At 47.9% G+C, this 144,179-nt stretch overlaps 1 protein-coding gene across 1 annotated transcript; it reads right to left on the reverse strand.

Annotated features, from left to right (window-relative positions):
- Positions 1-849: 849 nt before the first annotated feature.
- LOC144268694 (antigen WC1.1-like) lies at positions 850-63,578 on the reverse strand. Its single transcript, XM_077823873.1, has 18 exons — positions 63,504-63,578; positions 62,192-62,327; positions 58,666-58,980; positions 46,252-46,566; positions 29,663-29,977; positions 28,948-29,259; positions 23,022-23,339; positions 17,463-17,777; positions 16,283-16,597; positions 14,085-14,147; positions 13,684-13,998; positions 13,255-13,290; positions 11,499-11,636; positions 5,994-6,089; positions 4,913-4,984; positions 3,755-3,844; positions 1,555-1,707; positions 850-974 (listed from the first exon to the last, which is right to left on the reverse strand). Exons 1-18 carry the CDS (start codon positions 63,576-63,578, stop codon positions 850-852), a joined length of 3,504 nt encoding a protein of 1,167 aa, XP_077679999.1.
- Positions 63,579-144,179: the final 80,601 nt, after the last annotated feature.

A 144,179-nucleotide genomic window follows, 5' to 3' on the forward strand; every position in this document is an offset into this window, starting at 1 on the left:
CTTACTTTGTTCTGTCTGTCATTACTTGAAACCACTGAAATCCTACTTTTTGTTCTTAATAAAATCACTTTTCTTTATTATTGAACTCAGAGTAAGTGATTAAGACCTGGAGGAACAAACGACTGTGCATATCTCTCTATCAATAATATAGAGGGTGAACAATTTATGAGTTTACCCTGTATAAGCTTTATACAGAGTAACATGGATTTATTTGGGGTTTGGATCCCGTTGGAAGCTGGGTGTCTGGGTGCTGGAGATAGGAGACCTGCTGAGCAGTTTTTGGTCAAAGTCTACAGCTTTGGGGGCGTGGACCAGACCTGAGTCTGTATTGTAGCAGGCTAGCATGTCTGGCTCAACTAGGCAGGGTTCTGGAGTCCCAAACTGGCAGGGAAAACGGGCTCAGAGGTAGTCTCAGCACATCAGGTGACAGTCCCGAGGGGGTCTCTGGGACTGAACCCGTCACATCAATCTCCATCTCTCTCCCTGCTGGTCCACATGGAGCTACCCAACACACCTCATGAGAGAAACATCAGCCCAGGGACAGATCTTCAAAAAGGGTTTAATAAGAAAAAGCAAAAATTCACAATGAAGAAGTGTTAGGGACAAAAAAGCAGGGAAGTTCCAGACTGTCTGATCAATGGGAAATTAGAGGGGAAATCACAGCCCCTGTCTCAGTCAGACTTATTTCTTGCATTTAAACAAAACTGAAATCAAAAAGCTAATTGAAGCAGTTCCCAGGTAGGGATTGTCTCCAATACCCCGATGGGTCAATGAGCATTTGGGACAGGAAGAGTCTAACCATACAGCATTTACATCTTCACAGGATATTTGATCTCAACCCAGCCATTCTTATATTAATGTCCCAGAGATGCCATAATCAATGTCATCATAACCCGGGTCATGAGGAGGTGGGGACAGGGCTTCCCTCTCAGCCCCAGAGGCCCCTTCACTTCTTAGCGAGTGCAGACTCCAGCCTGAAAATAGCAAGCAAGTCACATTACAGTCAATGTATTCATTCTCCACCCATGTGCACTCACGTAATGGATGGGCAAAATACAGCATGGGCTGTGAATCAGCCCCCACCCACAGTTCCTCTTAGTGGGCCTCTGACATGTTTAAACCATGATTTCTCTCTCTGTTCTTCCAAGAAAACATGTGGGAGCGGATTCTCTCTCTTCTGAGACCTCCCTGGTGCAGGAGAAGTGTGGGGATGGCAGTGAGCTGGTGACAACTCCCTGATAGGCCACTGGGAGCTGCTGTAACTCCTGACATCTGATATAGTCCCTAAGGGACCACACGCCAGCAGTCCCACTGAAGTCAGAGAGAGTATTCATGTGAGTAGACTGACAGATGGGATCTAGTATTTGTAGGAGCAGGGACCTTATCTAGGAAATCTTCTCTCTGTCTTGATTTCAATCCATTTAACTCTGTTTAGCAGAAGTCAAGGAGGGGACACAGATGAGAGGTCACCAATAACTGTATTTCAGTGCAGTGACAGTGACTTCTAGTAGCCAGTAAAGGCTCTTCCCGGTGAGTTCTCCACACTCCACTCACCTGTCCGTGAATCCCTGTTCCTGACACTTTCCCCATGGGCCCCCGTGACTTCCTGGGCACTCGGTCCAGAACCAGGGTCGTCTTCAGGGTCAGAAATTTCTCTGGCATCATCATAACCGTCCCCTGGGTCATCTCCAGGCAGGGCAGGGACCTCTGAAATAATGATGGGAATTAATGGTAATGAGAAGAGGCTTTCCACTGAATAGAGAAAAAAGCTACATGCCAGGTGTGGCAAAGGAGGAACTTGTGTGTATTATTTCTTATGAATGCCACATACACCTCAGTTTAGCTGTTTGATATTATCCTGCCAGACTGCACAGGGAAAAACAAAGGAGGCCATTGGAGGGGAAGCAAACAGGAAACATGAAAATAACAAAGATGTGGCTTCTTAAGGCAACAATGAGGGAAGCTGTTAATTGTGGAATGCCCTTGTCAAGGTTCCTTCCCCACTCTGAACTCTAGGCTACAGATGTGGGGACCTGCATGAAAACCTCCTAAGCTTACTTTTACCAGCTTAGGTTAAAACTTCCCCAAGGTACAAATTAATTTTACCCTTTGCCCTTGGAATTTCCACTGCCACCACCAAACTTTAACTGGGTTTACTGGGAAACGTAGTTTGGACATGTCTTTCCCCCAAAAAATCCTCCCAACACTTGCACCCCACTTCCCGGGGAAGGTTTGGTAAGAATCCTCACCAATTTGCATAGGTGACCACAGACCCAAACCCTTTTATCTTAGAACAATGAAAAAGCAGTCAGTTTTCTTACAAGAAGACTTTTCATAGAAGTAAAGGAATCACCTCTGTAAAATCAGGATGGTAGATACCTTACAGGGTAATTAGATTCAAAACATAGAGAATCCCTCTAGGCAAAACCTTAAGTTACAAAAAAGACACACAGACAGGAATAGTCATTCTATTCAGCACAACTCTTTTCTCAGCCATTTAAAGAAATCATAATCTAACACATACCTGGCTAGATTACTTACTAAAAGTTCTAAGACTCCATTCCTGTTCTATCCCCGACAAAAGCATCACCCAGACAGACACAGACCCTTTGTTTTTTCTCCCTCCTCCCAGCTTTTGAAAGTATCTTGTCTCCTCATTGGTCATTTTGGTCAGGTGCCAGCGAGGTTACCTTTAGCTTCTTAACCCTTTACAGATGAGAGGATTTTTCCTCTGGCCAGGAGGGATTTTAAAGGGGTTTACCCTTCCCTTTATATTTATGACAGCCCTTGTCATAAATTTAAAGGGAAGAGTAATCACCTTTCCGTATTCAGTGCTATAAAATCCCTCCTGGACAGAGACAAAGTCCTTTTACCTGTAAAGGGTTAAGAAGCTCAGGTAACCTGGCTGGCACCTGACCCAAAATGACCAATGAGGGGACAAGATACTTTCAAATCTGGACTGGGGGGCGGGGGAAGGAAGGCTTTTGTCTGTCTGTGTGATACCTTTGCCGGGAACAGATCAAGGATGCAAGCTCTCTAACTCCTGTAAAGTTAGTTACTAATCTAGCTAGAAAATGTGTTGGGTTTTCTTTGGTTTGGCTTGTGAAATTCGCTGTGCTGGAGGAAATGTTTATTCTTGTTTTTGTGTCTTTTTGTAACTTAAGGTTTTGCCAAAAGGGATTCTCTATGTTTTGAATCTGACTGTCTGTAAGATTATCTTCCACTCTGATCTTACAGAGTTGTTCTCTTATCTTTTTTTGTTCTTCTAATAAAGTTCTGGGTTTCTTTTAAGAATCTGATTGGGGTTTTGGGGTCTTAAAAATCCAAGGCTGGTTTGTGCTCATCTTGTTTATTCTCAAGCCTCCCCGGGAAAGGGGGTGTAAGTGCTTGGAGGGATATTTTAGGAAATAGGAACTCCAAGTGGTCCTTTCCCTGGTCTTTGTCTAAATCACTTGGTGGTGGCAGCATACTGTTCAAGGACAAGATGAAATTGGTGCCTTGGGAAAGCTTTTAACCTAAGCTGGTAAAAATAAGCTTAGGGGGTCTTTCATGTGGGTCCCCACATCTGTACCCTAGAGTTCAGAGTGGGGAGGGAACCCTGACAGCCGTTCGCTGGCTCCAGCCAGGCTACTTTGGGTTAATTCTTCCCAGCCCTGAGCTCAGGATCAAAGGGCAGACTAGGGAATGAAGGGGGTGGAGCAGCAGTAGCCAAGGGGTAATGTGGCTTCCAGGAGGCAGATTCATCATTGCTTACCTCGGCTGTCTGGAGTCTGGAGGACGTTCCTCAAGGCAGGCTCCTCCACATTATCGTAATCCAACTGAGACCCCCCTGGGGAAGCTCCCTCTGGAACAGCAAACATTACGGTCAGCTTCCCCTGAACACACCCATTTCCCCAGCAGGTTTTAGTTCCCCATTAAAGGCCTGTTGTTTTCGAGTTTGGGCTTTTCATCATAGAGTCTGCAGGGGAAATCACAGGGTAATCCAGGGGAAAAGGGAGAGTCATGGACATTCTCTCAAACAATAATTGTGCCACCTTTATTTCCTCAAAAATAACTAAGGCCCAACCCTGCCCCACAGCATCCAATACCAACTTTGTCATGCCCTTCAATGAGATCAGGATCTATGCTGGTATTGAGCTAACCCTGGACCTATTTCATAGATTCATAGATATTAAGGTCAGAAGGGACCATTATGATCATCTAGTCTGACCACCTGCACAATGCAGGCCACAGAATCTCACCCACCCACTCCTGCAATAAACCTCTCACCTATGTCTGAGCTATTGAAGTCCTCAAATCGTGGTTTAAAGACTTCAAGGAGCACAGAATCCTCCAGCAAGTGACCAGTGCCCCATGCTGCAGAGGAAGGCGAAAAAACCTCCAGGGCCTCTTCCAATCTGACCTGAAGGAAAATTCCTTCCCGACCCCAAATATGGTGATCAGCTGAACCCTGAGCATATGGGCAAGATTCACCAGTCAGATATCCAGGAAAGAATTCTCTGTAGTAACTCAGATCCCACCTCATCTAACATCCCATCACAGGCTGTTGGGCGATAGTAGCTGCCACACCAGAGCTGACCATTGTGAATTCAACTGAACTCTATAAAGACATGGTTTAAAGTCCTTACATTATATGGGCTGGATCGTGAATTCGGCTATATGCTCCTGTCGAGGAGGCAGGGGGCTAAGGTCATGGGGCATAGATCAGGGTTGTGCAGTGACACGTGTAAGCTGTGGAAGTCAGATTCTTTCATATAGTGTGAATATTTCTCTGCCCGGTTCCCTGCAGCTCCTCCCCTGGGAGAGGGCACAGTCAACCACACACAGAAAGGGTCAGGATTTGTTCACATTTCCATCAAGAGCTGGACAGAAATCTTTTGTGTGTCTCTGTGTCCACCCCCATCCTTGTTACCTTGCTCTGATCCAGGATCATTTTTCCCCTCGCTGTCCCCGGTGTAATACTGCAGCTTTGTCACTGAGTCATCTGAATAGGAAACTGGAGAAAGGGTAAATGGGATGTTATCACAGTGAGAGCAGCGAAACTGGCTGATGGGCAATGCAACCGGGTCCTGGAGCAAGATTTATGGTCTCACTATATTGCTTCTTCAAGAGAAGATGCTGAATTCACAGCAACTGAGTGGTGAGAGGCTGACACAGACTTTCTAAGCTAAATATCAGTTTTTTTGTAGTAAATGAGGCTTTGGGGTGGATAATTCAGACTGGGAAGATGCTGGGAACAGCCATATTGACCTCATGAGGTGAGGCAGGAACTGAATGAGCCTTTTACCATGGGACCCCCTCCTGTGGGTTTCTTTCAAATCCTTCTCATGAACTGGGGAGCCTGTTTTGAGTCACACTCAGGGTGTAAGAATCTCTTTAGAGAGGAATGTTTATCTTCTCCTCCTGAATGTTGCTGCTTCATGGCCGGATCCAGCAGAAAATTATGGCTGAGGCTGCTGGTCCAGATCTCCTCAGCAACAGACATGACTTCCATTTTGTTCTGGAAGATACTCCCCCTCCCCCGCCTTTTTGACAGATAAGGCCACACCCCTCCCATGTTCAGAGTCTGTGACCAACCCCCACCATTAGCAGAGAGGAGAATGTGGATCTCAGAAGTAGCCTCAGGGAGAAGCACTGACCATGCTCAGAGTGCCCCACAATGTGCTAAACTGAGAGCAGCATCTTCCCCCCTGATTGACATTCAGTCAAAATGAGGAGAACAGTCACTTTCCTGACCGAAAACTAATTACCCCCTACGGCTGCAGGATGTACAGATGGGCCTGACTGTCCTCAGAATGGGGCTAGCAGAGTCTGCTAGGGAGGAAACTCATTCATCTCAGTCCAGTAACTGGCTGGTCTCTTCACAGACCCAGCATCTGCAGCCATCCAGGACTCACAGGCTTGAAGGCTGCAGAGATTTAGCTCTAAGTCAGAGCTTTAGAAGGCAGAGTGCATTAGAGACTTTCTCCCTGTTAGGAATGACACACACAGACCTGAGCGATCAAACATTTCCTGCTTCTTTCTCATCAGGTTATAATCGATCTCCTCATACACGGCCTCAGAGAAAGGGTCCAAGGATCTTCTGGAGCCTGAAAACAAAGGGCAGGGTTTGCACAGGCTCAGAGAAGCTAGGGATGGGAAACCCTATGAGATCATCCAGCCCCTGCCCCCCAACTACAGTGCAGGACTGGTTCCTACAGCACATTGCCACTGCTCTGTCCAGTTTAGATTTCAGCATCCCAGGTGATGGGGACCATGTCCCTGTCATGTTTGTTCTATTGACTATTTCACGGTTATTAAGTTTATCTTGATATTCAACTTTAATGGTCCCTTCATAAATGTATCCTATTACTCCTACTACCACCCAAAATCGTTCCTCTCCTATCCTGGTGCTCACACCTATGGGCAAAATAGTACTTGTATATGTACTGCCTAGAGACTGTGGGGGGAATAATTAGTTAATATTTGTGCAGTGCTTTAAAAATGGAAAGTACTATCTACGTATTTTTTAGGTGACAAATTTGAGGAACGGTCCCAGATTGAGGTGTCATGAGAAGAAGTTTTGGAACAAATTGATGAACTAAACAGTTATAGGTCACCAGGACCAGATGGTATTCACCCAAGAGCTCTGAAGGAACTCAAATGTGAAATTGCAGAACTACTAACTGTAGTCTGTGACCTATCATTTAAATCAGTTTCTGTACCAGAAGACTTGAGAATAGCTAATGTGATGCAATTTTTTTTAAAAAGGCTCAAGAAGTGATCCCAGTAATTACAGGCCAGTAACCCAAACTACAGAACCAAGCAAATTCGTTTAAACTACCGTAAAAAATAGAATGATCAAACACATAGATGAACATGATTTGTTGGGGAAGAGTCAACATGGTTGTTGTCAAGGGAAATCCTGCCTCACCAATCCTCTAGGATTTTCTGAGGGGGTCAACAAGCATGTGGACGAGGGGGATCCAGTGGATATAGTGTACTTATATTTTCAGAAAGCCTTTGACAAGGTCCCTCACCAAAGGCTCTTAAGAGAAGTAATCTGTCATGGGATAAGGGGGAAGGTCCTCTCATGGATCAGTGACTGAGTAAAAGATAGGGAAAAAAGGAGAAGAAATAAAGGGTCAGTTTTCAGAACGGAGAGAGGTAAATAGTGGTGACTCCCAGGGGTCTGTACTGGTACCAGTGCTGATCAACATATTCATAAATGCTCTGGAAAAAGGGGTAAACAGGGAGGTGGAAAAATTTGCTGATGATACAAAACTAGTCAAGGTAGTTAAATCCAAAGCAGACTGCAAAAAATACACTGGGGTCTCACAAAACTGCGTGACTGAGCAACACAATGGCAGATGAAATTCAATGTTGATAAATGCAACATCTTGAATACTGCGTGTAGATGTGGTCACCCCATCTCAAAAAAGATGTATTGAAATTGGAAAAGGTTCAGAAAAGGGCAACAAAAATGGTTAGGGGTATGGAACAGCTACCGTATGAGGAGAGATTAATAAAACTGGGACTTTTCAGCTTGGAAAAGAGATGATTAAGGAGGGATATGAAACTATAAAATCATGACTGGTGTGGAGAAAGTGAATAAGGAAGTGTTATTTACTCCTTCTCATAACACAAGAACTCGGGGTCACCAAATGAAATTAATAGGCAGCAGGGTTCAAACAAACAAAAGGAAGTATTTCTTCACACAACACACAGTCAATGCCTGTGGAACTCTTTCCCAGGGGATGTTGTGAAGGACAAGAGTATAACAGGGTTCAAAAAAGAACTAGATAAATTCATGGAGGATAGGTCCATCAATGGCTATTAGCCAGGATGGGCAGGGATGGTGTCCTTAGCCTCTGTTTGCCAGAAGCTGGGAATGGGCGACAGTGGATGGATCACTTGATGATTACCTGTTCTGTTCATTCCATCTGAAGTGCCTGGCATTGGCCACTGTTGGAAGACAGGATACTGGGCTAGATGGACTTTTGGTCTGACCCACGATGGCCATTCTTATGTTCTTATATAAGGGTAAATCTACACTGCAATCTGGAGGAGTGATTGCAGCATGCATAAACACATCTGAGCTGGCTTTGATCGAGCTAGCCAGGTAGCTGTGTCAGCACACGCAGCAGCACAGGCTAACCTGCCGTGTACAGCCTCGCCTAGGAGCCTGGGTGCACACTCCAGTGGCTAGCCCACGTCACAGCCATGCTGACGCAACTACACTGCTGTTGTTATGCCAGCTAGCTTTCACCGAGCAAGGTAAAAGCTAGCTTGGGTATTTCTACATGTGCTGCAATCACACCTCTCATTGCAGTGTAGACATTCCCTAAATGCCTGGTAGAACTGTCTGATCTCTTTGGCCATTATCACCCAAGCTCTTTTGCAGCATTTCTCCTTCCTTGTACCCTCCCTCCTGCTGTATCTCTCTATTCCGGATCTTTCCCTCACATGGATTTTCTTGTACTTTTCTAAATGGAATCTCAACGTGTTATTTTTTCTAAGAATACTTGAAGTCTCTTTGTATTATTTTCTCCAGTGAGGCGGAGTGACCTCCCTCCCCACTTTAGAGTGAGGGACCACTACACTCCCTCTGGTGGGTGGAGCCAAACCTGCCCTGCCCCCGTCGCCGGAATTACTAGGGCAGGACAGGAAGTATAAAGGGAGAGTCTTGCATCTCATTGGAGTGGGAGCTAGGGAAGGAGACAGAAGTCTCCAGCCTGCTGCAGAATTCTGGAGCTGGATCTGCACCGGGCAGCATCCTGTCCCCAAAAGAGACCGACCCTGGAGAGAAATTGCCGGCACTGCCATCGGCCAAGTACCCCAACGAAACCAAGGACCCGGGCACTATGGAACCCCTCAACCAGACGCTGGAAGGAAGTAGCCCAAGGAAACTGCACTTTGATCCCGTTACACTGTCAAAACCCGAGTCAACATGTTTTAGCTGGATCCCTGCTGACCCAGTGGCGGAACAGTCCGCCAGTGTTTGGGCCCAGGGCTGGGACGCAGTGGAGTAGGGTGCGCCAAGGTCCCCCCATCCCCTGCTGCCAACCCCATCCCTGGGGTGGCAGCCTACCCATGTTAGGCCAAGAGGTCTGCTGTCTGCCAGAGCCAGGTCATGAAAACTGTCTGTTTGGTGCTCTGCCCTGCCTGAGGGCCTGAATCCCTAGATTGTTTGGTGCTCCCTGCTCTTCCCCACCCAAGGAGCCAGAGCCCCAGACTGTGTCTTTGCTGGCTGCCTTTGCCAAGAGGCTTAGGCAAAGCCTGCTTCCCACTCTGCCCTGCCCAGAGGGCCACAGCTTCCCTTATCAACCATGAACTGCTGGCTGTCCCAGCCAGGATGCTGTGGACAAAAGACTGTTTATACTCCACCCCGCCTAGAACGCCAGGGTTCTAGACTCTTGATTGGCGGCAGCTCTGACAGGAGGCTGCGAACTCTAGACTTCTTACAGATCGGCCCAGCAAGTGGGACCCGAGCCTGAGTGCTGCTGCCTGACACAGTGAGAGGGTGTGGCCTCCCTCTCCACTTGAGAGCAAGAGACCACTGCATTTCCCCTTTGTATTATTTCTATGTGGTCCCCACTAGTTTCAACTCCTCCCAATGTATTGTCATCTGCAAGTGTCACTGCTGTGCTGTTCATTTCCATGGCCAGATCATAGCTGAAGATATTAGAATCATGGAATCATAGAATATCAGGGTTGGAAGGGACCTCAGGAGGTCATCTAATCCAACCCCCTGCCCTTCTGAGATGACTGTTACATCTGCTCCTAAGTCAATTTTAAAGTCAATAGTGTTTCTCTGAATGATCAGTTTCACTCTCCAGGCAGGCTCTGTACCTTCACACAGGATAGATCCAAGAAACAATAGCTCTTGATTGTCTGGAATATGAATCAATTCCCTGACTGCGTTCATGTGGCAAACAACTGCAAAAAGTCCATGTTTCGTGCATTTAATATATCCTGAATGTTTGAGTGGAATTTGTTCCTCTTAGCCAGGGAGTTCTCCCTCTTTACCTCACCAATTTCATGGTATTAACTTGTTTCATTCAGGCTGCGTTTGTTAACAGCTTCTAAGCTAATTTCTCATTTTTCAAGTTTGGCAAGTTGCTCTGGGTTTTGCTGTCTCATGAGCTCAGATTGTTTTGCCGTTTGAACAGCAGTGTGTAGGGTGAAGTCTGTTTTGAATTGTAGGTCCTGTGAAGGATTTTTTTCTGTTAACCCAGTAACCAGCCTCTCTCTGAAATTTTCATGTTTGCAGTTCCTGAATCACAGTTTTCAGCCAAGGCATGCAGAGCTCTTATAAACTGTGTTCAGCATTTTCCCCTAGTCCTTCAATTCTCTGGTGAAAACATGCCCTTTCATAAACCACATTTCTCTGAGGGTACAGTAGAACCTCAGAATTACAAACACCTTGGAATGGAGGTTGTTCATAACTCTGAAACATTCATAACTCGGAACAAAATGTTACGGTTGTATTTTCAAAAGTTTACAACTGCACATTGACTTAATACACCTTTGAAACTTTACTATGCAGAAGAAAAATGCTGCTTTTAACCATCTTAATTTAAATTAAACAAACACAGAAACAGTTTCTTTACCTTGTCAAATCTTTTTTCAACCTTTCCCTTTAATTTTTTTAGTTATTTACATTTAAGACACTTCTGTACTGTATTTTCTTTCTTTCTTTTTTTTTCTTTTTTTTTTTTTTTGGTGTCTGGTGCTGCCTGGTTGCATACGTCCAGTTCCAAATGAGGTGTGTGGTTCACTGGTCAGTTCTGTAACTTTGAGGTTCCAGTGTATAAAGGACGCATCAAACAAAGCCAGAACCCTTTCATAGTCATCTTTGTGCCTGTCTTCAGGAAAATTAAAGGATTGAAAGAAATGCTCTGCTTGCTTCCAAACAGCACAAAGTAATCACCATACCTGTATAGCTTCAGTTTCTTATGGAGTTTTGTAGCAATCTGAAATCTTGCAAAATGCTGCTTCTAGTCTGTCAGTTGTGAAGGTTTGTCAAAGCTGAAGTTCTCTGGTCAACGAAGAGGGAGATGTTGATGAAATCCTTCAACCTGTGTTGCTTTTTTTCCCCCTGTCTGCATCCTTCATTGCTCCTCTTTCTGTCTGCAACTTCTGTTGCTCTCTTCCTTCTGTTTTTCTTCTCCTCTGGCACTGCTTAACTTGGGGCACCATGTCACATACACTTTGGACATGGTAGGTGGCAAGGCTGCTATAAGCAGGTCAGGCTTCTGTACCAGACATGGACTGGCTACAGAGCTTCCTTTCCGGAGAGATACTCAACAGATGTATTCACAATAAGATCCCTTAATGCTCTGCCAGGCATGGCTGAGGTTCGCGAATGTAAGTTGTTACATGCAACACCACTTCGTGGCTGAACAGTATAATACAATTTAACCTTCCACTACACTGCCAATGCCCCACCCCCCTTAGGCACAGCTCCACCTGCTATTTCAGAGGCATTTCACACAGTGACACCAAGCAGGACCCACCTCTGCGCTCTGCCCTGGCACTTCGCACCTGCGCCCCCAGGATGATTAAGACCAGGCAGAGCAGGGCTCCCAGGACAATGCAGATGACCACGGGCACCGTGATTCTTCCACTTTCGGTCGGAGGGCGGCGCGGGGGAGCTGGAAGGAAATGAACATGGAAGAGGGAGGGATTATCCTGTGAGAGTCCGGGGGGCCCAGGGATCTCCCCAGTCACTCATTGCATGGCAGCAGGGTAAGGGGCTGGGACACAGTCTGTGTGCCATGGGGGCAGCTCACAGGCTGCTGTTTAAATCATGGGCCCTGCCCTGTCAGCTGGAGTCAGCAGACAGGAATTCTCTGGCTCAGCATGGCCTGCAGCTCCCACCCAGGTGTCATTCGCCCCTAGATTTCACAGGCCATGTGTAAGGGGACTGTTGGCCCCTTACTAAAACTCGGTGGGGGTGTTTCAGTTGGCTAGCTCCCAGGACCAGAAGGAAGGGGAAGGGTTGATAGGAAAGCAGGACCTTGAGACTGACAGTCCCCAGGAACAATGGGGAGAGGTGAATGCCCCAAGTCAGCCTGACTGACAGGGCGGGCAGGCTAATCAGGGAGTCAGGAGGACAAGGTGGGTCCTGTCCTCCCTGTGAGCTGGATTTGCCTGGGTCAGACAGAGTGGGGCCGAGCTACGAGAGAGCAGGGGCCTGAGCTGAGCTGCGGAGCAGAGCCGCGCCAGATCCAGAGAGAACCAGAGCAGCAGCCCAGGGGAGCAGGTCAGTGCTGGGAGCAGAGTCACAGGAGACCTGTGCTGGGAGCAGAGCTGCAGCAACCAGATCCGGAGGGGCCAGAAAAAACAGCCCAGGGAGCTGGAGGCAGAGCAGCAGCAGCGATGAGGCAGAGTGGAGCAGGAGCAGGAGCTGGAGCTGGGGCTGGGGCTGGAGCAGTCTGAAGCCAGGCGCGGTCAGGAGCTGAGGAGAGCGAGGGGGACCCTGGGCAGCGGGCCCAGAGCAGGGAGACGCCCCCAGCCAAGAGGCCTGGCAGGCCAGACTTGGAAGGGGATCGTAACCCCGACTGGGCGGGGACGATGCTGGGAAGAAGGGTCCTGCCACCTTCAGCTTGAAGGCGTGTGACCACCCCCAGAGCAAGTGTCCAACCCGCAGTATCCCTGCAGTACAGCCAGGGCCTGGGCAGGAGGCCTGGGACGTGTGAGGAACAGACTAAACTTCCCTTACAGTCCAGAGATGCTGGTTGTGACGTCCCCATGCAACAGAGCAGGGTGACGTGTTTTCCTTTAACCTTTCCCACTTTTTCCTTATTTTTTAAAATCGATTGCTGTTTAATACACTGTATTTCCTTTGAACTGCATGTAATGATCAGTGGGTCAGGGAAGCATCCAGTGCAGAGAGAGCACCTGGGAGTGGGGACACCTTAGCCCCTGCCCTAAGTGACCACGACAGGGTTGGGGGTTGACCCCCCAGGAATCCTGGGCCCAGCCTTGTCGGGGTTACGAGGACTCTGCCAGACAGGAGCGTGGAAGGGGAGCCCTTGATGTCAGGCAGGCCTCTGGGTAAAGGAAGAGGGAGCGAGGACTCAGATCCCTTTGCTAGCCCATTTCACTGGGGTAGTGTATAAGCCAGGAAAGTTCCCCACAACAGCGGGACCATTCCCCTGTTTACTCATGGCAAGGAGCTCCTGTCCTTAGGCTACAGCTTGCAGCTCATCCTCTGTGACCCAGCACCAGGTAAATTTTAACTCTTGATGGGAGCGGGGGATGTTTTACCTGCTCTACTCAGTGATGCTGTCGTCTCTGTCACACCTGCAAAGGGAAAGGGAGGAGAGTTGGAGTTTGGAGCGAGGGGGAGCTGATGTGCTTGTCACTGGGTAGCATCCCCCTCAGATCTCCAGACATCACTTCTACAAACTCCCTCAGAGAAGCACAGGGTCTGTATGTCAGTGATTTAGGGCCCACGTCCCCCTATGCTGACTAGTAACAAACCAGTACACTGGGGTCTGTGATGGACGCAGGGGTTGTGTGTGCTGATGTCTAAGCCAATATGGTCCCACAAAGCTTCCACCCCACAGCATCCATGATGCTTCTGCACACAGAAGATGGGAGGGCCTGGCCTGTGACCAAGGGCGGGCGGGTACTTGGACCCATCCTCTTTCCAGAAAATTACAGCATGTAGCAGAAACATCTCCTGTCACTCACCTGAGCAATTCACTGCAACATCTTCCTTGTGACCACAGTTGCTCTCACCCCAGGGCTTGGCAGGACAGTCCCAGAGAGATGACTCTGTCCCTCTGCAATTCAACGTCTCCACCCAGATGGGACCAGTCCCCTCACCAAATGCAGCCTCGCCTGGGACTGGTACAGCAGATCCACAGCCCAGTTGTTTACACACAACGTTAGCATCCGCCATATCCCAGGAGTCATCACAAACTGTTCCCCAGAAGCCACGGTACCAAACCTCCACTCTCCCCGAGCATCTGTCCTCTCCTCCCACGACGCGTAACTTCTCCTGGTCTGGAAATGCAGAAAACGTATGTGTTACTGGGACAGCTGGGAAAGTCCTTTGGGACCAAGAGGGAGACAGTGAGAAGCAGAAATACCTGTGCAGCTTGTCGAGTTCGGGCAGTCGGCAAACAGGGTCTGGGGTGGTTTCTCTCTTTCTCCTATGCAGAGAAAATGATTAAGTGAACGGACCGAGAAGAGTGTATGATGTAGGAGAGAGCAGGGCTTATCTGTGTATTAAACCCCTAAATTTCAGCAATTTTATAAACTTAAATCTAAAATCTATTTTGTTTCATAGCTAATGGATTCATTCCTCAGTGGATTCTCTGGATGTTGAAATCTTTATTCAGCTCGCTGCTGGTGTGTGCGCATTTGTGGGTATCTGAGTCTGTTCCATCCACCCTGTGTACAGCTGCTCTTGGCCCTGTTTGAAGGTAAACAGATCTGTCAGCTGAAACACACCCACATTATTGTGAGGATCCAGAGACAAGAAATGGTGGTATTAGAATTGAGGACTGTACCTATTGGGTTATGGGAAGTGGGCACCCGGTCCAGCCCTGAAGGGGTTGGAAAAGCCCTGCAGAGGGCCGGGGCTGGGGAAGGAAGTAAAACCCCAGCTGACTGGGGGAAGTGGTGGCAGCTGGGGGCCATGCCCCAATCAGGACCCAGCTGGCTCTATAAAGGCTGTGAGCCAGAAGCCAAGGTTGACCACTCTCTTGCTCTGAGATGGAGAGACCTGGCTGTAGAGACCTAAATAGAGGACCTAGTTTGGAGCAGGCTTGGGGAAAGGCCAAGGGAGCTGGGGAGCTCCAGCCTAGGAAAGCCCCAGACTGCGAGCCTGATAAGCTCTCTTAGGTACAGGGGTTGCAGGGGCAGCCACGGGTAGGCAGAGGCAGCTGGTCCAAACCCAAACTTGCTGGTGATGAGTGGCTCATCCTGCAGTCTGCCCCAGGGAGCAGGAACTAGCTGGTGACTAGCAGGAGCCTATGACTGACGTGAGGTAGGGATAGTGGGTGGGGGGGTTCCCCTGGGATGGGGAGACCCAGAACTGTGGGGTACTGCCTGGGGGCAGCAGCCAGTGAAAGGGGCTCCAAGGTCCTGGGAGGGAAACGGGAGCCAGCAGCAAGGCGAGACACTGGCCTGAAGAGGGCGCTCCGGCGGCTGGAACGCTAAATCCCAAGGACAACCAGCAGCAGGCGCAGCTGGTGAGTCAGTGCCCCGGTTACAAGGACTAAATGAGACTTTAGATCTGAAACAGACTCTCACCTACACGCACAGACCCACTTTTTGGGAATTCTGATCCTGACCCAGATTTCACAGCCTGGGTGTCAGGAAGCAGGGGCTGCAGCAGAGCTAGTCTCTAGGCAACTTAATGAGCGCAGCTGGACTGTATTAGGCTGCCTGACTGGTCATACTGCCTGATAGGTCAGCAGTCCAGCAGCCACACCAGCATTCAGCAACTGCTCAGAGCATTTCCCACAGCTAAGATATCTCATTTTCCTGTCTTGTTCAGTCTTGCTTTTACCTTTACTCCAGAATTACCCCTTGCCTTGCTCCTGGTAACCTGGTCCTGACCCTGAACTCTGATTTCTGCCTCTGGCTCTGACCCTTGGCTCCAATTTCTGGCTACCAGCTCCTGCTCTAACCACTGGATATGACTCCTGCTCCAACCACTCAGCATGACGACTCACGTCCTGTTCACTGACCTTGGGCCCATCTCTGATTGTTCATCACAAAAGTACTGCCACAGAGATTCCCAAATGATGCTCGCTAAGGGGAGGCATTTGCAGTGGTGCTGGAACAATTTTTATAGTTGGGGTGCTGAAAGTCAATGGTTCCCAAACTTTTTACCTTTCCCCTTCTTACCCTGTCTGTGCTCCCTCTCCCCCGAGTTGAGGCCAGGACTGGGCTGTGGATCGGGGTAAGGTGACTCAGGCTGGGACCACACCTTGCGGGGCTAGCAGCGGGACCCCGTGTCTGGGACCAGTAGTGGAGCGTGGGGCCGGCAGCCGGGACCCACACAAACTGATTAACCCTTTGCACCCCAAGTTCCCATGCCTATGGGCATTTGTAGGCTCTCACTAGGTGATTGCACCATGTAACACACAGCTTGTATGAATAACTCCCATTTTGTTTTCCAGGTGCTGTATTGAGAATTGACAATGAAAATATGTCTGTCACTACTGTGAATGTAAAACTGTCTCTACTGAAAAGTAAATACATTCAAAATTTCTATCACACCCTTTCAATGAGTAAAAGATGGAGTGGGTGTGTGCACAGACAGTTTCAGAATTACCACTGCAAGAAATATGGGTCTCTTCTGCTCGGTTATCACAGGAGTGCTGTTTCCATATGCCTGATGGGCACTGCCAAAGTGACCTGTGCTGCTCACTGCATGCAACATGGTCCAGCCATGTGGGACCAGAACCTGCTCCATATGCAAAGTCTCTTGCAACCTGCCCTCTATCCCCACAGTTCAGCTGTTTGCATACAGTTGCTGGGGTGTCTCCAGACATCTGATTGGAGCAAACACTGCCCCACGTCCCATTGTAGAAAACCTCCAGCCGCCCAGCACAATCACTGTCGCTCACCAGCCTCAAATCTGTGAATTCTAGAAGGAAGTGCACAAAAAGGGAATTTAAATGGTCTGATTCTGAAATGAACTGGGGTGAAGAGTGAAATCCCAGCGATTGCTCAACCCAAAAGTATAGCCACATCATTCTGCAGGAACAAGTGCAGAGAGAATCACTCTCACAATGAGAGACTCTCCTCGACACCATGGACTATTAGAAATACAATGGTCACCTCTGAAAAGTCACCAGTTCCCAGCAGTTACACACACAGACACCTGCAATACAGCAGTGACTGCCCTGCCAACACTAGAGAAATGCTGCGATATCTCCAATACTCCTGGGTGGGAACCGATGGGAAATGGTGACTTTCTAATCATGACCCCAGTTGGTAGGTAGAAGAGTAGAGTGACCATATTTTCTCAAAGGGAAAACGGAACACCCCACGGGGGGGGGGGGCAACCCCAAAACCTCCCTTCCTCTCCCCCACACAGGTGGGGCCAGCCTGAGACCTACCCTACCTCCCACCTACACAGGGATAGCCTGAGGTTCCCCTATCCCCTCAGCACGTGGGCCGGCCTGAGCCCCCCTGCCACCCAGCCTCACTCCGCTAGGGGGCGCATCCCACTTTTTTCGCAAAACTGTGTATGTGTCCAATTTGCTCTTCCCAACTCGTGATCCGTTGACAAGAGGAAACGAGAGAAATGCCCAGTTTTGCCAAAACAGTCGGGACGGCCAGGGCAGGCTTAAAAAAGAGAGTGTCCTGGCCAAAACGCACTGTATGGGCACCCTATAGAAAAGACAGTGAGGGAGAAGCTCTATCATCCTCAGCTCTTTCCTCAAATGTCTGCCCCCTCCAGTAAATCCCCTGGTAACCAGGCTCACGTGAGCATTCCCAGAACAGACCTGAGCAGAGAACTCCTGCGTCCTCTTTGTGTCTGCAGTTGTGCTGGCCCCAGCCCCTGGAAGGACAGTCCCAAAGATCGGATTTGTTTCCAGAGCAGTTCACATCATCCAGCCAGATCTGCCCGGATCCTTCCCCGTAATGAGCACAGACAGTTGCCTTGATGGCGCGTCCACATCCCAGTTGTTTGCAAACGACATTGGAGTCTGACAGATCCCAGGAATCATCACAGACTGTCCCCCAGCTCCCATTGTAATACATCTCCACTCTTCCAGCACAGCGACCTGCCCCATTCACCAGTCTGATCCGCCCACTTCCTGCAGGGATAGATCCCAGCTGTTAATATGCAATATGATGATTATTAAATAGCTTCCATGCAAATCAATGATGATGCTACAATGGCTGAGATATTGAAATGCTTTTTAAAATCTGTCTTTAACAAGAAACACAGAAACGGAGAAAAGCTGAGTAAGGAAATGAGGAATACTTTTTACAGAGCACTATTGATAAACAGCATGTGAGTGTAAGGGCCTAATTCTGAATTCCTTACTCATTGGAGTAATCCTTAAGGGACTCATCATATGGGTCAGAGCTATTTGTGAGACTAAGGGTTAGCAGAAACAGCCCTTACTAAAAATCTTGAATATTCTCAAACAACTCTTAAATGATAAGCATCAAGGTGTTCAAGGAATTATTAGGCAATTAATTTACCCAAAACCAAATATTCTTTTCAATTGTTACAGAATGGGGAGGGGGTGACACTGGATGACCAGGTCATGCTAGAGTGTAGTTAGATCAATTCACTTGTGTAGATTAAAGTAATGGTTAGATGTATACATGTGTATTCAGATGTTTAAGCTTTATGAAAACTAGTGGAACGTTATGGGTATTGTTTTTGCATGTCTATTCCTGTCATAATGTAATGCCAAACATTTACATGATAAATACACTTGTAGCTAAATAACACATCAAATAAATTTTGTGAAATGCTAAGGATTTAAGGACTTTAACAGAAAATGCTAATTTCAAAGGAAATAGCCATTATGAATAAGGTCTGAGGTCAAAAATCTAAGTGCATTTCTCACTCCCTGTCATCAAAGGAAAAGCCCACCTGGGTAGATTGTCAGCTTGTTTTCTGTGAGCTTGTTTTCTTATGTTCTTATGTGAGAAGAAGATATAAATATGGATTCAAAGAAAGATCCTGTATCTCTGGACTGTTTGGATTCTAACAGAGAAGAATAACTGAATGAAAAGACAGAGATCGCCATAGTTATTCTGGGTAGCCCTGTGTGATGGGGTGAGCGCCCCACACTAGCCTTGTAAGAGCTGGGTTGGGCCAGGTGGGCCCAATCAGCTAATTACGCTGCAAAGGGTGGAGGTTTAGGCCGGAATCAGCTGGTTAGAGAGAGTCTCACCTATTCAGGAACAGGTGGGACCTATAAAGCCAGGAAGGTGGCTCCGGGTTGGGGCTGTTGGGAACGACTGCAGTAAGGTAGACAGCGGTCATGCCCTGGGAAGAGGGAGGAGTGTTTGGGGACTGCAGGGAGACAGTCTGTAGTTATTCCCTGGGAGGAGGATTCTTGGGGCTGGCAGACCCAGAGTGAGGAGGGGAACCAGAGTATAGGAAGCAGCCATAGAATCATAGAAGATTAGGGTTGGAGGCCATCTAGTCCAACACCCTGCTCAAAGCAGGACCAACCCCAACTAAATCAGTCCAGGGAAGGAGCAGTGTGGGCAGAGGGAGGAAGCCCAGAACTGCTGAGCTGTCCCTGGACTGGATCCCAGAAAAGAGGGCAGGCCTGGGTTCCCCTACTAGCCACTGAGGGAGTGGCACCAGGGCAGTGAATGGGAAGATGGCCTAGGACTGTTGATGGACTGAATCCCGTCAGGGGGAACACTGACCTAGCTGGAGGTCTAAGTCACAAAGAGGATGCTGCGGGTCCTGGAGCAAGAGGAGCTGCAGACCAGAGTGAGATTGATGGTGTTCAAACTGTGGATGGGCGTTGGCCTCGACAGCTAATCCCCAGAGTGACCAGGAGGAGATGCCAGACCGGCAGTGAGTGGAGTACCTCATGACACCCTGTAAAAGCCTTTGGGGAAACTGACAGTTTATTACATCACTGCCACCATTTGGAGTTACAAACTGATTTCCCTGTTGTTATATTTTACCTGCTATAGCCTCTCAATAACCCTCCTTCTTTCTTCTTAGCTAATAAACCTTTAGTTATTTACGATAGAACTGGCTGCAAGCGTTCTCTTTGGAGGAAGTTCTGGGTGACTGGCTGGTCCCTTGGGACTGGGAGAAACTTGGTGTGCTGTGATGTTAAGATTAAGTGACATTTTATCACAACTTCCAGTTTGTCTGGGTGGCAGGTTAGGCGGTCTGTGACTCCACAGTGAGACTTGTATAGTGATCCAGGAGTTCACGTTTGTGACTGGCTTGGTGAATCATAGAATATCAGGGTTGGAAGTGAGCTCAGGAGGTCATCTAGTCCAACCCCCTGCTCAAAGCAGGACCCATCCCCAATTAAATCATCCCAGCCAGGGCTTTGTCAAGCCTGACCTTAAAAACTTTGAAGGAAGGAGATTCCACCACCTCCCTAGGTAACCCATTCCAGTGTTTCACCACCCTCCTAGTGAAAAAGTTTTTCCTAATATCCAACCTAAATCTCCCCCACTGCAACTTGAGACCATTACTTCTTGTTCTGTCATCTGCTACCACTGAGAACAGTCTAGAGCCATCCTCTTTGGAACCCCCTTTCAGGTAGTTGAAAGCAGCTATCAAATCCCCCCTCATTCTTCTCTTCCGTAGACTAAACATCCACAGTTCCCTCAGCCTCTCCTCATAACTCATGTGTTCCAATCCCCTAATCATTTTTGTTGCCCTCCACTAGACTCTTTCCAATTTTTCCACATCCTTCTTGTAGTGTGGAGCCCAAAATTGGACACAGTACTCCAGATGAGGCCTCACCAGTATCGAATAGAGGGGAACGATCACGTCCCTCGATCTGCTGGCAATGCCCCTACTTATACATCCCAAAATGCCATTGGCCTTCTTGGCAACAAGGGCACACTGTTGACTCATATCCAGCTTCTCGTCCACTGTAACCCCTAGGTTCTTTTCTGCAGAATTGCTGCCGAGCCATTCGGTCCCTAGTCTGTAGCGGTGCATTGGATTCTTCCGTCCTAAGTGCAGGACTCTGCAGGCGAAATCTAATTATAGAACACACCACCAGTTTGGGGTATCTGCCCTTGTTTTCTGAGTCTGCCCTGAGTTAGTCACTTACAGTGGTGAGCCACTCCAGATAGCATGACAGCACGTACCAGAACATTAGAGAAAAGTAGACTTGGTACCACTTTATTTTACAAATAAAGGGAAAGACAGGCAAATTGTCTCTGTGTGTGTACAATAAAGTCCAAGACACTTAGGACCTAATTCTACCCTGCTGAAATCAACTGTGAAGCTCCCACTGACACAATGGGAACAGAAATGGGCCCTTAATGTGCTGTAGTTACCCTGCAGTTGGAATGGGCATGAAAAATATCAGTGCAGTAACATACAGTGCATGATATAGGGACATAGTTAAAATGTCTGTTACTTGTTTACTTTTACTGTTGGACCTGAAAGTAAATATATACCAGCCAAAAGAACAATAGAATTGTTTTGTACAATAGTCATGTTCAACCAAGAACAATGAAAAAATCCCATCACAGATTTTTTTTCGGTTTTTTTTTAACCTTTAAATGATGGAAAATTGCACAGTTATAGGATTAGGACTTCACAAGGTCACATTATAAAATCAACTTTGATGTATTTCCTAAGCGACAGAGGGTTAGATTCACAAAGGTACATAGCTACCTAACTGCCTCTTTATAAATACATAATATATAAATCCCTACATATTTATTGAAGCAGGGACTTGACTCTCCCGTATCCCAGGTGAGTGCCCTGGCCATAGCTAGAATCAATCTCTAGCTTTTTTTCGGATTCAGTGACTGATTATTTGTACAAAGCGGAACATTTCCAGCAGGAGAGACCCACCCCAGCACAGTCTAGTGTGACTAGGGCACTCACCTGCGTTCACGTCCCTGCTCCAAATCAGGCAGAGCAGGGATTGAATGTGGATTTCCCACCACCCAGTTGAGTGCTTTAACCACTGGGTCCTGTGTAAAATGGGGAGATGAGAGAGCTGACCTGGCTTATGTGCCTAGCTCCAGGAGTGGGTTCATGACTGAGGTCCCCGAGCAGAGATAGGTGCCTACCTCTACCTGCGTGTCAGGGGGCTGAGGCTTTGATCAATGGCAGGTTGGCAACAAAATAACTTTGTTTATCTAGGCCCTACTCCCTTCCTTGGTATTTCACTGCTAGCAAATGTAGATGGATCCCTGTTCAGCTTTCTGGCTTCTGGTGCCTAACTCTCCCCATGCATTGTACGTGGAGCTGGGCATGTGACTCATGGCTGAGGATCCCATTCGATGGCAAGGCACCTAGAAGTCAGGCCTTGCAACGCCCAAGGCCCTTGGGGGATCTAGCCCAGAGTTACTATCCATGGCAGCCTTGGTCAAAACAAGTTGCATATGACTTCCTTTTCTTACTATTGTTTTCTGATTCAAGACAGCATGTTTTTTTAAGACTTTAACATAAAGAAGCAACTAGATACACTAGAGGTGCTTGGAAATTCATCCTTTTCCCACAAAATATGAATAACCGTGAATATTTTTCATGTTCCACAAATAAATTTGGGATTTTCATAGATCTGTCAAGTGATTAAAAAAAATTAATCGTGATTAATTGTGCTGTTAATAATAGAATACCATTTATTTAAATATTTTGGATGTTTTCTACAGTTTCAAATATATTGATTTCAATTACAAAACACAATAGAAAGTATACAGTGCTCACTTTATATTGTTTTATTCCAAATATTTGAAGTGTAAAAAATGAAAGAAATAGTATTTTTCAATTCAGCTAATACAAGTACTGTAGTGCAATCTCTTTACCATGGAAGCTGAACTTACAAATGTAGATTTATGTACAAACAATAACTGCATTCAGAAATAAAACAATACATTTAAATTGGTATTCTGTTCTTTAACAGTGCAATTAAAACTGCAATTAATCATGATTTTTTTAATCTCGATTAACTTTTTTAGTTAAATGCGTGAGTTAACTGTGGTTAATTGACAGCCCAAGTTTTTCAACAGAAATCTGAACATTTTCAATGAAAAACTATTTGAGAAAATTTGCAATCTTATTGTGAAGATTTTTCACAGGAAAAAAGTTTTGATGAATTTTTTTTGAACAGCTCTAATCCATAAAAATATGAGAGAGAGACAGAGAGAGAGGTTGCTATCGTACATTAACCCTATACCATGACTATGCTTTGTTCTGTATATAATATATATTTTACTATAAATCGGTCTCAGTTTGAACATCAGATCCACATCGTTTCAAGGACTGCCAAGATCACAGCACAAGGTAGGGTGGAGGCAGGCCCTGGGGTGGGTCATGTTCCCTTGAACAAGGACAGGATATTTATAAGATTTTCACACTAAGTCACCTGAGCAAATGACACCAACGTCCTCAGCAATTCCTGCCTGGGTTGTCTCAGGCTGGGAGATGTCACAGAGAGTCAGACGAGTCTCATTTCCTCCACATCGGACACTTTTCAGCCCCACGGGGCCCCTTCCTCGCTCAGACATAGGGGGGTAATAAGCTTTCTCAGCAACTCCACACTGGAGCTGCCTGCACACCACGCTGGCATCGTCCATGTCCCACTGGTCATCCAGGACTCTGCCCCACACACCATGGAGGGAAATCTCAACTCTCCCACTGCATCGGCTCTCTCCATTCAACAGTCTGAGCGCCTCAGAACGACCTGGGCTCACAGAGACAAAAAATATGCTGAATAACACTCCCTGCTGGTACTGTATTAGAAATAATACACAGGTATGATGTGAAACACAAGTTTCTGTGCTGAGTGGAAGGTAACTCTCACCGCTGTGCAGTGATACAGGGAACAGCCTCTTTCAAGGGTTTCGTCTGTCTGTCTACTCAGAAATGCAGGAGGTGATGGAAGGAAAGAATTCCCCAGCTCTGAGATCAGATCTTGCACGATGTGGAGCGCTCTCACCTCCCTAAGGAGTCAATGTGAGTGGAGAGTGCTCAGGAACACCTGGCAGATCAGGCCCCTGGTTTCCAAAATGGTCTGTGCAAAAGTGCTCAGTGCTCACCCCGCACATTGATAACGTCAGCGCTGTGAGGTAGCTGTGATTTACAACAGGAGTCTAGGGATTGGCCTTCAATGAGCTCACCAAGCGCCCCACTTCACTGCTGCAATTCCCGGATCCAGACTGCCAGGACACATGGCTCCTTTAAAGAAAACCCTGCCCTGTTTGTCCCCGTTCAATGCACATTGGTGGCCTGCGATCACGGCGTCAGCTCCAAACCCAAAAGGAGCTAACACAATAAAGGCTTTTCTGCACTCAGCAAGGATTTTCCAGGCCAGGTCTGCAACTGTGGACACTTGAGTTACCTTTCTCACGAAGTCTAGCTATTGGCTTGGCTGGAGATGATGCTGGAGAAGAGAGTGACCTCTGGGCAATGGGGAAGAAGATCCCATTTTTTTCTAAACATATATATTTTTCATTTTAAAACTTTGTTCACTGTGAGCACATAAAGATGTTGAAGTTCCTTGTGGGAGAAGCGAAGAGCCTTTCTGGTGATTAAGTCATCGGAGATTTATACAGTGTATGCGGCACCTTACATTTCAAAGGAGCCAAAGTGCTCCCAAAATGTGATCTGTAAACCTGTCAAATCTTCCTAAATATATAAACAGTTATAAGAATATACATACAGAGGACAGTAGTGACTCCATATTTAAAGATGAGATTAGTATTATACTTAAGACAGGTATTTAACTACTCTGTTTTTTATTAAAGTTGTGTATGGTCAGAATCTCACATTAAGACTCCTATACTCTGAGCAGGTGTAAATGAGCCCTTAGGGTTAGGAAGAATTGGGCCCAATGTAATCTCCCCTTACTTCCCGCACAGAATCTCTGTGTCAGTGTGACCCACATTCCTTGTTCTGCACCATTTGACTTTATTTCTCTGACAGGAAGCGAAAGATGCCATGGGGAGGGGACATAGATTTTATCTGGATATTCTGGGCCTCTGTTACGTTATGGGCAACCCCACACCCTAGTCACCCTCTGAGGACAGAGCTAGAGTGCAGGGTTGCGGGGGGAGATTATAAATATAGGAGTTGAAGTGCTTTTATACACTTGAAAGGCTACAATGGCACAGCTGCAGCTGCACCTCTGTAGCCCTTTAGTGTAGACCCTACCTATGCCGACCGGAGGGGTTCTCCCATTCCTATAGTTCATCCACCTCCCTGAGAGGTGGTAGCGAGCTTGACAGAAGAATTCTTCTGTTTACCTAGTGCTGTCTACACTGCAGGGGGTCGGGGGGTAGGTTGGCTTCATGTCTCACTCAGGGGTGAGGATTTTTCTTATCCCTGAGTGATTTAGCTGGATCAACCCAGCTTTTTGATGTATACCGTGTCGAAGACAGCCCTGTGGACTCAGTGGCTGAGAGATGTATCTGCTGTGAGGGCTGATCCCAACCCCTGTACCACCGTGGATACAGGGCAGTGCTATGCCAGCTTTATTTTCTAAGGAAGCCCTCCATTGGGATAATGTTTGGTGCACCATGGTGTGGTCTATGGACGTAGAGGGAGAGCTGGGGCAGTATTTGTTGCTGTGGAGACCACAGAGACTATGGAATTTACATTTAGCTATCAGCTGACTGCTCTAAACTGGGATTCTGTCTCAGTTAAAGAGAGAGAACAGGGCAGCACTTGGTGAGGTGAGGATTTGTGAATTCTTGCCTGATTTAGCTGGGTTTATGGGGAGAAGACAGTGCTCTATGGAGTGAGAGCCTTACAGAGATCCAGGGAACAGATATTGTAGAGGCTGTTTCCAATCCTTGTACCACATTGAATACAGGCTACAGATTTCTGTTTCATCAGCAACTGAGAGACCCAGTCAACTCTTAACCCAAGCCTAGGGCTGGAGCGCTGCTAGCTGGTAAGATCCCCAGACTGTTTCGTTGCTCACCGATTTCTGAAGTGTTTGAAACAGCTGAGGTTCTGCCATTTCTCAAGCTCTAAAGACCCACTACATGTTACAACCACACTGCAAAGCCTGCGAAATCATCTCTAAGAGAAGATCAGTGGGGAATGTGTTTGTATGTTTGTGCTGAAGTATAGAACACATTAAGTTGTAAGAGAAACAAATGGAGGAAGGTCTGTATAAGGAGACCCCATAGATTTACTTTCTTATAGCTTTTGTTTAAGTGGCAAAGAGTCCTTATAGACTAACAGACGTTTTGAAGCATAAGTTTTCATGGGTGAATACCCACTTTATTGGATGCATGTAGTGGAAATTTCCAGAGGGAGGCATAAATATGCAAGCAAGAATCAGGCTAGGGATAACGAGGTTAGTTCAGTCAGGGAGGATGAGGCCCTCTTCTAACAGCTGAGGTGTGAACACCAAGGGAGGAGAAACTGCTTTTGTCCTTGGCTAGCCATTCACAGTCTTTGTTTAATCCTGAGCTGATGGTGTCAAATTTGCAAATGAACTGAAGCTCAGCAGTTTCTCTTTGAAGTCTGGGCCTGAAGTTTTTTTGCTGCAGGATAGCTACCATTCAATCTGCTATTGTGTGTCCAGCGAGGTTGAAGTGTTCTCCTACAGGTTTTTGTATATTGCCATTCCTAATATCTGATTTGTGTCCATTTATCCTTTTACTTAGGGGTTGTCCAGTTTGGCTGACGTACATAGCAGAGGGGATTGCTGGCACATGATGGTATATATTATCATAGAATCATAGAATCATAGAATATCAGGGTTGGAAGGGACCTCAGGAGGTCATCTAGTCCCACCCCTGCTCAAAGCAGGACCAGTCCCCAACTAAATCATCCCAGCCAGGGCTTTGTCAAGCCTGACCTTAAAAACTTCTAAGGAGATTCCACTACCTCCCTAGGTAACCCATTCCAGTGCTTCACCACCCTCCCAGTGAAAAAGTTTTTCCGAATATCCAACCTAAACCTCCCCCACTGCAACTTGATGACATTGGTGGATGTGCAGGTGAATGAACCGGTGTTGGTGTGGCTGATCTGGTTCAGTCCTGTCATGGTGTCGCTGGTGTAGATTTGTGGGCAGAGTTGGCATTGTGGTTTGTTGCACGGATTGTTTCCTGAGTTAGAGTTACTATGGTGCAGTGTGTAGTGGCTGGTGAGAATATGCTTCAGGTTGGCAGGCTGTCTGTGGGTGAGGACTGGCCTGCCTCCCAAGGCCTGTGAAAGTGCGGGATTGTTGTCCAGGATGGGTTGTAGATCACTGATGATACATTGGAGAGATTTTAGCTGAGGACTGTATGTGATGGCCAGTGGAGTTCTGTTGGTTTCTTTCCTGGGCTTGTCTTGCAGCAGGAGGCTTCTGGGTACATGTCTGGCTCTGTTGATCTGTTTCCTTATTTCCTCGTGAGGGTACTGTAGTTTTGAGAATGCTTGGTGAAGATCTTGTAGGTGTTCATCTCTGTCTGAGGGGTTGGAGCAAATGCGGTTGTACCCCAGCACTTGGCTGTAGACAATGGATCATGTGGTGTGTTCGGGATGGAAGCTGGAGGCATGAAGGTAGGCATAACGGTTGGTGGGTTTTCGGTATAGCGTGGTGTTAACGTGACTGTCACTTATTTGCACCGTAGTGTCTAGGAAGCGGACCTCCCATGTAGATTGGTCCAGGCTGAGTTTGATGGTGGGGTGGAAGCTGTTGAAATCGTGGTGGAATTCTTCCAGAGTTTCCTTCCCATGGGTCCAATTGATGAAGACGTCATCAATGTAGGTAGAGAAGGGGCGTGAGTGGAGGAGAGCTGAGGAAGCGTTGTTCCAGGTCAGCCATAAAAATGTTGGCATATTGTGGGGCCATGCGGGTGCCCATACCGGTGCCACTGGTCTGGAGGTGTATATTGTCACCAAATTTGAAATAATTGTGCATGAGGGTAAAGTTACAGAGCTCAGCAACCAGTTGTGCTGTGGCATCATCAGGGATACTGTTCCTGACAGCTTGTATTCCATCTATGTGTGGGATGTTTGTGTAGAGAGCCTCTACATCCATGGTGGCTAGGATGGTGTTTTCTTGAAGATCACCAATGCATTGTAGTTTTCTCAGGAAATCAGTGGTGTCACGGAGATAGCTGGGAGTGCTTATTCATAGTTATTATAATGTTTTCTGTGTGCATTAAATGTTTGGTTTACTAAGGCCATGTCTACACTGTGGGTGCTACAGTGACACAGAACTTCACTGCAGCTATGCTGCTGTAGTGTGGATGCTTCCTCCAGTGACAGAAGGGGTTTTACTATTGCTGTGGGTAATCCATCTTTCCAAGTGGTGGTAGCTAGATCAATGGAAGAATTCTTCTATTGTTGTCTACAGTGAGGGTGAGGTTGGCATAGTTATGTCACTGAGGGATGTGACTCCTATTGATCTCATTGATGAAGGCTGCGAAGTGCCTAAATCCTTACTGAAAATGAAATGTATGCTCTTAAACCAGTTAGGCATTGCCATGCTGAATGGAGCAACAGCGAAACAGCTGTAAAAATCTGGGCCTAGCCACTATGGATAGCAATCAGATGACTTGCCATCAATCAGCTATGGCAGTTCTCTGGTGTGACATGGGGAAGCCGATGAAGATCTTTGGAGAAGCCTGCAGGAAAAAGGACCCCTGCAGTATTTGTGTTGCATTGTAGAGGAGGATCTGCATCAAAGCGCCAGCTGCTCTCACTAAGAGCAGGATCTTTGTGAAAGTTCTCAGCTGGCTCAGAAGCCAAGCTCTGGAGCCATTTGAACGCTTTCCTGAAAACTGGGATCTTTGGCAAAGAAATGACTATTTCTGTGAAGTGCTGTGGGGAATTAATGATCTACAAACATACACACCCACTGAGCAAGCTCTGTAGGTGAGGGCTGCAGCCCACCAGCACACAGCCCAGGATGGGCAACGGGGAAGCATTTTGGCCAGGAACTCCAGGGCAAACACTTACGTTTCCAGAGAGTGAGATGGGATTGTAATGGGCCCACACCATGGATGAGATCTCTGTGTATAGGCTGCTTCTGCAACACCAACCTCAACCTGATGAAGGGCTGAGTCAGCCCTGCTGGGACTGAGGGAATCAGTGAATCACAAACCCCAGGTTTATAGCACAGAGCCATTCTCTCCGGTTCACTCTAGCGTAGTGCTAGGATCCACCTCACCACCCCTCCCTGTACCCGGAAGTGTCTCTGATCTGGGGAACTTAAACAAAGAGAGCAACACTCCGATACCCCTACTTACCTTGAGTACTGTAGTCAATGGGACTACTCATGATGATCCTAATCTGGGCAGTATATTGCACTGTAACTAACATATACACGTCTATATTAAACTTACCTGAGCAAATAACACTGGCCGAGTCTCTGGGGGAGCAGGTTGGGTTGCCCAGGGCCATGCGAGAACAATCCCACAGACAGGGTTCAGTCCCTTCACAATGAAAAGTGTCGCTCCATACGGTTCCGCTCCCTTCCCCGAAATGGGCTCCTCCCAGGATCGACTCGGCGTATCCACAGTTCAGCTGATGGCAGAGGACGTTGGCATCTTGCAAATCCCAGTGGGAGGCACAGAGGCTTCCCCATGTGTCTCCATGTTGGATCTCCACTCTCCCGGAGCATTCGGTGCCGTTCACTAACCTGCCGCCCAGGCACCCTGAGCACAAGGGAAAGTGAGCGTCGAGGTGGCGCAGTGATCAGTGTTAATGGCAATGGCAGGGAGGGGAGTGGGGAACAGGAAGGGATTCTTGCTCATGATCAATGCTAGCAGTTACCCTGTGGGGGCTGTGGGACTATTCTACACTTGCACATTCACAAACTGATACTCGATCCACATCTGTTAGTTCGAAGGCAGGACAAGGGACAAGAATTTGGCTTCCTTGGTACAGACTTGGCTGGTGCAGGGACAGGGCTCCAATTTATGGGCCAGTTCCCACCTGGTGTAAATCAGCATAGCCTCACTGAGCCCAATGGAGCTTGGCTGACTGACACACTGTGAAGATCTGGCCGAGGATGTTCCCCAATCCCCAATCCTTTTCTTTCCCATTGCAGCTGCTCACCTGAACACACCACGCTGGTTTCACTCGCAGGGGGACACTCAGTTGTGCCCAGCGCAGTTACAAGACAGTCCCTCAGGCGGGATTCATTCCTCTCACAGCCAAACGTGCCGTTCCAGACAGGCCCGTCTCCTGTGCCAAAGAGCTGCCCTGCTGGAATCGACAGGGCGAATCCACAGTCAAACTGCTGGCAGAGGATGTGGGCAGCCTGTAAATCCCACTGGGAGTCACAGAGGGTACCCCAGGCGCCTCCGTGACGAAGCTCCACTCTCCCCGAACACCCTGTGCTGCCGTTTGCCAGCCTGTACCCGCCGTACCCTGAGAAGAAGGAGAAGGGAGATCAGAAGGACATTTCTCTTGCACAATTGTATCCAAAGATGTGACGAAGGAGCCCCAGTGACCTGGGATAATTAATTAATAATTACTTCCCAGTTTACTGGGCACTTTGTAAATAAGGATGTTCAGATTTGATTATCAGGTTCTTTCAGTGCAGGCGTTATTGCTCATATCTGCCCTTTGTGGGAAGTCACACAGCACCCACCAAACTCCGCCCCGGCATTTACTACTCTGAGGTCAGGGTCATGCCTGGGACAGATTGTCTTTGGCTGAGGCCAGTCTCTGCTTTGGTGGTTCCAGAGTGCTGGTCAGGAGTCTGGAGCGGCTGCCCCTAAGTTATCACACAAATCCCATGTGAAGAAACTGGGGTTCTCATGGGTGCTGAGTCCTAGGTTACTGGAAGCTTATTGAATCAGAACAGTTGCACTCAGGAGTCTGACTGGGAATAACATACACAGTGGTGATATTCTAGCTCAGTGACAGCTCTGCAACAGTTAAGGTTGAGACCAGCTTTCCTTCAAAGCTAATTTTTTCTAAGTGCTCTAATATCTGCCTGATTGATTGGATTGGATTGAAATACAGTATTTCACATAGGAGCACAGGGCTGTATTAGTAATCCAAATGTGGGGCCATTTCTCCAAGGGGTTTCCGAGATACAGCTCCCAGGAAGGAAAAAAAACAGCTTATATTAAATTTGACAGATTCGGGCATTTTATTTTTGCACACAGGTAGAGATCAAACCAAGGCGCAGATCATTGCACCAGGGTCTCAGACACTTGAGGGTTACCCCCAACAGAGGATATGGCATCCACCCGCCTTTGGGGGAAATCAGATTCAGATGTTATTTCAAAACGAGCCTGCTTCTCCAGTTAGGGGCTTGCGAAGGCTTGGGCGCCTCCACACACATCTAACGGACTCCACTGAGCATGTGCAGCGAGAGAGGATAGCTCTCTGGAAACCCGACAATCCAGCATGAGATGTGGGTGGCTTTGAGGGTAAATTGTGGCCTTTACAGCTAGGCACCCCCACCCCGGCACTGTGAGCGCAACTCCCGCTCAGAAAAGAAACGTGATGTTAAAAAAGCAGGTTTATTGCTCCAATTGGTCTCTCTCATGGGGGATTTTGTTTGGTGTAAATATAATCTGAGTGCAGCAACATATTCAGAATGTGCTGAAATTACTTTTGAAAAGAAAACAACTTCCAAATGTGAATGCTGACTGGGAAGGGTAGGGGTGATCAGGGGTGCAAGAGTAGGTGGTAACAGGGGGAAATGTTTGCGTTTTCAGCCAGGGATGTGTTTATTATGGGGCGGGAGACAAATGGGAATCGGTGATAGGGGAGAGAAGAAGTTGCGGGGTGGGCTCAGGGAAGGGGGAGAGTGTGAGGATTGGGAGAGGAGGAAGGGAAAACACATGAGGGGTTGCAAACTAGGAAGGGAAGCAGAAAAAGTTTTGGGGTTGAAGTAAGGCACATCAGCCATGAATTCTCCCCTTCCATGTGTGTGCTGCAATCTACGGGAGCCCTATCCCTTTGCAGGCCCCGGGAGCAACTATACAACCACCATTATCCCCATTCCATTCTAACAAAATGTACAGGACAGGGAGGAGCACTGAGGAATCACATAGCAACCTTGTGGCCTAGTGGAAAAACCACTGGACTGGGACTATCCCCAGCTTTGCCACTGGCTTGCTGTCTGACCTTGGGCAAGTCTGAGGTTCTGAGCCCCAGAAGGTGGTGAGAGGCAGAGCAGCTGAAAGTCTCTGGGCAAAGATAAAAGCAAGGAAAAATAGTGGTGATGTAATGGTAGGGGCCTAGTATAGACCACCCAATCAGGAGAAGGAATGGATGAGGCATTTCTACAACAAACATAAATGTTCAAAACACAAGACCTGACAGTAACAGGGGAGTTTATCTACCCAGACATCTGTTGGAAAAGTAATAAGGCAAAACACTAAATGTTCAATCAGTTCTTGGAATGTGTTGGGGAAAACTTTTTGTTCCATAAAAGTAGAGGAAGTAACCAGGAGGACCGACATTTGAGACTAGATTCTGACCCAGAGGGAGGAATTGTTAGTGAATCTGAAGGTGGAAGGCAACTTGGGTGAAAGTGACCATGAAACGATAGTTGTCATGATTCTAAGGAAAGGAAGGAGTGAAAGAAGCAGAATAAGAAAAAAGGACTTCAAAAACTCCAGACTTTAACAAACATAGTGAACGGATAGCTAAGTTCCTATGGGAAGAAAATCTTAGGGAAAAAAGGAAGTCAGGAGACCTGACAGTTTCTCAATATTATAGACACAACTTCAAAGTATCCTGATGTGAAGGAAAAACAGAAAGAATCGTAAGAGAACATTATGGCTCCACAGGAGCTCTTTAAGGACTGAAAATCAAAAAGGAATCATACAGAAAGTGGAAATGTGAAGCAGTTGCTAAGGATGAGCACAAAACCACAGCACCAGCATGTCGGGACTAAATCAGAGAGGCTAAAGCACAATATGAGTTACACCCAACAAGGGACATAAAAAGATAATACTAATAAGAAGTTCTCTAAATACATTAGGGGGTAAGAGAAAGATGAAGTAAAGTACAGGTCCTCTACTTAGTAAAAAGAAGAGCTAATAAGGGACGATATCAAGAAGGCTGAAGTGTTTAATTTCTATTTTGTTTTAATCTTTACTAAATAGGTTAATGGTGAGCAGATATTCAACACATTTAATATTAACAATGAGGGGGAAGGAATGCAAACCTAACAGAAATTAAATCTACTGTCCCCAAAGATACAGTACACACACACTAGCCTGTTAGCCTGTAGCCCTGAATTTGACATTCCTGCATGCACCCCTGTCATAAATATAAAGGGAAGGGTAAACACCTTTAAAATCCCTCTTGGCCAGAGGAAAAGCCCTTTCACCTGTAAAGGGTTAAGAAGCTAGGATAACCTCACTGGCACCTGACCAAAATGACCATGTGTGTGCTGCAAGATACTTTCAAAAGCTGAAGGGAGGGAGAAACAAAGGCTCTCCCTGCCTGTGTGTGTGATGCATTTGCCGGGAACAGAAAGGAATGGAATCTAAGAACTTAGTAAGTAACCTAGCTAGATATGCGTTAGATTCTGTTTGTTTAAATGGCTGAGAAAATAAGCTGTGCTGAATGGAATGGATATTCCTTTTTTTGTGTTTTTGTCACTTAAGGGTTTGCCTAGAGGGATTCTCTATGTTTTGAATCTAATTACCCTGTAAGGTATTTACCCTCCTGATTTTACAGAGGTGATTCTTTTACTTTTTCTTCTATTAAAACCCTTCTTTTAAGAACCTGATTGCTTTTTTCATTGTTCTTAAGATCCAAGGGTTTGGGTCTGTGGTCACCGATGTAAATTGGTGAGGATTTTTATCAAGCCTTCCCCAGGAAAGGGGGCGTAGGGTTTGGGGAGGATTCTGGGGGGAAAGATGTTTCCAAGGGGGCTCTTTCCCCGTTATATATCTATTAGACGCTTGGTGGTGACAGCAATAAAGTCCAAGGGAAAAAGGAAAGTAGTTTGTACCTTGGGGAAGTTTTAACCTAAGCTGGTAAAAATAAGCTTTGGAGGTTTTCATGCAGTTCCCCACATCTGTACCCTAGAGTTCAGAGTGGGGAAGGAACCTTGACAACCCCACAATTGGACAGCACTGGAGTCAGTCATTTTGTATGTTCAACCACTGCCAGCTGAAACCCAAACATCACATAGCTAACAATAGTTTTATGACCCTGAGAGGCAAGGCCAAATAGCTCCATGCTTGCAGTTTTTCTAATCAAAATGGGAGAATACAATAAAAAATAAACGTACTGTAAAAATAGAAAAAACGTTTGGGCAACTGACCTTGGTTTTAGGTTCCTCTAACATGTAAGCTTTATCATTGTTATAACCAGGAATATTTTGCTAATAAAAATAATGAATTGTTATTGGCTGTTGCTGGGGAAATTATTAGCCCATTAGAGGCTATTATGAACAGTGTGCTTTATCCAAAGAAAATTTACAAAAAAAATATTTAGAAAGTGTGCTTTGGAGCAGTCTGAGGAAGCTTTCCTTTTGGCAAGGATTTTACACCTAAGTTCCCCAATAGACCGATGGAAGGAGGGGGCCCCCGGTAGCCTGGCTGTTAATTTCTTGAGACCATTTCAGACTTTTTAGGTAACTGTAAATATTTGGAACGCTCTGCACGCTACTGCTACAGCATACATAGTGTGCCCACGCTTGAAACCCAATAAAGTAGTTTTAGGTAAAGCACTCTGGTTTGTATCAATCATTTATCAGACAGAGGAGCTTTGGCCACATTAATTTTTTTCTTGAAGAAAACCAGTTAAATTACCACTGATTTGGGTTAAAACCCCTGGGTAGCAAGCCCAGCTGAGGACACACTCTTTACCTTAACACACAGCATGGAGCTGATTTATGGTAAAACCACGAATAAGTTTATTAATAAAGAACATAGATTTCAATGATATTAAGCAGAGATAACAGAAGCAGAAAATGCTTACAAACAAAACAAAATACAACACTTTCTAGTGTCTAAGACTTTACTTTAGCAAACTATGATCTTTGCCTCAACAGCTTTCTCACATCAAACTGCCAGCATCTCCAAGCCTTCCGGCAGGAGGATCCAACATTCACGGAATTGGAGGGTGCTGTCCTCTTTGCCCACTAAAGGATGGGTAACTAACAAGTTTTCTCCCCTTCTTTGTATACTCTAGTAACCTTTTGAAATGTTTGTCTAAAGTGCCTCCCCAGATAAATTTCTTCTCCTTTGCTATTTGACTCTTCCTAGTGACTTCCCATCATCCTCTTGGCTCATACGTAACATAATTTCCACTGTCTCTGGCCTCGTCTTGCTCAGTTTACATTGGAGACACAGGCAAACAGGTAAAACAACATCCCTTTGTCTGGGACAAACTTGTTTCTCAAGTCTGTCCCCAAAACATATTTTAGGAGCATCTTTCCATCACACATACATAACTCTACTCGCCATCTGTATATACCTCACACAATGATATCCATAACCAGCATGTCTCCAGTTTTTATATGATATCTTACCCAAGTGAGCTGTAGCTCACGAAAGCTTATGCTCAAATAAATTTGTTAGTCTCTAAGGTGCCACAAGTCCTCCTTTTCTTTTTACCCAGTACACTGTTATAGTACAATAATACTGTATACAAACAGTTGTTTCAACTGCTTATTCTTTGGTTTCAGGCCCCTTGTTCTCCCCTTGGGGGTCTGGACCCTGATTGTCACACAAAGATACTTAAGGATCTAGCTGAAGCACTGGTGGAACCATCAGCCATGATACACAGACAGCTGCAGCGGCACAGGAGCCAGCAAACAGAGGGGTAAACAGGGGAGTTTGAAAGGGGAGTTTCTCTTGTGGTGCTTGTTCAGGGTTTGTTTTTGCTGTGGGGAGTGGTGTTTTGGTGGAGTTTGTGTTTCCCAGATTAACAGGATTTAGGTGGGAAGGCTATGACAGATACAGAGGCAGCAGTGGGAGTGACCCATGTTGTGGAGGACACAATGAAGATGACTGGATGTGGAAGCTGCGGCATGTACATGATCCTGGAGGGGGCACCTGGTAAGAGTTTTGTCGGCATGAAATGCCGTCTGATAGAGCTGATGGAGGAAAAGATCCGAGGTTTGGAGATGCAGGTGGAAAGTCTGGTTGAGTTTAGAAAGGGGTTCAAGCAGATTCTGGAGCAAAAACATGAGGTATCTGAAGGGAAAAGCTCAGACTTACAGATGGAAATAGGACTGAGGAATTCTGAGGGGAGACTGCTGGGTGAGGAAAGTGGTCAGTGGAAGCATGTGACTAAGGGTATGTCTACACTACGAAATTAGGTCGAATTTATAGAAGTCGTTTTTTTAGAAATCGTTTTTATATATCCGAGTGTGTGTGTGTCCACAGAAAATGCTCTAAGTGCATTAAGTGCATTAACTCTGCAGAGTGCTTCCACAGTACCGAGGCAAACGTCGACTTCCGGAGTGTTGCACTGTGGGTAGCTATCCCACAGTTCCCACAGTCTCTGCTGCTCATTGGAATTCTGGGTTGAAATCCCAATGCCTGATGGGGCTAAAACATCGTCGCCGGTGGTTCTGGGTACATATTGTCAAGCCCCCGTTCCCTCCCTCCCTCCCTCCGTGAAAGAAAGGGCAGACAATCATTTTGTGCCTTTTTTCTTGACTTACCTGTGCAAATGCCATACCACAGCAAGCATGGAGCCCGCTCAGGTAACCATCACCGTATGTCTCCTGGGTGCTGGCAGATGTGGTACTGCATTGCTACACAGCAGCAGCAACCCATTGCCTTGTGGCAGCAGGTGGTACAGTAGGACTGGTAGCCATCATCGTGATGTCCTAGGTGCTTCTGGTTGCCTCTGTGAGGTCAATCAGGAGCTCCTGGGCAGACATGGGTGCAGGGACTAAATTTGGAGTGACTTGATCAGGTCATTCTCTTTAGTCCTGCAGTCAGTCCTATTGAACCATCTTATGGTGAGCAGGCAGGTGATACGGATTGCTTGCAGTCCTCTTGTACCATCTTCTGCCGGGCAGGCAAGAGATGAGGATGGCTAGCAGTCCTATTGTACCATCTTCTGCCGAGCAGCCATGAGATGTGGATGGCTTGCAGTCCTTCTGCACCTTCTGCTGCCAGCCAAAGATTTAAAAGATAGATGGAGTGGATCAAAACAAGAAATAGACCAGTTTGTTTTGTACTCATTTGCAACCCCCTCACCCCCTGTCTAGGGGACTCATTCCTCTAGGTCACACTGCAGTCACTCACAGAGAAGGTGCAGCGAGGTAAATCTAGCCATGTATCAATCAGAGACCAGACCAACCTACTTGTTCCAATAAGAACAATAACTTAGGTGCACCGTTTCTTATTGGAACCCTCCGTGAAGTCCTGCCTGAAATACTCCTTGGTGTAAAGCCACCCCTTTGTTGATTTTAATTCCCTGTAAGCCAACCTTGTAAGCCATGTCATCAGTTGCCCCTCCCTGCATCAGAGCAATGGCAGACAATCGTGCATCTGAGTTGAGAGTGCTGTCCAGAGCAGTCACAATGGAGCACTCTGGGATAGCTCTGGGAGGCCAATACTGTCAAATTGTGTCCATAGTACCCCAAATTCGACCCGGCAAGGCCGATTTAAGCGCTAATCCACTTGTCAGGGGTGGAGTAAGGAAATCAATTTTAAGAGCCCTTTAAGTCGAAAAAAAGGGCTTCATCGTTTGGATGGGTGCAGGTTTACATTGATTTAACGCTGCTAAATTTGACCTAAAGTCCTAGTGTAGATCAGGGCTAAAAGAACCAGGCAGAGGAAAAGATGGGAAAATAGTGAAGGAGAAATAGAGCTCAAAAATAGGTTTGTGGAGTTGGAAAATGAAGAAGGGGCTCAGCAGGTAGTCACTGAAGATGGAAGGGCAAGGAAGAAGAGAAGAGCGGCTAGTCCTATAGGAAACGGGGGAGAGTCAATGGAGACTACACCAACTATGAGCCCCAGGAGGATACGGGATAGGTTGCAGAGGATTGCAAGGGAGAATAGGAATGAAATAACTTGAAGCCAAAGGGAACAGGGGATAGACTGGAGAACAGCACCGTCACCGGGAAAAGGCAGGTCTATGTGATCGGGGACTCTTTACTGAGAAAAATAGACAGGCCTGTAACCAGAGCTGATCCAGAGAATAGAAGGGTGTGCTGTCTTCCAGGTGCTAAGATACGGGATGTAGACCTGAAGTTGAAAAGGATCCTAAAGGGAGCGGGAAAGAATCCGCTAATTATCCTACATGTGGGAACAAATGATACGACTACATTCTCGCTGGAAAGTATTAAGGGAGACTATGCTAGGCTGGGAAAGACGCTTAAGGAAATGGAGGCTCAGGTGATCTTTAGTGGGATTCTGCCTGTTCCTAGAGAAGGGCAACAAAGGTGTGACAAGATTATGACTATCAACAGATGGCTTAGGCAGTGGTGCTATAAAGAGGGCCTTGGGATGTATGGCCACTGGGAGGCATTCATGGACAGAGGACTGTTCTCTCGGGATGGACTTCATCTGAGTAGGGAAGGAAATAGACTTCTAGGATGGAGGCTGGCACAACTGATTACGAGAGCTTTAAACTAGGAATTTGGGGGAGATGGTTGGGAGATGTCCAGATAATCTCCACGCTGGATTTTAGCATTGAGAGGGAAGAAAACAAAGTAAGAAAGGATACAGCCGTGGGTAGGAGAATGGATATAAGGAGGAAGGGCAGTGTGAATACCAGTCTAATAGGTTACACTGGCTGTAGAATGACCATGCCTAATTGGGTACAGAATTCCTCCACCATTCAGTACAGCCACACCTAATGCAGTGACTGCAGCGGGAGAGCAGATACGCTCCGTGGTTATTGCCAGCTCCAGGAGGATCCCTTGGTGAAGAGCTGCTTGGGGCTTCCAGTGGTGGCACCGAAACAGGAGCTTTGAGTTGTGAACTGCCTCAGTCAACTCAACCGTGCTCAAGCTGGGGCTTTCTGGTGACAGTTAAAAAGCAAACACTGGTGACTATCTCCCTGCTCAAAGTTGTAGCGCTATTCTGAGATTGTGGGTAGAATTCGGGATTCAGAGCTGACTTTGAGTAGAATTAAATGGTAAAAAAACATCATTAATGCAGAGTTAAGGTTGCCCAATGATACCCTGGGCACCTCCAGAGTGTTGAGTTCAGCAAGGGAGGGTCCCCCAAGTACAGGGCACAATCCCACAAGGCGATGAGTGAAGTCTGTGAGAGGCTGAGCACCCTTAGCTGCCACTGCTGGATAAGACCCAAAGTGAGTCAAACACAGCACTGAAGAGATAAAAGAGGGAAGGGGCATGGGGAGATGAAAGCTTTATTATCACTAGAAACTCACACAAAGAAATGTGTAGGAATGAGCGCCGTAGGGCTGAGGTTTCCCTCTCTCCCTGGCACCATCCTTATGCTATCTGACTGGTTTTTGAGTCGCCTGGCTAGTTTTTCCATGGCCTTCCCAGTTGCTGGTCCAAAGGTGTTATTGGCTGCGGGCAGGGGAGGGGTTGGTGTTGCCAGAATTTCTAAGCTGTGCACAAATGCACTTGGGCATGCAGTGATCTCAGAACTCCAGCTAAGCGTGTCAGAGCTGGAAACACACAATGGCCTCCCGGCTGGCACACTCATCCTGATCTGCATGTGTGCAGTGTGCCAAGGCAGACACCAGTCAATGGGAGAGCAGTGCCACACTCCCAGCCCCAAATCCCACCAAACCTCCCATAACTTTCTGAGCACTGAGCCCCTTCCAATGTTTGCCCCCAGCCCTGGGACTTGGCTCTGATCACAGACCAGCCTCTCCTCTTCTGGGACCTCACCCTGTTCACAGACCAGTGACACCTCCCCTGGGATCTGGGTCTGCCCACAGATGGGCCAGTTTTTCTGTGTCTTGGTGGTAGCAACCCCACCCTATACAGAAAGGCAGCCCCTCTCCAATCCTGGCTTCCTCTCTCCAGGACTTCAACTTTCAGGAAAAAGATCTCTCTGTTTTCCATTTCCCCCAGCCCACCCCAATACCCAACCTGTCAGCATGATTATGGCCAGCCAGCCACGGATCTTCATTGACACAGTGACAGGCTATCCAGCTGAGTGCCGTGGACTGGGCTTTCGGCCAGTGGTGTGTTCCACAGGCAGGCTAGTGGGCAGTGCAGATCCTTTCCAGGCTCTGCCATTGGCAGTGATGTTGGGAAAGGCACCTTGTTGGTGGCCCCGCCCTTCTTTTAGCTCGTCCATGTAGATTTGTGTCCTGATAAGACCCTGGCCCTGACAAGACGGCGACCTTTGTTACCCATATAAGAAGATCCTAGGAATGTCACTCTGTCTGTGAGTCCCTCTGAAGCCTAGGATGTGCGCTGAGTCAGCATGAAATGCTGGGGCCAGTTACTGGCATGGCCGAGAGCTCCTCTGCTTCAGAATATCACCAGGTTCAGTCATCACTGGGATTCACGGTCACTTACCATCCAACTTTTAAGTTTTAAGCCACTTCCAAGTCTCGGAGTTTCCCTTATTCCATATGGCGCCATCTCCTGTCGCTGACAGTGGGGCTGAAGCCAGTGAGATGCTGCCATCTGCCTACAGTCTGTTGGCACGTAGGATTGAGGCTTCCCTGAGAAAAGTTGGCTGCCATCTTCCACTGTTTTCAATTAGACTGAAGCCCACAGGAAATATGGCTGTTCTTCTATGGCTGAGAGGAATGGACAGGGCCCAGGGGCAACAGAGACTCTGTGAAAGTGCGGGGAGCAGGACACCTGGGGGTGGGGGCAGGAGGCAGATTTAGGGGTTTCAACGGAATGGCTTGGAGAAGGATGTGGGACAGGAGGAAGGCTGCGGGGAGAGGGATGTGGGGGGCAGAGGGCAGCTGGAGGTGGAAGGGAGGTTGAAAGGGACATAGGGGGATGTGAAGTGCAGGGAAGCTGAGGGGGCTGCAGAAGACAGAAATGGGGGTGAGAGATGAAGGAGATTAGGTGGCAGATCCCCAGCCTCGGGTTGGTGGTGGAGGTGGGGAGTCCCCTCCAAGCAGTCGGGGAAGGCAGTCTTGCCGTGTTTCCAGATCTCTCAAGCTGATTGGGAGTCATGGGATTTTGCTGCCTACAAAAGCATCAGAGGAGCTGCTGTGATGACACAAGAAGCTCCTCTAATACTCCAGTTTTCAGGGCTGGACCAAGCTCTGTACGAGAGCTTCAGGGCTGAGGACACAGACCTGCCCTTCCACTGAGCCCTGCCTTCATGTATGTCCCTAGAGCAGAAAGAGGGTCCCGGGGCAGCAAGAGGCAGGGGAGGGCGAAGTTGGGAAACTGTTCCTGCTGGGAACCAGGCAGAAGACAAGCCCACTTGCCCCAGTAGGCAGGGGAGTGGGGAGTCAGGGAAGTGATGTAGCTGGGTCCCAGGTGGTGAAGCCCCAAGGCAGCCATATTTCCCCCTCCCACTGCTAAAGGATCCCCCCCAACCTAAGGGGGGGGGGGGTCCACAGGACCTGGAAAACCAAATAATTACCGGGGACAACTAATGAACAACAGGGACAGGAGTGCGGTCAAAGGGTCAAACAAAGTGACGCCACCCAGAGGAACTCTGCCCAGAGGTGTGAACGGACAGAGGATCGTAAATAGGCCCCACAGTCACAGGAGACTCCATCGGCCAACGTCCTCACCCTGGTTTTATAGATGGCCATTTTAGCCAGGGCCAGGAGGAGGTTGACCAGGAGGTACCGCGGCTTAGTGGGGCCATGGACAGGGAGCGCACAGATAAGGAGGTGAGGGGAAAAGTGCAACCAAAATCTCAACAAAATATTCATGAGGAGCTGGAATAGGGGCTGCAGCCTGGTGCACTCCAGGTAGACGTGCGCCAGGGTTTCCCTCATGCCGCCAAAGGGGCAGGTGTCCGGGATTGGGGTGAACCGCGCCAAGTACATGCCTGTGCTCATGGCCCCGTGAAGGAGCCGCCAACTAATATCCCCGGCGGGCCTCAGGACCAAGGTGGAATATAGGGCGGCCCACCGGGGCTCCTCACCCTCTAGAGGTGGCAGAAGGTCCCGCCACTTTGTGTCAGGGCGGAACGCGAGGGTGAGGATGTGAAGGGTATGGAGCACGAGCGTGTATAGATGTTTTCTTGGCATGGTCTGGAAACAGACCGGCTGCAGCTCGTGTAGCCAGCGCACGGTGAAGGGGTGGGGGGGGTCGGTTGGGTCCATGGGGCAGGAGCCCGATGAAAAGGTCCGGAGGGCCTGGGGTGGAGGGTGGGCGGGGCACGCCCTCCCTTAGGACCCAGTTGAGGTAGACCCGAGCAGCGGGCGGCAAAGCAGCCTTCACCTCCTGAAGTACGCACAGAGGAGTACGAGGTCTGGAGAGCCCCATGCACTGAGCGAGCGTCAGGGGATCCAGCCAGTCTCCCCGGTCGTAGTCCAGGAGGTCTCCGACTCTGCTAACTTCTGCCAGGATCAACCTCTGGTGCACCGAGGGGGACTCCACCACCTGCACACGGAGCTGGGGGTTGTGTAGCAGGGGCTCCGCGAGGAGATCTTCCCCCACGGAGGCCGCCACGGACCTGGTCACTGTAAACAGTTTCCAGGTCTGGAGGAGGTCCTGGTAGAAGACCAGCAGCCTGGAGATGTCTCACGGAAGACCTCTCGGATGGAGATAAAGGAGCTGCCGGTCATATCAGAGCCCTTGGAAGCGGCGCAGGAAGGTGTGCGCCAGTACGCTCCACGCTGGACTATCTGCACCATAAGGGAGCCTCTGCAGGACCTGGAGGTGGAAGACATGGACCTGAGTGCACAGACACTTCAGGCCCTGCCTTCCCTCCTCCAGGGGTAGATGGAGAACCCCTGCAGAGACCCAGTGCAGTCCTGACCAGAAGAACTCCAGAATCAATGTCCAGAGGTTGGCCAGGAAATCCGGGGCCAGGACCAGGGTGTTGAGCCGGTACCAGAGCATGGAGAGGACTAGATGATTAAGCACCAATGCCCTCCCTCGAAGGGAGAGACACCGGAGTAGTCCTGTCCATCTCCGGAGCCGCTCTACCACCCTGCCCTCTAAACCGTGCCAGTCCTCTGGCGGAGACGGATGCGTGGCGGAAAGGTAAACGCCCAGATAGAGCAGCGGACCATGCTCCACTGTATGGCCTGAAGCGCGGGTGGGAGGGAGCTCACCTGCCGCCAATCCCCTACCACCAAGCCAGAGCTCTTGACCCAGTTGACCCGGGCTGACGAGGCTGCCAAGTAAATGGCCTGGCAAGCCTCCACTCGCACCAAGTTGCCCGGGTCCTGGACCACGAGAAGCACATCATCGGCGTATGCCGACAGGACCAGCCGCAGCTCCGGCTCCCGCAGCGCCAACCCCGTCAACCTCCTGCGGAGGAGACAGAGGAAGGGCTCGATCACCAGAGCGTACAGCTGGCCCGAGAGGGGGCACCCCCGCCATACTCCCCGCCCGAAGCTGACCGGTTTGGTCAGGGTCCAGTTGAGCCTGACCAGACACTCTGCGGAGGCATACAGCACCTGGAGAAAACCCACAAACTGGAGTCCGAAGCCAAACACTTGCAGAGTGCTCAGGAGATACCCGTGATCCACCCTGTCAAACACCTTCTCCTGATCCAGGGACAGGAGGGCGAACGACAGACCGTCCCTACACCCGAGTTCCAAGAGGTCCCGAACCAGATACAGGTTGTCGAAGATGGTGCAGCCCGGGACAGTGTATGTCTGGTCTGGGTGGATCACGTCCGCCAGCATGGATCCTAGTCGCAGCGAGATGGCTTTCGCTACGACCTTGTAGTCCGTGCTGAGGAGTGAGACGGGATGCCAATTTCGTAAATCGCGGAGGTCCCCCGAGCCCCAGCGCAGCAGGAGGCAGGAAAATGTTGCTATGGGTGAAGACGGAATGAAGGGCAGTTCCCCGACTCAGGGGTGAGAGGAGGGCAAGTGCAGTCTCCAGCTGAGCAGCCAGGGAGAGGGGTGTTTTGTGTGTGCATTACAAGGTTGACTTTTCAACCTGAAATTATCACACACACATTGGCAGGGGAATCAAGGGCAGTTAAAAAGCCCAAATACAAACCAGGGTGAAAACTTACTTTAGCAATAAATACAGTATTGGTACAGTGATAGACTCAGCTTGGTGAAAGGCACCTTGGTCATAAGTTAGTTTCTTTTTCAAATCAGAGAGAGCTGTCAGGCACTCAAAGTTGTTGAGAATTTGTCTTTCAATTAGTGTCTGCCTCAGAATGAAAATGGCTGCATGCTTTCAACATTAATGAAATGTGTGGTTCAAAATTCCGTGAGAACATTAACTGTCCTAAGTTATTTAAAAAAGAAGAGGGAGGGAGGTGGGTATATCTGAGATAGATGATATGAGCCAAAGCTGTCACATGTGCATACATTGCAATTTGACAATGTACATGTTTTGCATTCATATTTGTAGCAGGGCCGTCACCAGGCTCTGGTCAGAAAGGGGTTGAAAGCAGCCAATAGAGGCTGGTTGGTTAGTCAGCCACAGGTGTGGTTGCACCCAATTAGGGCACAGCTGGCCCTGATAAAAGGGCAGGCTGGGTGAGTAGGAGAGAGACTCTTGTGTCAGCTTGGAAGCAAAGGACCAGGCTGCCTGGGAGAGTAAGCAGGGTATCTGAGGCAGAGCAGGGCTGGGGAAAGGCAGGCAGAGCTGAGGAGCTCTGGCCTGGTGAGTCCCCAGGCTGAGGCCTTGCTAAAGGCCAGGGGAGGTACTAGGGCTGCAAGGAGGCAGGTGGGGCTAGAAAGGCAGCAGGTCCAACCCTTGCCAGTGATGAGTGGCCATAACAGACTGCAGTTTGCCCCTGAGAGAAGGGGCTAGATGATGGCTGGCAGTAGCCACTGAGAGAAGGTGGTGTCATAAACATACAGCTAAGGGTAGCATAAAATCCCTCCTTTACCTGTAAAGGTTTAGAAGCTCAGGTAACCTGGTTGGCACCTGACCAAAAGGACCAATAAGGGGAGAAGATACTTTCAAATCTGTGGGGGAAGGGTTTTTTTTTGTTTTTGTTTTTTTCTCTCTGGGACAGAGAGGAACCAGAGTAGGGAAAATACATCTCCTAAAGCCATACCTGAACTAAGTATCTAAGATTACAAATCCTAAGTAATAGGAAGGAAATGCATTCGATAATCTTTTGTTTTAGCTTGTGAATTTTCCCTCGGTTAAGAGGGAGGTTTATTCCTGATTTGTTTAGGGTTTTTTTTTGTCATTTTAAAGTTTTGCTTAGAGGGGAATCCTGTATTTTGAATCTGATTACTCTGTAAAATTACCTTCCATCCTGATTTTACAGAGGTGCTTCTTTTACTTTTTCTTTATTGTAAAGTTCTGCTTTTAAGAACCTGATTAGTTTTTAGTGTCCTAAAAACCAGTGGTTTTAGCTCACCTTGTTCACTCTCCAGCCTCCCCAGAAAAGGCGGTGAAGGGGCTTGGGGGGATATTTTGGGGAAACAGGAACTCCAAGTGGTCCTTTTCCTAAATCTTTTTTCTAACTCGCTTGGTGGTGGCAGAGAAACAGTTCTAAGGACAAGGAAGAATTTGTGCCTTGGGGAAGTTTTTAACCTAAGCTGGTAGAGATAAGTTTGGGGGGGGGGGGTCTTTCATGTGGGTCCCCATACTGTATCCTAGAGCTCAGAGTGGGGAGGGAACCTTGACAGGTGGGTATAGGAGGGGAGACCCAGAGTGTGGCAGCACCCCAAGGTAAGGGGTACCAGGGTCTGTGAGGGACAGGGGGTCAGAGGTGGTGGAGACAACAGGGCAGGTAACAGAGGGCAAGACACTGGCCCATAGAGGGCACTCCTGAGCTGAAGGAGCTAATTCCTGGACAGACCAGCAGGAAGTGCTGCACTGGTGAGTGCCCTGCCTTGCTACAATATTTCTGTTTTTTGCTTCATATTTTCTTGCAGCAGTCACTATTGCTTCACAAGACTTTACAAGTTTCACCCAAGCAATAGCACGGGCTTTCAGCTAGTCTCTAATAATCAATCTGTATGAATGGGTGGCACAAAGCCAATCCCCATTGCAGGGCAATAACCTAAAAGTGGCCACAACTGGTCCAATTCCATCAAGAAAGTTTTAAAATAACACCTACGCCCTACATAGCACTATGTATTCAAGTGCCTGAAAGGCTTTACAAACACAAATGAAGTTAAGCCTCACAGACATAATCTGAAGTAGGAAATTAACTGTTGTTCCTCAAATGGGGAAACTGAGGTACAAGGTATTACTGAATACAGAACCAGAACTAGAAAGAAAACCCCATGTCTCCTGGGTTCTGGTTCTGAGCTCTGACCACTAGACCCTGCCCCTTCCCCTTACAGATGTATCTGAGTAGGGAGAAGAGTGCTCAGCAGTAGAGAACATGCATCCCTAGTGGGGGATAAGGGAAATCGGAGCTCTGCTGGGACCCTATCCTTATAGCAGGAGAAAGGTAAATAGAACTGTCCCCATTTACTGGAGACACTTGAAATAGAGTGAGGAATATGAGAGAGAATGGGATTTCCCACCATCTCTTCTTGGCTCCCCCTGGGTGGTGGGAAAGCAAGCCACCCTTTGTAGCAGACAAGAATCCTTTGGAGCAACTTGGAAACGTGCAAAGTTTTCTGGGATGTGGCTTCACAGGAGGAATATATGGATGTGAGAGAAAAGAGATCTAGTAGCCCAGCTGTAGGGCCTATATTAGTCATATGTTAAAGTGAACAGCTTGAATTCTTACCTGAACACAATATGCTGACAGCATCAGTGTGGGAGCATGTGTCGTTAGGACGGGACATCCTGGGACAGTTTGAAAGGACAGTCTCATTCCCCACGCAATGAAACTCTTCCTTCCAGATCAGATCAGGTCCTTCTCCAAAATGGGTTGCTCCTATAGTAGCTACAGCCTGTCCGCACCCTAATTCATTGCAGATAACAGAAGCGGTGTTGAAATCCAAGTGTGAATCGCAGACTGTCTCCCATGTATTTCCATGTGTGACTTCAACACGTCCAGAGCAGGCAGTGTCCCCTCCAACCAGCCGGACCTCAATGCGACCTAAAGAGCCAATGCATCCATCAGTGAGTGTTGGTTATACTGACATCCCAAAACCTTCCCCAGGCCTTCCTGGGGATGAAATGAAGGGAACCTTCTTCTCTCAACAGCAAAGACATTGTTAAATAAGCCCTTTACTCCATATGCCAGTTCCTGTGCTCCAGTGATGAGAGGGAGTTTGAATAAGAGGTCAAAGCCAAGAGGTAGCCAACAATATAATTCTCAGGTGTGAACAGAATGACACAAAGCAGAGTGTGTGACTGTCTCTCCAGGTGGGACTGGATGGGACTGATGAGTGTTTAAATGGTCTTATACAATATTCCAGCTGAGGATGTACTTTGTTCCTTCATGACAGGAAGGATATTGAAAAACAGGCAAAAGTTCAAAGAAAGAAAGCCTGGAGGCTTCAAAGAGGCTTAATCTGTGAGACTGGGGAGTAAAGGAGAATAAGGGGCAAGGAATAGCAAGTGTCTTCACAGGGGTGAGAACAAGGAAGGAAGGAGCTTCATAATTCATATGATCTGAAAATACAAAAATAGTGGCTGAGAGTTCAGAAGGGAAAAGCAAAGGGCAGAGAGGAGAAATAATTCCCCAGAAGGAGCAGAGAGTGGGATAGACACAAAGGAGAAGTGATGGTCTAGAACAGACTAGATACAATACTAGTGGGAAGAAAGCAGGTGAATGTTCTGCAAGATGCCAGAAAGTGGAGATGTTCCAACTGCTTGGAATTAGGATCTTGTGTGTCTGCCTCATGCCAAAAGAGCCTGACACCTGGAACACCGGTTCCAGTGTGAAGCCCTTCTCAATTACCCTTATGGCTTGTCTACAGGGGATGTTACCTCACATTAGCTGTAATTAGCTCACCTTAAATACCTTGTGTCCACATGAACCCTGTTCTCAGAGCAATGCATTTGGCATCTTAGGTTGCCGTAACTAATCCTCATTGGAGAAGGAATAGCTCCACTTCACAATTAGTTTGTTCATTGTAAGATTCCTGTGAAATAATTCCTAATGCTAATGCTGCTGACAGTCCTCCAGCTAGTGTCCCACAGTGCATTGCTTCATACCTGCATCAACCTGCTTTGCACCTGTTTGCACTCCACAGCTCTGGGGTCATCTTGACCAGATGTACTCTCTCTGGTTAAATGCTGGCAGGCAGCCAGGAGCGCCTCCTTTCGGTACCAGGTGAGTTCACATTCTCATAGCAACCATGCCCCCCTTGCTTCCACATGGACCCATGCAGAGGCCCAGGACTTGATTGGCCTGTCTGGAGACAAGCATGTCCAGTTCCCTCTGGATAAGAGTCACCAGAATGCAGATGTCTACAGGGCACCATCAGAGAAAATGAAGGTGAGGTGGCTCTGAATCTGGTACCGAGTCAGCGAACGAGCTCCAGCGGGTTAGTAACTGCATCTGCATCCCTGCAAGCTGTCCTGAGTGCAGCTGAATGTATAACTGAAATTTCTCCCCTTCCCACCCAACACTTGTTCCTTTTTTAATGTCTTTTCAAAATCATATTTCAAATCTTTCATTAGATCAGAAAGAATGTTTTTTGTTTTTGTTTCTGCAAGAAAAAAACAACCATTCAGTTTGGGCTCTAAATGAATCAGTTCTTCTTTCAGATTTTTTGGTTTGGCCACTAAACTGAAAAATCAATGATTTACTCAGCTGTAGTCAGTAAAGCCTGTAGAAGGTCACATGCAGTCACTAACCTGCTCCTACTACTCCTCTACCCACCCTAGGAAAGAAAAGAGTCATCCATCCAGCCCCCAACTGCTCAAAACCATAAAATTTTAAAGAACTCCCCTACACAAAGCCTGTCCCCTCTTCCCACACACGTGTGTGCACCACTCAAAGTACAAAAGGTCTGTAGAATGGGAAATAAATGGGGGAATATCTTACCATCTCAAAGAAAACCATGGAGTTGGAAGAGAAGATGGGAATAGCATTCCAACCTTATGGGAACAAGCATATTTTATCATTGTTGGCATGGAGACTATGAAGAATGGGACCATAAATGACACTGCTTTTTCTTATTTCCCTGTGCACGTGTAACTGTGTGAAGAGGGTAGTTGTAGTGTGCAGAGAAGCTGTCAAATCTCAGGAAACATAAGAAAAAGCTGTAGATGATCTGTTCCATGGAGCATACAGTTAATCCCAATAGAGGGCCTTGAAAGCAGCTGGAAAGGTTTCCTGGAGCGTGCACAAAAGCTCAGAATGGAGCATACAGCCCTTGGGAGGGACACGATGCAGATAATGCAGAGGCAAACAACCATGATAAAGTACCTTTTGCTGCAAAACCAAGCACTGAGCCCCATCACTCCAATGTCCTGCAAACTGTGGAGAATGCACCATACTGGGAGCACAATTCCAAACAACCTTAGCACAGTTCCTTCCCACTGCATTCAACCCAACAGGAGATGGAGAATGCTTTCTGATGCATCACTGTCAGGGGTGAATACTCCTTGGTGGGGCTCTCCCTCAATATCCAAGTTTTTCAGTTTGCATCACATTCCTTTGTTCTGGTCTACTCCTAAAACTTAGGTCACCCTCGCTACATGGGTCATGGCTGTGAAAAATTCACGCCCCTAAGAGAGACAGTAACTTTTTTTGATAAACTCAATAAATTCATTTCCATAGAATGTTAGAAGTGGAGGACTGGAATGGACCTTGATAGGTCATCTAATCCAGTCCCCTGCACCAAGGCAGGACTAAACCTATGTCTTTATTGGCATTTTTGTCAGTGAAACGTCTGTCGGACAGGGGTGTAAGGAAAAAAAAAACCCACCCCCCTGACTGACAAAAGTTTCACTGACAAAAGCGCCGGTATGGACAGAGCTGTGCCGGCAGGAGACGCTCTCCCACTGACATAGCTACTGGTGCTTGTTAGGGCTCATTTAATTATGCTGGCAGGAGAGACCTCTCCCATCGGCATAGAGTGGCTACATGGGATGCCTTACAGCTGTGCCACTGTAAGGTCTGCAGTGAAAACATAGCCTAAGTATTATCTAGACCACCCCTGACAGATGTTTGTCTGACCCTTTCTTAAAAATGTCCAATGACAGAGATTCCACTACGTCCGTAGGCAATTGGTTCCGCTGCTTAACAAGTCTGACGGTTAGGAAGTTTTCCCCAATGTCTAATTTAAATCTTTCTTGTTGCAATTTAATCCTTTTACTTCTAGTCCTGTCCTCAGTGATTAAGGAGAACAATTTAGTGCCCTCCTATTTATAGCAGCCTTTTATGTACTTGAAGAATCATAGGATGTCCCTCCATCAGCCTTCTCTTCTCCAGACTAAACTAACCCATTTTTTTCCCCATCTTTCCTCATAGTTGATGTTTTCTAGACAGTTAATCACTTGTGCTGCTCTCCTCTATTGGCTACCATTTTGTCTGAAAAGCTTAATCAGGTCAATCTCAGCCCATAAATGGCATAATACCTCCTACCCCAAGCTATTAATTCAGAATGTAATCAAAGCAAAACTCCCTTGCTTGCTCACAGAGTGTTCATTAGCCACAACTTCCTGTGGCATCCTAGCAGAAGCACAAGGCACCCCCACTCTCTTCCCTTAACCACTTGAACCATTTTGCATGGGACCCCTCTCTGGCTGTCCATAATTTTGAGAAGTTTTATCCAGTTCCTGCCCTCATCCATCCTCCAGGATTTCAACCTGGGTCTCACAGATGTTGTGTAAAATCCAACACGCACTTATCACACCAGGCACATTAGTAGTAGTATCATAGCACCTGGGAGCCCTACTCATGGTCCAGGACTCCATTGTGCTAGGTGTTGTACAAACACAGAAGAGAAAGACAGTCTCTGCCCCAAAGAACTTACAATCTAGGTAGAAGACAAAAAACAACAGAGGGATACTGACAGGGGAATACATGGTCAGCATGACAGATTGTGCTCTCAGCAGACTAACAATTCTCAAGTTTTTACCTGGGTCAAATTGCAACTGTTGTCTTGTGTTTGCCTAGTGATGGATGGCAAAGATGGTTTCTGTTCTTGCATATATCTTCCGAAGTTCAATGATCTTGTTTCAAGAGGCAGGATGACCTTACACTGTTCTTCCTTTTCTCTGGACTTCCCATCCCCCTCCTGATTTCTATGCAAATAGAGCTTCTCTTGTTTTGGGGGACCCTTTGCTTAATTTCAGTGGGGGCAGGTAGATAGTTGCCTTCCCTCCTGCCTGGGAGAAACCCTTTATTTGGACACACACTTTAAACCACAATATCAATGAGAAGCCATAATTCTTAATATAGTTAGAATACATAGATTCCATGATGATATTATGTGTGGCATAGGCTTTCATTGAACATCACTCAATACACTTTCATAATATAGTAATATTGTACATAATGTTGTATACAATCAGTTGATTCAATTGCTTATTGTTTGAGGTTCAGCTCCCCTGTTTTTATAGCCCAGTAAACAGTTGCAATGTACTCTTTAGGTAAGACTTAGACCAAGCTTCTCTCGCCCCCTGCATGTAGATGACATGATGTCTCCTCCCCAACTTGGAGCTTGATAGTTTTGTTTTCCTAATATGCAAATAGACCTTTTTCATCTCTACCTGATCACCAGGCTAGTCAGAGAAGCAAACACATTCCTTTGGCAGACCTGTTTGCCAACTCCCTGTGACATGCCTGGTTTAAACACACTTTAGTCATTATTCCAGCCTGTACTCACAACCCTTGAACACACTTCGTACATACAATGTGTAAGAATATCAATGATCAGTGACTTATTAGTTTTCCAATATTGTACATGCCACCTCTCAGACACAGAGTATGACCTCAGTGAACTGGGGGACACTGAACTGGCCAGGCCATCTGAAACTCATTACCTGATACAAGAGAGGTCCTTGCCTCCTGGCATTGGGATGCTATGAGTGTCACATCCACCCAGCCTCTCCACCTCCACACCGATCCTCACCACAGCCTCCATCCCCCTGATGTCACCAGTCCAAGCTACAGCCAGGCCAGTAATTGTTGTCTTGGTTCAGACAGCAAACCAAAAAAATCAGAAAAAAATATTTGATTCAGCCTTGAAAATGTTTGGAACTTGTCAGAAAATCAGAAGAGCCCATTGTGTGTCATACAGAAATCGTGTGTGCTCTCCATTATAACCTTTAGTCCAGTGATTAGGGCACTTGTCTGGGATATGGGAGATACTGGTTTGAAACCCTACTCAGGAGCAGGGGCTTGAATTCAGGAATTCTATCCCTGATCCACAGGTGAGCGTGGTAACCACCAGGCCGTGAACTATTCTAGGCTGGAATGCTTTCAATGTCTCCTGTTGAAACTGTTCCACTTTAAATTTTCCTCCTCTAAAATTTAGGAAATGTTTAGTAAAGGTACAGGTCACCATTAGGTGGGTGCAGGGGGAGGCAGTTTGGATGGGGGTGGACTAGATTCCTTTCCCAGCTAGGCTCCAGGGCAGTCCCAGGTGGGGTGGGTCAGGGGAATGGTGGGCCGCAGATCAGTGTGCAGCTCAAGTGCCATAACCAAGGTAGGGTGCTGCCCTCCAGTGATCTGCTGCTGTGATATGTTTATGCAGAAACGCAGGGCCGGAGACAGCAAGGAACAACTTCTTCCATGTTGATGGCTTCTTGAGTACCAACTAATAGCTTACTGGGGTAGGAAGGGGAGGGAGAGCTAGAAATGTTGAGGAGGGTTAATTTTACAGAAACTGGTCGAACAGGGGGTGGAGAAGGAGAGAAAAATATCAGTCTCCCCTCACACACTTAAAGTTACTGTAACAACCATGTAATACAAGACTGTCAAGATTTTGGGACAGATGGATGGAATTTTTCTGACTGACCCTCTTAGCAAATACCCATTACAAACATTTCAAAGCACAACTATTATTCCCATTCCATTGTGACAAAAGGTACAAAAACAGGTAGGAGCTCTGAGGAATCACCAAGCAACCATATGGCCTAGTACAGAGACCCCTGGACTGTGACTATTCCTAGCTCTGCCTCTGGACTTCTAAGTGTCCTTGAGCAAATCACTTCACTTCTCTGTGTTTCAGTTTCCCCAGCTGTATAATGGGGATAGTGAGGTAAAGCTGTTTGTGATCTACTGATGAAAAGGGCTATATAAAAGTTAGGTCTTTTTACAATTACCTAGTTACAGTTTCTATCAACTGCAAACATAGGTGAGAACTACAACCGTCTAAATGACTACTAACTCTGACAACAAACACTTCTCTTTTTGTTCCAAAAAACTAGGAAATTCACTGATAGAAAGCTTCATTTGTGCAGGGTAAGGTTGCCCAGAGGCATCTTGTGCTCTTCCAGAATGCTGAGTTCAGGAAACTCAAACCTCTGAAAACACAAAGTTAAGGTGCACACCCATGCAACATTAACTCTGCCCTCTTTGAGCTGTGATCCAACACAGCCATAGCACAAACATGCACACTTTGCCTTTGAAAATATCACTCAGAGAATAGGGCACATGACAAGAGTAGCACTGAGTCAAATGCCTTCTCTCTGTTAAGATAGAACTTGTTTTTAGGTGAACTGTACTGAACAGCGTATACTCACAACCCTACATCTGTCCGACACTCAAATACTCAGTGTATTCCCCAGAAAGAACCACACACCTGCTAAATTTGACAATCCCTTTACAGCCTTGTCACCCAGTCATGCTTCTTCCGCAACTTCAAAGAATGCACTGCCACACCCAGTCTTTTGCAAGAAGGTTTATTTTCTTAAGAGAAGTTAGGAAACCAACAGAAAAAAACAAACTTTTTTTCTCATTCCTTGGTCTCAGGGACACCCCCATCCAGGGGTCTCTGGCACTGCTGTTCCTGGCAGTTTCCCAGTTTCAGTCAGCTCTGCTCCCTTCTTGGCCCCTAGCTGCTTCCCTAAGCCCCTGGCCCCTTGTTGCAGGGATACACCACAGGAGCTAACTCCACTCTGGTGTGCCTTCCCCTGCCCAGGATGCAGCCTGTCTCTGTCCATCTTCCCAAACTGCCCACGAGCAGCCCTTTACAGCCCCAGGTGTAGCCTGGCCCTCTTTAATTTGCTGGATTGGACTCACCTACTCTGGTCCAGGGTAGCTGACTTAGCCTATCCACAGGGACCAGCTACCCTGTAAAAATCCTCTTACAACCCCTTCACCCTTATGTAGCACCCCTTATCCATCCAATTACCTTCTTTAGCATCAATCTCCTCACAGGATTTGATGGACAGGCCTGGGTTCTTTTGAATCTCGTCTCCAGCTCAGCAGGATGCAACTTCCTTATTTTCTTCCCATATGAATTTATTTGGCAGTGCATCCACTCTCTTCGCTCCTTCCTAGCAGGGTCCCAGGGCAGTTGGAAGGAAAATTCTAACCAGAGGGTAACCCCCACTTACTTGCCAGATAGTTAGAGACTCTTAAGAAATAAAGCAGACACATATAGTATATTCCACACAGTAGTTATACTAAACAGGAAGTAAATATAGCACAACACGGTAAAACACTGCTCTCAGCGTCACTGGTGCCCATGCTGATAGTACCCATTAGTTTCCCATGAATCTAAACTCCTCAGTCACTGCACAGGGGCTGATGATCGCTGCTCTCAGGCATCCTCTTCATGCAGGAATCAGGTTGCTTCTGCTCCCGGGATTTCCCCTCATCACAAAGGGGTGCAGGGCTCAAGGTGCACATTGCAATAACATTACTAAAAATCCAAACTTGAGTCTCCTACCCTAGTGCTCAGACAAACTCACAGTAGGCAGGCAGCGTGGACTCTCAGTCAGAGCAAAGTTTGCCAGGTGGTGGTGGATTTTCCCTAGGTAGCTGAAGCAATAATTCAGCCTGGCTTGGTGGGGAATATTCCCAACAAAACTCTTTAACCAGGGAGTGACCCTGAAGAGGGAAAGGCCCAAGCTGAGGGATATTGCTGCCCAGGGGCCAGTTCTCTGGGCCTCACCACACAGCCAGTCCTGGCCTTTCCATAGCTTGTTCCAGACTGCTCCAAATTGGCTTCTCCTCTCTCCAGCGCTGGGCATCTCACTTCCTGTTGGTCAGACTCACTCCTGTTCCCAGGCTTTCTCTTGTCAGTCACTTGATTCTGCCCCCTTCCTTTCGCTCAGACATGGCCCCTCCTCCTAGCAGGGAGCTGGTGGCCACCCAGACACAACTGCTATCCTCCCCGACCTGACACGGCACCTATCACTCTAAATAGTGTCTCTCCGCTCTCCCTCTTGGTTGCCTTACACACACTGAGTCTGCCCCCTGACTCCCAGGAACAGTGCCTCTTCCTGAGGTACTAGCATACAGAGTCCCATGAACCTAAGTAAACCCATCATTAAAAGCACAGACAGCCTTAATCTCCCACCAGGTGCATTAATGAGGATTTTTGTTAGTGAATTTTAATTTAATTCCACAGTCACTGACATGCAAAGCTGTCTGTCCACAGGCAGTAAGGAGAGTCTGGCCTTCATTGCAATGAATGAACAACAGCCTCCTAGCTCTGAGAGCACCAGTGACAATAAATAGTGTGAGAAATGTTCAACTCTAGCAGTGACTGCAAGTTTATGTGCACACAGAGGTCTCTGTCCTCCATAGTGCTTTGTGTAGGAAGCTGCAGTGGTGTAAGAGTGGTGTAAAGTGGGCCTTACACATCACCAGTAGTCAACTGCACCCACTTGCGACCTCTAAGCTGATTTTTGCCGGTGAAACATAGGTGTAGTTGAAGCTAGACCAGCTGGCTCTGTGAGACAAAAGGCACGGTCCAAAAGGGAGCTGTTAGCAAAATCCATACTGTGCTTATTTCCAAATGAGAGCCTGGATGTAAATGGATGGTGTAAACTGGAGAAGCCACAAGTCTGCTCTAAAGAGAGGTGCAAAGCTGGTGGACAGGGATCCCATTCAATAACAATATCTAACAATGCCATGCTGTGTGTTGGCCTCTCTGCTCGCCTCCTGTACTCCTGGTGTGTACAGGGTTGCTGCCTGGTGTGTAGATGAAGGGAATTGTGATGCATTTCCCTTGGTGCAATACAGGTAATTGGCCAGATAGGTTTTGTGTGGGTGCAGGGTGTGAAAGCCACGGAGCGGCTGTGCAGACAGAAGTGGGAGAGAGGGAAAGTAGCAGAGCACCTGAGCTCATTACTGACTGGTAAAGTGGGGTCTACCAACATCCAGCCAGTGTTTGTCAGGGGTGGGAGGGTCATTGTGCAGGCTAGTACATGTGAACATTGCCCTAGCACAGACTCAGCGTAACTTTACAGCAGTTGCGTCTAGGCAGCAGAGCTCTCAATCTACCAAAGGCCAAATGTGGTGCCAATGTGTGATAAAGACCCAAAATGAAGGATAAACACTGAGCATTCATGCAGGGAACTTAAAATGCCAAGGAATCTTTTCCTTTAGTGTCAATGTCTCTTTCTGTAACCTCAGGTAAATAATTGTCAATGGTAATTCCTGAGGTAAATAATTGTCAATAATAACTGTGAGGGGACACTCAGTTCATGTGTCTCATTGGTCGCTTCCGTACCAAGATGAGTTACAGGAGGTACACTGGAGCAGGATGGATAGAATGAGGGTTTCTCAGACAAGTCGGTTTTCATTTCACGTTTGTTCAGCATTTACAATGTAAGTGCTGGTGCCTAATTCCCTGATAGCCGGTCAAGTTCCTTTGTACCCTCTGGATCCTCCCCAAATCCTCCAAGCAGCACCAATAGGCCCAGAAGTTCAGGGATTACAAGGCCAGAGCTGCGGCTGCAGAGACAAGAACAGGCCCAGCAGGGAATGGGGGTGTGGTTGCCAGGCTCCCACTTTTGGCTCCTGCCATTATGCAAAGGAGCTCCTCTCTGCACTTGTGCATTTCTGATATAGAAACAGTGGAAATTAGGATGGTGCAGCTTAGGCAGTTACACCTCAGCTGAGACTCTGCAGCTGCAGAGCTCACTGCACACGTCAAACCCAGAATGAAACCCAGAGAGAGACTCTTCACCTCGGCCCCGGTAGATCCATGCAACTGTGCTGAGCCTGGCACAGAGATTGAGAGGGGAGCCAATGCATCTCCATGTGCTGAGGGTTACTCCACTTTAGGGCCTGTTGAGGAGGCCCCCACTGTGCCCGGCCTATTTCTGAGGGAAGGTGGGTGGGGGAGGCTTATGGTGACTGTGGCCCTGTGTTCTGACACAGGGCCAAGAGGGCACAGGGGAGGGGTGACCTCCCCCACAGTTTCTGGGGATACTGTCACTGAGGATGGTAAAAAGAAAAGGAGTACTTGTGGCACCTTAGAGTCTAACAAATTTATTTGAGCATAAGTTTTCGTGAGCTACAGCTCTCTTCATCGGATGCATTCAGTGGAATTCAGGGTGGTAAGTGAGTGGCAGGGTGTGAGGGGAGACACACAAAGCACTGACCCCAGTGATCAGATGTGACTTCACCAGTGGTGGCGATCAGGGATTTGCGGAGAGATGCAAACTGAGCTAATCAGAACAAAGAGGTGTTGTCGCTGTTCAGCCAGCTGCAGCGACCAATGTTCCTACACTGAGGGCAAGTCTACAGTAAAATGTAGTTGACCTAAGTTATGTGAATATATAGCCACCACAGTAACTAAATCGCTTTTGTGTGTCCACACTACGCTCTTTGTGTTGGTGGTGCACATCCTCACCAGGAGTGCTTGCACCCATGGGCGATGTTTGAGCCACCCGTTCAGGGAGCCTAGCCCCCGGCCCTGCCCCTTCTGCCTGCGCCCCCCCCATCCTCCATCCATTCTGCCCCCCCCGCAGGAACCTCGAGCCCCTGACTGTGGTTGCTGCCCCCCCCGCTCCAGCCCCGGGCCGCCCTGACCAACCCTCCCAAGCACCCCCAGCCCCAGAGCACAGGGGGCCCCAACTGGCCAGAGTCCTGAGCCCCAGGCCTGCACGCGCTAGCCCCAGCCCCCTCGGGGAAGAGGAGCAACCTCCCTGGGCTGAGGACATTGGGAAGCGGCAGGAAGCAGGAGGGGGTTCAGGGTGGAGTGTGGGTGGGGCCATGCCTGGCTGTTTGGGGAGGTTCAGCCTCCCCTGGCCTTCCATAACCCCCGCCCCTGCTTGCATCAGTTTAACTATCAGTGTGGAGCATTGTGGGATGGATTCAGAAAGGCAGCAACAGTCAATATAAGCAATGCAGTGTCCACACTGACAGTGCGTAGACCTAGCTGCATAGACCTAGCTACATAGACCTAAGTGCTAAACCTCTCATGGAGGTGGAGTTGTTATGTCGGGGTAATGGGCAAGTTACATTGGCAGGAGTTACATTTTAGTGTAGACGCTTATGGAATTAGGTCAACGTAAGCTGACTTACATCAACCTAACTCTGTAGTGTAGACCAGGGCTTAGTATTACACGGTCAGGGCTGTTTTTAACAGTCACTCTCTTTAGACCTGTGTGCAAACACAGCCATTTTAACAGCACAAGCTTTGATGAAGCCAGGTTATACATACACATTTATTTCCCAAGTGCAGAGGGATCCAGATGCCGTATCCACGACATTATCCTGTGGGTAATTCTAGCTCACCCTGCATGGGAAGGCAGCCAGGTGGGCTGCGGAACAAAGAGCTACACGTCATGTGGGAGTTTCCTGCCTGACCCTGGGGGGATTCGGGGAAGGAGGGAGCTGTGTGGAGCAGTGGAGTCAGTTTTTGCCCCCTGCACCTATCCCCAGCTGGTTTGGCCCCTCCCACTTGCCATGGTCAGGCTCAGGGCTCCTCTCCTGCTGCCTCAGGGAGCTCTGGGGAAAATTCCACAGCACTCGCCCCACCAGCTCCCATCCCAGCTCCCACAGCCACAGGCAGGGTCACAACTGCTGCTCCCCTGGGGAGACACTGGGCTTCTATACACAGGCACCTACCAGCACAGACCTGGTAATTGTGCTTTGCTCCACCCCACCCTTACTCCATGATAGCTGCCTGACCTGCCCAGAGGATGAAACAGCCTGCTCATCCCCAGTCTACCAAGGGGAGCTCAGGGAGAGACTGGTCAGCTCCACACAGACCTCAGTGCAGGGTACTGTCCAGCTCTGAGTCACCAGGGATTTCACACACTTTGGGTTCAGACCCTTCTCCCTCATAGGGAGTTTCCTACAGGGGCAGGTTGGCAGAGTTCTTACCTGAGCAGATCACTCCGGAATCAAAAGAACGACGGCACTGGATTACATTCCATCCTGCATGTCTGCAGTCCCAGAGAGCTGACTCGTCACCATCACAATCAGGTACAATCAGCCAAGTTGGTCCAGATCCTTCTCCAAAATGAGCATTACCAAGGGCACTGACAGCAGGTCCACATCCCAGCTGCTTACAAACCACCTCAGCATCTTCCATGTCCCAGGCGTTATCACACACCGTCCCCCACTGATCCTGGTGTTTAACCTCCACTCTCCCGGCACAGGGGCTGCTTCCATTCACCAGCCTCAGCTCATCAGCACCTTCAAAGAGACACAGAGCAGAGTTGCAGACAGCACAGAGCCCATGCCCTCTGGTTTGGAGATTATCACACAAGGGCCCTGGGCTTTACTCCCTGATATCCCAGTCAGGCTTGTCACTGGGGAGGCAGCATGAGGTATCTCCTCCCCTCTGAGCTCTCTGGGCTGGTGAATGCTGAGCACCATCACTGCTGTGTAGTTCACCACCCTCCCTCACCACCCAATCTCCTCATTCCTTCTCCCCCACCACTCACTTGAAAACATGTTCCCCCACCCCACCTCTCCCTGGCACCAGCTCCTCCAACCATCTCCAACAACCTCTCCTGTCTGGAAAGGAGTGTGGTGTATTGAAAACTGTTAAAATGCCAACCTGCTGCCACTTTAAGAGGAAGGGACTTCCTGGTCCTGTTTGCAGGCTAGGGATGGAGCACTTTGTAAGGAAGTGGCAATCTGGGCCTAAATCTAGGTAGGGTAAGTTGTGCCTCTCTGCCTTGTGGAGCACCCTGCTTTGTCTCTCTCTGTTTTGGGGTTCTTGTATGTGAGGGTTCTACATTCTAAGTTATAAAGTTGTGTTACATTGCAAACTTCCAGAAAGAGTATTTCATATATTTATCTAACTTCTCTGTGTTTCTGCTGTGAACATAACATGGAGAGCCAGACATATCCCACTATCCTGCTATCCCTCCCCTCACACTTGCTGCTGCTCTGCCCATTCACTGCCACCCCCCCCCACACACACACACATACAGCCCACCTGCCACTCAATGTTACTTGCCTTCCTCCTCCGTCTGAGTCACTGTTCCTCCCAGACCCCTCCCATTCTACCTGCTTCAAATTTTTAAATGTTTTCTCAGAAGGAATTAGAGAAAATGTTTTTTCCCATCTGCATTTACCTGCTGGTTACAAAGTATAAGTGCAGATTCATCTGTGATGACTATTTTATACCCCGTTTTTATAAAGCACATTCCCTCTCCAGTAACAGGGGCTGTAACTCCATCCTGGGGGGCAGGGGACATCAGAACCCTCAGAGCAGAGAGCTCCTGCTAGCTGCAGTTACAGCTGTATATTGATGGGAAGCTGTGGGGAGGGGGGCACTGTTCCATACAATCTCATGGTGAAAACAAACCCCTTCCCCAGAGCACAGTGACTGTTATGGGAAGTCCAGGAGCTCTGGACCCACCTCCACATCCCTCTTGTTCAGTGGTTCTCAAATTTGTGTACTGGTGACCCCTTGTTGAAGGGATTCATTCTGTAACCCTGAGTCAGATTAAGTAACTTGGTGTCTCTTCTGACCCTTTCCCGCTCTGTAGGAACCCATGTGTTCAGCTTGGAACAAAAGAGTTGACTTTGATCATTTTAATTTATTTAAAGGTTTTTTCTATCTGGTGAATTTTATCTCCACGTTCTCTCCCCACCTTCAATCACACAGGTAGGTATTGTTCCCATTTTACAGAAAGGGAACCTGAGGCAGTGAGAAATTAAATGAGATTCCCCAAGGTCACACACTCAATCTGTGGCAGAGACAAGAACAGACCCTAATCGCTGGATTCCCTGTGCAGGGTTTTCACCATAGAAACATCTGTAAGTTACACAGGGGGCACAGGCTGTGCACTCATGTATTCCATGGTGTCCTCGCCACAGCACTGACTGGGGGTTAATTATTATTATTTCCTTTTAGTGCCAGTCCCAGAAGGGCATATCCACTGCAGCATGTTTGCTCTCTGGTTTCAGCAGCCACCATCATGTTACACGTGCCTCTTGCTCTTTGTGGCCCAAACCAGCAAAGGCTGTTAGTCATAGGGCAACAATTTCACAAAACCATTTCTCTTCTGCTGCAATTTTTTTTGTTTTGTTTTTCTAAAGTTTTAACAATCAAAGATGAAACCATTAACCTGCTGAAGTGTCGGTTTCACCACTGTGAGACATTTGGGTGGAACCAGAATCCAGCCCGTTTGTAGGTGTCCATTTGTAGATTTGTAAAGTGCCCTGTTAGTGAGGAAGGGTGGCAGGGAGTTCAGCAGCCATTCTAAGCTGCATTTAAATCCAGCTGATAAACATTGTCATGGACTGTTGGGTTATGAGCTTTTAACTGTTCACAAGTGTGAGGGGGACATTCCTGTTCCACATGGAGTCAAATTTAAAGACAAGAAAAGGAAGGTTGAAACCAGCCTCTCTTATTACTCTGACCAGACTGTTGACCAGCGGAGTCCAGGGCTGCCTTCTCTCCCTGCAGGGTACGAGTTCCACCCATTGTAGGTAATGGGAGTCACTCCACACTGCAGGGAGAATGGGGCCCCCTGGTTCAACATGGCGTGTGCCATGGAGATTTGGTTACCCAGGAATCCCAGTGGAATTCTCTGCGTTTTCACTCTGGTAAAGGTCAGTTTTATCATGAGATCAAACTCCAGCTACTTCTGTGTAACTTTCTTGGGAAGTTCAGGTACAAACCCCCACTTCAGAAAATGTCCTTGCTCCGGACTCCTCAGCACCTACCCTCCGAGGCACAGAGACGTTGCAGAGCTATCTGTGATCTCTACATACCAGCTGTGGTACTGCAGTTTGTCTCTAGCTAAATATTTGAGGTTTCTAAAATCTGACTTTCATCTTCAGCTTCACCTGTTCACACTGCAGCTACAGAACAGCAGCGTCTCAGACTGCAGCAACTCACAGAAACAGGCTGCTACTGAACAGTTCAGTGTCCTGACAAGTGCATCATTCAAACCCTGCTGAAGTTGGCCTGGCACGTTGGACGCACACAGGACAGCAGTGTTATTTTAAATGGCATGGAGTGTATATCTAGAATTATTCACAGGTTCCATACACAGGCACAGAGCTGGATGGGCGATGAGGCTGGAAGTCATAATATAGAAGCCCACTCTGCTTTTCTTCGGATTAGTTATCAGGAATTTCTAAGCAACTGAAGCCATTAGTTCACTAAAAGCAACTCTGGGCTCACAGTGCCACAAGACTGGGGTATTTTATAAAGCACATGGTCTGGGACTGGGTCAAATCTATGATTATTGCAAATATATAAACCTCCTCTCAGAATAACCAATGGGAGAAAATCAGAAACACAAATTTACTTTAACCTCAACTGCCTGCTTTCCATTTGCTTCCTTGACTTCTGGAATAAAACACTATTTCTAGTGGATTAAAACTTTCTTCCTACTTCTCCTCTGCCCAGCTCATCCAGTGAAATAAAGCAGGCACTTACCCGTGGTGTCCTGAAGAAAGAGGAGAAGCCAAAGCAGCTGAGCGGAGAGATGTCCCTTCATTGCCAGACGGACTTGCTGTCCCCTCCTGACACTGCACAGGCAGCACGGAAACACTCTGCCAGGGCTCCTCTGTGTCTGACAAGTGACAACAAAGCAGTGGAAGGGAAATATATAGATTCAGATGCTGGCATCAGCTGCCAGATGGAACCAATAGAAACAATATTCACCTTTTTAGACATTATCAGAGAGTTTATCTAAATTTTTATGCAGCTAAAACATCCAATACAATTCTAAAACTCCAGCTGTTACCATATATGAGTGACGAGTCCGCTTCTGATGTCATCTTTGCTTCAGTCTCGGATCATCATGTAACCGCCCTCCTTGGTGCAGGGCAGAACTGTTTGAAAAATGATTCTGTCTGATTAGTTAAATAACTCTAGAGCCAAGAACGCTGCTCATTTGACAAACTAATTATGAAAACAAATGTGGAAATAAAGAAACCTCTAAAATTGAACCCCACAGAGCTGTGTGCGTCCAATTGTAGCCAGGCCACTAAAACCACAGAGTTGGGATGTTACCACTGGGGTCAGCTGTATCCAAAGGAGAAGGGACCAACCCCTGCTCCCTTTGTGGAATCCAGACTGCTCAGGGCTTCCTGAATGGCAGTGGTACATTAGTGGTAGGAGTGTGTCATGGAGATTCCTTTTTCAGATGTGACCATCAGTGGCAGCAGAGTCTCAGAGGGCTTCCTGTTCACCGTGTCAGAGCTTGTTCTTAACACTGACTGACTAGGTTCTGAGTGACCATCTCGCATACCGTAGTGTAGGTAGCAACCCACTCCAGGACTCTCTGCCCAGGCCAGTGCTAGGCCTGCCCTGTGTGGTAACTCCAGGCAGCACAGGCTGCGTTAGTCAGTCTGGGAGCAAGAGAGAATCACAGGGTCCTGGCCATTTCCATCTGTCTGAATACAGAATCTCCTTAATAGTCCGTGCAGCTGAAACCCGTCTCTTCTCTACAGTGAAGAGCAGCACATTGGCCATAAGACACAAGCTTCCCAGGAGACAGTAGCAAGTTAACCAGGAAAACAACATAGCCGATGTCCAGTGGAAAAGCAGCAGGGAGAGGGGGCAATCAAAGATAAAATCGAGCCTGAAGGAGCCGTGTGTAGGTGTGTGTTAGAACAGGCCTAACAGAGGCATTTAGAATGGAATCTGAAATCAGCCCATCGCAGCACTTGTGGTACCAAACAGAAAGGCGGCCTTGTAGGAAACTGCTCGAACGCAGGCATCTCTGGCACTTTGCCACCCCTACCTCAGGAAGGCCAAACTGCCACAGTGTGAGCTCCTTGGTCATGAACAACAGGGTGTTTCCCCAGCTAGACGCCATCTTGGTGAGCGGCGAGAACTCTGACTCAGCACAGACTCTCTCATCTGTCCAGAGAGCGGCAAAGACCAGGAACCATGCGGCAGCTACCCCAGCTCTGCCTTAACTACAGTCCTTGTCAGCGGCTCGCCGTGCAAGGGCCAGTAGAGCACAGTGCAGTCCCTGACCCTGAATAACCAGAACACAGGTCAGAGAATTGAAGAACTGACTGATAATGGAAGAAGGTGCTGGCAACGTTACCGGGAGAGGGGGTGAGCTCTCCTTGACACAGCTCTGATTGGTTTTTCTGCCCCAGGAGGTGGATAAGTGGGGCAGGCTGCCAATCAAAGGCTCAAATTCACTAGGTGTTTGGAGCTTTTCATGTTTTCTGGAGACTGGGCCCCACCTCATCAAAATCCCATCACCAGGGGCAGTTTGCCAGGGCTGGCAGCGCTGTGACAGGTGCTCCAAGGCCATCCCCTTCAGAACAGGTGTCATAGAATCATAGAATATCAGGGTCGGAAGGGACCTCAGGAGGTCATCTAGTCCAACCCCCTGCTCAAAGCAGGACCAATCCCCAACTAAATCATCCCAGCCAGGGCTTTGTCAAGCCTGACCTTAAAAACTTCTAAGGAAGGAGATCCCATCACCTCCCTAGGTAACGCATTCCAGTGTTTCACCACCCTCCTAGTGAAAAAGTTTTTCCTAATATCCAACCTAAACCTCCCCCACTGCAACTTGAGACCATTACTCCTTGTTCTGTCATCAGCTACCACTGAGAACAGTCTAGATCCATCCTCTTTGGAACCCCCTTTCAGGTAGTTGAAAGCAGCTATCAAATCCCCCCTCATTCTTCTCTTCCGCAGACTAAACAAGCCCAGTTCCCTCAGTCTCTCCTCTTAAGTCATGTGTTCCAGTCCCCTAATAATTTTTGTTGCCCTCCACTGGACATTTTCCAATTTTTCCACATCCTTCTTGTAGTGTGGGGCCCAAAACTGGACACAGTACTCCAGATGAGGCCTCACCAATGTCGAATAGAGGGGAACAATCACGTCCCTCAATCTGCTGGCAATGCCTCTACTTATACATCCCAAAATGCCATTGGCCTTCTTGGCAACATGGGCACTCTGTTGACTCATATCCAGCTTCTTGTCCACTGTAACCCCAAGTTCTTTTCTGCAGAACTGCTGCCGAGCCATTCGGTCCCCCGTCTGTAGCGGTGCATGGGATTCTTCCATCCTAAGTGCAGGACTCTGCACTTGTCCTTCTTGAACGTCATCAGATTTCTTTTGGCCCAATCCTCTAATTTGTCAAGGGCCCTCTGTATCCTACCCTACCCTCCAGTATATCTACCTCTCCTCCCAGTTTAGTGTCATCTGCAAAGTTGCTGAGTGTGCAATCCACACTATCCTCCAGATCATTTATGAAGATATTGAACAAAACCGGCCCCAGGACCGACCCTTGGGGCACTCCACCTGATAACGGCTGCCAAGTAGACATGGAACCATTGATCACTACTCATTGAGCCCGACAATCTAGCCAGCTTTCTGTCCACCTTGTAGTCCATTCATCCAGCCCATACTTCTTTAACTTGCTGGCAAGAATACTGTGGGAGAGCGTGTCAAAAGCTTTGCTAAAGTCAAAGAATAACACTTCCACTGCTTTCCCCTCATCCACAGAGCCAGTTATCTCATCATAGAAGGCAATTAGATTAGTCTAGCATGACTTGCCCTTGGTGAATCCATGCTGACTGTTCCTGATCACTTTCCTCTTCTCTAAATGCTTCAGAATTGATTCCTTGAGGACCTGCTCCATGTTTTTTCCAGGGACTGAGGTGAGGCTGACGGGCCTGTAGTTCCCTGGATCCTCCTCCTTCCCTTTTTTAAAGATGGGCACTACATTAGTCTTTTTCCAGTCGCCCGGGACTTCCCCCCATCGCCATGAGTTTTCAAAGATAATGGCCAGTGGCTCTGCAATCACATCCGCCAACTCCTTTAACACTCTCGGATGCAGTGCATCTGGCCCCATGGACTTGTGCTCGTCCAGCTTTTCTAAATAGTCCCAAACCACTTCTTTCTCCACAGAGGACTGGTCACCTCCTCCCCATGCTGTACTGCCCAGTGCAGTAGTCTGGGAGCTGACCTTGTTTGTGAAGACAGAGGCAAAAAAAGCATTGAGTACTTTAGCTTTTTCCACATCCTCTGTCACGAGGTTGTCTCCCTCATTCAGTAAGGGGCCCACACTTTCCTTGACTTTCTTCTTGTTGCTAACATACCTGAAGAAACCCTTCTTGTTCCTCTTAACATCTCTTGCTAGCTGCAACTCCAGGTGTGATTTGGCCTTCCTGATTTCACTCCTGCATGCAGGTCTCTGGTCAAAGCCTGGTGTCTGGAATGCGGCCAGCAGAGCTCCCTACCCGAGGGAAGCTGGGGCAGAAGCCCAAGGAGTGGGACAGGCGAGCCTGTGGCTGGGAAATGAGAGGATGGGATCAGAAGTCTGGAGATGAGGGGTAGCTGTGGAGACCTCAGAAAGAGCCATGTGAGCTAGTGAGGTCCTGCCACTGTGTAGCTGGGATGGGCTTGATGAAGCAGGTGGGAGAGCTCTGCTGTGAAGTGAAGAAGGGGATACGTTTCAGTGTGAGAACTTATGGAACTGAAAGAGGGGAAACTGAGGCAGGATGGCGACATTTCCACACCATGGGGGCCTGTGCCATACTGCACCCTGTGGTACTACGGATCTGGGGTTAGAAATTGGGGGAGAAGTCCTGAAACCTCCTAAATTCCACTTCCAGAAAGCACAGAATATCCATAGGGTCCTGCTACTGGGCTTTCATGACTTACACTGAGTTTAGAGTATGACTTAAACCAGGAAGTGTATTGGCTTTGCCCCACATGGAGAAAGCATGTGTGTATGTTGGGGGTAGGGGAGTAATAAAAATTTTGCTTCTGTCCCTGTGACTAGGTGCTGTAACCATTTCCTGTTGTTAGAATTTCCTATTTACTCCTTTACAGTGATATATTTTACTACTTGCCTTGATTTGCTCCCCCACAGAAAGAGAAGAACCTTTCCCGAAAGCCCTGTTAGTCTCGGTTTATTTCACAGTATGGAAAACGCCAAGGGGATCAGTATGGAGTCCCCATGAGAGACAGGCACAGTGTGGGGTCCGTGGTGTTCTCTCAGCCTGGCCAATCTGAGAGGAAGGCAGGGAAACTCCTCCCATTTGAAGGTGCAGACCACAGAAAGGAGAACTGGACCATCTCCCCAACACTCACAGCGCAGGAGGGCCAGGGAGAAGGAGGCTGAGGGAATGCAGCAACACCACCTTCATTGTGACCCCTGAGACGTTCCTATGCTTGACTCTTCATTTTTGGTCTCTGCTGCTCATGGGGGAGTAACTGAGGCTGGAGGGGGCAGATCTTCTCCCTGTGTCACCATCACCCCGTAATCCTTCAGTGATTTCACTGCATAAGAAACTCCCATCAGGTGCAGGGCTCAGTACAAGAGCCAAGCTGGAACTTCTGAGTCCATTTCTTATTTGGTAGTTCCAAACTCCTGGCCAGGAATCTGGAGGGCCATGGTCTCCAGGACATTGCAGCACTCTGGTGGGAGTCAGTTCCAGTTCTCTCTCAATCACGGTGTAGTGTGGGGAGGGGACACATGGTGCCAGTAGCTCTCAGTTTGGCTCAGGCCTGGCTGTGTTGTGCTCCCCAGCTCAGCTGGGAGGCTGAAGCAGCAGAATCTTTGCTGATGGAATGGGACTATCAGCCTCAGTACAGTACAGGGGAACATGATCATGATCCTGCCCTCCCCCTCCGGGAACAGGGGCCATGACGAGAGGGCAATGTAGGAAAGCAGCCTCAGTGGCTTCCCGGGGCACAAACTCCCATTGGTGCACTACCTCTGCTCCTAAAGCCCAGAACAGCCTGACCCTGCTCTGAGTTGAGTATTCAGTATCAGTGTGAGGCAAACCCACACCCAGACCAAAGCTGCTCACTCAGCTGCACTGACTCACCGCAGGCCATTTGATGCAGAGCAGGTCCACTGCTCTATCTGGAATGAATCTTTCCCCCACTGATCCCTCCACACTTGAGAATAGGGTTGCTCTCAAGAGCAGGGGAGCTGACAGTTTGCGGAGGTGTGGGGAATCTCTCCGGTGCATTTCCCTACAGGAGAGGGCACTGGTGCTCAACCAAATTGATCCTGTCCATGCTTTGGAACAGGCTCAACATCCTGACCCCATCCCGGGCACCCTGGCTGATCTACAGAATAAAATATTGGAGTTCTTCTGGCCTGGGTTGTGCTGGGTCTCTCCAGGTATCCTGAGCCTCTCCCCAGAGGAGGAAAGACAGGGTCTGCTCTTCCTCCGCAGTCAGGTCCATTTCTTCCACCTCCAGGCCCTGCACAGGCTCCTTTCTGGTGCAGGTAGTCCGGCATAGAGCATGTTAGCGCATGCCTTTCTCTGCTCCTCCGAGATCTCCTATCCAATTGACAGCTCTTCTATCTCCACCTAAGGGTTCTCCTGCGAGACCTCTCTGAGTTGCGGGTCTTTTACCAGGACCTCCTCAGGACCTAGAAGCTATTCTTTGCGACCAGGTTCATGGCCGCCGCTACTACAAAATCACTACCTAGGTGTGCAGGTGGCAGAGTCCCCCTCGGTACACCAGAGACTGGTCACAGCTGATGCAACCAGGATTCCCTGGACTATGACCGATGGATTGGGTGCACCCCTATGGTGCTCAACCAGCGCATGGGGTTCTCCACCGCACACAGTTCTCGTTTCGTTCTCCAGGAGGTGAGGGCAGCCCTACCACCCACCACTTGTATTTTCCTTGAGTGGGTCCTGTCGCAGGCTTCTCCGTGTCTGCCCCTCACCCATGGCCCTTCGGACCTTACCACTGGCCACCTGCCCCACAAGTATCCCAGGCCACCCCCTATGTACCATGTGAGATGACCGTGAGATATGCAACTAATCTGTCTCCGAATAGCACGCAGAAAACAACTATGCACTCATGCTCCTCACCCTTCATTTCCTTACCCTTGTGTCCTGCCTTGACAACAAGTGGTGGGTGTGATGGGTTCCCCCTGGGGTTCCACCTGGAACTGGAGTATCACTGAGCCCTCTGACCCACCAGCCTGGGCACCCTCTCACACTGTACTTCCATGACAAGGTGCAAAGCCTTCCAGCCTTCACTTTCATGAGCATACATACAGGAAGAGACACACTCAGCTACAGTTACATGCAGGCTCTCTGACCAGCCCTGCATAGGAAGGCTACAGCTACGGCAACTTCAAGCTCCTCACGCACACACCCTCTCTGGAGTGTAAACCCAAAATTATGCCTTCTTACCCTGTACTGGGAACTGTACAGGGTAAGCTCATAAAATTCTCCCCCTCCCTCAATGTGGAGAGCAATATGCAACAGCCTTTGCCCCTGAGTTATGACTCCCACACACTTCACTCCAACTCACTGGTTTCGATAATGCAAAAACAAAACAAAAGATAGATTTTAAGTGATTATAAGCGATAGCAAACAGATCAAAGCAGATTACCAAGCAAATAAACAAAAAATGAAGACTAAGCTTAATATACTACATAGATTGGATATGAATAGCAGATTCCCACCCTAAGAGATTATACAATCAGGCTGCAATTTCTTAATGGGCAAGCTGCACTTGCTTTACAGCTTGGAATCCCAGGTGTTTCATTCACAGGGTAAAAATCCCTTTAGCCTGGGTCCAGCACTTCCCACAGTTCAGCCTTTGTTCTTCCAGTGTTACCAGGAATCTTCTTGTGTGGGGAATGAAGAACACCAGATGATGTCACTCCCTGCCTTATGTAGTTTTTGTATATGGCAGGAACCCTTGGTTCCCAAAGCTTGGTTCCCAGACAAGTCTTGGAAAAATAATGACATCCCAAGATAGAGTCGAGAGACTTGTGGTCTCATCACATGTTCTCATAGAGTAATAGCAGCCATTACTTACAGGCTGTCTGTGGCGCTCACAGGAAGACTCACCAGGTGGGGGATAAGCTTCTCCTAAGACTTACTGTTTTTTCTTAATGGCCCATCCCATAATCCTTCCCCACCCACTACCTAGACTGAAAGCATCTTGTCCAGTGAGTGTTATTAAGGTGTAACTACATTTGAAATACAGATACATAGTCCATATTCATAACTTTAGATACAAAAATGATCCATGTATACAAATAGGATAATCATATTAGCAAATCATAACTTTTCCAATGACATCTCACATCACCTGTTTTGTATAAAATACATTATAATTATGTCATAATCATCTCCTAGCAATATCACTGCAAAAAATATGGGGTGCAGTGTCACAGTGGGACCTCCTATCACCCAAGGAGGGTGGGGAACCCTGGTGGGTCAGTCTGTATTTCACCCTGGTCCCACAGCCTGGTGAGTATATTAGTTGGTAGCTCCTTCAAGGAGCCAAGAATGCAGGCGTGTACCTGGCACGGTTTACAACTACCCCCAATACCTGCTTGTTTTCCAGTGAGGGAGACCCTGATGAACATTTATATTGAGTGCACCAGTTCACAGCCCCTCTTCTGGCTCCTCCAGAACCTCCTCTTCCGATTCTGGCTGAACTTTCCCCCACACTTCGTGATTTACGCACCCCATCCTTGGCCCAACAAAGTCATCAGACCTCCTTGTCTATCTCCACCTGGCCCTGGCCAAGGTGGCCATTCACCAAAAAGCTGGACAAAAGGGGGTGCTCTGCTTCTGTGAGGCCTATTTCCAAACATGATCCATGCAAATCCATGATCCATGCACCTTGTGCAGTAACGATGATTCTTCGAGATGTGTCCCTATGCGTGCTCCACTGTAGGTGTGCTTGCATCTCTGCGCTGCTGATCGAAGAACATCAATAGCAGTGTCCATTGGGCCCGCACACAGGTGCTGTCTCTCCTTGTGCTGCACCATGAGGCTCGTCAGCACATGTGGGCTAACTGTCCTCAGTTCCTTCTCGACCGCAGAGTCATTGACAAGAACTCTGAAATAGAGGGGAGGAGGGTGGGTTGTGGAGCACCCATAGGGACTGTGGCAGGGTGCTGCTACAGAGGCCTTAATTTGTTCCTGCCTCTCCAGGCCCAATCAGGGTTATTGGATTGGGGCTGGGTAGATAGCCTGATACTTGCCTGGTAACCGACCACACCTGCCAGCCTCGTTATCAGGAGCTATAAGGCTGGGGAGAAGTGAGAGCAGAAGGGTGGGGACCAGGAGGGGAAGATCAGCCTCAGACTGAGATTAGAGTCTCCTAGTCTGTTGCTGGCCAGGCCTGTGATGGGCCAAGCTGTTGTAAAAAGTCTGTATATAGTTGGAAAGGGGTGGTGGGGACAAGATCACAAATAAAGAGCACGGATGTTGCAGCAGCCTGAAGTGTCCCTGAATTCACGCCTGTCCTTAGGATTTATGGGGCCCTACTCAGTATTATTAAACTGGTGCCCCTATGCCCAACGGCAGCCTGGGCTCACAGCCCAGGGTGAGGAGGAACGAGGCTGCAAAGGATACAAGCCACCCGGCCCGTCTCATAACAGCAGAGAGTCACAGTTCCCCACAGAGACCCCCGTACCCTCTCCCTCATGCAGAATGCTGACACATTTGGCTCTGTGAATATGGTCCCTGCCAAAGGAGACTGCAGTGCGCGCTGGGTGTGCGGGAGCCAACCCGCTCTTACCTGCTGTCATGGGCAGTGAGTGAAGCTGCCACTTGGGGAGGTTAGCTCCCCAGCCCACCTCTTCTGCTTGTGGTCCCACCAATACTCCACTCGAGCTTTGCTTGAGGCCCTGCCCCCCCATTCCTGCCAGGCCTCACCCTCTCTCCACTGTCTCCCTCCTCTCTTCCCTCTCCCTCCCTGCTCACCTCCTTCCAGCCAAATCCCTGAACCCAAATGAAGCAAATGACATTGGAAAAAAAACACTCTTCTGCAATTTCTTTCTAAAGAAAATGGAGCATGTTTGCCACTGCATGCCAGAAGGTGAAGCCTGGACATGCAGAAAGTACCTAATTAAAAGCACTAAATTTGGGAGTAAAAAATGTCAGTCCTGGGTTTTTTGATATACCTTGAAGTTTGTCAGAGATTTATCTGCAAAAACTGTGTAGTAAGGGCAAGTCAGCTGCCCTGCTGAATACAACATTAAATATTATGGAATACATGATGCAGCTCTTCTCAGTTTTACATTTTCTTAATCAGTATTTCTAAGCTGATTTTATCATTTAAATGTACTCCTAAGCCTTCATAAAGTAATCATTCCAGATTGCTACATATTTAACTCACTGAAACAAAGACATTATTTTAAATTAATCAGTCACAGAAGTTTAGTGTGTTCATAACAATGTTCATTGCTTTTCAAAAAAGGGAACACTAATTTACTTTGTGTGTTCTCCATAACCATAGACATGTTTATGAAATGTCACCAACTTTAAAAAATGTGTTTCCAAAGATTTTAGGCATAACAAAGGATTTTATATCTTACTAAGGTACTGATTTTGCTAGAGGGTTCTCTTAAAACTAGTTCATCAAATAGTCCGAAGTAAAGAAAGGGAGACTTAGTTGTCCAGCTATCTGGTAGGAAAGGGGTGTTGTCCCTTTAAAGGCTCTCTTCAACAGGAGGGTGAAGGCAGAAGGGATGGACAGAAAGGACAGGAAGACTTGGGAAGCAGTTTTTTCTACTATAGTCATTACAATTAAAATTGTGTATTTTAGAAATAGGGTGGTCTTTTGAAGGATTTTTATTAAAACGCTCTGTCTGAAAATCCAAGCATTTAAGCCTAAAGATGAATACACAGACTGTGCATCTAAAAATCTGTGCAAGGATTTTTTTATAGATGTGATTTTCTCATCTTCAGCAACACACTAATAAAATATTTTTAAAGCAACTTTTAAACTAAGGTCCTGTAGACTAACATGTTCTGAGTCAACATTACAGTAATGCCCAACTGTCTTTGTCAGTAAATTCAGAAACTGACAGTATATACCTGGGGTTGGCAAATGGCTGTTAAATGGCTTCATTACCACTTGAATGGCTCTTTAACAGTTTCAATGTTGCGCTAATGGAGGTCTGGCAGGCTGGAAGACTTTTTCACTTTTAAGTACTAGATCCCCTCAGGAGGAAGACTCACCAAGCTGCAGCAGCTAGCTGTGGGATACTGCAGGAAGGGTCAGAACAGCGATAGAAAGAGGCGGAAGGGTGGACACTAAGATCCAAGGGTGCCCCAAATTTTCAGATGCCCTACTCAGCTGTGAATGGTGCATAAACCTAAGGACGGCCCTGCCTGAGTCTCTGAGAAGAGGGAGAGCAGGGCTGAACCAGAGGGGCACGGCGTGTGCCCCATTATATGGACACACATCTCAAAGAGACATTGTTACTGCACAAGGTGAGTAACTTCTTCTTCTTTGAATAGTCTCCCTATGGGTGTTTCACTGTAGTCCCCATGTGGGGGGCTGAAACTTCGGAGTCGGGTCAGTTACAGATGATGGTACTGTGAAGCCGAAAATGGCATCGGAGGCAGAGTCTCCAGCGATCGCATAGAGTTCTGCGAAGCTGTGGACTGACACCAATTGTTGCCACTCTGCAGATCTCTAAGACAGGGACATTCTTGAAGAAGGTGAGAGATGAGAAGATAAAACTTGTGGAGTGTGTATGAATAGTATCCAGAGGGGTCCTATTGCAAACTTGGTAGTAAATAGGGGACTGCAAATAGGGGAGTTTGAGATGGAGTTAGTGGGAGGGAGATGTAATATCATCGTTATGATTAGGAAGGGCTGTATAACCAGTGCCAATGCTGCTCTCCTCCACCTGCACCTGTATCCAGGCAGACAACCTAACCATGGGAGCTTCTATCCAGATCCTGGGGTGGATTTGCAGAGACGGTGGCCTGCATTTCCCACTCACAGAAAGCCAGGCTGGAGAGACCATCCAGTGCGAAAGGTGCCTGGTGGTGGAATCTCTCAGGAAGCAGGTGGGAGAGCTATAAGAGGAGGTGGCTTGGCTGAGGAGCATCAGAGCCCACGAGAATTTCCTTCAGAGTATTCACATGGAGACATCCAAGGCTGAGGAAGCTATCCAGCTACAGAGGACTGCTGTCACACCACCGGGGGACAAGGATATGACTCAGTCACAGGGAGGACACTGGCTACTGATTACTTCTGCCAGCAGGCAGTGCTCCACCCCTACTCCCAACCCACCCACCATGCTGATTAAAAACCAATATGCTGCCCTGGCAACGAGCGATGAGGAATCACCCCCAAAGGTGGAGGAGCAGAAGCCATGTACCCCCAAGAATGGGAGGAAATGTAGGGTAGTGGCGGTTGGTGATTCTCTTCTGAGGGGGACAACAGCACCCATCTGTCACCCTAACATGGCCTCCTGGGAGATATGTTGCCTGCCAGGGGCCCATATTCAGGAAGTTATGGAGGGATTGTTGAGGATCATCCGGCCCTCTGACTACTACGCCATGCTACTTGTTAGGGGGCTTATTCTTTCACCCACTTACTTCCCTGGGCCTTCTCGCATGAACAGAGAGCAACAATACCCGAAGTCCAAAGGTGCAAACAATTCAATGTTTATTGGGGTGAACTTCCAGCAAGCATGATTCCAGTTTCCTTTCTTAGTGTCCCCCATCCCATCTCTGACACCACAGATCCATACACCTGTGTCCCTGTTCCCATTCCTGCCCTTAGCCAAACTTGATTCCAATTTCCCCACCCTCATTCCTTGTTCCCATTTCCCCCACCCACACACCCACCCTCCCACTTCCTGATTGACTGCAGACTATACAGTAAAACTTGAATTCTGCTTAGCTTAACCAATCATTCTTAACCAATCATTTTCCTGAAATTTAGCTAACCAATCCTAACATATTGTAACATGATTATGTAACAATTATATCCCACCACCTTAGTTTACACCCAGCAAAATTAATTATACAGCAGACAGAAACAATCACAGAACCAGACAGAGATTATACAGACAAACAATAGCAAAGTGGGAACTATAATGACAAAACAATACAGAAGTGAGGATTTCACATCCCAGCTATTGAAAAGTGAGTTCTTGCCAGACAGGATACTATCAAACTAAGTTTCCTTTTACATCTTCTAGGCACTTTCCTTTCTCTGGAGACGATAGGCATTACCAGGACAGGAGTGTATTCCTAACAGCCCAATAGCACCTTCTTTCAATGTGACTAGTTTGGAATGTGAGGATGTGACCGTTCGCTTCACAGCTTATGGCTGCCTCTGTTGCTTAGCCAAAGGCCCTAGCCTAAGAACAGGGCCTCAGACTGTCACAGTAAGAGAAGTCTCTTACACCGGCAGACAGTGACTTTGATTCTTTCTTTTATACCTCTATAACTAGCCAAGTGATAAGAATACACCTACATTCTTAGAGTATAGGCCTTTACAGACAGGCCTGGATATCTATATCCTAACACTACTCATCCATGTGGGCAGTAATGATTGCCAGGTATGACTCTCAGCAGATCAGAAGTGACTACAGGGCTCTGGGAGTAAGCGTGAAGGAGTTGGGAGCACAGGTGGTGTTCTCTTCGATACTTCTGGTCAAGGGTAGAGCCCCAGACAGAGACAGATACATCCTGGAGGTGAATGCCTGGCTGCGAAGATGGTGTTGCCAGGAGGGCTGCTGCTTCCTTGACCACAGGACGCTGTTCCAGGAAGAAGGGCTGCTAAGCAGAGATGGGGTCCACCTATCGAGGGAGGGGAAGAGCATATTTGAATACAGACAGGCTAACCTAGTGAGGAGGGCTTTAAATTAGGTTGAAAGAGGGGAGGTGACCAAAGCTCACAGAGAAGTCAAAAACAAGGACACCTGGGGGAACAGTCAGAATTTAGGGGAAATATGGGCAGTTATAGCAGGGATAAGGGAGAGACAAGACAGAACTGGGGGGCAGGGGATCAAATCACTATCTCAGATGTCTGCATACTAATGTGAGCATTATGGGGAAAAAGCAGGAAGAACTCGAATTGCTAGTAAATTAACACAACTAGGACACGCATGGCTGGAATATTGGTGTGGAAGGGTACAGCTGGCTCAGGAAGGAGAGACAGGGGAAAAAGGCAGGAGCTGCTGCTTTATACATTAAAAATGGAAGAAGAGGTTGATGAGGCATTTTTTAAACAACGAACAAAATCATCCAAAGCACAGGACTTGGTGGTGATGGGGGACTTGAACTACTCAGACATGTTGGGAAAAAAACCCAGCAGAGCACAGATTATCCAACAAGTTCTTGCAATGTATTGAAGACAATCCTTTATTTCAGAAGGTGGAGAAAACTACTTGGGGAGAGGCTGTTCTAGATTTGCTTTTGACAAATAGGGAGGACCTGGCTGAGAATTTGAATGTGGAAGGCAGCTTGGGTGAAAGCGATCATGAAATGGTAGAGTTCATGATTCTAAGGAATGGTAGAAGGGAGAACAGCAAAATAAAGACAATGGATTTCAAGAAGGCAGACTTTAGCAAACTCAAGGAGTTGGCAGGGAAGATCCCATGGGAAGCAAGTCTAAGGGGAAAACAATTGAAGACAGTTGGCAGTATTTCAAAGAGAAATTAGTCAGGGCCCAAGAGCAAACTATCCCACTGCGTAGGAAGGATAGGAAGTATGGCAAGAGACCACCCTGGCTTAACCAGCTGATCTTCAATGATCTAAAAATAAAAAAAAAAAGTCCTACAAAAAGTAGAAATTAGGTCAAATTACAAAGGATGAATGTAACCAAATAACACAAGTATGTAGGGACAAAATTAGAAAGGCCAAGGCACAAAATGACATCAAACCTGCTAGAGACATAAAGGGTAACAAGAAAACATACTACAAATACATTAGAAGCAAGAAGATGACCAAGGACAGGGTAGGCCCGTTACTCAATGAGGGGGAAAAAACAATCACAGAAAATGTGGCAATGGCAGAAGTGCTTAATGACTTCTTTGTTTCAGTTTTCATCAAGGTTGGTGGTGATTGGACATCTAACACCATGAATGGCAGTGAAAATGAGGTAGGATCAGAGGCTAAAATAGGGAAAGAACAAGTTAAAAATTACTTAGACACGTAAGATGTCTTCCAGTATTTAGGGCCTGTTGACATGTGTCCTATACTACTCAAGGGGCTGACTGAGGAGATATCTGAGCCATTAGCGATTATCTTCCAAAACACATGGAAGATGGGAGAGATTCCAGAAGACTGGGAAAGGACAAATAAAGTGCCAATCTATAAAAAGGAAAAAAGGACAACTTGTGGAATTACAGATCAGTCACCTTAACTTCTGTACCCGGAAAGATAATAGAGCAAATAATTAAGCAATCAATACGAAAACATCTAGAAGACAGTAAGTTGATAAGTAACAGTCAGCATTCATTTGTTAAGAACAAATCTTCTCAGACCAGCCTGATTGCTTTCTTTGACAGGGTAGCAAGCCTTGTGACTAGGGGGGAAATGGTAGATATGGTATATCTTGACTTTAGTAAAGCTTTTCATACTGTCTCACATGCCCTTCTCATAAACAAACTAATGAAATGCAACCTAGATGCAGCTACTATAAGGTGGGTGCATAACTTGTTGGAAAAGCTTTCCCAGATAGTAGTTATCAGTGGTTCACAGTCATGCTGGAAAGGCATAATGAGTGGGGTCCCGCAGAGATCAGTTCTGGGTCGGATTCTGTTCAATATCTTTATCAATGATTAGATAATGGCATAGAGAGTACACTTATTAATTTTTTGGATGATACCAACCTGGAAGGGGTTGCAAATGATTTGGAGGATAGGATTATAATTCAAAATGATCTTGACAAAGTGGAGAAATGGTCCGAAGTAAATAGGATGAAATTCATTTAGGACAAATGCAAAGTAGTCCACTTAGGAGGGAACAATCAGTAGCACACATACAACTGCTTAGGAAGTGAGTACTGTGGAAAGGGATCTGGGCGTCATAGTGGAGCACAAGCTAAATATGAGTCAACAGTGTAACACTGTTGCAAAAAAAGCAAACATCATTCTGGGATGTATTAGCAGGAGTGTTGTAAGCAAGACATGAGACGAAATTCTTCCACTCTACTCCACACTGATTAAGCCTCAACTGGAATACTGTGTCCAATTCTGGGCTCCACATTTCAGGAAAGATGTGGACAAATTGGAGAAAGTCCAGAGAAGAGCAACAAAAATGATGAAAGGTCTAGAAAACATGATCTGAGGGAAGATTGAAAAAATTGGGTTTGTTTAGTCTGGAAAAGAGAAGACTGAGAGGGGACATGATAGTTTTCAAGTTGAGAAAAGGTTGTTACAAGGAGGAGGGAGAAACATTTTTCTTCTTAACCTCTGAGGGTAGGACAAGAAGCAATGGGCTTAAATTGCAGCAAGGGAGGTTTAGGTTGGACATTGGGGAAAACTTCCTAACTGTCAGGGTGGGTATGCACTGGAATAAATTGCCTATGGAGGATGTGGAGTCTCCATCTTTGGAGATTTTTAAGAGCAGGTTAGACAAACACCTGTCAGGGATGGATGAGATAATACTTAATCCTGCCATGAGTTCAGGGGACTGGACTAGATGATCTCTTGAGGTCCTTTCTAGTCCGATGAAACTGTGATTCCCAGACACAGTTTGAGACCCACTTGAAAAGTCTTTTGGCCGACATTTCTGAACCCTTGGATCTTTCTGAAATGGAGAGGATTTCCTGAAGGCCTTTATTCTGTCTGGGTAGAAGGCATCTACGGTATGTAATATAGCCTCTCTGTTATCTCTGTGAGGCTTGAGGTAGAAGGTTGGAAGGTGAATCAAATAGTTCATGTGAAATGGGGACATTACCTTCGGAATGAATTTTGGATATTGTCTGAGTGTAACCTTGTCCTGAAAGAATACCATATAGGGGAGTTGTGCCATCAGAGCTGCTGTTTCTCTTATTCTCCTGGAGAAAGTAATCACTGTCAGAAATCCCGTTTTCACTGAGAGGTAAGTAAGCAAATAGAGGGGGACAGGTTTAAAGGGAAGACTGGTCAGTCCTTTCAGTACCTGCTTTAAGTCCCATGTGGGAGTGGGAAGCCAGGTTTGTGGAAAGAGGTTTAAAATATCCTTGAGGAACCATCTGGTGATTGGGTGTGACAGCACTGAGAACATAAGAATGGCTATACTGGGTCAGACCAAAGGTCCATCTAGCCCAGTATCCTATCTTACAAAACATGGCCAGATGCCAGAGCAAATGAACAGAACACATAATCATCAAGTGATTCATCCCCTGTCCCTATTCACAGCTTCTGGCAAACAGAGGATCAGGATACCATCCCTGCCCATCCTGGATAATAGCCATTAATGGACCTATCCTCCATGAATTTATCTTGTTCTTTTTTGAACTCTGTTGTAGTCTTGGCCTTCACAACATCCTCTGGCAAAGAGTTCCACAGGTTGACTGTGTGTTGTGTGAAGAAATATTTCCTTTTGTTTGCTTTAAGCGTACTGCTAGTTAATTTCATTTGGTGATGCCTCATTCTTGTGTTATAAGTAGGAGTAAATAACACTTTCTTATTTACTTTCTCCACACAAGTCTTGATTTTATAAACTTCTATCATATCCTCCCTTAGTCATCTCTTTTCCAAGATGAAAAGTCCCAGTCTTAGTAATCTCTCCTGATATGGAAGTTGTTCCATAACCCTAATAATTTTTGATGCCCCTTTTCTGAACCTTTTCCAATTCCAATATATCTTTTTTGAGATGGGGCGAACACATCTGCATGCACTATTCAAGATGCAGGTATATCATGGATTTCTACAGAGGCAAGATGATATTTCTGTCTTATTATCTATCCCTTTCTTAATGAATCCTACCTAACATTCTGTTCACTTTTTTGACTGCCACTGCACGTTGAGTGGGTAGTTTTCAGAGAACTATCCACAACGACTCCAAGATCTCTTTTTGAGTGGTAACAGCCAATTTAGACCCCATCATTTTATTTGTATAATCAGGATTATGTTTTCCAATGTGCATTACTTTGCATTTATCAACATTAAATTTCAACTGCATTTTGTTGTTAAGTCACCCAGTTTTGTGAGATCCCTTTGTAGCTCTTCGCAGTCTGCTTTGGACTTAACAATCTTAAGTAGTTTTGTATCATCTGCAAATTTTGCCACCTCACTATTTATCCCTTTTTCCAGATCATTTCTGAATATTTTGAATAGGACTGGTCCCAGTACTGACCCATGGAGGACAGCACTATTTACCTCCCTTCATTCTGAAAACCGGCCATCTATTCCTACCCTTTGTTTCCTATCTTTTAACCAGCTGTCAATCCATGAAAGGACCTTCCCTCTTATCCCATGACAGCTTACTTAGCTTACAAGACTCTGGTGAGGGACCTTGTCAATGGTTTTATGGAAATTAAAGTACACTATATCCACTGGATTCCCCCTTGTCCACATGCTTGTTAACCCCTTCAAAGAATTCTAGTAGATTGGTGAGGCACGATTTCCCTTTACAAAAACCATGTTGACTCTCCCCAAGATATTATGTTCATCTATGTGCCTGACAATTCTGTTCCTTACTATAGTTTCAACCAGTTTGTGTGGTACTGAAATCAGGCTTACTGGCCTATAATTGCTGGGATCACCTCTGTAGCCCTTTTTAAAAATGGGCGTCATGTTAGCTATCCTCCAGTCATTTGGTGCAGAAGCACATTTAAATGAGGTTAGAAACCACAGTTAGTAGTTCTGCAATTTTACATTTGAGTACCCCTCTACTAGATGATGAAAGGCTGTTAGAGCTTCTAGGGGGACAAGACGAGGAGTGAGTGGGAGAGGGAATGATGGGCACATTGCCATCTGTGAGAGGTAAGGATACTAGGTCTGTCTGAGCCACGTAGGAGTGATCAGAATGCTGTGTGCTCTGTCACTTTTTATTCCCAGTGGGACTTTTCAGGGGCAAGAAAGGGATGCTGTAAAGGAGGTCCCCATCCCAAAGGAGGAGGAGAGCATTACCTAGGGAGTTTCCTTGTGACGGGTTGGATCACAGAACTCCCCTGGGAGCTGCCACCTGACGTGCCAAGACTACTTCTGCCCCTGCTTTCCTGCCCTGTCAGCTTAGGACTCCAGCACCCTGCCTGCTTTGAGCCAGACCCACTAGCCTGCTGCAAACCCAGACCCAGGTCTGAACCACATCCCCTAACAGCTGTAGGCTTAACTGAAAGCAGATTACAGAAGTGTTCCTGTCCTTGGCACTCAGATGCCCAGCTCCCAATGGGGTCCAAACCCTAAATAAATCCATTTTACCCTGTAAAAAGCTCATACAGGGTAAACTCATAAATTGTTCGCCCTCTATAACAGTGATATAGAGATAAGCACAGCTGTTTGCCCCCCCCCCCCCCGAAGTATTAATACATACTCTGGGTTAATTAATAAGTAAAAAGTGATTTTATTAACTACAGAAAGTAGGATTTCAGTGGTTCCAAGTAGTAAGAGACAGAACAAAGTGAATTACCAAGCAAAATAAAATAAAACATGCCAGTCTAAGTCAAGTACAGTAATAGAAACTGAATACTGATAAAATCTCACCAGTTCCAGTAAGATTCCTTTTACAGACTAGTCTCTTTCTAGTCCGGGTCCAGCAATCACTCACACCCCCTATGGTTATTGTCCTTGTTCCAGTTTCTTTCTTGGGGGTGGAGAGGCTCTCTCTTTAGCCAGTTGAAGACAAAATGGGGGGGTCTCCCACGGGCTTAAATAGACTTTGTCTTGTGGGTGGAGACCCCCTCCTTTCTACTATGCAAAGTCCAGCTCCAAGATGGAGTTCTGGAGTCACCTGGACAAGTCACATGCCCATGCATGACTCACAGTTTTTACAGGCAGAAGCCCTTTTCCACATGATATCTTGAGTGTCTCCATGAAGACTTCTTATGTGGATTGGAGCATTCCAAGTTACATTGTTCTGTAAGTGCTTCTTGATTGGGCACTTAACTTTGTGAATTCCTTTCTCCAGGAACTGACCAAATGCTCTAGTAAGGTTGTTTAGAAATCAAGCCAGTAAAGAGACAATATTCATAACTTCGAATACAAAAATGATACATGCATACAAATAGGATTAATATATTCAGTAGATCGTAACCTTTACATAGATATGTTACATGTCATATGTAGCTGTCATAAAAATAAAGGGAAGGGTAACCATCTTTCTGTTTCTAATGCTATAAAATCCCTCCTGGCCAGAGGAAAAATCCTTTCACCTGTAAAGGATTAAGAAGTTAAGGTAACTTTGCTGGCACCTGACCCAAATGACCATGAAGGGTCAAGATACTTTCAAATCTGGAGCGGGGGAAAAAGGTTTTTGTCTGTCTGTGTTATACCTTTGCCGGGAACAGATCAAGGATGCAAGCCTTCCAATGCCTGTAAGGTTAGTAAGTAATCTAACTAGAAAATGTGTTAGGTTTTCTTTGTTTTTTGGCTTGTAAATTTGCTGTGCTGGAGGAATGTGTATTCCTGCTTTTTGTGTCATTTTGTAACTTAAGGTTTTGCCTAGAGGGACTCTCTATGTTTTGAATCTGCCTGCTTGTGAGATTATCTTCCATTCTAATCCTACAGAGTGTTTCTTTTATCTTTGTTTTGTTCTTCTAATAAAGTTCTGTTTTTTAAGAATCTGATTGGGTTTTTAGGGTCCTAAGAAACCCAAGCTGGTCTGTGCTCAACTTGTTTATTCTCAAGCCTCCCCAGGAAAGGGGGTGTAAGGGCTTGTGGGGATTGCTGGGGGAAGAGGAACTCCAAGTGGTCCTTTTCCCTGGTTCTTTGTTCAAGCGCTTGTTGGTGGCAGCATACTGTTCAAGAACAAGGCAAAGTTTGTGCCTTGGGAAATTTTTTAACCTAAGCTGGTAAAAATAAGCTTAGGGGGTCTTTCATGCGGGTGCCCACATCTGTACCCTAGAGTTCAGAGTGGGGAGGGAACCCTGACAGTAGCATAGAACATATTCCAGTTATGTCATATATATTCATACGCATATTTCCATAAAGCCTTAGGGGGGCACCATCACAAAGGAGGAGAAGAACATTGCCAAGGGAGTGTTCCTATCTCCACTCTGGAACTGTAGCATGGACATTTTTTCTTCCGGTAAGTGGTGAACAGGTGTGTGGTTGGTGTCCCCCACTGCCTGAATAGATCATGAAGTACTACTGGGTCTAGTTCTCACTTGTGGTCATGTGGGAATTTGCAACTGAGACTGTCCGCCATCGAGTTCTATGTAGCCAGGAGTTAGGCTGCTAACAGTGTAATGTCGTGGGAGATACACCAGGCTCCCCCTTGTCAATTGATGTAGAACATGCAGATAACATTGTCTGTTAGGACTTTTCTATGTGACATGTTGATCAGATGGAGGAAGTAGGTGCAGGCATTCCTGACTGCCATTAGCTCAAGGAGATTGATGTGGAGGGATATCCCCAAGGGGTTACCCTTTTCTTTGTGTTGTGAGGTGGTTCAGATGGGCTTCCCCTCCTATGAGTGATGCATCAGAAATGTGGAGCAATGATGGAGGTTTTTGCACAAAGGGGATCCCTTTCCAGATGGTGGCTGGGTCTTTCCACCAGTCATTACCCAGGAGTAAGGGTTGATTTCTGGGCATTGATCTGCACGCCCCGCTCTGTAAACAGTCACACCACGGCTTTGGTGACGCGGTGAGCTGCTTGGAGAGATCGAATGCTGAGGAGACAATCATCCAGGTAAGGGTAAATCATGATCCCTTGGGAAGGTAAGTGGGTGGTCACCACTGAGAGAACCTTGGAGCATTCTCTTGGGGGTGATGATAACCCAAAGGGGTGCACCCTATACTGCTAGTGGTCTTGTCCCAGAAAGAATTCGAGAAATTATCTGAGAGTCGGTAGGATTAAGATGTAAAAATATGCATCCTGAAGGTCAGGGGCCAAAAGCCAGTCTCCCTGTTCCAGTGTTGGAATGATCATTTCTAAAGTAACCATCTTTAATTTCTGAGCTTTGACAAATTTGTTGAGAGCTCTGAGGTCTAATATGGGTCTCCAGCCCTGCCCTTTCTCTTGGGTATTTGGTAATACCGAGAGTAGAAACATTTATCTCACAGATGTTGAGGTACCAGTTCTATGGCTCCCAGCTGGAGGAGACAATCTACCTCTTGTCATAGTACACTCTAGTAAGAAGGGTCCCCAAAGAGGGATAGGGAAGGATGTTGGGTGGGGGGGGGGAGATCAAATGGATAGAGTACCCAAGGCAAACAAACAAACGAAATCTAGGACGCATTGGTATGATGTTAGGCATTCCCAGGTGCCTCAGAACACTGCCAGATGGTGGCCAAATATATGAATAGTGATGCTCAGTTGTAGGGAGTGGTTTGCTGGCACCTCAACCATCAGAACAAAATTGATGTTTGTAGGTGGATGGCTGGGATGAGGAAGATTGCTGGCCAGACCATTTATGTCTTGAGAATTTAGTTTTCTTCTTCATAGAATCATAGAATATCAGGGTTGGAAGGGAACTCAGGAGGTCATCTCATCCAACCCCCGGCTCAGAGCAGGACCAACCCCAACTAAATCATCCCAGCCAGGGCTTTGTCAAGCCTGACCTTAAAAACTTTGAAGGAAGGAGATCCCACCACCTCCCTAGGTAACGCATTCCAGTCTTTCACCATACTCCTAGTGAAAAACTTTTTCCTACTATCCAACTTAAACCTCCCCCACTGCAACTTGAGACCATTACTCCTCGTTCTGTCATCTGCTACCACTGAGAACAATCTAGAGCCATCCTCTTTGGAACCCCCTTTCAGATAGTTGAAAGCAGCTATCAAATCCCCACTCATTCTTCTCTTCTGCAGACTAAACAATCCCAGTTCCCTCAGTCTCTCCTCATAAGTCATGTGTTCCAGTCCCCGAATCATTTTTGTTGCCTTCTGCTGGATGTTTTCCAATTTTTCCACATCCTTCTTGTAGTGTGGGGCCCAAAACTGGACACAGTACTCCAGATGAGGCCTCACCAATGTTGAATAGAGGGGAACAATTACATCCCTCAATCTGCTGGCAATGCCCCTACTTATACATCCCAAAATGCCATTGGCCTTCTTGGCAACAAGGGCACACTGTTGACTCATATCCAGCTTCTCGTCTACCTGTAACCCCAAGTCCTTTTCTGCAGAACTGCTGCTGAGCCATTCGGTCCCTAGTCTGTAGCGGTGCATGGGATTCTTCCGTCCTAAGTGCAGGACTCTGCACTTGTCCTTGTTGAAACTCATCAGATTTCTTTTGGCCCAATCCTCTAATTTGTCAAGGGCCCTCTGTATCCTATCCCTACCCTCCAGCGTATCTACCTCTCTTCCCAGTTTAGTGTCATCTGCAAACTTGCTGAGGGTGCAATCCACACTATCCTCCAGATCATTAATGCAGATATTGAACAAAACCGGCCCCAGGACCGACCCTTGGGGCACTCCACTTGATTCCGGCTGCCAACTAGACATAAAGCCATTGATCACTACCTATTGAGCCCGACAATCTAGCCAGCTTTCTATCCACCTTATAGTCCATTCATCCAACCCATACTTCTTTAACTTGCTGGCAAGAATACTGCGGGAGACGATGTCAAAAGCTTTGCTAAAGTCAAGGAATAACATGACCACTGCTTTCGCCTCATCCACCGAGCCGGTTATCTCATCATAGAAGGCAATTAGGTTAGTTAGGCATGACTTGCCCTTCGTGAATCCCAGGATCCTCCTTCTTCCCTTTTTTAAAAATGGGCACTACATTAGCCTTTTTCCAGTCATCCGGGACCTCCCACAATCACCATGAGTTTTCAAAGAGAATGGCCAATGGCTCTGCAATCACATCCGCCAACTCCTTTAGCACTCTTGGATGCAACGCATCCGGCCCCATGGACTTGTGCCTGTCCAGCTTTTCTAAATAGTCCCGAACCATTTCTTTCTCCACTGAGGGCTGGTCACCTCCTCCCCATGCTGTACTGTCCAGTGCGGTAGTCTGGGAGCTGACCTTGTTCGTGAAGACAGAGGCAAAAAAAGCATTCAGTACATTAGCTTTTTCCACTTCCTCTGTCACTAGGTTGCCTCCCTCATTCAGTAAGAGGCCCACACTTTCCTTGACTTTCTTCTTGTTGCTAACATAGCTGAAGAAACCCTTCTTGTTCCTCTTAACATCTCTTGCTAGCTGCAACTCCAGGTGTGATTTGGCCTTCCTGATTTCACTCCTGCATGCCCGAGCAATATTTTTATACTTTTCCCTGGTCATTTGTCCAAACTTCCACTTCTTGTAAGCTTCTTTTTTGTGTTTAAGATCAGCAAGGATTTCACTGTTAAGCCAAGCTGGTTGCCTGCCATATTTACTATTCTTTCTGCACATCGGGATGGTTTGTCCCTATAACCTCAATAAGGTTTCTTTAAAATACAGCCAGCTCTCCTGGACTCCTTTCCCCTTCATGTTATTCTCCCAGGGGATCCTGCCCATCAGTTCCCTGAGGGAGTCAAAGTCTGCTTTTCTGAAGTCCAGGGTCCGTATTCTGCTGCTTTCCTTTCTTCCCTGTGTCAGGATCCTGAACTTGACCGTCTCATGGTCACTGCCTCCCAGGTTCCCATCCACTTTTCCTTCCCCTACTAATTCTTCTCGGTTTGTGAACAGCAGGTCAAGAAGAGCTCTGCCCCTCGTTGGTTCCTCCAGCACTTGCACCAGGAAATTGTCCCCTACAGTTTCCAAAAACTTCCTGGATTGTCTGTGCACCGCTGTATTGCTCTCTCAGCAGATATCAGGGTGATTGAAGTCTCCCATGAGAACCAGGGCCTGCGATCTAGTAAGTTAGTTGCCGGAAGAAAGCCTCGTTCACCTCATCCCTGGTCCGGTAGTCTATAGCAGACTCCCACCACGACATCACCCTTGTTGCTCACAATTCTAAACTTAATCCAGAGACACTCAGGTTTTTCTGCAGTTTCATACTGGAGCTCTGAGCAGTCATACTGCTCTCTTACATACAATGCAACTCCCCCACCTTTTCTGCCCTGCCTGTCCTTCCTGACTAGTTTATATCCATCCATGACAGTACTCCAGTCATGTAAGTTATCCCACCAAGTCTCTGTTATTCCAGTCACATCATAATTCCTTGACTGTGCCAGGACTTCCAGTTCTCCCTGCTTGTTTCCCAGGCTTCTTGCATTTGTGTATAGGCACTTGAGATAACTTTCTGTTTGTCCTGCTTTCTTAGGATGAGGCAGGAGCCCTCCCCTCTCACACTCTCCTGCTTGTGCTTCCTCCCGGTATCCCACTTCCCCACTTACCTCAGGGCTTTGGTCTCCTTCCCCCGGTGAACTAGTTTAAAGCCTCCTCACTAGGTTATCCAGCCTGCTTGCGAAGATGCTTTTCCCTCTCTTCGTTAGGTGGAGTCCGTCTCTGCCCAGCACTCCTCCTTCATGGAACACCATCCCATGGTCAAAGAATCCAAAGCCTTCTCTCCGACACCACCTGCGTAGCCATTCGTCGACTTCCACGATTCAACGGTCTCTACCCAGGCCTTTTCCTTCCACGGGGAGGATGGATGAGAACACCACTTGAGCCTCAAACTCCTTTTCCTTCTTCCCAGAGCCACGTAGTCTGCAGTGATCCAGTCAAGGTCATTCTTGGCAGTATCATTGGTGCCCACATGGAGAAGCAGGAAGGGGTAGCAATCCGAGGACTTGATGAGTCTCGGCAGTCTCTATGTCACATCATGAATCCTAGCTCCTGGCAAGCAGCAGACTTCTCGGTTTTCCCGGTCAGGGCGGCAGATAGATGACTCCCCCTCGGGAGAGAGTCCCCGACCACCACCACCTGCCTCCTTCTCTTGGGAGCGGTGGTCGTGGAACCCCCATCCCTAGGACAGCGCATCTTATGCCTTCCAATCAGCGCAGTCTCCTTCTGTTCCGTTCCCTCAGATGTATCATCTAGTCCATTCTCTGCATTAGTACCTGTGGAGAGAACATGAAAATGATTACTGACCTTGTATCTGCGTTGTTGGTACATGGACACTCCCCTTTCTTCTTCTGGAGGTCACTTCCTGTCAAATTTCTTCACCGTCTTCCTGTCCCCACTGTGCAGCCTGCTCTGAATCTTCAGAACATTGTGTCCGTAGAAGCATATCCTGACGTCTGTCCAGGAAATCTTCAGTTTCTCTTATGCAACGCAAGGTTGATACTTGTTTCTCCAGACCTTGAACCTTCTCTTCCAATATGGAGACCAGCTTGCACTTTCTACAGACAAAAGCACTTCTGTCCTGTGGAAGAAAGACAAACATGGCAGATCCAATGCAGGTCACAACAGCTGAACACTCCTCATCCATATTACCTTCCTTCTACAAGCTTCCTCAGGAGCTGTAGTGACTACTCAGAGAAGCCGGCAAGATGTAAGCCTCAGTGGGCCCTCCTCTCAGGCAGATCCTGGGCAAACTCCCTCTGTTAGCCTCTCTGCTCTTCGCTGCTCAGCTGGTTCGCAGCTGACTGGCTTTTTATAACAGTCAGGCCCACTCAAAGCTCACCTGGAACAAAGCACTCCCAATTCACACTTTTCAAACCACCAATCAAGCACACGGTCAAACTGTCAAACTGTCCCCACAACAGACACTCAGATACTCACCAACACAGCCTCCCTAATGCAGCCCTTAGCGTACCTCCTCTCAGGATATTGTGTAGCTTGTAGTATTTATGATCCGGATATTGGGAGATGTGTGGCAGGAGCATCTCAGCAGTCACAAAGGGAAAGAGGGAGAGTCCTGTATTTATCCAGGAGCCAGACAACAGAGAGGATCATAGGGTAAGGCCGGGAATTGCACACTGCTGTAAAGAAGAAGCCAAAACAAACAACAGAGACCTGGTGGGCTCTACTGCCTCTGACCAAAATAATTAAGTGAGTGAAAAGAAGGGCTGCAGTATGCCAATGTAAAGCACATGAAGGTCATGCAGTGAGAAGATCACAGAGCCACGGATACCTGTAATGAGTCCGCTTCACTGACAGATCATTGAAGTCTTGTATCAAAACACAAAAGGAACTGGGCATCGGGCACTGGGAACTGATGCTAGCTGGGGTTTAGGAGCAGTTGGGGACTTAGAAATCATGCACATTAAAAACCTCTCTGACAGATTGTGAAACCACTTCAATGATGGGAGATAACAGCATCACCTCACATTTTTCAGGCGTTTCCCTGAGCTACCAGTATCACCATTTTCAGCCAGCTGGCTCTCAGCTAAGACCACAACAAATGCTAGAGTATGGGACTGTAGCATTCATGTGAGATGGAAAAGAAACATCCTGATAGTGCCATGGTCCAAGACATCTCCTGCATCACGCTATTCCCCAGAGGCCAAAGAGACTCTGGACACGAGCGGTTACAGAACAGAACCTAGCAGAAGGGCACAAAAGATCCCCTGCAGGGTCGATGGGCAGCTACCCAGCACCAGAGCTGGGAGAAGAACAGGGGCAGAGTGCGATGAACCTTTGTTGGACATTTTCCCCCCTCTTTGTTATATTGAAATTCAAATTTTTGACAAAAACAACAAAATTGAAAACTTTAACATTTCTCCTTGCCCTGTCTTCCTTGAGCCTCAGGGATCTCTGTGGAAGGAAGGAATGGAGTCATTTTAGGGCAGTGCCCTGCACCCCAGCCATGACATGCAGGCAAAGCCACAAAACCAGAGTAAAGAATGTCAGAAGTTGATGGCAGATCTGAGAGAGCCAGCACGGCTAGGAGATCATCAACTCATGAAATCAGAGCAGTTTCCATGCCGTGCCCAGGATTTCTCCTGACTAAAATAACCCAGGTACAGCAGGAGACCTCAGGTGATATCAGAGTAGCTTCCCCACAATTTGCTCAATGAAATTACCCAGAACATGGAGAGTAAAGGCAGGGCAATGAGAGCTTCAAGTCATGGCTTCTTGGGCATGGTCCTTGTCATAAATATAAAGGAAAGGGTAAACACCTTTAAAATCCCTCTGGCCAGAGGAAAAGTCCTTTCACCTGTGAAGGGTTAGGAAGTTAGGATAACCTCACTGGCACCTGAGAAAAATGACCAAAGAGGAGACAAGATACTTTCAAAAGCTGGGGGAGGGAGAAAGAAAGCTCTCTCTGTTGGTCTGTGTGATGCTTTTGCCGGGGACAGAACAGGAATGGAGTCTTAGAACTTAGGAAGTAATGTAGCTAGATATGCGTTAGATTATGATTTCTTCAAATGGCTGAGAAAATAAGCTGTGCTGAATGGAATGAATATTCCTGTCTTTGTGGCTTTTTGTAACTTAAGGTTTTACCAAGAGGGATTCTCTATGTTTTGAATCTAACTACCCTGTAAGGTATTTACCATCCTGATTTTACAGAGGTGATTCTTTTTACTGTTTCTTCTATTAAAATTCTTCTTGTAAGAAACTGAATGCTTTTTTCATTGTTCTTAAGATCCAAGGGTTTGGGTCTGTGGTCACCTATGCAACTTGGTGAGGATTTTTATCAAACCTTCCCCAGGAAGGGGGGTGCAAGGTTTTGGTGACAATTTTGGGGGGAAAGACGTTTCCAACCACGCTTTCTCAAAAATAAACCCGGTTAGACGTTTGGTTGTGGCAGTGGAAGTCCAAGGGCAAAAGGTAAAATAGTTTGTACCTTGGGGAAGTTTTAACCTAAGCTGGTAAAAGTAAGCTTAGGAGGTTTTCATGCAGGTCCCCACATCTGTACCCTAGAGTTCAGAGTAGGGAAGGTTTCAGAGTAACAGCCGTGTTAGTCTGTATTCGCAAAAAGAAAAGGAGTACTTGTGGCACCTTAGAGACTAACCAATTTATTTGAGCATGAGCTTTCGTGAGCTACAGCTCACTTCATCGGATGCATACCATGGAAACTGCAGAAGACATTATATACACACAGAGACCATGAAACAATACCTCCTCCCACCCCACTGTCCTGCTGGTAATAGCTTATCTAAAGTGATCATCAAGTTGGGCCATTTCCAGCACAAATCCAGGTTTTCTCACCCTCCGCCCCCCCACACACAAACTCACTCTCCTCAACAGCCCTAACAATGAATCATTTGAGTGAGGATGGCTCTGTGCTCTTCCATAGCAAGGCATTAATGGTCTCAGCCAGTAGTGAGCCACAGCAACATCGCATTTAAGGCAGCCGGCATTGCAAGGCAGATGTTGACTGAACGCCTTACTGGCCTGGGTTATCCCAAAGCACCGTCTGTGGCTAAATTATTAACCTCTCTGTGCCTCAGCTCGCCACCTGTACGCTGGGGACAATGACACTTATGTAACTCACAGGGATGATGTGAGGTAAATCGATGAATGTCTGGGAGAGGCTGAAATATTACAATGACTGGGCCATACGAGTACCTAGATCGTTCAGTTCAGTAGCGAATTTAGCAATGTCGCCACTGTTGCCAGGGCGCCGGGCCCATGCTCCGAAGGGGCCCCGGCCAGCCGCTCTTCTCCACCCCCTGCTCTCTCCTGCATGGCAGGCTCTGCCAGCAACCAAGCTCCCCCCTCCCCGGCCTCTTCCCCCAGCTTGCTACTTCCATCCCTCTCCCTGCCGCCGATCAGCTCTTTGCCAGATCCAGGGAGGAAGCAGAGAAGAGGCACGAGTGGGGCCTTGGGGAAGGGGGTGGAATTGGGCATACCCCCTCTAGCCCTCTGCCATCAGCTACTCAGTGCAGGGGGCTAGGAGCACCCCCATGACCCCAGCCCACCCCCCCAGCTCCCTGCCCTGAATCCTGCACCCCCCTCACACACACCCGGTGCCCAGTCCTGACTCCTGCACCGCACACACATCCCCACCCCCACCCTGAGCACCAAACGGGAGCTCCTGCACCCTCCCCCCACATACCCACCTGCACCCCTCGCACCAAATGGGAGCTGCCCCAGGTAAGCACTCCACACCCCAACCTCCTGACCCAACCCTCAGCCCCCTCCCTCATTCTAGCTCCTGCTCAGACCCTGCACCCCAACCCCCAGCCTGATCCTTCACACCCAGCCCTGTGCTCAGTGCACCTCCACCCTCAGCTTGGTGCAGAGCGAGACAAAGAGAATGGGCTAGAACCAGGGCCAAAGGTAGGTACCCACTCTATGTGGGCAGGAGTTGGGGGGATCCTGTTTGCCCTGATGCCCTTGCAGTTTATCCCCAGCCCCTCTCTTGCTCCAAGGACCAATCCTAGCTCCCGCCCCGCAGTGCTTTTGTCCTCAGACACTGCCTTGGTCCAGTCAACAGGGACTAATCCTCCCGCCATGCCCCGCTGTGCTCATCTTGCCCTTGGCCCCTGCCTCCCTCCAGCTGGGGACCAATCCTCCCCCTACCCTGCTCAACTGTCAGGGTGGATAAAAATCAATGACTTCTTTTAAAAAAATCAAATAATCATATTTTTTTTTATTTTAATTGGATTTTTGAGGAAAAGATAGCTAAAGATAGTTTTAATTATGGTACATTATATCTCATCATGGAATTGGGATTATAAATTTTAATTCTATTGTATGAGACAATATATTCATGTAATGTTTAAGAAAAGTTTTGTAAATGAGTTCTAACAGTTCATGGATTAGGGACACAATTTAATGGGGTTCCACAAACTTCTGTATAGATTATTTAGGTTAATTTTTCTGTCTACGCAATGGGACTCAGTGCTCAGTCTAGAAGATACCATCAGAGATGCTGAGTTTTGCACTTCTCAAACTGTGGATTTGTGTCTCCAGAGGTAACATGCTTGTTAACAGCATAAATGTTTTAAATAAATAAATAAATAAATAATATATAGAAATGAGAAATAACAGACCTCAACCCTATTGTCCCTCTGCAAATTTGTGAACACAGAGTCAATCACTAACCTCTCTCTAAAAGTGCAAAGTTTCCAAAAGTTCAATGAATTGAAGATTGTTGGGGATGGAATACATCTGGACAAGGAAAAGAAGTCTGGAAATAAAGGTGAGAAGTGAGGGACATATGCTTTTTTGTTAAACTATTCTGTTTCTTGTTGAAGAAAAATATCCAGAATACTTACTTAACGTTGTTGTTTTAGTTAAATAAAACAATTTAAATATCTGTCTCATGATGTTCTCCTCCTAATACAGCCTGGCAAGAAAATCCTCCAAATATTAATGATTCACCTGTTGAATTGGAGATAGTTCACCTCCCAATAACTTCACAAATATCTGCTTCAGTTACCTTTGGGAAATGAAATAACCAAACACTCATTCACTTTCTGATATAGGTGTAAAACTAATCTGAAAAGTTTTCAAAATAAATCACGGTTTACAAATGTATAGTGTTTACCTTCAAAAAATGAAACCTACATCTATCTCTGAGTTGTGAAGAATATGTATTAAGGTTATAACAAACAACAAGAATACACTTTTATGTGGAAAACCATGATTAAATTGAGTCTTCCTGACTCGTGATTTAAATCAAATCCACCCTGCCCACTGTGCTCTTGCCCCTGGCCTGTTCATTCCCCAGGGGGGCTCACAAATATGTTTGGAGCCAGGCACACAAAAAGTTAATCTGGCCCTGTTCTTAGAATGAACACCTGAGTGGGGTGATCCACAGGGTGTAGCTCAAACTTCCAAAGCGTCTGGTCAGGGGCAGGACATTAGCACGGCAAGGGAGGGGTGTGGCAGTGACATCACACAGACCTTTTGCAGGACCCCAGCCTATTGGTCAAATGTGGTGGGGCGGTGATGACCGCACAGAGAGATGCTGACATCAGCTAGGCAGGACAGGGGCGAGGGGCCAGGGAAACCTTGGACACCCTTGTGGCTTTGCTTCAGCAAGTCTCTTTCTCGAGGTCTCTGTTTGAGGACTGAGACCAGTATTAGGGTTCACGTACATGAGCGCAAGGAGGAACCTCTTTTGAGTTTTCTCCTTTCCTTTTATTGATTTTACTAGAAAACAGACGTCCCTATTTAGAAGGTAAGAGCCTCCTCAGGGTTGAAACCTCTTCAGTCTGATCCATCTGGTGACAGTTGAATTCTAGGCATGGAAAACACAAGCTTAAGGAGGCAGAATTTTATTCCGCACCTAGAATTTTGTCCCTTAGAATCACTGGGGACATTAGAGTTTGTCCTTTTCCTTTCACCTTTTCCTCCATCCCTCCCTCCTTTCTCTTCTTCTCTTGCTTGTTTTGTCTTTTCATGTGTGTGTCTGTGTCTGTGTGTGTGTGGTGGGGGAGTGCTCTGCAGTTCCCATCCTGGGAGGTCCACCCAAAAATGTGGGGCTGAAATAGTGCTCTGGCAGTGATCTCCACCAGTTACCTGGGCCCTCCTTTGGGCTCTCTGGTAAAAACCCTCAGCCTCCCGTCCTCAGCTTCTACCCTGATTGGCTGAGCAGGGGGTTATTGACAGGGAGGAGACTCAGGTCCTTGTTGTTCTCTTTTAAGACCAAGTAAGTAAGTCATAACCAGTCATATGTTTGATGAATTTTGCTGCTTCTCTGCATTCATTGTCTCTGGGCAGTTCATGATTCTCTCTAACATTCCAGTTCTCCTCAAATACTTGCTGAATAATTACTGTGCACTATTGTTGGTCTGGAGCTCATTTGAAAGCACTTTATTCGTGTCATTCAAAGTATGAAATTCAAGATCTGATGGTTAGTTTGAAAATCAGGGCTCTTGGGTCCTATTCCCAACTCTGCCACTGACTGGCTGTGTGACCTAAGACAAGTCAATTCTCCTTTCTCAGTCTTAGCTTCTCCCTCTTTCAAGTAGGGATAATAACAGTCCACTCCTACCTACCTCACGGTGGGTGGAGGATGGGCCTCCATTGGAGAGTGTCACTGGGAGTAGTGCAGAATATGAGGTGTCCTATCACGTTTACTCAGATCAGATTATGACCTAATAGAATAGCTGAAATAGTCTATTTTATTTGTATTTTCTTCTCTAATGTTTGAGATCTAAGTGTCTCCTCTTTGTGTGTGATGAGACAATTTAACACACGGTGACAAAGAGGAGATGCTTTTGTTTTTCAATAAAATATTGTTGCAAAGAACTCTCATCCCACTTGTTATGATTTGAAGAAACAAACTGGTTTAGTCTGAATGGGATTTTTTGACAGAAACGGTTTCAATGAAATTTCCCCACCATCTCGATTCCTGGGCTCTATCCCTGACTCTGGGGGGTTTGTTGTCCATTAGAACAGGAGTCAGGACTGGTGGCTTCTCTTTCTGGCTCTGAAACCACCTTGCTGTGTAGGCTCTTGGGTAGGTCAATTCCCTTTCCTGTACCTCAGGCTCCTCCCCATCTGTCCAATGATAACAGGGACAATTCTCGAACTCTGGGCAGTCTTGAGCCAGAGGGAGATAAGGGGCGTTAAAGCCCTCTGTGAAGGAGAAAGGGGATTTTCACGATGTTTAGCACCAAGGAATTCTAAAGTTTGCTAAAATGTCTAGTCTGCGGAAACAAGAAATGTATGGGGCCAAATTTTTTAACCATTGCCTTTTTTAAAGCCCATTCAGGGATGTGAGTCCCTGTCTTTTAGGTACCTGGGATTCTTTGCCAGCAGGAAAGAAGAGGTTCCTGCCTCCAGTTCTGTGGCCTTAACAAACCAGGTGCTGTGCCCCAGTTCTCATCTAAGATCCCTGAAAAAGAACATCTTCCGATCCATGAACAAGACAGGACCTATCTTTAAATGGGGAACAAAGAGAACCCTGGGACTTACAGACTAGCTAGCCTCACTTCCATAGCTGGAAAGATCCTGGAATACATTATTAAACAATCAGTTTGTCAGCACCTACTGGATAATTTGGTTCTTAGGACAAGTGAGCATGTATTTGTCAAGAACAAATCATTCCAGACCAATCCTATTTCCTTCTTTAGCAGGGTGATGGGCCTAGTGGAGGTGGGAAAACAGTAGATGTGATCTATCTTGGTTTTACTAAGGCTTTTGACACAGTCCCATAGAAAATTCTCACAAGCAAACTAGGGAAATGTGGTCTAGAACAGTGGTTCTCAAAGCCGGTCTGCCCCTTGTTCAGGAAAAGCCCCTGGCAGGCCAGACCTGTTTGTTTACCTTTTGCATCCGCAGGTTCGGCCGACCGCGGCTCCCACTGACCGCGGTTCACCGCTCCAGGCCAATGGAGGCTGCGGGAATTGGCGCGGGCCAAGGGACATGCTGGCCGCCCTTTCTTCAGCCTCCATTGGCCTGGAGCGGCAAACTGCGGCTAGTGGGAGCCGCGATTGGCCAAACCTGTGGACATGGCAGATAAACCAACTGGTCCAGCCTACCAGGGGCTTTCCCTGAACAAGCGGCGAACCGGCTTTGAGAACCACTGGTCTAGATGCAATTAGTGTAATGTGGGTGCAGAGCTGGTTGAAAGCATATACTCCAAGAGCCCTTCTCCATGTTTGACTGTCCAACGGAGAGGGTGTACCTAGTGGGTCCGGCAGAGATCAGTCCAGGGTCCGATACTATTCAATATTTTCATTAATGATTTGGAAAATGGAGTGGAGAGTATGCTTCTAAAATGTGCAAATGACACCAAGCAATTTGGAAGACAGGACTGGAATTCAAAAAGCCCTTAGCAAATTGGAGAATTGGTCTTCTTGAGCCAAACTCCATGGCTGGGCCCCTCTCTATAGACTGGGCTGAAGTGAAACCCCAGAGCCAAACACTCCTCCCCCGGGCAGTGCGCTCCGACCTTTAATGGTCAGATGCTGCTAAGCACTGTCAGAGCAGCTTTTGCTGGGGGATTTTCCCAGAACTTTCCAAGAGTGGAAAGTATTAAATCCCCATTTGATTGCTGGGGACAGAGCCATAGAGGGGGGAGCAACTTGCCCAAAGTCCCACAGGAAAAGGAAAACACGCAGCAATGGAACTCAGGAGTCCTAACTCCCAATCCCCTGGTCCAGTCACTACAGCAGAGCACACTCCCTCAAAGGCAGTGGGAGCAGACATGAGGGCCTGGTTGTAATTGCCAGCTGCGGGAGGCAGTGTGCAGAAGTGGTTAGCGAAGGGGCCTGGAAATAAGGACTGCTGGGTCCCATCCATGGCTCTGACACTTGGGGTGAACCTGAGCCAGTAGCTTCCCCTCCCCAGGCCTGTTTCTCAACAGTCAGGTTGGGGTTGCAGTCCCTACAGCCCAGGGGGCTGGGAGGCTCCAGGAAGGTGTGTAAAGTGCTGGGATGTCAGGATCCTGGAGGCGCTGTCAGCCCCGCACTATCGCGGTGTTCTGCATCCCCTGTTGCAGGCCGAGTTTCTCTGTCCCTTGGCAATAAGACACACTTGTTTTCACAGCCAATTGATCGTCCAGTGTCATCCTCCTCCCTGCTGCCTGGGCAGGGTAACTCCTCAGGTCACCACCACCCTCTCCAGCCTGCCTTGGGCTTGGAGAGTGAGGAGAAGGGCAAGGGACGACACTGAACATCCTCCATCCATCTCTTCATCATCTAGAGCAAATGAGTGGCATTAGGGTTCCTCTGTGGCATTCCCCGTCTGTCTGGGGAGAGGCAGAAAGAGGGGGAGAGAATCTCATCCAAAGGAGATTGGATTTGCAAACAGCCCCCAGGAGCCCCTGGCTCTCAGACCAGGGAGGGGCTTCTCCAGAGCCGTCTCTGGTGTGTTTGGAAAGGTCCCAGCAATGGGGCTCCCAGCCCTTCCCTTGTGGGAGACTGTTCCCCAGGCTGAGAGTCTCTGAGCTGGGCCAGACCCTATGAGCTGCTGAGCATGGAAATCAATGGGAAACGAGGGGGCCCTGACTTTGCTATGCCTAGGGACTTTGAAGTGGGGAATGGTTTCCCAAGAGAAGTCTGGACTCCTGGGTTCAGTTCCTTCTCCAGCCTGGGTGGGGGCTGGTGTGGGGGGGAGGAAGACGGGAGTGTGGCCTGTGATGGCAGGAGGGAACTGCTTGTCCAAAGTGACCGAAGGTCTTTGTGACTGATCCCAGTGGTTGAGAGGAGGAGATTCCCTGGTTATTGCAGCACCAGGGATCACAAGGGGGAAAGTTGGGAGCAGATCATGCAATGAACTCCTGCCAGTGTGTGTAGCTTGCACTCCCTGCTCTCCTGTGGGGGTCGGGATGGGGGGAGCTGCTCTGACTGGGGCAGGGATAGGGAGGAACCAAAAAGGCTGGTTAGTGAGAGGCTGCCTTGACCCCAGACTCACGCCTACTTCCCGCTCAGTTCCAGGATGGCCAAGCTCCTGAGGATGCTCAGGAAGAAGGCTCTGCAGGTGTCCCCAGAGCCAGAGGGAAACAGCTGCCATCTTCCCCAGGAGCAGAGCAGCCCCTCCGTCCCCGCAGGCAGGGAAGGAGCTCCCGGCCGGGCCAGGAGGTGGAAGTGCCCAGCCTTCTGGCAGAGGAAACCCGCTCCTGGCGCAGGCACCGAGTTAGGAGAGGCTGTAGCCAGGCCAAAATGGAGCTGGGCCAGGATGCGGCTGGGCAGGCAGGACCCAGCCCAGGAGTGGAACCGGGCAGGGTGGCTCTGGGGCTTGTTGTGTGGGCAGCAGCGGCCCCAGGAGCCCAGCCCTGAGTTCCAGCATGAGGCATCGCCCTGCCCAGTCACTGTAGACCTTCCAGCCTCCCCAGGACAGGAGGTGGAAGATCCCTGTCCCAGCACCAGCAGCTCGGCCCACTCCCCATAGGACAGCAGCAGCACCTGGGACTCGAGCAGCAGCCAGGCCGATGGATGCTTCTGCTTTGTTCCAGGTGAGGAGCCAGGCTGGGCTCAGGGAGGGGTGAAGAGGGGGCTGTGAACACTCTGTGCCCAGGCCCTCGACCAATGCGATGGGGGGCTGGTCCCCAGCCCAGGTGTCTGGCCTGAGCCACATGAACCCCACTGACACAAGATGCTGCCACTCTGGTCCTTTGTGCTCCATTGGGCGGACGGGGGTAGTGGGAGGCACCTCCCAGGAAGCCCAGGACAGTGTGGGGGGGAGTCTCTTTGCTACGGACTCCTGACTGAGTTGGGGGCTGAAGGCATCATTGAGAGGGGGAAGTGTGGGGCCTGATCTGCCTTAGGTCCCTGAGGTGGGAAGGGGACACTTTGCCCCAGCATGCCCCTGTCCTTCCCCTGAGTGGCAGCAGGAGTGACCCTGTCCCCTTCTCTCCCTGGTGCAGGGACCGCCAGGGTCTCAGAGGAGGAGGAGGAGGAGGAGGAGGAGGAGGAATGGGGAAGAGATGGCCAGCCCTCTGTGGAGTTAGAGGTGGTTAGGGACTATTTAGAAAAGCTGGACGTCCACAAGTCCATGGGGCCAGACGAGTTGCATCCGAGAGTGCTGAAGGAATTGGCGGCTGTGATTGCAGAGCCATTGGCCATTATCTTTGAAAACTCATGGCGAATGGGGGAAGTCCCGGATGACTGGAAAAAGGCTAATGTAGTGCCAGTCTTTAAAAAAGGGAAGAAGGAGGATCCTGGGAACTACAGGCCAGTCAGCCTCACCTCAGTCCCTGGAAAAATCATGGAGCAGGTCCTCAAAGAATCAATCCTGAAGCACTTGCATGAGAGGAAAGTGATCAGGAACAGCCAGCATGGATTCACCAAGGGAAGGTCATGCCTGACTAATCTAATCGCCTTTTATGATGAGATTACTGGTTCTGTGGATGAAGGGAAAGTAGTGGATGTATTGTTTCTTGACTTTAGCAAAGCTTTTGACACGGTCTCCCACAGTATTCTTGTCAGCAAGTTAAGGAAGTATGGGCTGGATGAATGCACTATAAGGTGGGTAGAAAGCTGGCTAGATTGTCGGGCTCAACGGGTAGTGATCAATGGCTCCATGTCTAGTTGGCAGCCGGTGTCAAGTGGAGTGCCCCAGGGGTTGGTCCTGGGGCCGGTTTTGTTCAATATCTTCATAAATGATCTGGAGGATGGTGTGGATTGCACTCTCAGCAAATTTGCGGATGATACTAAACTGGGAGGAGTGGTAGATACACTGGAGCGGAGGGATAGGATACAGAAGGACCTAGACAAATTGGAGGATTGGGCCAAAAGAAATCTGATGAGGTTCAAGAAGGATAAGTGCAGGGTCCTGCACTTAGGACGGAAGAACCCAATGCACAGCTACAGACTAGGGGCCGAATGGCTAGGCAGCAGTTCTGCGGAAAAGGACCTAGGGGTGACAGTGGACGAGAAGCTGGATATGAGTCAGCAGTGTGCCCTTGTTGCCAAGAAGGCCAATGGCATTTTGGGATGTATAAGTAGGGGCATAGCGAGCAGATCGAGGGAAGTGATCGTTCCCCTCTATTCGACATTGGTGAGGCCTCATCTGGAGTACTGTGTCCAGTTTTGGGCCCCACACTACAAGAAGGATGTGGATAAATTGGAGAGAGTCCAGCGAAGGGCAACAAAAATTATTAGGGGTCTAGAACACATGACTTATGAGGAGAGGCTGAGGGAGCTGGGATTGTTTAGCCTGCAGAAGAGAAGAATGAGGGGGGATTTGATAGCTGCTTTCAACTACCTGAAAGGGGGTTCCAAAGAGGATGGCTCTAGACTGTTCTCAATGGTAGCAGATGACAGAACGAGGAGTAATGGTCTCAAGTTGCAGTGGGGGAGGTTTAGAATGGATATTAGGAAAAACTTTTTCACTATGAGGGTGGTGAAACACTGGAATGCGTTACCTAGGGAGGTGGTAGAATCTCCTTCCTTAGAGGTTTTTAAGGTCAGGCTTGACAAAGCCCTGGCTGGGATGATTTAACTGGGAATTGGTCCTGCTTCGAGTAGGGGGTTGGACTAGATGACCTTCTGGGGTCCCTTCCAACCCTGATATTCTATGATTCTATGATTCTATGAATGGGTGGACGTGGTCATAGAGGAGGCTGCTCTCAAAAGCATTCGAGAGCAGCTCCGGGGCCGAGGAAAGGTACAAATGTTCCCCAGCTGTGCTGGAATCAAGATTGTCCTGCTCCTTCCCAGCATCCCAACCCCTGCAGAGGGTCTTGGCCCTCATGAGCCACCACCCCTAATAGGGACCTTTCTCCTGTATGATCTGGGACCCCCAAGATGGGGGTGTTTGTCACACACCAGCCGGGGTCTCCTCCCCCCACAGGCACTGTCCCAGTTCCTGACCCTGCTTATGTAAGAGCCGTGGGTGATTTGGAGAATGGGCAGGTCCCCACTATCCCCCATGCAGGCCTAAGTCCTGCAGCTGCTGTGGCTGGGGCAGGGAGGTCCCTAACTAACTGTATCTCTCTCCCCTAACCCCACTCCTGGTGGGTGCAGGATGAGGCCCAGCAGCTCACGTTCCTGCACGCCATCCACCCCGCGTGTCTCGCTGCACAGCAGAGAGGGCAGGACACACTGGAGCCGCACTGCTGCAAGGCAGCTGTGGTGGAGAGGATTGTGGGGAGCGAGACACTGTGCCCGGCAGCTGGAGGGTGGACAGAGACATGGGAGGGGCAGGGGTTTCTCTGGGTTGATGGTTGGGGGATGCCTGGTGCTGGAGGGGCAGCTGAGGGCAGGGATTGCTGGGGCTGAAGATTGGGGAGAAGAGACGGGCGAAATAGTGGGCAGGAATCAGAGGAGCAGGAGGCAGGTGGGGGGATCCTGCTGGCTGTGTGGGGTGCTGGCTGTGTAATCTCCTCATTGGGAATTGTCAATGAGGCCCAAATCTCACACACTCCTTTGTCTCCTTTGGGTTTCACAGAAGCTCACTGAGGAGCTTCCTGATGACTCTCCACCCGGCGCCATCCTGGCCAACTCCCTGATTGCTGTGGGCAACCTCAGGTACCGAGACCCTCTTGCCCGGTTCCCCTAACCCCGGCGCTGCTCAGGCCCAGGGCTGGGAGTCACTGCCACTCCCATTCCCAAGTCACCTCCCAAGGGTGACTCCTCTGGCAGAGGTAGCAGGAAGGTTCACTCTCTCCTTGCTGTGCTGTTCCTTTCACTCCAGTAACAGTGCAATGGCTTTGAGAAGAGGCTGACTCCCAGGATCAGATACAGGAGGGGCAGCAGGGTCCAGGCGCTATTCCTGCCCTGCCACTGTCTGTCTGGGAAACCTTGGCCTTATCATTCCCTGCCTCGGTGCCCCAGTTTCCATTCTCACCAGCCTCTGCCTTTTTTCCTGCAGTTTTACATCCGTGTTTGTGCCAGTCCCACCCCTGCACTGCACAGTCTAATACCGGCTCCTCTCTCTCTTGCCAGCACCATGACACCTGCCCTGGAGCCGGAGCTGGAGACCTACCTCCTTCGAGCTACCCTTCATGCCCTGTTCACCCTGGGCACGGAGGAGGACGCCACCCAAGTCCAGGTAGATCATGCTAAAGTCATGGATTGAAGAGCTAGTTGTCATCCTGCCACGAATCCTTGCTAATTGCTTGCACTGGGATGTGAATGAGAGAGGCCAGGATATGTGTTTGGGGGTCTCACCACTGCTTCCCAGAGACCCCTCTTCCTATCCTGTGGCAGGTGTAGCCCCAGTTTCCCTAACTCTGACCCCTGACTCTCCCTTGCTTTGCAGGATCTGCATGGGGTCTTCTAGACATCGTGAATGCCATGTTGGGGAATCTGCTGACAGAGTCCCCAGGCACCAACAGGCTCCACTACATCTTGGAGGTGAGTCCAATGAGAGGGGTGGGGGCAATTTTACCTAAACGCTGAGATCCATTTTCCAGTCTGTCCTCCTAGCTGAGCCCGCAGTGGGACGTCCTTGGTCAGGGCAGTCATTGCAATGCAGTGTCAGGCCCTTTCTCCTGGAAGAACAGAGGAAGAAGCTGGGACTTCAAGCCAGAGCTTTGCCTGGTTCTGTTGAGCACTAATCACAGGGCCTCTGGCTGGCTTGGGGAGTGAGAGTCTGAACCCTTCCTGTGAGATCCAGAAGACGGTCCTCAGAGAAGAGTCACAGGCTCGTTCCTAGAGAAACCGGGGGACCCCAGAGAATCAACTCTTGTGTCCGACGGGCCCTAAGATTCCTGGGGGGATTGTGCTCACACTCAGTCCCTTTTCCCAACCAAGGACTTGAGAGCCAGGGAGGGGTGAGGGTCTGTCTTTTTCCTGGTGAGCTGTTCAGGAATCAGGAGTTCAGGGAGGATGGGACCAGCCTCAACATCGAGCATTGTCCCAGTGTAGAGAGACAGTGACAAGTTGTGACCTGCAGGATAGAAGCATCATCCTGGGGGCAACAATCCCCTTCTAAAGCTCTGCGATCACTGAATTAGATATTCCACCCCACACACAATGTCTTCGGCCCCTGGGGATGGGGAGGGGCTCATTAGCACAACACATGCACCTGCCCAATGATCCTGAGCTGCCTCCTTTCCCCACAGCACATTAACTACTGGATCATGTCCAGGGTGTCGTGAGAGAGAGCCAGGGCCATTAGGAGAAGCACGGCCCTGCTCAGATCCACCATCACCTTCCCTGAGTTCAACGTAAGTGGCCTCTGACCCCAGGTTTCTGGCTCCATGTATAGGTTGGCTGGAGCAGGTATGGTGAGAAGGAAATGAGCTTGGCTTGAGTCAAGTTCTTGTCCTGGTTAAGTGATGACTCTGGGCTTTTAAGGAGACCCTGCTCCAGATTCATGCCTTCCTGTCATCCTGGAGCAGCCAGGGAAGCAAATCCTCATGGAGGGCCCTGCCCATATCCCTGTGCTCCAGGCTCCCTTGTGGGGAGAGAAATGTAAGGGTCTAGCTATAGCTCCTATGGTCTAGCATCTCCTGCAGAGGGGCTAAAGGGAAGGAGAGTCCTGGCCCAGGGGGACTCGGAGCTGACAGGAAAATGCTGATGGAATCCCCTCTCCCTCTCCCTTCCACTAGAACTCAGCTGAATTCCCCAGGATGGGTCACCATGTGGCTCAGCTGGGCTCTGTTCATCGGTGACCCATCCAAGGACATCAGCCGACAGGCCAGGGAGGGGGTTTACCGGCTCTACCAGCTGCTGCTACACCAGAGGGGTAAGGAACTCAGCTGGGAAATGGCACCCGATAGAAGAGTGAGACTGGGACCCCAGCCAATTTCTCTCAGACTGACTCCTGCTGGAGGATGAGTCTCTCTCAACCTCCTTCGGCGTTCTACACCACCCCCTGCAATTGTGTTGGGCCAGGCACACAGCGAGGACTCTGCCCACTGTGCAGCCACCAATGGGATTGGAAGGACACAAGCACTGCAACCAGAATGACAAATGTGTGTGTCTCTCTCTCTTTCCCAGGCCGGACCATCCATGAGGCCGAAGACCTGTGGGTCTGGGACTGGCACCAGGACAGCAGGCTCCTGGGCTACAAGAACACAGCCAGGGTGTGGGAGATAAGGACACTCTGCCAGGGCATGGGAGTGGGGGTGGCTGCCTCCTGGAGCCACTAATTGGAGACGCCATTCTAGTCCAAGATTTGGAGCCTGGCTCTGGGCAATCTGCTGAAGCCTCACATATGGTTGGTTTTAGGTCTTCGGGAAGTTCTTCTCGGAGGAGCAGAGAAGATTCTTCCTCCAGATGGCAGTGCTGGCCATCCACAGCCCCTGCTGCATGTCAGCCAGGCAGGGCTGCTCCTCACCTACTCCCTCCTAGGGAAAGGCCAGAAGCTGATGGGGGACAAGGTAAGCAGCTGCATTAGACTCAGGAGATTTGGGCAGGGCCCAGGCCTCATTCCCATCCTACAGCCATTCGCTGGCCTGGCATCAAGGAATGATGGGGAATGAGGGTGAGAGCAGGTGCTACTGGGAAGGGAGATGAATTCACCTTCATGAGCAGGAGGGAGCCAGCTTGTCCCCGGAGCAGCTCCAAGCCACCTCTTTAGCAAGGCTAATTAATGACAAGCATTGCCTCATTACAGACTTATGTTCTTAGGACACAGTGTTATCGCTTTTGGGAAGAACAGCAGAGTCCCCTAAGTGCCCTTGGCCAGCCTCTCCTGTCACCCGAGCCACCACCCAGAGTTGCTCCCATCACTGGCATCCTGGGAGACCAAGGACTGACAGGTCATGGCGACTGCCCAGGCAGTTCTGAGGCACATGTATGGGGGAAGCTTGTCCTGCTGCTGGCAGGGTTGGACCCGCTCTAGAGAGAATGGGAGGATTCAGTCAGCAGGGGCTGCTGATCTGCCCCATTCACCAGGACTGCCACGATGTGGCTTCAGCATGAATGGCCGGGATGACTTGGGGAAAGGTCTCAACCTCCCCACATCCCACTTCACTGCTGCCAGATTCAGTTCTGCCCCCCTGCTAGAGCCCCCTCCCTGCCCTGCCTGGGTGGGGGTGGAGGAGACGGTTCTGAGAACTTGAGCTGTGGATTGGAGGTAGAACAGCTGTCAGGGGCACTGAGGGGGAGGTGGCAGGAGCTCACCCTACAAGGAGGGGGTTGCCACTGGAGGTCACTGGAAAGGACAACAAGACTCCATTCTGGGGGTCAGGAGGGTGAATCCATCCCTCAGAGGTGGACAGGTGCTGGGTGGAAATGCTGCTGGTTCCAGATGCCCTTAATCCCCTCTGATTCCTCGGGGGCATCTGAGTCTGTGACAGGTTCTCGTTCCCTTGCAGCAGGAGGATGTCACGGCCCATATTATGCGCCAGCTCCACATCATCCGGCACTTGCGCCAGGTGCCTGAGGCACTGCAGGGGCTGTGCCTCTGAGGCCACCAACAACTCCTGCTCCCTGCTGCAGGTACTGCTCTGGCTCACTGTAAGTGGGGAGCTAGTGGAAGGGGAAATAGAGGAGCCCCCGGCACTCTCTCCCCTCTCAAATTCTTTCATCTGGGACAGGACCTCTTTCCCTCACACCCATTCCCCTCCCCCCTTTCCTTGGTCTACCCCCATCCCATTCCCCCTGCTCCCAGGCAGAGCTCTCCCTGTCCCATATGGTGCAGAAAGGCCACAGGCCCAGCCCCACTGAAGCTCAGAAAGCTCCACTTTTGAGGAGGTGGGGGTGGGACAGAGGCTCAGGGCTAGCTTCACCTCCTGCCCTTTATTCTTCCCTTGGCCCTTCTGTGGGGTCTCTGGGTGTGAAAGGAATCGGAGCCTCCTTCCCAACTGTCTTCCAGGCCCTGGGATCTGGTACAGCCTCCCAGATGGGCGCATCCTGGAGCTGAGCCACGTCAGGGAGCAGTGGGGACAGGTCACCTCGTCCCATCAAAGCAATCAACGCTGGCTCTCAAAGAGGCTTAGATGGAAGACCTTGCTCCTTCCTGGAGGCAGGGCCAGTGCAAGGATGTTTCGAGCCCTAGGCGAAACTTCCACCTTGTGCCCACCCCCCTCCCCTCACCCTCTGAATGATGAAGGGCCTGAATGTCAGAGTCACCAGGACAAGCAATCTCCAGTTCCAGGCAGTGGGGCCTGTGTGTACTCGGCCCCTCTGGAAACCAGATCTGAAATGGGGAACAAGGACCCCAGGCCAGTAAGAGTAGGAGTGGGCAGAGCGGGCCTGTAACAGGGTGCTTTCCCCTGGGCTGCACAGCCTGGGGCCGAGCCAAGCTGATTACAGAATGAGCCCAACTGAGAGGCACCATGAACCTCCTGCTAAAGAGCCAGACTTCAGTGGTGACACAGCCCAGCTTGGGTATCCAAAGGAATGAGAACGAGGTAGGAAGTTCAGAGCATCAAGGAAAGTCTAGAGGGGAATTTGAAAAGAGAGGTAGGAAGTGCCCAGGGAAACCTGCAGCAAAGAGAAAGGAGCAGACCTAGCTGTTGGGTACAAGGTCCTGGGCTGCTACCAATGTCAGGTTGAGACTAGGTTCCCCTTCTGGCCCCAAAGAGCGGGGCGTACACACACCCGGAGAGGGTTACCAAGCCCAGCAAGGGGGTTGCAGGCTGAGCAAGAGCCCCAGCGATGGCAGAAGGACTTCTTTCTGTGGAAAGACCTCTTTGGACTCCTAGTGTGAGACAAGCTGGGCCCCAGAAGGGTGGACTGAAGGTGGTGACCTGGCCGGAGGGCTGAGTTACCAGGCAGAGAAACTGCCAGGCTGGAGCAACCGTGCATGGGGGACGCCAGCCCAGCGAGAGGGCTGTGATGCGACACCTGGCTGCCGGCGGGGGAGGGGGAGACGTAACGATGAGTAGATTGGTTTATGATTGGCAGAGTCAAGAGGATTGAATTCCCCCTGTGATGCTTGAGGGCTGATGGAAGTCTTGGTTGCTGAAGGAAGGTCTGTCCTCCCAAGCGGGTGTATCGAGGGACTGAGCCGGTTACTGGATTTCCCACTTCAGTTCCAGGGACTGGTTAAGCAGCCAAAGCAGGTCCAGAGGTTTCTCCAGCAGTTCCTAGAAAACCAACAGAAGCAGAAGGAAATGCAGGCGGAGCTACAGACGGAGCAGAAGCAGCAATACCTGTGTGAGATCCTAGGAAGGGAAATCAACCCAGGGACCGCTATGCCCATGGACGAACAGAGCAGACACGGACAGCATGCCTGGGCTGTGCTGAGAAGGTTAGCCCAGGAGAGCAGGGCATGAGAAAGTGGACAAGCATGGCCAAATGCCAAGATGTGGACAAGAGTCCTTTGTTTTGAGAGCAGAGAAGCAGGCCCTAGCAAAAGACATGGCCTGCTTAGGAAATTGCTGAGTCGCAAAACAAGGGACTAGGGCCCCAAGAAGTTAGAAAGAGAGGAGAAGGTGTCCTCTGACACAAACCCACATGAGGCAGGCAACGTGGAGGTGGCAGGGATGGCCCTGGACCTTGCAGACCCTCCACCAACACACCCCGTGGGGTGCTGCAGGGAGGTGAAGGATGAAATGGTTGGCCCAGAGATGAAGCAGACTGAAGTAGGGAGAAACCCAAGAGTGGAGCAGTACATAGTGGGCTCTCAGACCCTGACGGAAAAGTTTTGGCGTATGTAGCAGCAGGAGCAAAAAGGCTACAGAAGAAGCTAAAGGCTTCAGAACAGGCTCTGCAGGCAGCTGTTAATGAGAAGGAGTGGCTGCAGGAAGAGCGCTGGGATACTGCAGAAGAGAAGAATTGCCTCTTCATTCTGGTGAGCGAGCTGGCAGTGGAGCTGGAGATACTGTGCACACAGGCTGTACAAGCGCGCAGCCGGTGACAGCAACGAGATGAAGCTTGGACAAGAACAGAACTCGTCCCTCGTGTGGGCCAGTTTCTAAGGAGGCGGGTGTCTGACGGGGGGGCTTGGCCTGTGGGCTATAAAGCCTGGAGCTTGGCCAAACGGATTACAGAGTGAGCTCCACCTGAGGGGAAAGCCAGGGAAAACTGCAGCAAAGGTACAGGAGCAGGCCTAGCTGTTTGGTACAGGGCCTTGGGGCAGAACCTAGAATCCAGGGTAGGACTGCTTCTCCCATGGTACCTGAGGAAGGGGACGTACAAGGCCAGAGAAAGGGCTTCCAAGGCCAGCAAGGGCAGGCTGAGCCAAAGTGAGGCTGAGGAAGAGCCCCCAAAAGGACAGAGGACCTTGTTTAGAATCATAGAATATCAGGGTTGGAAGGGACCTCAGGAGGTCACCTAGTCCAACCCCCTGCTCAAAGCAGGACCAATCCCCAAATTTTGCCCCATAACCCTAAATGGCCCCCTCAAGGATTGAACTCACAGCCCTGGATTTAGCAGGCCAAAGCTCAAACCACTGAGCTATCCCTCCCCCCTTTTGTTAAAGACATTTTTGGACTTTTAGTTTGGGATGAGCGCGACCCAGGAAGGAGTGGACGAAAAGACGGTCACCTGGCTGAAGGGCTGAGTTCCCAGGCAAAAAACTGCCAGAGTGCCCTAGCGACTATTCGCAGGGGTGCTAGCCCAGCAAGAAAGCTGTGACACCAGGCCTTGCCAGGAAGGGGCACCTATCGGTGAGTGAACTCTGTTACAAGCCTGCTTCCATAATGGAAGCAGCCTAGTATTGGAGAGTGGTGGGGATGGCCTATGGGAGAGGATGGCTGGAGTGGTCATACAGAAGGGGCAGCAGGGTCCAGTGATGAGAGCAGGGAACAGGTTGTAGTGCAGCCCTGCCACTGAGTGGTACCAGGATCCTGGCCAGGTCACTCTCCCACCTGGTGCCTCACTTTCTCTATCTTTGAAATGGAGATCATCATGACCACCTTAAGAATGTGTTTGATCCTCTGCTCTTTCTTCCCCAATCTCTGCCCTCCTTGCCCCACAAAGGCCTCTGCCCTGTTCCTCAAACTTCCATGCCCATGTTAGTGCCAGAGCCAAATGCAAGGTCCTATAGCTAGTAACAAGGCATGCCGGCCACACCGACAGAATGGGGAAGTGTATCCAGGAGAGCAGTGACTCTGAAAAGGATTTAGGGGCCAGAGTGAAGAAGCCACTCAAAATGAGCTCCCAGTGTGATGCTCTGGTGAACAGGGCTAAAGCCTTCATTTGACGTAGGGACAGAGCTGTGAGTAGGCTAGGGAGGTGTAATGATGCTGGTTCTGCCGGGACCCAACTAAGAGTTCCAATTCAGGACAAATTGCTTCAAGCAGGCCAGTTAGAGCCCAAAGCTGGGTTTTTTCCACCTCTAAGGCAAACCAAACCGGCCAAACAGAGAATACTTCAGTTTTACCCCACTGCCTAACCACAAATCACACAAGCAATTCCCTTGGACACTGCAGTTTCCCAGTATCACCGCCAGTGCCACTCATTATGTGGATGAATGGTTATGAAAAGCAATTCCCCAGTAAAAGAAAAAAGGTTCTCTCAAAGGACCAAGCCCCAGACAAAGGTCAATAGACAAATCAGATCTTACCCACAAATCACGCTGTTGCCATACTTTAGAATCCAAAATCTAACAGTTTATTCATGAAGGGAAAAAGATATAGATGAGAGCTAGAATTAATTGCATACAGTAATGGCAAAGTTCTTGGTTCAGGCTTGTAGCAGTGATAGAATAAACTGCAGGTTCAAATCAAGTCTCTGGAGTACATTCACAGCTGGGATGGGTCATTCGGTCCTTTGTACAGAGCTTCAGTTTGTAGCAAAGTCCCTCCAGAGGTATGAAGCAGGATTGAAGACAAGATGGAGGGGAGGCATCAGCCTTTTAGTCTCTTGCCATGTGGTCTTTGCTTTCTTTGTCCCAAGGACACTCTATCCAGCACGTGGCACAGAAAAGCCTTAGAGTTCTATCCGTAGGCAGGTCCCTGCACATCTTGCTGAGCCACAAGGCGTATCTGCCTTCTCTCAATGGGTCAGTTGTATAGCCGATGCTCCTTAATGGGCCATCAAGCAGGCTTGGCAGAGCTGACACCAACTTGTCTGGGGTGTTCCCCGGAAGCATAGCACAAGTTTGAAATACAGACAGTATAGAGCCAATATTCATAACTTCAACTACAAAAATGATACACAGACACAGAGAGCATAATTTTCATCAGCCAATCATAACCTCTCCCTAGACCGCTTACACGACAACCTTTATACAATATTGGCTGCAAATATATAACAGTGGTCGCAACAGTGATCTACACAGTTATAGATCCTGTCAGGAGGTGACACGGCATCAGTGGGACTGATATTGGAAAACTGCGTCTGATTTTGGTGTCCTCATTTGAAAGAGATGTTGTGAAATTGGCGCTGGGGCAGCAAAGAGCCACCAAATGTTCTGAGGGCTGGAGAAAAATGCCTTCTAGTCAGCTACTGAAAGAGCTCAACCTGTTCAGCTTGTCAAAAGAGGATTGAAAGGTGACTTCATTGAAGTGTTGAAGTGCGTTCATGGAGAGAAACTATTGGGTATTAAAGGGCTCGTTAATCTAGCAGAGAAAGGCACAACAAGGCCCAATGGCTGGAAAGTGAAGAGAGACAAGTTCATATTACAAATAAGGCACAAATATTCAACAGCGGGACCGATTCACCACAGGAACAAGCTACCAAGGAAAGTGGTGGATTCTCCATCTCTTGATGTCATTTAATGAAGACTAGATGCCTTTCTGGAATGTGTTTGCCTAAAAAGTAGCTATTGTGTCATCCAGGAGTCCTGTGATATGCAGGGGGTCAGATTAGATGCTCTAATGGTCTCTTCTGGCCATAAAGTCGACTAATTTCTGAAAAACTGAGTGCAGCATTGGGAGCAGCGTCTGATGTTTCACTGTCTAGCCGGCTTGCTTCCTAGACAGTAGCGGATTTACCACGGCGCCATGGGCGCCAGGGCACTGGGCCCACGCTCCGAAGGGGCCCCGGCCAGCTGCGCTTCTCTGCCCCCGCTCTCTCCTGAAGGGGTGGAAGCTTGGTGTTGCCGGCTCCCGGGGTTCTGTCCTGCTGCTGCATGGCAGGCTCTGCCAGGAACCAAGCTCCCCCCTCCTCTGCCTCTTCCCCCAGCTTGCTACTTCTGTCCCTCTCCCTATCACCGATCAGCTGTTTGCCAAAGGCAGGAAGCGGGGGAAGTGGAGAAGAGGCAGGGGCAGGGCCTTGGAGAAGGGGGTGGAATTGGGACATACCCCCTCCAGCCCTGTCAAGGTTCCTTCCCCACTCTGAACTCTAGGGTACAGATGTGGGGACCTGCATGAAACCCCCCCAAGCTTACTTTTACCAGCTTAGGTTAAAACTTCCCCAAGGTACAAACTATTTTACCCTTTGCCCTTGGACTTCCACTGCCACCACCAAACGTTTATCTGGGTTTATTGGGAAAACATTGTTTGGAAACGTCTTTCCCCCCAAAATCCTCCCAACCCTTGCACCCCACTTCCTGGGGAAGGTTTGGTAAAAATCCTCACCAATTTGCATAGGTGACCACAGACCCAAACCCTTGGACCTTAGAACAATGAAAAAAAGCATTCAGTTCTTGAAAAGAAACATTTTAATCGAAGAAACAGTAAAAAGAATCACCTCTGTAAAATCTAATTACCTTACATAGAGAATCGCTCGAGGCAAAACCTTAAGTTACAAAAAGACACACAGACAGGAATATTCATTCTATTCAGCACAGCTTATTTTCTTAGCCATTTAAAGAAATCATAATCTAACACATATCTAGCTAGATTACTTACTAAATTCTAAGACTCCATTCCTGTTCTGTCCCTGGCAAAAGCATCACCCAGACAGACACAGACCCTTTGTATTTCTCCCTCCTCCTATTTTGGTCAGGTGCCAGTGAGGTTATCCTAGCTTCTTAACCCTTTACAGGTGAGGATTTTTCCTCTGGCCAGGAGGGATTTTAAAGGGGTTTACCCTTCCCTTTATATTTATGACAAGCCCCCTGCCTTGAGCCGCTCAGGGCAGGGGGATGGGAGCAACCCCATGACCCCAGCCCACCCTCCCAGCCCCCTGACCTCTGCCCTGACTCTGCACCCCGCTCACACACCTTCAGCCCCCTTGCCCTGACTCCTACACCCTACTCACACCTCCCCAGCCTCCTTCCCTGACTCCTGCACCCCCCTCAAACCCCACCAGCCCTGACTCCTGAACCCCCCTCACAAACCCCCTACTCTGACTCCTGCACCCCACACACACCCAGCCCTGACTTCTGCACCCCACACACCTACCCAGCCCCCCCAGCCCCCTGCCCTGTCTCCTGCACACCCCCCCCACAGATACTCTGCCCTGACTCCTGCACCCCCCCACACATCCCCACCCCCACCCTGAGCACCAACCTGGAGATCCTGCACCCTCCCTCCCACATACCCACCTGCACCCCTCGCACCGAATGGAAGCTGCCCCAGGTAAGCGCTCCACACCCCAACCTCCTGCCCCAACCCTGAGCCCCCTCCCTCATTCTAGCTCCTGTTCAGACTCTGCACCCCAACCCCCAGCCTTCTCTTATACTCCAACTATCTCCCAGATCCTGCACCCCCAGCCCTGTGCTCAGTGCACCCCCACCCTCAGTTTGGTGCAGAGCGAGATGAAGAGAATGGGCTAGAACCAGGGTGAAGGTAGGTACCCACTCTGTGCAGTTTACACCCGGCCCCTTTCTAGCTCCAAGGACCAACCCTAGCTCCCACCCCACTGTGCTTTTACCCTCAGCCCCTGCTTTCCTCCAGTCAACAGGGACTAATCCTCCCCACATGCCCCGCTGTGCTCATCTTGCCCTGGCCCCTGCCTTGCTCCACCTGGGGACCAATCCTTCCCCCGACACACCATGCCCAACTGTCAGGGTGGATAAAAGTCAATTACTTTAAAAAAAATCAAATAATCAGATTTTTTAAATTTAAAGTGGATTTTTGAGGGGAAAATATCTAAAGATAGTTTTAATTAAGGTACATTACATCTCATCATGGAATAGGGATTATAAATTTTAATTAATAGAATCATAGACTATCAGGGTTGGAAAGGACCTCAGGAGGTCATCTAGTCCAACCTGCTGCTCAAAGCAGCACCAATCCCCAATTTTTGCCCCAGATCCCTGAATGGCCTTCTCAAGAACTGAACTCACAACCCTGGGTTTAGCAGGCTAATGCTCAAACCACTGAGCTATCTCCCCCTGCCCCAATAATTCTATAGTATGAGACAATATATTAATGTAATGTTTAAGAAAAGTTTTGTAAATGAGTTCTAATAGTTCATGGATTAGGGACCCAATCTTATGGGGTTCCACAGGCTTCTCTATAGATTATTAAGGTTAATTTTTCTATCTACTCAATGGGACTCAGTGCTCAGCCTAGAAGATACCATCAGAGATGCTTAGTTTTGCACTTCTCAAACTGTGGATTTGTGTCTCCAGAGGTAACATGTTAACAGCAAAAATGTTTTAAATAAATAAATAAATAAATAATATATAGAGGTGAGAAATAACAGACGTCAACTCTATTGTCTTTCTGAAAATTTGTGTACACAGGGTCAACCCCTTACCTGTCTTTAAAAGTGAAAAGTTTCAAAAAGTTCAACGAATAGAAGATTGTTGGGGGCGGAATAGAGCTGGACAAGGAAAAGAAGTCTGGAGATAAAGATGGGAAGTGAGGGACATCTGCTTTTTTGTTAAACTATTATGTTTCTTGTTGAAGAAAAATATCCAGAATACTTACTTAATGTTATTGTTTTATTTAAATGAAACAATTTAAATATCTGTCTGGTGATGTTCTCCTCCTAATACAGCCTGGCAAGAAAATCCTCCAAATGTTAATGATTAACCTGGTGAACTGGAGATAGTTCACCTCCCAATAACTTCATAAATATCTGCTTCAGTTACCTTTGGGAAATGACATACCAAACGCTCATTCATTTTGTAATATAGCTGTAAAACTAACCTGAAAAGTTTTCAAAATAAATCACAGTTTAAAAATGTATAGTGTGTACCTTCTAAAAATGAAACCTACATCTATCTCTGAGTTGTGAAGAATATGTACTAAGGTTATAACGACCAACAAGAAAGCACTTTTATGTAGAAAACCATGATTAAATTGAGTCTTGCTGACTAGTGATTTAAATCAAATCCACCCTCCCCGCTGTGCTCTTGCCCCTGGCCTCTTCATTCCCCAAGGGGGCCCAAAAATATGTTTGGGGCCGGGCCCACAAAAAGTTAATCCGGTCCTGGTTCAGTTGCTAGATATTGTAGAACTCAGCCAGGATGCTTATTTACCTCTGTATGTTTTTCCTTCCAGTACATCCCCTTTCTGTTACCCTCAGGGAGTGGACATGATCATACTGTACCCAAAACCCAGTAGGGCTGTTTTAATCTCCTGTAGACTTCTGCCATTTGGTTGCTCTTTCATGAGTGACACTGCTACAGTAGTCTGACTATTTTGGTGGAGGGGTGTTGTATCGTTCCCTGGATTGTTGGAAGTGGGTGGATCTGGCTATGTTATCTCACATCAGAGATTCATATTTGACTTTCACAGCTTAGAAGGGACCATTATGATCAGCTCATCTGACCTCCTGAATAACACACATTTCACACAGGAATTCCTACATCAAACCCATAGTTTTGGTTGACCTAAAGCGTATCTTTTCGAAAGAGAACCAGGACAGATAGTTGCATATTTTCCTATTGGAATATTTTTCCATCAGAAAATGCTGATTCCACAAAATCAAAATATTCTGTAGGAAGTATAGATTTCCTGAACATTTCTGAGAGGAAATTATTAAAAAGTTTCATTTTGACTTTATCTTTTTGACTTTTAAATTGTACCATAGCACCCACACATCACATCCACAGTCACATCCACATGCCCAACACAATCCTTTACCACACATCATTTACACCCCACCCAGCACATACACAACATACAACTCCAACGCATCACTCCCCCCCATAATAGACACACCATTACATATGGATACCATCACACACTGCCACAATGTGCCACACCCACAATGCACCATGCAGCATAAGAGTCAAAATGGTACAAAGATGCCTTCTTTAAACAAAGGTGAGCAAATCTAACCTTATCTAAACAAAGCATTTCAACCTTCTCTTAGAAAATCATGTTTCATGGAAAGTCTCAGTCCTTATCTTCAAGCCACTTAGGCCCAGATCTGTAGAGGTATTTAAGCTCCATTGAAATCAATGGACATTAGGGGGTTTAAATGCCAATGAGGATCTGAGCCTTTAGCATTTGGGCCTTTGACAAATGAAAGATTCCTTCCCATTCCAGGACTGCATTGATCAGCGCTGTCCCTCAGGCACAGTGGAGCTGTCGCCAGCCAGAGGAAGCTCATTTGTTCAGGAGACAGTTTTCCTGGTGGTTGATCTGAGACTCTGGACCCAACTCCCACAGGATCACAAAATCACCTGAACCCTCTTTCTGTTCCACTTGAAAGTGAGCTTCTGAAATCTGCCTTCAGTAGCATAAGCTCGTAGCATGTCATAAAATAAACCTCCATAAGAATCCACATGCACTTTTTCCCTAGGGGGAAGGATGGAGAACAACCCCCATGGGATGAAAGAAAATCATGTCACTTCATGCATCTCTATATGATGCTCTGATGCCACAGTGAAGGGCATAGTATCAGCATTTCTAGGGCAGAGAAGAGATTAGGGGCCTCTTGTCACAGTCTAATCGTGTGTGCGTGTGCTCATTAAGACACCTCCCATTTATCCTCCTGGATTTCAGAGGAAAGTCTGGAGTCTGGATTGGGGGTTAGGGCCCTCTCTGGAGTTAGGAATATTTTGTTGCTGGGTTTCTCACTGTTACCGCAAACCTGATAGAGCATTCACTTTCAGTGCAGTGCCCCATCCTAGAGCCTGCGATATCTGAGAAGTGATATTTTAGCATTACTACTTTTTGGTGATTCAGTTGTGAAGTTGCACTCCATAATGTTTTATGGAAATATGCTTATGAGTTTAAATATAATGTAACTGGAATATGTGTTATGCAAAAGGTCTCTTGTAAAGTATCATTACAAAGCTATATAAAATGTATTCATCCAATTTGTATGCATGTATCATCATTGTATCTGAAGCTAGAAATATGAAGTATAACTCTAAGGTCCTATTGTAACTAGGCAAAGTGTGGGCCATTAATGATGGCTTAGAATCTTGATGGCTCCCACTGACAAGGACAATTGGTTGTAAAAGGTTTATTTACCTGCAAGTGTTCCTGGGAGCCAGCCAAGGAAGAATGGAGGCTGGGGTCTCACAGGACATGTGAGCATGTCACCTGACACTGGAATCCATCTTAAATCTGGTAATTTTCCATTTAGAAGGAGGGGTGGGGACCCAGAGAGACAAAAGATTCCAGCCTTGTGCCAAAGCTATAAAAGGGGCGGGAACAAAACAAAGGAGGCTGCCAGTCATGAGAACACCCCTGCTTTCCACCTAAGATGTCTGCTGCAACTAACAAGTCTGTACCAGGGGAAAGGATTGGGCCCAGACTAGGAAGGAGTCTAGTTTGTGAAAGAAGCTTATTAGCATATCTGTGAGGGTGAGATTTTACCTGTAATCAGTTTCTTAATGTATTAGGCTTGGACTTGTGTGTTTTTGCTTTATCGTGCTTGGTAACTTACTTCGTTCTGTCTGTCATTACTTGAAACCACTGAAATCCTACTTTTTGTTCTTAATAAAATCACTTTTCTTTATTATTGAACCCAGAGTAAGTGATTAATACCTGGAGGAACAAACGACTGTGCATATCTCTCTATCAATGATATAGAGGGTGAACAATTTATGAGTTTACCCTGAATAAGCTTTATGTAGAGTAAAATGGATTTATTTGGGGTTTGGATCCCATTGGAAGCTGGGTGTCTGGGTGCTGGAGATAGGAGACCTGCTGAGCAGTTTTTGGTCAAACTCTGCAGCTTTGGGGGCGTGGACCAGACCTGAGTCTGTATTGTAGCAGGCTAGCATATCTGGCTCAACAAGGTAAGGTGCTGGAGTCCCAAACTGGCAGGGAAAACGGGCTCAGAGGTAGTCTCAGCACATCAGGTGACAGTCCCAAGGGGGTCTCTGTGACCGAACCCATCACTTCAGTCTCCATCTCTCTCCCTGCTGGTCCACATGGAGCCAACCAACACACCTCATGAGAGAAACATCAGCCCAGGGACAGATCTTCAAAAAGGGTTTAATAAGAAAAAGCAAAAATTCACAATGAAGAAGTGTTAGGGACAAAAAAGCAGGGAAGTTCCAGACTGTCTGATCAATGGGAAATTAGAGGGGAAATCACAGCCCCTGTCTCAGTCAGACTTATTTCTTGCATCTAAACAAAACTGAAATCAAAAAGTTAATTGAAGCAGTTCCCAGGCAGGGATTGTCTCCAATACCCCGATGGGTCAATGAGCATTTGGGACAGAAAGAATCTAACCATACAGCATTTACATCCTCACAGGATATTTGATCTGAACCCAGCCATTCCTATATTGATGTCCCAGAGATGCCATCATCAACGTCATCATAACCTGGGTCATGAGAAGGTGGGGACAGGGCTTCCCTCTCAGCCCCAGAGGCCCCTTCACTTCTTAGCGAGTGCAGACTCCAGCCTGAAAATAGCAAGCAAGTCACATTACAGTCAACATATTCATTCTCCACTCATGTGCACTCACATAATGGATGGGCAACATACAGCATGGGCTGTGAATCAGCCCCCACCCACAGTTCCTCTTAGTGGGCCTCTGACATGTTTAAACCATTAGCTCTCTTTCTGTTCTTCAAAGAAAACACGTGGGAGCGGATTCTCTCTCTTCTGAGACCTCCCTGGTGCAGGATAAATGTGGGGATGGCAGTGAGCTGGTGACAACTCCCTGATACAGCACTGGGAGCTGCTGTAACTCCTGACAGCTGATATAGTCCCTAAGGGACCACAAGCCAGCAGACACCTGGTGGCTGGAGCAGGGTGGGGACCCTAGCCCATGGGACTTGCCTGGACATCACAGATCTCACCCACCCACACAATGCTCATTCACACGTTATTCCCATCAAGACCAAAGAAATGCACATTTCATCCCAACCCAGTCTCCCCTGAGATGCAAAGTGGGAGCTCAGTCCTGGGTCCCAGCTCTGATCCTGTGCTAATGGGGACATTTACATATTGAAGAGAGTGATTTCAAAGCCAGGCCGCTAACTAACCCCACCCCAGGGACCTGCTCTTCCCATTACCATCCAGGGAACTGACACCTGGTTTGGGGAAGGGCACTTTGGCCCTGATCCTGCCAATGGACCCATGTAACTTTGTTGATTTGGACAGTCCCACTGAAGTCAGAGAGAGTATTCATGTGAGTAGACTGACAGATGGGATCTAGTATTTGTAGGATCAGGGACCTTATCTAGGAAACCTTCTCTCTTTCTTGATTTCAATCCATTTAACTCTGTTTAGCAGAGGTCAGGGAGGGGACACAGCTCGGAGTTTACCAATAACTGTGTTTCAGTGCAGTCACAGTGACCCCTAGTGGCCAGTAAAGGCTCTTCCAGGTGACTTGTGTACACTCCACTCACCTGTCCGTGAATCCCTGTTCCTGACACTTTCCCCATGGGCCCCCGTGACTTCCTGGGCACTCGGTCCAGAACCAGGGTCGTCTTCAGGGTCAGAAATTTCTCCGGCATCATCATAACCGTCCCCTGGGTCATCTCCAGGCAGGGCAGGGACCTCTGAAATAATGATGGGAATTAATGGTAATGAGAAGAGGCTTTCCACTGAATAGAGAAATAAGCTACATGCCAGGTGTGGCAAAGCAGGGACTTATGTGTATTATTTCTTATGAATGCCACATACACCTCAGTTTAGCTGTTTGATATTATCCTGCCAGATTGCACAGGGATAATCAAAGGAGGCCATTAGAGGGGAAGCAAACAGGAAACATAAAAATAACAAAGACGTGGCTCCTACAGGCAACAATGAGGGGAGCTGTTAATTGTGGAATGCCCTTGTCATAAATGTAAAGGGAAGAGTAATCATCTTTCTGTATTCAGTGCTATAAAATCCCTCCTGGACAGAGGCAAAGTCCTTTTACCTGTAAAGGGTTAAGAAGCTCAGGTAACCTGGCTGGCACCTGACCGAAAATGACCTCTGAGGGGACAAAATACTTTCAAATCTGGAGGGGGGGAAAAGCTTTTGTCTGTCTGTGTGATACCTTTGCCGGGAACAGATCAAGGATGAAAGCCCTCCAACTCCTGTAAAGTTAGTAAGTAATCTAGCGAGAAAATGTGTTGGGTTTTCCTTGTTTTGGCTTGTGACATTTGCTGTGCTGGAGGAAATGTGTATTCCTGTTTTTGTGTCTTTTTGTAACTTAAGGTTTTGCCAAGAGGGATTCTCTATGTTTTGAATCTGACTGCCTGTAAGATTATCTTCCACTCTGATCTTACAGAGTTGTTCTCTTATCTTTTTTTGTTCTTCTAATAAAGTTCTGGGTTGTTTTTTTTTTAAGAATCTGATTGGGGTTTTTGGGTCTTAAAAATCCAAGGCTGGTTTGTGCTCATCTTGTTTATTCTCAAGCCTCCCTAGGAAAGGGGGTGTAAGGGCTTGGAGGGATATTTTGGGAAAAAGGAACTCCAGGTGGTCCTTTCCCTGGTCTTTGTCTAAATCACTTGGTGGTGGCAGCATATTGCTCAAGGACAAGATGAAATTGGTGCCTTGGGAAAGCTTTTAACCTAAGCTGGTAAAAATAAGCTTCGGGGGTCTTTCATGCGGGTCCCCATATCTGTACCCGTGAGTTCAGTGTGGGGAGGGAACCCTGACAGCCCTTCGCTGGCTCCAGTCAGGCTACTTTGGGTTAATTCTTCCCAGCCCTGAGCTCAGGATCAAAGGGCAGACTAGGGAATGAAGGGGGGGAGCATCAGTAGCCAAGGGGCAATGTGGCTTCCAGGAGGCAGATTTATCATTGCTCACCTCGGCTGTCTGGAGTCTGGAGGACATTCCTCAAGGCAGGCTCCTCCACATTATCGTAATCCAACTGAGACCCCCCTGGGGAAGCTCCCTCTGGAACAGCAAACATCACGGTCAGCTTCCCCTGAACACACCCATTTCCCCAGCAGGTTTTAGTTCCCCTGTTTAGTTTAGGCCTGTTGTTTTCGAGTTTGGGCTTTTCATCATAGAGTCTGCAGGAGAAGTCACAGGGTGACCCAGGGGAAAAGGGAGAGTCATGGACATTCTGTCAAACAATAATTGTGCCACCTTTGTTTCCTCAAAAATAACTAAGGTCCAGCCCTGCCCCACAGCATCCAATACCAACTTTGTCATGCCCTTCAATGAGATCAGGATCTATGCTGGTATTGAGCTAACCCTGGACCTGTTTCATAGATTCATAGATTCATTGATATTAAGGTCAGAAGGGACCATTATGATCATCTAGTCCGACCTCCTTCACAATGCAGGCCACAGAATCTCACCCACCCACTCCAGCGATAAACCTCTCACCTATGTCTGAGCTACTGAAGTCCTCAAATCATGGTTTAAAGACTTCAATGAGCACAGAATCCTCCAGCAAGTGACCAGTGCCCCATGCTACAGAGGAAGCGAAAAACCTCCAGGGCCTCTTCCAATCTGACCTGGAGGAAAATTCCTTCCCGACCCCAAATATGGTGATCAGCTGAACCCGGAGCATATGGACAAGATTCACCAGTCAGATACCCAGGAAAGAATTCTCTGTAGTAACTCAGATCCCACCCCATCTAACATCCCATCACAGGCTGCTGGGAGATAGTAGCTGCCACACCAGAGCTGATCATTGTGAATTCAACTGAACTCTGTAAAACATGGTTTAAAGTCCTTACATTATATGGGCTGGATCGTGAATTTGGTTATATGTTCCTGTCGAGGAGGCAGGGGGCTAAGATCATGGGGCACAGATCAGGGGTTGTACAGTGACACGTGTCAGCTGTGGAAGTCAGATTCTTTTTTACAGTGTGAATATTTCTCTGCCCGGTTCCCTGCAGCTCCTCCCCTGGGAGAGAGCACAGTCAACCACACACAGAAAGGGTCAGGATTTGTTCACATTTCCATCAAGAGCTGGACAGAAATCTTTTGTGTGTCTCTGTGTCCACCCCCATCCTTGTTACCTTGCTCTGATCCAGGATCATTTTTCCCCTCGCTGTCCCTGGTGCAATACTGCAGCTTTGTCACTGAGTCATCTGAATAGGAAACTGGAGAAAGGGTAAATGGGATGTTATCACAGTGAGAGCAGCGAAACTGGCTGATGGGCAATGCATCTGGGTCCTGGAGCAAGATTTATGGTCTCACTATATTGCTTCTTCAAGAGAAGATGCTGAATTCACAGCGACTGAGTGGTGAGAGGCTGACACAGACTTTCTAAGCTAAATATCAGGTTTTTTGTAGTAAATGTGGCTTTGGGGTGGATAATTCAGACTGGGAAGATGCTGGGAACAGCCATATTGACCTCATGAGGTGAGGCAGGAACTGAGTGAGCCTTTTACCATGGCATCCCCTCCTGTGGGTTTCATTCAAATCCTTCTCATGAACTGGGGAGCCTGTTTTGAGTCACACTCAGGGTGTAAGAATCTCTTTAGAGAGGAATGTTTATCTTCTCCTCCTGAATGTTGCTGCTTCATGGCCTGATCCAGCAGAAAATTATGGCTGAGGCTGCTGGTCCAGATCTCCTCAGCCACGGACATGACTCACATTTTGTTCTGGAAGATACTCCCCCTCCCCCGCCTTTTTGACAGGTAAGGCCACACCCCTCCTATGATCAGAGTCTGTGACCAACCCCCACCATTAGCAGAGAGGAGAATGTGCATCTCAGAAGTAGCCTCAGGGAGAAGCACTGACCATGCTCAGAGTGCCCCACAATGTGCTGAAATGAGAGCAGCATCTTCCCCCCTGATTGACATTCAGTCAAAATGACGTGAACAGTCACTTTCCTGACCCATAACTAATTACCCCCTACGGCTGCAGGATGTACTGATGGGCCCGACTATCTTCAGAATGGGGCTAGCAGAGTCTGCTAGGGAGGAAACTCATTCATCTCAGTCCAGTAACTGGCTGGTCTCTTCACAGACCCAGCATCTCCAGCCATCCAGGACTCACAGGCTTGAAGGCTGCAGAGATTGAGCTCTAAGTCAGAGCTTTAGATTTTCTCCCTGTTAGGAATGACACACACAGACCTGAGCGATCAAACATTTCCTGCTTCTTTCTCATCAGGTTATAATCGATCTCCTCGTACACGGCCTCAGAGAAAGGGTCCAAGGGTCTTCTGGAGCCTGAAAACAAAGGGCAGGGTTTGCACAGGCTCAGAGAAGCTAGGGATGGGAAACCCTATGAGATCATCCAGCCCCTGCCCCCAACTCCAGTGCAGGACTGGTTCCTACAGCATATTCCCACTTCTGTCTCCAGTTTAGATTTCAGCATCCCAGGTGTCCCTGTCATGTTTGTTCTATTGGCTATTTCACTGTCATTAAGTTTATCTGGATATTCAACCTTAATGGTCCCTTCATAAATGTATCCTATTACTCCTACTACCACCCAAAATCATTCCTCTCCTATCCTGGTGCTCACACCTATGGGCAAAATAGTACTTGTATATGTACTGCCTAGAGACTGTGTGGGGAATAATTAGCTAATATTTGTGCAGTGCTTTAAAAATGGAAAGTACTATCTACCTATCTTTTTAGGTGATGAATTTGAGGAACTGTCCCAGATTGAGGTGTCATGAGAGGAAGTTCTGGAACAAATTGATGAACTAAACAGTAATAACAGGTTTCAGAGTAACAGCCGTGTTAGTCTGTATTTGCAAAAAGAAAAGGAGTACTTCTGGCACCTTAGAGACTAACCAATTTATTTGAGCATAAGCTTTCGTGAGCTACAGCTCACTTCATCGGATGCATACTGTGGAAAGTGTAGAAGATCTTTTTATACACACAAAGCATGAAAAAATACCTCCTTCCACCCCACTCTCCTGCTGGTAATAGCTTATCTAAAGTGATCACTCGCCTTACAATGTGTATGATAATCAAGTTGGACCATTTCCAGCACAAATCCAGGTTTTCTCACCCCCCACCCCTGCACACACACATACACAAACACACTCTCCTGCTGGTAATGGCCCACCTTGATTATCATACACATTGTAAGGAGAGTGACCACGACAGGGTTGGGGGTCGACCCCCCAGGAATCCTGGGCCCAGCCCTGTCGGGGTTACGAGGACTCTGCCAGACAGGAGCGTGGAAGGGGAGCCCTTGACGTCAGGCAGGCCTCTGGGTAAAGGAAGGGGGAGCGAGGACTCAGATCCCTTCACTAGCCCATTTCACTGGGGTAGTGTATAAGCCAGGAAAGTTCCCCACAATAGTGGGACCATTCCCCTGCTTACTCATGGCAAGGAGCTCCTGTCCTTAGGCTACAGCTTGAAGCTCATCCTCTGTGACCCAGCACCCAGTAAATTTTAACTCTTGATGGGAGCGGGGGATGTTTTACCTGTTCTACTCAGTGATGCTGTCGTCTCTGTCACACCTGCAAGGGGAAAGGGAGGAGAGTTGGAGTCTGGAGCGAGGGGGAGCTGATGTGTTTGTCACTGGGTAGCGTCCCCCTCAGATCTCCAGACATCACTTCTACAAACTCCCTCAGAGCAGCACAGGGTCTGTCTGTTAGTGATTTAGGGCCCACGTCCCCCTAGGCTGACTAGTAACAAACCAGCACACTGGGGTCTGTGATGGACGCAGGGGTTATGTGGGCTGATGTCTGAGCCAATATGGCCCCACAAAGCTTCCACCCCACAGCATCCATGATGCTTCTGCAAATAGGAGATGGGAGGGCCTGGCCTGTGACCAAGGGCGGGCGGACAATTGGACCCATCCTCCTTCCAGAAAATTACAGCATGTAGCAGAAACATCTGCTGTCACTCACCTGAGCAATTCACTGCAACATCTTCCTTGTGACCACAGTTGCTCTCACCCCAGGGCTTAGCAGGACAGTCCCAGAGAGATGACTCCGTCCCTCTGCAATTCAACGTTTCTACCCAGATGGGACCAGTCCCTTCACCAAATGCAGCCTCGCCTGGGACTGGTACAGCAGATCCACAGCCCAGTTGTTTACAGACAACTTTGGCATCCGCCATATCCCAGGAGTCATCACAAACTGTTCCCCAGAAGCCACGGTACCAAACCTCCACTCTCCCCGAGCATCTGTCCTCTCCTCCCACGACACGTAACTTCTCCTGATCTGGAAATGCAGAAACCTCACATGTTACTGGGACAGCTGGGAAAGTCCTTCGGGACCAAGAGTGAGACAGTGAGAAGCAGAAATACCTGTGCAGCTTGTCGAGTTCGGGCAGTCGGCAAACAGGGTCTGAGGTTTCTATGCAGAGAAAATGATTAACTGAACAGACCGAGAAGGGGGTATGGTGTAGTAGAGAGTAGGGCTTATCTGTATATTAAACCCCTAAATTTCAGCAATTTTATAAACTTAAATCTAAATCTATTTTGTTTCATAGCTAATGGATTTGTTCCTCAGTGGATTCTCTGGATGTTGAATTCTTTATTCAGCTCGCTGCTGGTGTGTGCGCGTTTGTGGGTATCTGAGTCTGTTCCATCCACCCTGTGTACAGCTGCTCTTGACCCTGTTTGAAGGTAAACAGATTTGTCAGCTGAAACACACCCACATTATTGTGAGGATCCAGAGACAAGAAATGGTGGTATTAGAATTGAGGACTGTACCTATTGGGTTATGGGAAGTGGGAAGCTGCTCCAGCCCTGAAGGGGTTGGAAAAGCCCTGCAGAGGGCTGGGGCTGGGGAAGGAAGTAAAACCCCAGCTGACTGGGGGAAGTGGCGGCAGCTGGGGGCCACGCCCCAATCAGGGCCCAGCTGGCTCTATAAAGGCTGTGAGCCAGAAACCAAGAGAGGTCACTCTCTCTAGCTCTGCTGGAGGGACCTGGCTGTAGAGACCTGAATAGAGGACCCAGTCTGGAGCAGGACTGGGGAAAGGCCAAGGGAACTGAGGAGCTCCAACCTAGGAAAGTTGCAGGCCTGGTAAGGTCTATTAGGTACGGGGGTTGCAGGGGCAGCCACGGGTGGGCAGAGGCAGCAGGTCCAAACCCAACCTTGCTGGTTGGCTCATACTGCAGTCTGCCCCAAGGTGCAGGGACTAGCTGGTGACTAGAAGGAGCCTACGACTGAGGTGAGGTAGGGATAGCGGGTGGGGGGGTTCCCCTGGGAGGGGGAGACCCAGAACTGTGGGGTACTGCCAGGGGGCAGCACCCAGTGAAAGGGGCACCAGGGTCCTGGGAGGGACACGGGAGCCAGCAGCAAGGCGAGACAGGGCTGAAGAGGGCGCTCTGGCGGCTGGAACGCTAAATCCCAAAGACAACCAGCAGCAGGCGCCCCTGGTGAGTCTGCGCCCCGGTTACAAGGACTAAATGAGACTTTAGATCTGAAACAGACTCTCACCTATACGCACAGACCCCCTTTTTGGGAACTCTGATCCTGACCCAGATTTCACAGCCTGGGTGTCAGGAAGCAGGGGCTGCAGCAGAGCTAGTCTCCAGGCTACTTAATGAGCGCAGCTGGACTGTATTAGGCTGCCTGACTGGTCATACTGCCTGATTGGTCAGCCGTCCAGCTCTTGAGTCCAGCAGCCACACCAGCATTCAGCAACTGCTCAGAGCATTTCCCACAGCTAAGATATCACATTTTCCTGTCTTGTTCAGTCGTGCTGTTGCCTTGACCCCAGACTTACCCCTTGCCTTGCCCCAGGTAACCTGGTCCTGTCCCTGAGCTCCGATTTCTGCCTCTGGCTCTGGCCTCTGGCTCTGACCCTTGGCTCCAATTTCTGGCTACCAGCTCCTGCTCTAACCACTGGATATGACTCCTGCTCCAACCACTCACATGACCACTCACGTCCTATTCACTGACCTTAGGCCCATCTCTGATTGTTCATCCCAAAAGTACAGCCACAGAGATTCCCAAATGATGCTCGCTAATGGGAGGCATTTGCAGTGGTGCTGGAACAATTTTTACAGTTGGGGTGCTGAAAGTCTGGTCCCCAAACTTTTTACCTTGCCCCTTCTTACCCTGTCTGTGCACCCTCTCCCCCGAGTTGAGGCCAGGACTGGGCTGTGGATCAGGGTAAGGTGACTCAGGCTGGGACCACACCTTGTGGGGCTAACAGCGGGACCCCGTGTCTGGGACCAGCAGTGGAGTGCGGGGCCGGCAGCCAGGACCCCACGCAAACTGATTAACCCCTTGCACCCCAAGTTCCCGTGCCTACGGGCATTTTTAGGCTCTCACTAGGTGATTGCACCGTGTAACACACAGCTTGTATGAATAACTCCCATTTTGTTTTCCAGGTGCTGTATTGAGAATTGACAATGAAAATATGTCTGTCACTACTGTGAATGTAAAACTGTCTCTACTGAAAAGTAAATACATTCAAAATTTCTATCACACCCTTTCAATGAGTAAAAGATGGAGTGGGTGTGTGCACAGACAGTTTCAGAATTACCACGGCAAGAAATATGGGTCTCTTCTGCTCGGTTATCACAGGACTGCTGTTTCCATATGCCTGATGGGCACTGCTAAAGGGACCTGTGCTGCTCACTGCATACAACATGGTCCAGCCACATGGGACCAGAACCTGCTCCATATGCCAAGTCTCTTGCAACCTGCCCTCCATCCCCACAGTTCAGCTGTTTGCAGACAATTGCTGGGGTGACTCCAGACATCTGATTGGAGCAAACACTGCCCCACGTCCCATTGTAGAAAACTTCCAGCCGCCCAGCACAATCACTGTCGCTCACCAGCCTCAAATCCGTGAATTCTAGAAGGAAGTGCACAAAAAGGGAATTTAAATCATCTGATTCTGAAATGAACTGGGGTGAAGAGTGAAATCCCAGCGATTGCTCATCCCAAAGTATAGCCACATCATTCTGCAGGAGCAAGTGCAGAGAGAATCACTCTAAGAATGAGAGACTCTCCTGGACACCATGGGCCTATTAAAAATACAATGGTCACCTCTGAAAAGTCACCAGTTCCCAGCAGTTACACACACAGACACCTGCAATACAGCAGTGACTGCCCTGCCAACACTAGAGAAATGCTGCGATATCTCCAATACTCCTGGGTGGGAACCGATGGGAAATGGTGACTTTCTAATCATGACCCCGGTAGGTAGGTAGAAGAGTAGAGTGACCATATTTTCTCAAAGAGAAAACGGAACACCGCACGGGGGGCCCAACCCCCAAACCTCCTTTCCTCTCCCCCCCCACCAACACAGGGGGCCAGCCTGAACGCACCCTGCCTCCCACCCATGCGGGGTCAGCGCGAGGCCCCATTGTTCCATCCTGCGCGCACAGCGGCCGAAGACCCTTGCTGTCCTCCTGCGTTGGGCTAGCGTTGCCACTGTCCCCCCTCCCCCCACATGTTCCTCCGCACTCCGCTAGGGGGCGCATCCCATTTTTTTGGCAAAACTGTGCACGTGTCCAATTTGCTCTTCCCAACTCGTCATCCGTTGGCAAGAGGAAACGAGAGAAATGCCCAGTTTTGCCAAAACAGTCGGGACAGCCAGGGCAGGCTTAAAAAAGAGACTGTCCTGGCCAAAACGCGCTGTATGGGCACCCTATAGAAAAGACAGTGAGGGAGACGCTCTATCATCCTCGGCTCTCTCCTCAAATGTCTGCCCCCTCCAGTAAATCCCCTGGTAACCAGGCTCACGTGAGCATTCCCGGACCAGACCTGAGCAGAGAACTCCCGCGTCCTCTTTGTGTCTGCAGTTGTGCTGGCCCCAGCCCCCGGAAGGACAGTCCCAAAGATCGGATTCATTTCCAGAGCAGTTCACATCGTCCAGCCAGATCTGCCCGGATCCTTCCCCGTAATGAGCACAGACAGTTGCATTGATGGCGCGTCCACATCCCAGTTGTTTGCAAACGACATTGGAGTCTGACAGATCCCAGGAATCACCACAGACTGTCCCCCAGCTGCCATTGTAATACATCTCCACTCTCCCAGCACAGCGACCTGCCCCATTCACCAGTCTGATCCGCTGGCTCCCTACAGGGATAGATCACAGCTGTTAATATGCAATATGATGATTATTAGCTTCCATGCAAATCAATGATGATGCTACAATGGCTGAGATATTGAAATGCTTTTTAAAATCTGTCTTTAACAAGAAACACAGAAAAGGAGAAAAGCTGAATAAGGAAATGAGGAATACTTCTTACAGAGCACTATTGATAAACAGCATGTGAGTGTAAGGGCCTAATTCTGAATTCCTTACTCATCGGAGTAATCCTTAAGGGACTCGTCATATGGGTCAGAGCTATTTGTGAGACTAAAGGTTAGCGGAAACAGCCCTTACTAAAAATCTTGAATATTCTCAAACAACTCTTAAAGGATAAGCATCAAGGTGTTCAAGGAATTATTAGGCAATTAATTTATCCAAAACCAAATATTCTTTTCAATTGTTACAGAATGGGAAGGGGGTGACACTGGCTGACCAGGTCATGCTAGAGTGTAGTTAGATCAATTCACTTGTGTAGATTAAAGTAATGGTTAGATGTATACGTGTGTATTCAGATGTTTAAACTTTATGAAAACTACTGGAATGTTATGGGTATTGTTTTTGCATGTCTATTGCTGTCATAATATAATGCCAAACATTTACATGATAAATACACTTGTAGCTAAATAACACACCAAATAAATTTTGTGAAATGCTAAGGATTTAAGGACTTCAACAGGAAATGCTAATTTCAAAGGAAATAGCCATTATGAATAAGGTCTGAGGTCAAAAATCTAAGTGCATTTCTCACTCCCTGTCATCAAAGGAAAAGCCCACCTGGGTAGATTGTCAGCTTGTTTTCTGTGAGCTTGTTTTCTTATGTGAGAAGAAGATATAAATATGGATTCAAAGAAAGATCCTGTATCTCTGGACTGTCTGGATTCTAACAGAGAAGAATAACTGAATGAGAAGACAGAGATCCCCAGAGTTATTCTGGGTAGCCCAGTGTGATGGGGTGAGCTCCCCACACTAGCCTTGTAAGAGCTGGGTTGGGCCAGGTGGGCCTAATCAGCTAATTACGCTGCAAACGGTGGAGGTTTAGGCCAGAATCAGCTGGTTAGAGAGAGTCTCACCTATTCAGGAACAGGTGGGACCTATAAAGCCAGGAAGGTGGCTCCGGGTTGGGGCTGTTGGGAAAGACTGCAGTAAGGCAGACAGCAGTCATGCCCTGGGAAGAGGGAGGAGTGTTTGGGGGCTGCAGGGAGACAGTCTGTAGTTATTCCCTGGGAGGAGGATTCTTGGGGCTGGCACACCCAGAGTGAGGGGGGGAACCAGAGTATAGGAAGCAGTCATACAATCATAGAAGATTAGGTTTGGAGACCATCTAGTCCCACACCCTGCTCAAAGCAGGACCAACCCCAACTAAATCAGTCCAGGGAAGGAGCAGTGTGGGCAGAGAGAGGAAGCCCAGAACTGCTGAGCTGTCCCTGGACTGGATCCCAGAGAAGAGGGCAGGCCTGGGTTCCCCTATCAGCCACTGAGGGAGTGGCACCAGGGCAGTGAATGGGAAGACGGCCTAGGACTGTTGACGGATTGAATCCCGTCAGGGGGAACACTGAGTGACCTAGCTGGAGGGCTAAGTGACAAGGAGGATGCTGCAGGTCCTGGAGCAAGAGGAGCTGCAGACCAGAGTGAGAGCGATGGTGTGCAAACTGTGGATGGGCATTGGCCTCAAGAGCTAATCCCCAGAGTAACCAGGAGGAGATGCCAGACTGGCAGTGAGTGGAGTACCTCACGACACCCTGTAAAAGACTTTGGGGAAACTGACAGTTTATTACATCACTGCCACCATTTGGAGTTACAAACTGATTTCCCTGTTATTATATTTTACCTGCTATAGCCTCTCAATAACCCTCCTTCTTTCTTCTTAGCTAATAAACCTTAAGTTATTTACTATAGAACTGGCTGCCAGCGTTATCTTTGGAGGAAGTTCTGGGTGACTGGCTGGTCCCTTGGGACTGGGAGAAACTTGGTGTGGTGTGATGTTAGGATTAAGTGACATTTTATCACAACTTTCAGTTTGTCTGGGTGGCAGGTTAGGCAGTCTGTGACTCCACAGTGAGACTTGTATAGTGATCCAGGAGTTCACTTTTGTGATTGGCTTGATGAATCATAGAATATCAGGGTTGGAAGTGAGCTCAGGAGGTCATCTAGTCCAACCCCCTGCTCAAAGCAGGACCGATCCCCAATTAAATCATCCCAGCCAGGGCTTTGTCAAGCCTGACCTTAAAAACTTCGAAGGAAGGAGATTCCACCACCTCCCTAGGTAACACATTCCAGTGTTTCACCATCCTCCTAGTGAAAAAGTTTATCCAACCTAAATCTTCCCCACTGCAACTTGAGACCATTACTCCTAGTTCTGTCATCTGCTACCACTGAGAACAGTCTAGAGCCATCCTCTTTGGAACCCCCTTTCAGGTAGTTGAAAGCAGCTATCAAATCCCGCCTCATTCTTCTCTTCCATAGACTAAACATCCCCAGTTCCCTCAGCCTCTCCTCATAAGTCATGTGTTCCAGTCCCCTAATCATTTTTGTTGTCCTCCGCTGGACTCTTTCCAATTTTTCCACATCCTTCTTGTAGTGTGGGGCCTAAAACTGGACATAGTACTGCAGATGAGTCCTCACCAGTGTCAAATAGAGGGGAACGATCACGTCCCTCGATTTGCTGGCAATGCCCCTACTTATACATCCCAAAATGCCATTGGCCTTCTTGGCAACAAGGGCACACTGTTGACTCATATCCAGCTTCTCGTCCACTGTAACCCCTACGTCCTTTTCTGCAGAATTGCTGCTGAGCCATTCGGTCCCTAGTCTGTAGCGGTGCATTGGATTCTTCCGTCCTAAGTGCAGGACTCTGCAGGCGAAATCTAATGATAGAACACACCACCAGTTTGGGGTATCTGCCCTTGTTTTTTGAGTCTGCCCTGAGTTAGTCACTTACAGTGGTGAGCCACTCCAGACAGCATGACAGCAGGTACCACAACATTAGAGAAAAGTAGACTTGGTACCACTTTATTTTACAAATAAAAGGAAAGACAGGCAAATTGTCTCTGTGTGTGTACAATAAAGTCCCAGACACTTAGGGCCTAATTCTACTCTGCTGAAATCAACTGTGAAGCTCCCACTGACACAATGGGAACAGAAATGGGCCCTTAATGTGCTGTAGTTACCCTGCAGTTGGAATGGGGATGAAAACTATCAGTGCAGTAACGTACAGTGCATGACATAGGGACATAGTTAAAATATCTGTTACTTGTTTACTTTTACTGTTGGAACTTACTGCAAATATATACCAGCAAAAAGAATAGAATTATCTTGTACAATAGTCATGTACAACCAAGAACAATGAAAAAATCCCATCACAGATTTTTTTTTTTCGTTTTTTTTTTTTTTAACCTTTAAATGAAGGAAAATTGCAGTTATAGGATTAGGACTTCACAAGGTCACATTATAAAAGCAACTTTGATGTACTTCCTCAGTGACAGAGGGTTAGATCCACAAAGGAACGTAGCTACCTAACTGCCTCTTTATAAATACATAACATATAAATCACTACATATTTATTGAAGCAGGGACTTGACTCTCCCGTATCCCAGGTGAGTGCCCTGGCCACTAGCTAGAAATCAATCTCTAGCTTTTTTTCGGATTCAGTGACTGATTATTTGTACAAAGTGGAACATTTCCAGCAGGAGAGACCCACCCCAGCACAGTCTAGAGTCACTAGGGCACTCACCTGCGTTCACGTCCCTGCTCCAAATCAGGCAGAGCAGGGATTGAATGTGGATTTCCCACCTCCCAGTTGAGTGCTGTAACCACTGGGTCACGTGTAAAATGGGGAGATGAGAGAGCTGACCTGGCTTACGTGCCTAGCTCCAGGAGTGGGTTCATGACTGAGGTCCCTGAGCAGAGATAGGTGCCTACCTCTACCTGTGGGTCAGGGGGCTGAGGCTTCGATCAATGGCAGGTTGGCAACGAAATAAGTTTGTGTATCTAGGCCCTACTCCCTTCCTTGGCATTTCATTGCTGGCAAATGTAGGTGGTTCCCTGTTCAGCTTTCTGGCTTCTGGTGCCTAACTCTCCCCATGCATTGTACGTGGAGCTGGGCGCGTGACTCATGGCTGAGGATCCCATTCGATGGCAAGGCACCTAGGAGTCAGGCCTTGCAACGCCCAAGGCCTTTGGGGGATCTAGCCCAGAGCTACTATCCATGGCAGCCTTGGTCAAAACAGGTTGCATGTGACTTCCTTTTCTTACTGTTGTTTTCTGATTCAAGACAGCATGTTTTTTATAGACTTTAACATAAAGAAGCCACTAGATACACAAGAGCTGCTTGGTTTCAGAGTAGCAGCCGTGGTAGTCTGTATTCGCAAAAAGAAAAGGAGTACTTGTGGCACCTTAGAGACTAACCAATTTATTTGAGCGTAAGCTTTCATGAGCATCTGATGAAGTGAGCTGTAGCTCACGAAAGCTTATGCTCAAATAAATTGGTTAGTCTCTAAGGTGCTACAAGAGCTGCTTGGAAATTAATCCTTTTCTGATTCAAGACAGCATGGTTTTTTTAAGACTTTAACATAAAGAAGCCACTAGATACACTAGAGCTGCTTGGAAATTCATCCTTTTCCCACAAAATATGAATAACCGTGAATATTTTTCATGTTCCACAAATAAATTTGGGATTTTCATAGATCTGTCAAGTGATTAAAAAAAAATTAACCGCGATTAATTGTGCTGTTAATAATAGAATACCATTTATTTAAATATTTTGGATGTTTTCTACAGTTTCAAATATATTGATTTCAATTACAAAACACAATAGAAAGTGTACAGTGCTCACTTTATATTTTTTTATTCCAAATATTTGAAGTATAAAAAATGGAAGAAATAGTATTTTTCAATTCAGCTAATACAAGTACTGTAGTGCAATCTCTTTACCATGGAAGCTGAACTTACAAATGTAGATTTATGTACAAAAAATAACTGCATTCAGAAATAAAACAATACATTTCAACTGGTATTCTGTTGTTTAACAGTGCAATTAAAACTGCGATTAATCATGATTTTTTTTAATCTCGATTAATTTTTTTTAGTTAAACGCGTGAGTTAACTGTGGTTAATGAACAGCCCAAGTTTTTCAACTGAAATCTGAACATTTTCAATGAAAACAAACTATTTCAGAAAATTTGTAATCTTATGATGAAGATTTTTCACAGGAAAAACGTTTTGATGAATTTTTTTTGAACAGCTCTAATCCATAAAAATATGAGAGAGAGACAGAGAAAGAGGTTGCTATAGTGCACTAACCCTATACCATGGCTATGCTTTGTTCTGTATATAATATATTTTTACTATAAATCAGTCCCAGTTTGAACATCAGATCCACATCATTTCAAGGACTGCCGAGATCACAGCACAAGGTGGGGTGGAGGCAGGCCCTGGAGTGGGTCATGTTCCATTGAACAAGGACAGGATATTTATAAGATTTTCACACTAAGTCACCTGAGCAAACGACACCAACGTCCTCAGCAATTCCTGCCTGGGTTGTTTCAGGCTGGGAGATGTCACAGAGAGTCAGACAAGTCTCATTTCCTCCACATCGGACACTTTTCAGCCCCACGGGGCCCCTTCCTCGCTCAGACATAGGGGGGTTATAAGCTTTCTCAGCGACTCCGCACTGGAGCTGTCTGCACACCACGCTGGCATCATCCATGTCCCACTGGTCATCCAGGACTCTGCCCCACACACCATGGAGGGAAATCTCAACTCTCCCACTGCATCGGCTCTCTCCATTCAACAGTCTGAGCGCCTCAGAACGACCTGGGCTCACAGAGACAAAAAATATGCTGAATAACACTCCCTGCTGGTACTGCATTAGAAATAATACACAGGTGTGATGTGAAACACAGGTTTCTGTGCTGAGTGGAAGGTAACTCTCACCGCTGTGCAGTGATACAGGGAACAGCCTCTTTCAAGAGTTTCATTTGTCTGTCTATTCAGGAATGCAGGAGGTGATGGAAGGAAAGAATTCCCCAGCTCTGAGATCAGATCTTGCACGATGTGGAGCGCTCTCACCTCCCTAAGGAGTCAATGTGAGTGGAGAGCGCTCAGGAACACCTGGCAGATCAGGCCCCTGGTTTCCAAAATGGTCTGTGCAAAAGTGCTCAGTGCTCACCCCGCACATTGATAGCGTCAGCGCTGTGAGGTAGCTGTGATTTACAACAGGAGTCTAGGGATTGGCCTGCAATGAGCGCACCAAGCGCCCCACTTTCCTGCTGCAATTCCTGGATCCAGACTGTCAGGACACATGGCTCCTTTAAAGAAAACCCTGCCCTGTTTGTCCCCGTTCAATGCACATTGGTGGCCTGCGATCACGGCGTCAGCTCCAAACCCATAAGGAGCTAACACAATAAAGGCTTTTCTGCACTCAGCAAGGATTTTCCAGGCCAGGTCTGCAACTGTGGACGCTTGAGTTACCTTTCTCACGAAGTCTAGCTATTGGCTTGGCTGGAGATGATGCTGGAGAAGAGAGTGACCTCTGGGCAATGGGGAAGAAGATCCCATTCTTTTTCTAAACATATATATTTTTCATTTTAAAACTTTGTTCACTGTGAGCACATAAAGATGCTGAAGTTCCTTGTGGGAGAAGTGAAGACCCTTTCTGGTGATTAGGTCATTGGAGATTTATACAGTGTATGCGGCACCTTACATTTCAAAGGAGCCAAAGTGCTCCCAAAATGTGATCTGTAAACCTGTCAAATCTTCCTAAATATATAAACAGTTATAAGAATATACATACAGTGGACAGTAGTGACTCCATATTTAAAGATGAGATTAGTATTACACTTAAGACAGGCATTTAACTACTCTGTTTTTTATTAAAGTTTTGTATGGTCTGAATCTCACATTAAGACTCCTATACTCTGAGCAGGTGTAAATGAGCCCTTAGGGTTAGTAAGAATTAGGCCCAGTGTAATCTCCCCTTACTTCCCGCACAGAATCTCTGTGTCAGTGTGACCCACATTCCTTGTACTGCAGCATTTGACTTTATTTCTCTCACAGGAAGCGAAAGATGCCATGGGGAGGGGACATAGATTTTATCTGGATACTCTGGGCCTCTGTTACGTTATGGGCAACCCCACACTCTAGTCACCCTCTGAGGGCAGAGCTAGAGTGCAGGGTCGGGGGGGGGAAGGTTATAAATACAGGAGTTGAAGGGCTTTTATACGCTTGAAAGGCTACAAGGGCACAGCTGCAGCTGTACCTCTGTAGCCCTTTAGTGTAGACCCTACCTATGCTGACCGGAGGGGTTCTCCCATTGCTATAGTTCATCCACCTCCCGGAGAGGTGGTAGCGAGCTTGACAGAAGAATTTTTCTGTTTACCTAGTGCTGTCTACACTGCGGGGGGGGGGTGGTAGGTTGGCTTAATGTGTCACTCAGGGGTGAGGATTTTTCATATCCCTGAAAAAAGAAAAGGAGTGCTTGTGGCACCTTAGAGACTAACCAATTTATTTGAGCATAAGCTTTCGAAAAGTTTATGCTCAAATAAATTGGTTAGTCTCTAAGGTGCCACAAGTACTCCTTTTCTTTTTGCGAATACAGACTAACACGGCTGTTACTCTGAAACATATCCCTGAGTGATTTAGCTGGGTCAACCCAGCTTTTTAATGTATACCGTGTCGAAGACAGCCCTGTGGACTCAGTGGCTGAGAGATGTATCTACTGTGAGGGCTGATCCCAACCCCTGTACCACCGTGGATACAGAGCAGTGCTATGCCAGCTTTATTTTCTAAGGAAGCTCTCCATTGAGATAATGTTTGGTGCACCATGGTGTGGTCTATGGACGTAGAGGGAGAGCTGGGGCAGTATTTGTTGCTGTGGAGACCACAGAGACTATGGAATTTACATTTAGCTATCAGCTGACTGCTCTAAACTGGGATTCTGTCTCAGTTAAAGAGAGAGAACAGGGCAGCACTTGGTGAGGTGAGGATTTGTGAATTCTTGCCTGATTTAGCTGGGTTTATGGGGAGAAGACAGTGCTCCATGGAGTGACAGCCTCACAGAGATCCAGGGAACAGATATTGTAGAGGCTGCTTCCAATCCTGGTACCACATTGAATACAGGCTACAGATTTCTGTTTCACCAGCAACTGAGAGACCCAGTCAACTCTTAACCCAAGCCTAGGGCTGGAGCGCTGCTAGCTGCTAAGGTCCCCAGACTGTTTCATTGCTCACCGAGTTCTGAAGTGTTTGAAATGGCTGAGGTACTGCCATTTCTCAAGCTCTGAAGACCCACTACATGTTACAACCACACTGCAAAGCCTGAGAAATCATCTCTAAGAGAAGATCAGTGGGGAATGTGTTTGGATGTTTGTGCTGAAGTATAGAACACGTTAAGTTGTAAGAGAAACAAATGGAGGAAGGTCTGTGTAAGGAGAACCCATAGATTTACTTTCTTATAGCTTTTGTTGAAGTGGCAAAGAGTCCTGTGGCACCTTATAGACTAACAGACGTTTTGGAGCATAAGCTTTCATGGGTGAATACCCACTTTGTCAGATGCATGAAGTGGAAATTTCCAGGGCGAGGAATAAATCTGCAAGCAAGAATCAGGCTAGGGATAACGAGGTTAGTTCAATCAGGGAGGATGAAGCCCTCTTCTAGCAGCTGAAGTGTGAACACCAAGGGAGGAGAAACTGCTTTTGTAGTTGGCTAGCCATTCACAGTCTTTGTTTAATCCCGAGCTGATGGTGTCAAATTTGCGAATGAACTGAAGCTCAGCATTTTCTCTTTGAAGTGTGGGCCTGAAGTTTTTTTGCTGCAGGATGGCTACCTTTAAATCTGCTATTGTGTGTCCAACGAGGTTGAAGTGTTCTCCTGCAGGTTTTTGTATATTGCCATTCCTAATATCTGATTTGTGTCCATTTATCCTTTTACGTAGGGACTGTCCAGTTTGGCTGATGTACATAGCAGAGGGGATTGCTGGCACATGATGGCGTATATTATCATAGAATCATAGAATCATAGAATATCAGGGTTGGAAGGGACCTCAGGAGGTCATCTATTCCAACCCCCTGCTCAAAGCAGGACCAATCCCCAACTAAATCATCCCAGCCAGGACTCTGTCAAGCCTGACCTTAAAAACTTCTAAGGAAGGAGATTCCACCACCTCCCTCGGTAACGCATTCCAGTGCTTCACCACCCTCCTAGTGAAAAAGTTTTTCCGAATATCCAACCTAAACCTCCCCCACTGCAACTTGATGACATTGGTGGATGTGCAGGTGAATGAACCAGTATTGGTGTGGCTGATCTGGTTCGGTCCTGTCATGGTGTCGCTGGTGTAGATATGTGGGCAGAGTTGGCATTGAGGTTTGTTGCATGGATTGTTTCCTGGGTTAGAGTTACTGTGGTGCAGTGTGCAGTGGCTGGTGAGAATATGCTTCAGGTTGGCAGGCTGTCTGTGGGTGAGGCCTGGCCTGCCTCCCAAGGCCTGTGAAAGTGAGGGCTTGTTGTCCAGGATGGGCTGTAGATCACTGATGATGCGTTGGAGAGATTTTAGCTGAGGACTGTATGTGATGGCCAGTGGAGTTCTGTTGGTTTCTTTCTTGGGCTTGTCTTGCAGCAGGAGGCTTCTGGCTCTGTGGATCTACACGTCTGGCTCTGTTCATCTGTTTCCTTATTTCCTCGTGAGGGTACTGTAGTTTTGAGAATGCTTGGTGAAGATCTTGTAGGTGTTGGTCTCTGTCTGAGGGGTTGGAGCAAATGTGGTTGTACCTCAGCACTTGGCTGTAGACAATGGATCATGTGGTGTGTTCGGGATGGAAGCTGGAGGCACGAAGGTAGGCATAACGGTCGGTGGGTTTTCGGTATAGCGGTGGTGTTAACTTGACCGTCACTTATTTGCACCATGGTGTCTAGGAAGTGGACCTCCCGTGTAGATTGGTCCAGGCTGAGTTTGATGGTGGGGTGGAAGCTGTTGAAATTGTGGTGGAATTCTTCCAGAGTTTCCTTCTCATGGGTCCAGAGGATGAAGATGTCATCAGTGTAATGTAGATAGAAAAGGGGCGTGAGTGGATGAGAGCTGAGGAAACGTTGTTCCAGGTCAGCCATAAAAACGCTGGCATATTTGGGGCCATGAGGGTGCCCATAGCGGTGCCACTGGTCTTGAGGTGTATATTGTCACCAAATTTGAAATAATTGTGCATGAGGGTAAAGTTACAGAGCTCAGCAACCAGTTGTGCTGTGGCATCATCAGGTATACTGTTCCTGACAGCTTTTATTCCATCTATGTGTGGGATGTTTGTGTAGAGAGCCTCTACATCCATGGTGGCTAGGATGGTGTTTTCTGGAAGATCACCAATGCACTGTAGTTTTCTCAGGAAATCAGTGGTGTCACGGAGATAGATGGGAGTGCTTATTCATAGCTATTACAATGTTTTAATGTGTGCATTAAATGTTTGGTTTACTAAGGCCATGTCTACACTGTGAGTGCTACAGTGACACAGAACTTCACTGCAGCTATGTCGCTGTAGTGTGGATGCTTCCTTCAGTGACAGAAGGGGTTTTACTGTTGCTGTGGGTAATCCATCTTTCCAAGTGGTGGTAGCTAGATCAATAGAAGAATTCTTCTATTGTTGTCTACAGTGAGGGTGAGGTTGGCATAGTTATGTCACTCAGGGATGTGACTCCTATTGATCTCGTTGATGAATGCTGCAAAGTGCCTAAATCCTTACTGAAAATGAAATGTATGCTCTTAAACCAGTTAGGCATTGCCATGCTGAATGGAGCAACAGTGAAACAGCTGTAAAAATCTGGGCCTAGCCACTATGGATAGCCATCAGATGACTTGCCATCAATCAGCTATGGCAGTTCTCTGGTGTGGCATGGGGAAGCCGATGAAGATCTTTGGAGAAGCCTGCAGGAAAAAGGACCCCTGCAGTATTTGTGTTGCATTGTAGAGGAGGATCTTCATCAAAGTGCCAGCTGCTCTCACTAAGAGCAGGATCTTTGTGAAAGTTCCCAGCTGGCTCAGAAGCCAAGCTCTGGAGCCATTTGAACGCTTTCCTGAAAACTGGGATCTTTGGCAAAGAAATGACTATTTCTATGAAGTGCTGTGGGGAATTAATGATCTACAAACATACACACCCACTGAGCAAGCTCTGTAAGTGAGGGCTGCAGCCCACCAGCACACAACCCAGGATGGGCAACGGGGGAAGCGTTTTGGCCAGGAACACCAGGGCAAACACCTACTTTTCCAGAGAGTGAAATGGGATTGTAATGGCCCCACAGCATGGATGAGATCTCTGCGTTTAGGTTGCTTCTGCAATACCAACCTCAACCTGATGAAGGGCTGAGTCAGCCCTGCTGGGACTGAGGGAATCTGTGAATCACAAATCCCAGGTTTATAGCACAGAGCCATTCTCTCCGGTTCACTCTAGCCTAGTGCTAGGATCCACCTCGCCACCCCTTACTGCACCTGGAGGTGTCTCTGATCTGGGGAACCTAAACAAAGAGAGCAACACTCCGATACCCCTACTTACCTTGCGTACTGTAGTCAATGGGACTCATTCATGATGATCCTAAGCTGGCCTATAAACTGCACTATAACTAATACACACACATATATATTAAACTTACCTGAGCAAATAACCCTGGCCGTGTCTCTGGGGGAGCAGGCTGGGTTGCCCAGGGCCATGCGAGAACAATCCCACAGACAGAGTTCAGTCCCTTCACAATGAAAAGTGTCGCTCCATACGGTTTCCCTCCCTTCCCCGAAATGGGCTCCTCCCAGGATCGACTCGGCATATCCACAGTTCAGCTGATGGCAGAGGACGTTGGCATCTTGCAAATCCCAGTGGGAGGCACAGAGGCTTCCCCATGTGTCTCCATGTCGGATCTCCACTCTCCCGGAGCACTCGGTGCCGTTCACTAACCTGCCGCCCAGGCACCCTGAGCATAAGGGAAAGTGAGTGTCGAGGAGGTGCAGTGATCAGTGTTAACGGCAACGGCAGGGAGGGGAGTAGGGAACAGGAAGGGATTGTTGCTCGTGATCAATTCTAGCAGTTACCCTGTGGGGGCTGTGGGACTATTCTACACCTTCATATTCACAAACTGATACTCGATCCACGTCAGTTAGTGCGAAGGGAGGTCCAGGGACCAGAATTTGGCTTCCTTGGTACATTCCATACTCAAAGCACCACAAGCATTTCACTGAGGGATCAGTTCCAGCAGACTTGGCTGGTGCAGGGACAGGGGGCCAAATTATGGGCCAGTCCCCACCTGGTGTAAATCGGCATAGCCTCACTGAGCCCAATGGAGCTTGGCAGATTGATACACTGTGAAGATATGGCTGAGGATGTTCCCCAATCCCCAATCCTTTTCTTTCCCCCTGCAGCTGCTCACCTGAACACACCACGCTGGCTTCACTCCCAGGGGGACACTCAGTTGTGCCCAGCGCAGTAACAGGACAGTCCCTCAGGCGGGATTCATTCCTCTCACAGCCAAACGTGCCGTTCCAGACAGGGCCATCTCCTGTGCCGAAGAGCTGCCCGGCTGGAATCGACAGGGCAAATCCACAGTCAAACTGCTGGCAGAGGGCGTGGGCAGCCTGTAAATCCCACTGGGAGTCACAGAGGGTTCCCCAGGCGCCTCCGTGGCGAAACTCCACTCTCCCCGAACACCCTGTGCTGCCGTTTGCCAGCCTGTACCCGCCGTACCCTGAGAAGAAGGAGAAGGGAGATCAAAAGGACATTTCTCTTGCACAATTGTATCCAAAGATGTGACGAAGGAGCCCCAGTGACCTGGGATAATTAACTAATAATTACTTCCCAGTTTACTGGGCACTTTGTAAATGAGGATGTTCAGATGTGATTATCAAGTTCTTTCAGTGCAGGCGTTATTGCTCATATCTGCCCTTTGTGGGAAGTCACACAGCACGCACCAAACTCCGCCTTGGCATTTACTGCTCTGGGGTCAGGGTCATGCCTGGGACAGATTGTCTTTAGCTGAGGCCAGTCTCTGCTTTGGTTGTTCCAGAGTGCTGGTCAGGAGTCTGGAGCGGCTGCCCCTAAGTTATCACACAAATCCCATGTGAAGAAACTGGGGTTCTCAAGGGTGCTGAGTCCTAGGTTATTGGAAGCTTATTGAATCAGAACAGTTGCACTCAGGAGTCTGACTGGGAATAAAATACACAGTGGTGATATTCTAGCTCAGTGACAGCTCTGCAACAGTTAAGGTTGAGACCAGCTTTCCTTCAAAGCTAATTTTTTCAAAGTGCTCTAATATCTGCTTGATTGATTGGATTGGATTGAAATACAGTATTTCACATAGGAGCACAGGGTTGTATTAGTAATCCAAATGTGGGGCCATTTCACCAAGGGGTTTCTGAGATACAGCTCCCAGGAAGGAAAAAAAACAGCTTATATTAAAATTGACAGATTCGGGCATTTTATTTTTGCACACAGGTAGAGATCAAACCGAGGCTCAGATCACTGCACCAGGGTCTCAGACACTTGAGGTTACCCCCAACAGAGGATATGGCATCCACCAGCCTTTGGGGGAAATCAAATTCAGATGTTATTTCAAAACGAGCCTGCTTCTCCAGTTAGGTGCTTGCGAAGGATAGTGCGCCTAGACACACATCTAATGGACTACACTGAGCATGTGCAGTGAGAGAGGATAGCTATCTGGAAACCTGACAATCCAGCATGAGATGTGGGTGGCTTTGAGGGTAAATTGTGGCCTTTACAGCTAGGCACCCCAACCCCGGCACTGTGAGCGCAACTCCCGCTCAGAAAGGAAATGTGATGTTAAAAAAGCAGGTTTATTGCTCCAATTGGTCTCTCTCATGGGGGAGTTTGTTTGGTGTAAATATAATCTGAGTGCAGCAACATATTCAGAATGTGCTGAAATTGCTTTTGAAAAGAAAACAACTTCCAAATGTGAATGTTGACTGGGAAGGGTAGGGGGGATCAGGGTTCCAAGAGTAGGTGGTAACAGGGGGAAATGTTTGGGTTTTCAGCCAGGGATGTGCTTATTATGGGGAGAGAGACAAATGGGAATCGGTGGTAGGGGAGAGAAGAAGTTGCGGGGTGGGCTCAGGGAAGGAGGAGAGTGTGAGGATTGGGAGAGGAGGAAGGGAAAATACATGAGGGGTTACAAACTAGGAAGGGTAGCAGAAAAAGTTGAGGGGTTGAAGTAAGGCACATCAGCCATGAATTCTCCCCTTCCGTGTGTGTGCTGCAATCTACGGGAGCCCTATCCCTTTGCAGGCCCTGGGAGCAACTATACAACCACCATTATCCCCATTCCATTCTAACAAAATGTACAGGACAAGGAGGAACACTGAGGAATCACATAGCAACCTTGTGGCCCAGTGGAAAAACCACTGGACTGGGACTATCCCCAGCTTTGCCACTGGCTTGCTGTCTGACCTTGGGCAAGTCTGAGGTTCTGAGCCCCAGAAGGTGGTGAGAGGCAGACCAGCTGAAAGTCTCTGGGCAAAGATAAAAGCCGGGAAAAATAGTGGTGATGTAATGGTAGGGATCTACTATAGACCATCCGATCAGTAGAAGAAATGGATGAGGCATTTCTACAACAAACATAAATATTCAAAACACAAGACCTGACAGTAACAGGGGAGTTTATCTACCCAGACATCTGTTGGAAAAGTAATAAGGCAAAACACTAAATGTTCAATCAGTTCTTGGAATGTGTTGGGGAAAACTTTTTGTTCCATAAAAGTAGAGGAAGTAACCAGGAGGACCGACATTTCAGACTAGATTCGGACCCAGAGGGAGGAATTGTTAGTGAATCAGAAGGTGGAAGGCAACTTGGGTGAAAGTGACCATAAACGATAGTTGTCATGATTGTAAGGAAAGGAAGGAGTGAAAGAAACAGAATAAGTAAAAAGGACTTCGAAAACTCCAGACTTTAACAAACATAGTGAACGGATAGCTAAGTTCCCCTGGGAAGAAAATCTTAGGGAAAAAAGGAAGTCAGGAGACCTGACAGTATCTGAATATTAAAGACACAACTGCAAAGTATCCTGATGTGAAGGAAAAACAGAAAGAATCGTAAGAGAACATTATGGCTCCACAGGAGCTCTTTAAGGACTGAAAATCAAAAAGGAATCGTACCGAACGTGGAAATGTGAAACACTTGCTAAGGATGAGCACAAAACCACAGCACCAGCATGTCGGGACTAAATCAGAGAGGCTAAAGCACAATACGAGTTACACCCAACAAGGGACATAAAAAGATAATACTAATAAGAAGTTCTCTAAATACATTAGGGGGTAAGAGAAAGATGAAGTAAAGTACAGGTCCTCTACTTAGTTAAAAGAAGAGCTAATAAGGGATGATATCAAGAAGGCTGAGGTGTTTAATTTCTATTTTGCTTTAACCTTTACTAAATAGGTTAATGGTGAGCAGATACTCAACACAATTCATATTAACAATGAGGGGGAAGGAATGCAAACCTCACAGAAATTAAGTTGACTGTCCCCACAGATACAATACACACACACTAGCCTGTTAGCCTGTAGCCCTGAATTTGACATTCCTGCCTGTACCCCACAATTGGACAGCACTGGAGTCAGTCATTTTGTATGTTCAACCACTGCCAGCTGAAACCCAAACATCACATAGCTAATAATAGTTTAATGACCCTGAGAGGCAAGGCCAAATAGCGACATGCTTGCAGTTTTTCTAATCAAAATGGAAGAATACAATAAAAAATAAACGTACTGTAAAAATAGAAACAAATGTTTGGGCAACCGACCTTGGTTTCAGGTGCCTCTAACATGTAAGCTTTATCATTGTTATAACCAGGAATATTTTGCTAATAAAAATAATTAATTGTTATTGGCTGTTGCTGGGGAAATTATTAGCCCATTAGAGGCTATTATGAGCTGTGTGCTTTATCCAAAGAAAATTTACAAAAAAATTATTTAGAAAGTGTGCTTTGGAGCAGTCTGGGGAAGCTTTCCTTTTGGCAAGGATTTTACACCTAAGTTCCCCAATAGTCAGATGGAAGGAGGGGGCCCCCAGTAGCTTGGCTGTTAATTTCTTGAGACCATTTCAGACTTTTTAGATAACTGTAAATATTTGGAATGCTCTGCACCCTACTGCTACAGCATACATAGTGTGCCCACGCTTGAAACCCAATAAAGTAGTTTTAGGTAAAGCACTCTGGTTTGTATCAATCATTTATCAGAGAGAGGAGTTATGGCCATATTATTTTTTTCTTGAAGAAAACCAGTTAAATTACCACTGATTTGGGTTCTAAAACCCCTGGGTAGCAAGCCCAGCTGAGGACACACTCTTTACCTTAACACACAGCATGGAGCTGATTTATGGTAAAACCACGAATAAGTTTATTAATAAAGAACATAGATTTAAATGATACTAAGCAGAGATAACAGAAGCAGAAAATGCTTACAAACAAAACAAAATACAACACTTTCTAGTGTCTAAGACTTTACTTTAGCAAACTATGATCTTTGCCTCAACAGCTTTCTCACATCAAACTGCCAGCATCTCCAAGCC

The sequence above is a fragment of the Eretmochelys imbricata genome, chromosome 1, assembly GCF_965152235.1.
Source record: "Eretmochelys imbricata isolate rEreImb1 chromosome 1, rEreImb1.hap1, whole genome shotgun sequence".
Taxonomy (NCBI): Eukaryota; Metazoa; Chordata; order Testudines; family Cheloniidae; genus Eretmochelys; species Eretmochelys imbricata.

What these genes read in the sequence shown, in the direction of transcription:
- LOC144268694 (XM_077823873.1), bottom strand. Translation starts at nt 63,578, where the DNA reads ATGGCGTCTAGCTGGGGAAACACCCTGTTGTTCATGACCAAGGAGCTC. An exon ending in CTTTCTTCAGGACACCACGG is followed by an intron (nt 58,981 to 62,191) that starts GTAAGTGCCTGC and finishes GTCTCTTTGAAG; the next exon opens with GTGCTGATGAGCTGAGGCTG. An exon ending in GGCCAGTGTTATTTGCTCAG is followed by an intron (nt 23,340 to 28,947) that starts GTAAGTTTAATA and finishes CTGTGAGCCCAG; the next exon opens with GTCGTTCTGAGGCGCTCAGA.